The sequence below is a fragment of the Anomaloglossus baeobatrachus genome, chromosome 9 (genome assembly GCF_048569485.1).
Source record: "Anomaloglossus baeobatrachus isolate aAnoBae1 chromosome 9, aAnoBae1.hap1, whole genome shotgun sequence".
Classification (NCBI taxonomy): Eukaryota; Metazoa; Chordata; class Amphibia; order Anura; family Aromobatidae; genus Anomaloglossus; species Anomaloglossus baeobatrachus.
Genome location: NC_134361.1, coordinates 172,157,999 through 172,302,177, shown reverse-complemented (window position 1 = coordinate 172,302,177; position 144,179 = coordinate 172,157,999). Strand labels below are relative to the sequence as shown.

Sequence of the window (144,179 nt, the reverse complement as noted above, 5' to 3'; positions counted from 1 at the left end):
AATTGCGGTCAGTGGGGACCACCACTGCAGGTTAGGGGTGCCTGGGGCTGATAGTAGGTGCAGTCAGTTGTAATAGCCTCCTGAGAGTGAGGCATGCCCCAGGGTCCCGTGTAGGTGTGTGGAACTACAAGTCGCAGAATGACTCACACGCACAAGCAGGATGTCTTTCAGGGATTTTACTCACTGATGGTGGCAGGGTGAGTAACCCGGGCGTAGCTGGGATGAACCAGGCTGGAACCAGGTGTCCTTCAGGCTGACTTATGAGGGTGGCTACCAACTCGCCTTCCTTAGCCCGTTGTGTTTTGGGGTAACCCCTGCTTGAAGCCCTGCTGGGGTCGCCCAGGGAAGTTGCTGGTGCCTCTCTCCCCTTCTTTTTGGCCCGTTTGCTTGTAGCCTGGACCAGGTCACTCCGGCTGCTTGCCTCCTGTGAGCTATGGGCCCTCACTTTGCTACGTGGCTGCGGACTCTGTGGTGTTGTCTTGGGGGTGTAAAGTGCCCCCTCATGCAGGTTTGGCAAAGGACAGGTGGATCTATCCCTGCCCCGGGACCTGCTACCCGTTTGGGCCTGGTACCTCCCTGACAGTCTCCTTACTTTCCACTCCGTTGCTCTCTCTTTAGCTGTGTGTGGATTTCAGGCAGCACTCCCAGGTGACCGTTCTCCCCCGTCGGTAGTCACTGCGCGTACGTTGTCAGAATTGTGTAGAGCTACAGGGTCTGCTTCTGCCCTCCCTGAACTTCACCACTCAACTGTCTTCGGCTCACTCTTCCCTCCTCTCCTGTTCTTGCCTACGTCACCTAGCAACCAGGCTCTCTACCACACCCCTCGAGTGGAGATGGAGGCTTCGCCCCCTCCTGGGATCCCCAGGGGTCCTCTCAAAGGTAAATGTGTGAGACCTGATCACTATGCGCCTGTGTAGTCACACCTCGGTCAGCCTTCTGGATTACCTGTTTTGTACTGTCCCCAACATGGGTGCAGTACTCAGTGGTGCCTGACCAGGTCAGGGGCGCCACAGATACAGCGGTGGCCGCGAGTAACCTCAGTGACAGCTCAGCTGATCGCGCTACATACCTCATTTGCTGCGTGGAGCTGACAGGAGCGGCGGTGTCTTCTGGAGCTCCGGTCACCTCCATGCAGCAGAGCTGGAAGCGACGCTGGACCATCCTGGATTATGCCGGACATGGTGGGCTTTTTCGGGCTTATTAAAGTGGTGAACCAGGGTATATGTTTTGTTTTTTATTTGCAACAATGTCCTGAAAAAGAAGAGTAAAAATACTAAATGGGACTTATGTAAAAAAAAACATACATTTTCAGAAGTAACAGATAAAGTTCATATCTAAAAGTGGTTGTCTATGTGGTGCCCCTGACCTGGTCAGGCGCCACTAGGTACTGCACCCATGCTGGTCAGTACTTTCAGGTAATCCAAAGGCTGAAATAGGGTGTGTACGCACAGACACATAGCAACAAGGGTTCACACACACATCTTAGAGGGGACCCCTGGGCAGACCCAGGAGGGGGCGTGGCCTCCACATCTCAGCTAGTGGTGCGGTAGAGAAGCTGGAAGCTAGGTTGCGGTGGCAGAGTCAGAAAGAGGAGCTGGAGGGAGCCAGTCCGAAGCGGAGAGCGGGCATGCAGACACGCTAGTCAGATACCGCACGTGTAGTGGCTGTTGGCGGGGGAGAACGGTTACCAGTAGTTGGACAGAAAGACGCTGAAGAAGCCAGTTGGTCAGAAAGACACTGAGGAAGTCAGTTGGTCATGTACGGAGACTCTTGGTAGCTAGGCACGCATGGAAAACAGGTTCCCGAAGTAGGCTCAAGTTTAACTACCTACTAAACCTGCCGGTGTGGGGACCACAAGTCCCACACCAACCAACTAGAGTCCGAGCATTAGCAGCAACGAGAGGGCCCATAAGGAGGATCGAGCCGGAAGCTATCCACCTTGGTCCATGCTGCCAGCAAACGGGCCAAAAAGGGGAGAAAAGGCAGTAGCAACTTCCCAGGATGAGTCCCACGGTACTTCAAGTCAGGGGCTATCCGAAACAAGAAGTGCTAGGAATGCGAGTTGACAGTTACCCTTATGCCAGCCTGAAGGATACCTGGTTTCCCCTGCTTCATCTCAGCCTCGCCCGGGTTACCTCACAACAATACCAACAGCAGTGAGTAAACAAGTTGAAAGACACTTTGGACTGAGACTGAGTTATTCCGCGACCTGTTGTCCTACACACATACATCCGAGCCCCTGCAGCCAGCCTCACTCTTGGGAGGCCACACCACCTGACTGCAGATTCCATCAGCCTCAGACGTTCGTTAAAACTGCAGCGGCGGTCACCTATAACCCTGACCGCAAACCGAGAGTGGCGTCTTGACTCAGATGTAAATAACCAGACATACCTGTTGCCAGTGGTAATCAAGTGGAGCCCCTGTGGCATCCCAGAAGGTGGAGTGACGTCCCTGAGAAAACCGCTACAGGTGGGCGACACATTTCTGGCGTCACAAACAGGATAAGGACTAGACCTGTTCAGACAGGTGACCGTGCGTCTTGGAGGTCCGATCAGAAAATTTGGACTGCCGCCATATTGACACTGCAAAAGCGCGCGAAGTTGAAGACTGCAGCCCACGCAAAAAGAAGTAACCGCCCACGAAGAGGGGTGTCTATGCCAACATGGAGAGGACGCTCTGACCCCGTGAACAAGGAAGATGAGGGCGGACCTGTTCCCGGACTGTGGGGACATCCAAGTCCTGTGGAGAAAAAACGAGAAACAAAACTTAGACGGAGGTGTGAGCAGAACCTGGTGAGCAGCGGCAGAGAGAAGATGGCGTCTGCACGAGGTGACCAGGGAGAACTGGGTTGGACCAGACCCATGACTGCAGCGGAGCTGGAGGCAGAAGTAGGGAGAATTGCTAACGGAGTGGAGGAGCGGAACTGGCAAGAGATACCCGCTTGGAAGGAAGAAGTGATAATGGCAATCCGAGGCCTGCGGTTGCTGGTGCCATCCAAGCCCAGTTGGAGTCGTCCTTGGCGATGGCGACCCTGATGCAGGAGATTTCCGGCTCAACCCTGCGCGAGTCCCACACTGCCCCTGCCCGACCCGATGCGACGTCCGATGCGACGCCCACGGCCAGACCAGACCAGGCCGCAACGGCTCTTGTCCCGGCCAGACCAGACCAGGCCGCAACGCCTTTTGTCCCGGACAGACTAGACCGGGCCGTAACGCCTCTTGTCCAGGCCAGACCAGACCGCAACGGCTCTTGTCTCGGCCAGACCAGACCAGGCCGCAACGCCTCTTGTCCCGGCCAGACCAGACCAGGCCGAAACGACTCTTGTCCCGCCAGACCAGACCAGGCCGCAAAGCCTCTTGTCCCAGTTGACCAACCAGAGGTGGTCACAGCGCCCCAGTTGCTGACTGAGGAACCGGGTCCCACGTTCCAGCCTGAAGTGGACCCAATAGGCTTGCAGATCTTGAAAGACCTGAGTGCACGGTTCTCAGCCCACCTGGTGGAGAAGTACCTGGTTCCTAGACAACCAGCCTGACCTGAAGCGGTCCCAGCACCCTCTCCGCTGGAGAGAGACCCATCACCCTGCCCGGCTGCTGAAGGCTCGTCCCCAGAGCTGCGACCAGATCAACCGGAGGAGGACGCAGCACCCTTAAAGAGAAAAGGAGTCCTGGAGGTCACGCTGCCGTTCCCCCAACGACCGGAAGAGGTCGCAGCACCCTCCGCCAGGGAGGGAGACGAGATTCAGCCACCACCGCTGCTATTCCCCAACTGACCAGAGGAGGTCGCCGCACCCATAAAGAGAAAGGGAGGCCTGGAGGTTGCGCGGCAGTTCCCCCAATGTCCGGAGGAGGTTACAGCATTCCCTGCTGAGGAAGGAGAGCTGGTGGCATATAGTCCAAGCATTTATGTCACCTGGGAGCCGGCTGATGACCAGGTGATGGTGATGAGGAGACCCGCCCGCAGAGAACGGCGCTGCGTGAGAGCAAGACACCCACTTGTGCAGCCCACCCCAGAGAAGGAGCAGGCAGAAGCCAGAGATCTGCAGGAGAAGAAGTCCCTGAGGCAGACCGGATTCCAGGCCAGAGGTCCTCTCCACCGTGGGGTAGTGGAGGAGTTCAACTGCCGCACAGGGTATGGCTTCATAGTGGAGGCTGGAGTTAAAGAAGGCATCTTTGTCTCCAGGAGAGATGTGCAGTCACACCTGCCAAGAGGTCACCCTGGTCGTGATCTGCATATGGGGAATGTGGTTGAATTCACCAGGCAGAAGGGTGAGAGGCTGGTTTGCCCTAGATGTGGTGCAACGTCCAAAGAAAACCTATGAGAGCTCAGGCTCCATCCCCACTGCTCCCACTAGGTCCCCAGAGTCATCACCACTAGGGGATACTTAAGATGCTCAAAATGTAGAAGTACAAGATGATGGTGCAAATGTGAATGATGTTGATACTGCCAGTGCAAATGCAAACACCCATGCAGTAACCTCCAGGTATCAGAGCCCTGAAAGCAAGAACCCTGGTCTTAGGAGAAAGTCAGTGTAAGCAAAAATGTTTTAGAAAATGTTGGTTACCAGTTGAAGCAACGTTTACCTGTTTAAGAATGCGCCCACAAGAACTTTTGTGAGAACCTTTTGAAAATATGTTTTAGCACCAGGTTATGTGCAACTACCTTTGAAAAAAAATGGACCACAGGCTATGAACTGGCTATAGCCACAAACTCTCGCAGTGTAAAAAGTTACCCCAGTGGTACCAACCCAGAGCACGCCTGTTTATGGGGCCTGGCTCTGCACCAACCAGGGAGCACGCCTGTTTATAGGGCCTGGCTCTCCAACGCAAGGGAGCACGCCTGTTTATGGGGCCTGGCTCTCCAACACAAGGAAGCTGGTATGCCTGTTTATGGAGCCTACCTTAAACCACCCTCCTCAAGAGAGGCAGATTGGAGGAAAGGTCTGGGATAGAGATGGCCCAGACCTGGTCACCAAAAGGACCAGTGACCTGCCTTCTGGGAGGTTCTTGGGTGGGTTCAGAACTTGTGGGTGGTGGGTGGAAGAATGGTACCTGGTAGGATGTTTTATATGTAAAAGTACTCCCTGTGTGGGGAAGTTTGTATTGAAAAGTTTGTATTAAAAATGTTCTTGTCTTTGCAGCTTGAGGACGTGCTGTTGATAACCAAGGGGGAATGTGGCACCCCTGACCTGGTCAGGCACCACTGTGTACTGCACCCATGCTGGGTCAGTACCTTCAGGTAATCCAAAGGCTGAAATAGGGTGTGTACCCACAGACACATAGCAACCAGGGTTCTCACACACCTTAGAGGGGACCCCTGGGTAGACCCAGGAGTGGGCGTAGCCTCCACATCTCAGCTAGTGGTGCGGTAGAGAAGCTGGAAGCTAGGTTGCGGTGGAAGAGTCAGAAAAAGGAGATGGAGGGAGCCAGTAAGAAGCGGAGAGCGGGCACACAGACATGCTAGTCAGACCCCGCACGTATAGTGGCTGTTGGCAGAGGAGAACGGTTACCAGTAGTTGAACAGAAAGACGCTGAAGAAGCCAGTTGGTCAGAAAGACACTGAGGAAGTCAGCTGGTCATGTACGGAGACTCCTGGTAGCTAGGCAAGCAGGGGAAACAGGTTCCCGAAGTAGGCTCAAGTTTAACTACCTACTAAACCTGCCAGTGTGGGGACCACAAGTCCCACATCAACCAACTAGAGTCCGAGCATCAGCAGCAACGAAGGGGCACATAAGAAGGATCGAGCCTGAAGCTATCCACCTTGGTCCTGGCTGTCAGCAAACGGGCCAAAAAGGGGAGAAAAGGCAGTAGCAACTTCCCTGGATGAGTCCCACGGTACTTCAAGTCAGGGGCTATCCGAAACAAGAAGTGCTAGGAAGGCGGGTTGACAGTCACCCTTATGCCAGCCTGAAGGATACCTGGTTTCCCCTGGTTCATCTCAGCATCGCCCGGGTTACCTCACAACAATCCCAACAGCAGTGAGTAAACAAGTTGAAAGACACTTTGGACTGGGACTGAGTTATTCTGCGACCTGTTGTCCTACACACATACACCCGAGCCCCTGCGGCCAGCCTCACTCTCGGGAGGCCACACCACCTGACTGCAGATTCCATCAGCCCCAGATGCTCGTTAAAACTGCAGTGGCGGTCACCTATAACCCTGACCGCAAACCGAGAGTGGCGTCACGACTCAGATGTAAATAACCAGACATACCTGTTACCAGCGGTAATCAAGTGGAGCCCCTGTGGTGTCCCAGAAGGGGGAGTGACATCCCTGAGACGACCGTTACAGGTGGGCAACACATCTACTTCTAGGACAACCCCCTATCAATCTACATGTTTCCTCCTATTAACATAAAACCGCCAATACTCACATCCGGTGGTGGCTTTGGTCCAGCGGTTTCGAGGTTCATGTTCCCGAGACACATTTGAGGTTGTGACTTCACGTGAGCCTCCCAACCAATCACCACCAGCTTCTCTCTCCTCACCTTTGGACAAAGTTAATAAAAAGGAAGTGAGAGCAGCGACTGTTTGACATTGCTCTGTAACGTGGTGGTATTGTAGGAGGTAGCCGAGTCTCTTCAATGTAAAATATCTATGTTTTATGTGCTATATTTTATATCTATCAAATAATGTGAATCAATGTTTAGGTGAAGTGTAACAGCTAGATAGGATGTAGATTAGATAAAGGTTTTAGCATGTAGCAGAGTGCAGATGTGCTTTATTATAGTAATGTTGATACCTAGTGGCCAGGTATGATATTGTGGCTGCTTAGTTTAGACCAGGAGAGTAAAGGGATGTAGAGTAGCCATTTTAAGGAGAGGGTTTCTGACCAGTGAGAGAGAAAGACACTCTCCTAGTTCGAGGGCCATTCCTAACCCACAAAAACCATCTTCTGCTTGTCCAGAGCTCACGGCTCTTCCTTGCCAGCTTTATGAAGCCGTGGGGTCAAAATTGACAGGGAGCTTGATTGAAGGAAGAGGGGATGACCCAAAGAATTGAGAACCAACGTTAAGAGGAGCTGGTTGTATCAGAGGAGAAAGCGAAGCTGCCGCAGCGCCAATTGTGGGAGCTTCTAGGAGGAACAGAAGCTGCCATAGCGCCAATTGTGGGAGTTTCTTGGAGGAAGAGAAGCTGCCATAGGACTCATTGTGGGAGTTTCTTGGAGGAAGAGAAGCTGCCGCAGCACCCATTTACCTAATTTGTCAAACACTCTGTGCACATTAGACAGGAATTATTGATTGCTCTCAGTGAGAGAAACAAAATTAAAATGTTGTAGTTGTGATACCTTTTAATGGCTAAGGGCGGCTTTGCACGTTGCGACATCGCAAGCCGATGCTGCGATGTCGCACGCGATAGTCCCCGCCCCCGTCGCAGGTACGATATCGAGTGATAGCTGGCGTACCGAAAATTATCGCTACGCCAGCTTCACATGCACTCACCTGTCCTGCGACCGTCGCTCTGGCCGGCGACCCGCCTCCTTCCTAAGGGGGCGGGTCGTGCGGCGTCATAGCGACATCACACGGCAAGCGGCCAATTGTGGCGGAGGGGCGGAGATGAGCAGGATGTAAACATCCTGCCCACCTCCGTCCTTCCGCATATCCTACGGAAGCCGCGGTGACGCCGGTAGGAGATGTTCCTCGCTCCTGCGACTTCACACACAGCGATGTGTGCTGCTGCAGGAACGAGGAACAACATCGGACCGTCGCGTCAGCGTAATTATGGATTACGCCGACGCTGCACCGATGATACGATTACGACGATTTTGCGCTCGTTAATCGTATCATCTAGGCTTTACACACTACGATGTCGCATGCGATGCCGGATGTGCGTCACTTTCAATTTGACCCCACCGACATCGCACCTGCGATGTCGTAGTGTGCAAAGCCCGCCTAAGAGATGGCTCACTGAGAGCAATCAATAATTTTTCAACTGGCTAACACGGTACCAAAACCTTTTTCTTTTAACATTAGACAGCAAGGATGGTCAAGACTGTATTATAGAATCATCCTGCTCCCATAATGGTTTAGCTCACACCAAAGAAAAAATGTATGCCATTTTTGACTGGTCAGAAAAGAATTGTTGGGGAAAAACCTCAATATGTATGGTGTATTGATTCATAAAAGATTTAGAATCTACATTAAAACAGGCAGAGTAGGTACATGGGGAGATGTTCCCCAAGCAGAATATCTCAGGTAATAGTTTGACTATGGAGAGTGTTGGGAACTGGTGATTAATCCTTAGGAGTCTTATGCAGTGCGTCCATATCGGTCAAAAGATCTTGCACAGTCTGGACAAGTTTCAGTTTGCTTACTGCAAGTTTATGTACTGCCCCATGGGCTCGGCTGCGACCGCCGAGCCGCTCGGATCCATGCTCGTACGGTGGGTGGTGGCTCGAGCCTCTCACGGACCCGGGGGTCACGTCGCTCTGCAAGGGAGTTGGCGCTACACGCAGGGACTTGACTGGGAGTTCCACGGCCGGGGCCGCGGTGGTTTGATTTGGGGTATAAGTTCGTGACGCCACCCACGGGTTGTGGTGAATGGATGGACACCACCGCTGCCGTTAACTAGGCCTCCCGGGGACGGTGTTGCGCAGCTTGGTGTTGACCCCTCCGTGGGTAGGGGAGCGATGGTTCCGGGGACCCAAGGGAGGTGCTGACGCGGGGGAGCGGGTGCGTGCCGGGTGCTGATGCTGTGCGGCGCAGTGCGCGGCCCGAAGGCACTGGTGTACTCACTATGACACAATACACTGGAGTCTCTGGTAAACCAAACGGGGTGATGAACGGGGGACCGCAGCTGGCTGCAGCTTCTTCCAGAATAGGTTGGTGGTTTCCGCCTTTCTCCTGCACCTCTTTGTATGAATGTTTGACTCCTATGCCTAAGCAACGGTAGTCCGCTCCCCGACTTGTATATGCCGTAGGAGCCCGTTTGCCCGCAGACGCTGGCCCTTTGGGTCTCTATGCCTTGGCGGTGGCTTTACCCTATATGGTTGGGCTGTTGTCTTCTAACGGGTCTTGTGTGGGATAGGTCCTTAAGTCCAGTCCGCAATCAGTTGATTTGACTCGGCCCTGTCGGTTCGCGGCTTTGTACTAGGTCTGAGTACCCTTCCTGGTGCTCCGGTTTCCAATCGGTTCCCCGGTTCGGAACCGGTGGACCACCGCCCGACCCCGGTCCCTACGGTTCCACCGGCTGTAATCCCAGCTCCTGCAGGCGGCCACCACCGTCTGCCTCCTTGCCAAAGGTGACTGAGCTCCGACCCAGCCACTGGAGTAGTCTGTTGGCAGGCCTGGACACAGGTCTGCCCTTGAACTTGTCTTCTCTCTACTCTGCACTACAACTTGTGTGTTTGTTTTCCCGCCTCCAGGCCTGTGTACTCCTCGGTGGGCAGAGCCAACCACCTGGCTCCGCCCCCTGGTGTGGACATCAAACCTGGAGGGTGGTGACAAGGGTTTCTTGGTTGGCTGTTGTCACCTAATCGGGGAGGGGGGGGTGTGTGTGTGACTACCTGGGACGACCTGACTAGTCCAAGGCGTCACATTTACATAATCAATCCAAATAAATACTCAGTTTAATGTTGGGGTTGGATGACACAGACAACAATCACATTAAAATGCCCAGACTGGCTGGTGGCTCTCTTGTCCTGAGCGTGAGAACTGTATAGAAAAACACTCAGGTCAGGAGAGCCACTGCCAGTGCGTGTACTATGATGCCAACCTTATCTGAGTTATACGGCTATCTGACCCGGGCCTAAAACAGCAACTGCACCTTTAGAATCCACAGTCTATGGAATATTCTATTATTCAGCTCACCTTGTGAGGTTGATTCACAAAGCTGAAGGTCAGATTGGACACACAGACTCAGGTCATTGCCACAGCAAGCTGGAAGGCAAGTGAAACAGTAAGGATCTGGAAAACAGGCAATGGTGGACGACAGATGAACAAGCAAGGCAGGACTCACCAGAAGCCACAGAACCAGAATGACAGATAAAGAGGAAAATGGCAGGTCTGAAGCAGAGCTCAAATATAGGTAGCAGAATCCACAACGGATTATAACTTAATGTGAACTGTGGCACCCCTGGGGCTTCAGGCGCCACAGGGTATTGCACCTCTTTTAAGGGGTAATATCCATCATGGGTTAGGAGGGGGTTAACTGCCAGTGCCTTCACAAAAAACACACACAAAACATTAAGGTGCTTTTGTGACGCCCCTGGACTATCAGGTCGTCACAGGGTACTGCACAAGCTGCCCTTCCGTGCAGTATTCCACCTTTCTCTTGGTTCTGGGTCCCTAGCTAATGGTGTTGCCTCCAACAGAAAATCAAATCCTAGATACACCCTGCACCATACCCACCAGGCACACCAGAGGACGGCTTGAGTGGAATAGAGTCGCCCACCTGGGGGGGCAGGGAGGGGAGGTGAGGAGAGTAGTGAGTCAGTTAGTGGTAGAGAGTTGGGAAGTAGCCCTCGAGCAGTGAGGAGCTCAGAGGAGGTCAGGAGCGGTGGCTCTACGAGAAGCTGTCTAGGTTGCAGACGGTGGTCTTGGCCTAGAGGAGCTGGACCCCCGGTGGCAGGGGATTGTGGCAAGGTGTCAGGACTTATCGAGGAGGACAGCTGGCAGCCTTGCACTGTCACCAGTCCAGGACCGAGCCACGACGGGGTACATGGACCCTAGGTCGGAGAGTAGCTTCAGGCAACTTGATAATTCACCTGAGGAGAATTGAGCCTTCATGATCTGTTCCCACCTGCTCCAGAATCAGTGCATTAGCGCAACGAGGGGAATAGGACTTTCCAATCCGAAACGGTCCAGAAAATCCCAAGCGTGAGCCCTGAGAGCAAGCTCCCACACTTAGCCATAGTGGGGAGCAGGGCCCGACCAGTTCCATACTACCGGGCCACCAAGTTGAAGTTAAACATAGTGCCAGGAGGCAGGTCATGGAACACCAGGCAACACTATAGGGGACGGGACCCGGACGAGCTCCCCTCAGCGGCAGCGGTACCCAGAGACTTGGTTTACCCGGTTGTCAGCATCTGCTTATGAACTGAGTGAGTACGAGAGTGACCCCTGCACCCCACGGCACGTCCCTCACCGAGTCCCGGGGCATCCCCCTACCCGTGGAGGGCTACGACACCTTGCTGCCCCACTTCATCACCCCGAGTACTCCCAACGGCGGCAGCGGTACCCCCCAAATTACCGTACACCACGGGTGACGTCATAAACTATACATCAACTTCCCTGTAAATACCTCCTTTCATTTGAGTTGTCCTATGACCCCCGGGTCCGGAGACCCTCGAGCCACAGCGAACCCGGATCCGAGCAGCTCGGTTGCTTCCACGGGCTTGTAACGGGGGCAGGGGGCACCTCAGGGGTGTGGTCGTGGTCTCCTGCCCCAAGGGCGACAGGCTGACCCCCGGCCCGACCGTCACTAGTAAAGCAGGAGTGTTGTTGGGGTAGAGTGTGGATGGCAGGGACATATTCATGTCAGCATATTGGCTTTCAGCATCTCTCTCTTTCAGCTCTCCGGCTCCTTTTTCACTCACAGAAAAAAGGCGGTTGCGGGCAGCTGATAAACCAAACAACAATTTATTGTAAAAGGCTTCCATTCTTTGTTTGCACTTTCTTCTCAGTGTCGCGGGCGGAAGAGGGGACGCCGCGCTCTCCCACTGCTGCTCGGGTCCGGCTGCCGCAGCTGCTGCGGCCTGCTGCTGCTCGGTGGCTAGAGCGATGAGCCGGATCCCGGGGACTCTAGCAGCGCTCCTCGCCCGTGAGTGAAAGGGGGGTTGTTGGGTGTGGGGATGGTTTATTGTCCGTGACGCCACCCACGGTTGTGGTGATTTGTTGGCACCACCGCTGCTCTGTATGGGGATCCCGGGAAGGATGGTATGGAGCAGCCAGTTGTTGTGTTGCCCCTCCGTGGGTAGGGGTTGGTGATCCCGGGGCCCAGTGATGAGTTGGGAGATGCAGGGCTTGGTGGGCGGAGGGACGCGGGGGCAGCGCGGTGCCTTGCGGCACTGTGGTACTCACTCAGCCTGAGACGTTGACACAGTTTTACGGTAAACCACACGGCTGGAAAGACGGTTCCCACGGACGGCTGCACTTGCTCTCCCAGTAGGTAACGGTGATGTCCCTTTGACTGCACCTAGTGTTTCTATGTTGGTAGCGATGGGTTCCCACCGGTAACCCGCTCCCCGGCTTGGATATGGGCCGGAGGAGACCTACTTTGCCCGCAGACGCTGGCCCCGAGGAACTGGTGCCCTGGCGGTGTTCCTCCTTAATGGTTGGACTTTTGCCTTCAGTCGGGACTTGGTTGTTGGGGGATCGACGTCCCCTTCACTGACGGATTTGGCAAATTATGGCGACTCCTAGCCTTGCCGGGGTCCGAGAGGCCCCTGCCCTGGTGCTGACTGTCCTTCGTATACTGCTCCAGACCGCCGGGCCACTACCCGTCCGCGGTCCTTCCAGCAACCTCCGAGCAGTCCCCCTCCAGACAATCTCCGCTGTTGCTGACCTTGCTGACACTGTCCTGCACTTAGCCGGACCAACTTCAGGGCTTTCTACGCTCACTTTTACTCTTTTCTTCTTTGCTCCACAACTACTTCACTTTCACTTAGCTCCTCTACCACTTCCTTCTACTTCCACTAACTGTTCTTAACTGCCTGGTTCTTCCCGCCTCCAGGGCTGTGAACTCCTCGGTGGGCGGAGCCAACCGCCTGGCCCACCCCCTGGTGTGAACATCAGCCCCTGGAGGAAGGCAACAAGGATTTTAATAGCTTTGGTGTTCCTAACTGGGATGTAGGGTGTGGTGGTGCGATGACCTGTGACCCCTGGCTTGCCCAGGGCGTCACATTCCCCCTTAGCAAAATGCAGACCGTCCGCGGGCTGCCCGTCCAACACCGGTTTTATTTTCTGTAAATGTATAAAAGTAAACGGTAACATATTTATTATAACATCATCCCACAACGGGAGGCACATTTCTTAAACGTTACTAAACGGTTTTACGGGTACGGTTTCTGCTCACTCCCACCCAAGCAACCTGGCCCTGATGCTGCCCCTAAAGCCCAGGCAGCACCCCTTGACCCAAGTCCAGCACCAGTTACCCGAGCGGGATCTGTCCTTCCCCTCCAGAGGGTAGCCACCGGTTCCTTTGGTGGCTGGGCCCCAGCCTGCACTGCTGAGGGCCCTCCCTCCAACCTGCCTCTCCGGAGGCGGCAACTGCGGAAAACGGTACGGTAAAACAACTTATTTACAAGCCACTTAACGTTTGTGGTTGCCCTGCAAGTTCACGGGCTTGTCCATGGATAGTTCCCATGCTAACTTTTTAAACGGTCCCCACGGGGACAACGGTGCCGGCTCCGGCCGGTTCAATCACTGTTAATCAGGTGAAGTACACGGTAATCATTTTCCATTTTCATCAATTTTCAAAACTTTCAAACACTTTTAAACATGAACTCACACAGACTTCCTGATCCCCCTCTTAAAGGACAGTCTCCCTGTACCTAAGTGGGGGTCTACCTAGGTTGGGACGGGTGGACCTTCGGGGTCCGGTGTCAGTGGGGCTATGCAGTGGGGCAGAGGGAACAACCGGTTCCTCCTCCCGTCTATCGTGTGGGGCAGGCGGAGGCATAGGGGAGCTGGGTACAGGTTCATCCCTGGGCACTGGCACTAGTTCTGGCTCACGGTCAACCGCTTCCACCACTTCTTCATCCACAGGTTGTGGGAACAGTATCACTGGAAGAATCACCGCGCCGTTCTGTGTAGGCCAGTCTGCTGGGAAGTCACCCATCACAGTGTGGATCACCTCTTTTGCCTTCTCTGCTGGTGGAGGAACTGGTACGTCAGCCGTTGCCCTCAATGCTGGTGGGCACCTTTTCAGATGGTCCCGGGAAACCGTGGCCAAAGTGCCCCCTTGGTCACGACTGATCTGGTAGGCCTTCCCATCTTCCCACCCTGTGGGTTGTATGACGTATGGGATTGGTTCCCATTGATCATCCAGCTTGTGGGTCTTCCTCTTCCGCTTTAACACCACATCTCCAGGCTGGAAAGGGCCCGCAGACGCTTTCTGGTTGAATCGCTGCTCTTGCTGTTCTCGACTTCGACTTAGGTTCTTCTCCACATATTCCTGAATCTGCCGGTATTGTGCTCTCCGTCGAGTTTCCCATTCAGCTGTCGAAGGGAGTGCTTCCGGGGACTCCAACCCTATTTCCAGGTCCACCGGCAGGTGGCCGGGACGAGCCCTCATTAGGTATGCTGGGGTGCACTTTGTCGAGCTGGACGGGATATTGTTGTACATATCGACCAAGTCGGGTAGCTTCTCCGGCCACAGGTTCCGCTCTTCCAGCGGTAACATCTTGAGGAGTCCCAGGACCAAGTGGTTCATCTTCTCACACATGCCGTTGGTCTGGGCATGGTAAGGGGTGGTCCGGATCTTCTTACAGCCGTACAACTGGCAAAACTCGTGGAACACCTCCGCTTCAAAAGCCGGGCCTTGGTCAGTAAGCACTTTTTCTGGATATCCATGTGGGCGGCAGAAATAAGCCTGGAACGCTCGAGCAGCAGTTCGACAAGTTAGGTCCTTGACGGGGACAACCACCATGAATCTTGAATAGTGGTCTACGATGGTCAACGCGTAGGCGTACCCACTTCGGCTGGGGGTGAGCTTGACATGGTCTAGGGCGACCAGTTCCAGCGGCTGATGTGTGATGATTGGATGCAGGGGTGCCCTCTGGCTGGTCTCATCCTTCCTCCTCAGCGTGCAAGGGCCACACTCCCGGCACCAGGCTTCTACCGACTCCCGCATCCCACTCCAGTAGAACCGCTCTCTCAACAGCATCTCCAGCTTTTTCCACCCGAAGTGCCCGGCACCATCATGGTATGCCCGCAAAACAGTAGCTACATCAGCTTGGGGAATAACCAACTGGCAGATTTTCTCATGAGTCTTCGGGTTGATCAGCTCACGGTACAGCTTCCCTTGATGTAGATACAGCCGCTTCCGTTCTTTCCACAAGCGCTGGGCTTCAGCCGGGGCGGCAGGGTCTATCCCAACAGCACCTTGTTCCACCAGGGTCTTGACGAGGCGGACAGCCGGCGCCTGGTTTTGAGCTTCCTGCCACTCTTGACTGGGCCGTGGGTCCAAGTCCACCCGTTGATGGTGTACCTGTACCCTCTCGGTTGAGGGCTGGTGAAATGCAGGCAACTCGATCTCCTCGAGGTCATCATCCTCGCACCCTTCTTCTGACAAATGGGGCATTCGGGAGAGTGCATCAGCATTAATGTTGACACGACCAGCACGGTACTTGATGGTGAAGTCATAGTTGGCTAGCCGGGCCACCCACCGCTGCTCCAACGCGCCCAACTTGGCCGTATCCAGGTGAGTCAACGGATTGTTGTCCGTGAAAGCGGTGAATTTTGCTGCGGCCAAGTAGTGACGGAATCTCTCTGTGATAGCCCATACCAATGCCAGAAGCTCGAGCTTGAAGGAGCTGTAGTTCTCCGGGTTCCTTTCAGTTGGCCGAAGCTTCCGGCTAGCATAAGCAATCACCTTCTCCTTCCCATCCTGGACCTGGGACAGGACTGCTCCTAGTCCCACATTGCTGGCGTCTGTGTAGAGGATGAACGGGCAGCCATAGTCGGGATACGCCAGGACCTCTTCTCCGGTCAAGGCCGCTTTCAGCTGGCAGAAGGATTCCTCATGCTTTTCTTCCCACACCAGTGGGGCTCCGATGGATCTACCACCTTTGGTCTGTCCCACGAGGAGATCTTGCATGGGGGCAGCCATCTTCATGTACCCTTTGATAAAGCGCCGGTAGTACCCCACCAGACCCAGAAACTGCCTTACTTCCCTCACGGTGGTTGGTCTTGGCCAGCCCTGGATGGCAGTGATCTTCTCAGGGTCAGGGGCAACACCTTGTGCACTCACCACGTGCCCCAGGTACTGCACTCTGGGCTTCAGCAGGTGGCACTTAGAGGGCTTCAACTTCATCCTGTATTTGGCAAGGGACGCAAACACCTCGGCCAGGTGCTCCAGATGGGCTTCATACGTCTGGGAGTAAACAATCACATCATCCAAGTACAATAGGACGGTCTCGAAGTTTAGGTGTCCCAGACAGCACTCCATCAGCCGTTGGAAGGTTCCTGGGGCATTGCACAGCCCGAACGGTATACTATTAAATTCACAGAGCCCCATCGGGGTGGTGAAGGCGGTTTTCTCCCGATCTTCCGGGGCCACGGCCACTTGCCAGTACCCACTGGTGAGGTCAAGGGTGGAGAAGTAATTTGCAGTTCTCAGCGCGGCCAAAGACTCTTCAATCCGGGGCAGTGGGTAGGCATCTTTATGGGTTATCTGATTAATCTTCCGGTAGTCCACACACATCCGCATGGTACCATCCTTCTTCTTGCCAGTACCAACGGAGCGGCCCAGGGACTACAGCTGTCCCGAATAACCCCTGCCTCTTTCATATTCCTCAACATATCTTTGGCACACTGATAATGTGCAGGGGGAATAGGCCTGTACCTCTCTTTGATAGGGGGGTGTTCCCCGGTGGGGATATGGTGTTGAACCCCCTTGATCTGCCCAAAGTCTAGTGGGTGTTTGCTGAAAACCTGTTCGTACTCCCGCACCACCCTGTATACCCCTGCTTTGTGATGTGTAGGGGTATCGTCAGTGCCCACGTGTAGCTGTTGGTGCCACTCATTTACCTCCCCTTGCGGCGGGGAAGTGCTGGTAGTAGGTGGGGGGACGGAGGGACTGGCTTCATGGATGGTGTGGGGATCTAGGGTGAGTAGCTTGGCAATGGTGGCATACCGGGGAAGCCTGACTTCTTCCTCCCCACAGTTCAATACCCTCACAGGCACTCTCCCCTTCTTCATGTCTACCACCCCTCGGGCAGCCATTACCGTGGGCCAGTGCTCAGAGGGTATGGGCTCCATTATGGCAGGGTAGTCACGCCCCTGAGGCCCTACTGCTGCTCTACCCCAGATCATCATCTCACTCCTAGGGGGCACAAGCAACGGGGCCACATCCATCACTCTCACTCCACCAATCTCTCCTCCTGTTGAGTTTACATGCTGGCGGTACATCAAGGCTCGGATCTCTCGCTGCACAGCCCTCTGTTGGCTCCCCGCCGCCGTGGCGGCCAGCTGCTGCAGTAGGGCCAACACATCACCCATACAGTGCTCCATCACATTGGTTCCTAGCACTATCTTCGGGTTATGATCACTGGGTTCATTCATGATCACAATCATACCCTTGTGTTGCAGTTCAGCTTGCCCTACCGTCATAGCCACCTGTTTATACCCCACTTGGGTCAATGGGAGTCCATTGGCAGCGATTAGCGTTATACTAGTATCTGGGGGTGCCAGCTCGTCTATCCCCCAATACCGCTGGTACAACGTATATAGTATGGTAGTTACCTGGGATCCAGTGTCCAAGAGAGCCATCACCGGTATGCCGTCCACAACCACGGGAATGATGGGTCGGGCCCCGATATACCGGTCCCGCCAGTCCGGGGGGCCACGGGGTTCTACTCCTGAGGGTTGGCCCGGGGCCCCAGGGGTTGCTCGTTTAACGGGCACTCTCGGATGTAATGCCCAGGCTTACGGCACTTGTAGCAGATGGGAGGCCTGCCCCGTGGGTTGCTATTACTTCTCCGCTGCATCCAGGGGACATCTTCAGGGCTGTCGGCAAGCTGTATCGGTGCTGAAGGCTGAGATCTGGTCAACGGTTGGAGTGCAGCAAGAATCTTGGCGAGGTCTCCGTCCATGCGACGGACCTGGGCTGCCAGTTCCTCCATAGTGCTGCTTGGGGCTGCAGGTGTTGGAGAGGTCAGTAGGGCAGGGGCCACCACCACGGGAGCTGTCTCGATGGGCCACGGGGCTGGCTCCAGGGCTTCTGAGGCTGGGGGCTGTAGTGCTTTAATGGCCCATTCCTTTAACACAGCAAAGTCCACATCAGGGTGTTCCAGGGCCCACAGCTGGAGTTGTTTCCGATCCTCAGGGGACCTCATCCCCTGCGCAAATTCCTCTACTAACATCTTGTTGCTATCCACCTCATTAATAGGATTCACCCGCTTCAGCGTGCGGAGGGCGGTTTGCAGACGTAAAGCATAGTCCCGAATGCTATCCACAGCCCGTTGCCGGCACTGGTAGAACTGCATCCTCAGCTCAGCTTCAGTCCGGGTCTCGAAGGCAGTCTGTAGCTTCTCAAAGATGGTGGCTACAGAGAGCCGGTCCCCCTCGGCCCAGGTCTCCGCTTCCTGCTCAGCCGCACCGGTTAGCTGACCTAGCACTATCGCTGCACATTGCTTATCAGTCAGGGGGTACAGCTCTAGCAACGGGTTAAGCTTTTTCCGGAAGGCCTGTAAGGCATCCGGTTTCCCGTCATACTGCGGTAGCCAGGCAGCTTCGGGCGCATAGGGCAAGGAGAACGGCATGACCTGAGCGAGCGCGGGGGCCGCGGCACCTCCCGCCAGTGCGGTCGGGACCTGGGCAGGCCCATTCCCGTCCGCGGGTGCCACTGCGGCTGCAACCACCGCTCCTCCAGTGGCTCCGTCGGGCGCAGACATCTTGTTTCCGTCCCCCCTAGCTTCTTTCCGGCCCCTCCTTTATTGGGGCGGAGTTTTGGCCTTCGCGCCTCTGCTACTCGAGAAGACGCTCGAGCGGGAACTTTTCGCGCCAAAGATGGCGACTTCTGGAAATTTTCAGCCGGATACCTCCGGCGGTCACAAGGCGCACCTCTACCCCCGGGAGAGCGGTAAGATCCTGTTCGTGACGCCAAGTTGTCGCGGGCGGAGGACAGGACGCCGCGCTCTCCCACTGCTGCTCGGGTCCGGCTGCCGCGGCTGCTGCGGCCTGCTGCTGCTCGGTGGCTCGAGCGATGAGCCGGATCCCGGGGACTCTAGCGGCGCTCCTCGCCCGTGAGTGAAAGGGGGGTTGTTGGGTGTGGGGATGGTTTATTGTCCGTGACGCCACCCACGGTTGTGGTGATTTGTTGGCACCACCGCTGCTCTGTATGGGGATCCCAGGAAGGATGGTATGGAGCAGCCAGTTGTTGTGTTGCCCCTCCGTGGGTAGGGGTTGGTGATCCCGGGGCCCAATGATGAGTTGGGAGATGCAGGGCTTGGTGGGCGCAGGGACGCGGGGGCAGCGCGGTGCCTTGCGGCACTGTGGTACTCACTCAGCCTGAGACGTTGACACAGTTTTACAGTAAACCACACGGCTGGAAAGACGGTTCCCACGGACGGCTGCACTTGCTCTCCCAGTAGGTAACGGTGATGTCCCTTTGACCTGCACCTAGTGTTTCTATGTTGGTAGCGATGGGTTCCCACCGGTAACCCGCTCCCCGGCTTGGATATGGGCCGGAGGAGACCTACTTTGCCCGCAGACGCTGGCCCCGAGGAACTGGTGCCCTGGCGGTGGCGGTGTTTCTCCTTAATGGTTGGACTTTTGCCTTCAGTCGGGACTTGGTTGTTGGGGGATCGACGTCCCCTTCACTGACGGATTTGGCAAATTATGGCGACTCCTAGCCTTGCCGGGGTCCGAGAGGCCCCTGCCCTGGTGCTGACTGTCCTTCGTATACTGCTCCAGACCGCCGGGCCACTACCTGTCCGCGGTCCTTCCAGCAACCTCCGAGCAGTCCCCATCCAGACAATCTCCGCTGTTGCTGACCTTGCTGACACTGTCCTGCACTTAGCCGGACCAATTTCAGGGCTTTCTACGCTCACTTTTACTCTTTTCTTCTTTGCTCCACTACTACTTCACTTTCACTTAGCTCCTCTACCACTTCCTTCTACTTCCACTAACTTTTCTTAACTGCCTGGTTCTTCCCGCCTCCAGGGCTGTGAACTCCTCGGTGGGCGGAGCCAACCACCTGGCCCACCCCCTGGTGTGAACATCAGCCCCTGGAGGAAGGCAACAAGGATATTAATAGCTTTGGTATTCCTAACTGGGATGTAGGGTGTGGTGGTGCGATGACCTGTGACCCCTGGCTTGCCCAGGGCGTCACATCAGCAGCAGGTTTACTTCAGTACCACAATTCTACGTTACAGGTTCTTTTTACAGCACACTTCTTACTGACGGTTTCCTTTTTCCTCCGGACACTTTCCTTCACCTGCAGGGGTCACGTGTTACCCCCCTGATAGCTGCACTCCAACCCGGGTTTAGTCAAGCCCTATCTCAGGGGTTTTTCAGACTATGGGGTGGCTCCAGTACACACTACCGGCTCCGGGCAAGTCCCGACTTTTCCACCTTTCCTCAAAGGTTTATTCTGTTTTTTCGCTACGGGCGTTCCCGTCTCCCAAAGGTCCCTTCTACAGGTGTTCCTGCTGACCTCCACCTCTCTGCCAAAGCACCCACTCCCACACTCTGCCCCATCACCTCAGACTGAGCTTTCTGGCATGTCACGTCTGACTAAACTCTGGCCCTGCATTCAGAGCCCATCCCTCAACTAGGCTACACAACTCCTCCTTCCCTGCCACTGTTACCAGGGGAACCACCTACTCTGTACTGGCACCTAGTGGGGAAAACCATTTACTACCTCGCACAGCAGATAACATTTTATCATTACTGTTAAACATTTGACAAACATACATCACCACACCATGTGGCGTCTTCAGGGGGGAATTCTCTTTTACTGCTCGGGGGTCCAACTACCCCCTTACAGGGGTGGTACACTTTCCCACAGGGGGGTGGACTAGGGCGGCCAGGGTGGTTAGCCATCACGAAGCATGGGACTTCCCCAATCGCTAGGACAACCACTGGGGGCGGGCACCACTTGGGGTAAAAAGTAGGCGCAACCATCACACTACAGGAGACTTTTCCGGGCACAGCTTGGGACAACATCTGACATAGATAATGGGAGTTGAGCGCTTCTCTTTCTCTGTGGGTTCCTGGCTTGGAGCTGAAGGCTCGGCCCGGGTTCCGGATAGCAACCGAGGAACACTTCACTAGAAAGACTTTCACGGGCACCGGTGATTACCGTCGACTATCCAGGATCGTCTGGAGCCCATCGTGACAGAGACCGGTACTCTGGGGCAGCACCTGAACTACCAGTGAGTAAAAGACCTAAAACCACAGCCCCTGCCACTGCCTCTTATTTGCCGTCACCGTCGCCCAGCGCTGCGGCGCCAACGGGGACTACCGCCACCCCCGTCCGTCTTCTATAAACCTCCCCGGGGTAACCCCGCTCTGCCTGTGGGGAGCAACACCATCCCGGCTGCGACATTCACCATCAGCCTCAGAGAGTAGCACCCGCAGCGGCGGCCCATCTCTGGCCACGGACCACAGGTGGCGTCACGATCTAAAAAGACTCTCCTCACCGTCACTACCACCCCCATCCTCCATCCTTCCTCCGTCCACCGCCTTCCCTCCCTTCTGTATGCCTCGGGGTCACGAAACCGGGCCAGGCCAGCCCGTGATGACGCAGAGAATCTGCACCCCCGGCCCGACGATGAGTCGGGTGAAAACACCTCGACCCCAGGAAGTTACAGAACTGTCTTTCATAACAGTTTGTCTTTACAGCAAAAAAGTTAACAGAAGAAACTGTATGCTGGCAATCTCCAAACGAACAGCAACTGAACACATTACAGCCTTAATTCTCAGACACCGTGGTGTGTCCAAGTGGGCCTTAGAAGGCCTTGGGAGAGGATGTCACTGAGGAACACCAGCACACTTGTAAGACTCAACATGGAGCATAACAAAGGGCTGTGGCACTCGGGGAAGGAAATGAAGTTCGAACCTCAAGACGAGACAGGTGATCAACAGATGTACATTTTTTTCACAGGTCTGGAAGGAGTTAAATCTACTTTAGATGACAGAAAACCAGCTTAAATTTACAACAAAGTGATCATGCTTCTCAAGCCTGACTGAAACGAGGCTTGGTCCTTTTACATTCACGCCCTGTCTTTATTAGAACTAGTAAGGCACCTGAAGCACTATTCATTTAAATGTTCTAGATAAAATTAGTGAAGCGAGAACCATACGCCCACACTGAACTTGTTTGCTAATCTGTTAATTGTTCAATGTGCTAACCTATGTCAAAAAATGGGGACATATATTGATGCAATTTCTGACCTACATTTGGCCAATCTCCCACATAACTTTGGTATCTGTGCTATCCATTACTTTTGCAGATTCATCATGGATCGATTACATTGAATGTGCCTTTTGTTCTAAAAAAAAACAAAAAATAAAAACAAAAAAGAAGATATGTCCTTCTATGATCCATGTGGTGGATCAAACGCAACGGTGCAAGTGAATGGGCCATAATAATAAAAATGGATGTCATCCATGTACACTCTTAATTTTATGGTTTATTGGGCAGAAGTAGCTAAAAAACATTTCATATAAGAAAAACAGCTGAAACAAGGTTTGTAAAGACTCACTGACCAAAAATGAATTGAGCACAGGAGAGCTGCTAGCTGCTCCAGTCTGGTCCGTGGACCGAGCCAGCCAAAGGTCTGAAGTCAGTGGCCCTTGGGCCTCACCGTGCCATGTGCCATACGCACTCCTCTCAATATTGCCGCTATCTGCATCCTGAATACATTGGTGGATGATGGAGCTGTCAGCTCAGTCTTCCATCAATCAATCAATCACCGTCTGTGACTGAGACAGCAGTCGCGATGATGTCATGTCATCGCGTCTGCTGTGTAAGTGTACTGGAGACCGAAGCAGGACTCAGTGCTGGGGGATAGAGAGGGAGAAGAGTATGTGGTGTTTTTATTACTATGTGAGATGTGTGGCTGTATATATAAGGGCTATGTAAAGGATCATAGTGTATATAGGAGGCTATGTGGGGGCTTATATTGTATATAGAAGGCTATGTGAGGACCCATAGTGTTGATAAGAGGCTCATGCTGTGTATAAGGAGACTATTTGGGGGCTCATACTGTTTATAAGGAAACTATTTGGGGGCTTATACTGTGTATAAGGAGACTATTTGATGGATCATACTCCATATAGGGGGCTATCTGAGGGGTTCATACTATGTACAAGGAGATAATTTGGGGGCTCATACTGTATATAGGGGCTACTACCATGTATAAGGAAGTTATGTGGGGGCTCATACTGTATATTCAGGGACTATGTAGGGGCTCATACTATGTATAAAGAGGTAAAAAAATAAAGTGATCAGCTTACCATATGAAACAGTTCCAAGTAGATGACATTTCTGAACGGTGCTCGGATGAAGGGCGCTAGTACTAGTAAGTAGTCAAAAAAGGTGGCTTTTTCCAGTAGTAAGAAAATGTCCAAATATATATAAAAACATCAAAATTTATTTCCAAGTGATTAAAAACGTACAAAATTCCATAAAAAAAAGTCCTGTGGAATCAGGTGTGTCAGTGGTTATTCATCAGGCTTTTTTGCACCTGTGCTACCTTTACCTTATATCACAGGGCAAAAGTGCACCTGGGGCAAAAGTTCAGTTACACACAGGATTTGATAAACTACAGTACTTAATTTTAAAATTGTTGCTCCAAACATGAATGAGGATGCAGTAACCCTTAACTTGTCAGAGGTCACAATAGGTTATCACATTACAGTATTTGACAATTCACTTATAACATTATCTCGCAAGTTATGGATTGCTATATGTGTACAGGATCAAAATCAATAAAAATACAATAATACAATACTAGAGCCATCATCATTACAGAAATACAGTATCACAACCATCATCAGTATATGAATGCATCACCAGAACCATCATCCATATATCAACACATCACCAGATTCACCTTCAGTACATGAATACAGAACCAGAACCACCATCAGAACATAAATGCACAACCAAAGCCATCATTTATGCATGAATATATTACCAGAACCAACAACAGGATATGAATATAGCACCAGATCCACCATGAGTAAATAAATACATCACCAGAACAAACATTGGTGCATGAATGTATCACCAGAACCAACAAAAGTAAATGCATGCTGCACCACAATCCCCATTAGTACATGTGTGACGCCCTGGACTAGCCAGGTAGACCCCCTGCACAAACACCAGCCCCTAATAAGGTGACAGCAGCCAACTTACAAAAACCTTGTCACCTCCCTCAGGGTTTGATGTACACAACAGGGGGCGGAGCCAGATGGTTGGCCATACCCACCGAGGAGTTCACAGGCCCTGAGGCAGGAAAAACAGAGTAGATTAGTTTTGACAGTGAAGTGGAGTGGAGTTCAAGTGCAGACCTGTGTCCAGGTCTGCCACAGTCTAACACCAGGTGTCTGGGTTGGAGCCCAGTCACCTCTGGCAAGGAGGCAGACGGTGGTTGCCACCTGCAGGAGCCGGGAAGATGGCTGGTGGAACCGTAAGGGACCGGGACAGGGTAGTGGCCCGCCGGAACCGAACCGGGGAGCCAACTGGAAACCGGAGCACCAGGAGCGATACTCAGACCCAGAACGAGGTCCAGAAGCCACTGGGCCATGTCGAATTTACTGATTGAGGTCTGGACCTTAGATCCTTTCTTGTCCCAAAACCCGAAAGACGGCAACAGTCCACCGAGGGGGATATAAAGCCACCGCACAGGCAGAGAGATCCCACAGGCCAGCGCCTGCGGGCAAACAGGTTCCCCGACACACATCAAGCCGGGTAGCGGACTACCGTTGCGGAAGCATAGGCAGTCAAGTTCTACAAAAAGGTGCAGGAGAAAGGCGGGAACCACCAACCTGAGAAAGGGGCAAAGCGCAGTCGGCTGTGGGCACCGAACACCATCCTTTTTGGTTTACCAGAGACTCCGGTGTATCTGTCATAGTGAGTACAACAGTGCCCTCGGGCCGCGCACCGCACCACACCATCTTGCCCGCACCTCACAACCACCAGGCCCCGGGACCATCACCCCTGCCCACAGAGGGGTCAACACCAGGCTGCATAACACCGCCCCCGGGAGTCTAGTTAATGGCAGCGGTGGTGTCCACATTCATCACAACCCGTGGGTGGCGTCATGAACTTATACCTTTAAACTCCACGGCCTCGGCCATGAACCTTCCCCACCAAAATCCCTACAAGTAGCGCCAACTCCCTTTCAGAGCGACGTGACCCCCGGGTCCAGGAGGAGCTCGAGCCACCCACCGACGAGCACGGACCCGAGCGGCTCGGCAGCCGGCCGAGCCCCGGGGCGGTACACATGAATACAACAACAAAAATATCATGAGTACATGAATACCGCACGAGAACCACCATCAGCACATGACTACATTTTAAGAACCAGCATCAGTACATGAATACAACTATAGAACTACCATCAATACATGAATATAGCACAAGAACCACCATCAGTACATAAATACATCAGCAATCAACTGCAATGTCAGGTCAGCTGTCAGATCAGAGCTTCAATAATAACCTTGTCTAAAAAAAACCAATACACTTGATCTCCAGAAGCAGGCCTTTTACCTGCTCTCCAAGCTTAATCACTTTCATGATGACAGCAATATGTTGTCATGGGAGATACCTCAGTTCATTGCATGAGATAAGAGTTATGCGGGCGTCACACAAGACGATCTATCGTGCGATATGTCGTCGGGGTCACGGTTTTCGTGACGCACATCCGGCATCGTTTCCGACGTCGTCCCGTGTGACACCTACGAGCAACGCAGAACATTCACAAATCATGTATCGTTCACACGTCGCTCATTTTTAAAAAGTCGTTTATTTTTCTTGCGCCGGTTGTTCATCGTACCCGGGGCAGCACACATCGCTCCGTGTGACACCCCGGGAACGATGAACACAGCTTACCTGTGTCCCGCGGCTCCCGCAGAAGGAAGGAGGAGGGCGGGATGTTTACATCCCGCTCATCTCGCCCCTCTGCTTCTACTGGCCGGCCACTGTGGGACATCGCTGTGACGCCGAACGTCCAACCCCCTTCAGGAAGTGGATGATCGTCGCCCACAGCGACATTGCTCTGCAGTTAAGTACGTGTGATGGCGGTTTAACGACTTTGTGCGCCATGGGCAACTAATTACCCGTGACGCACAAACGACGGGGGCGGGTACGATCGCTCGTGCGATCGCACAATAGATCGTATCGTGTGATGCCCGCATTACGCTGGTGGGTGTTGACCAACTGTGCTACAACACCAGCTCACACTGAAGAGGTGTAACTAGGCGACTATTTAATCATCTTTAGAGCCTCTGATGGTGTGATTAGTATTGAGCTGGAAGGTAGCCACCAGGTGCTACTTCAGGGGATAACTCGGCACTGTGGCAGCTGACTCCAGGGGTCGAGGATGAAGGAACGGACTCAGGTGCAGGCAGGATGGCTCTTACAAACTGGCAAGCATGGCAGGTTCTGACTGATATAGCAGATTGTTGCAGGTATGGAAGGTTCTGGCAGGTACTAGAACACATGTATGGGTTACCAGGCACAGGTAACAGACACAGGATAGAGGGAACAAGAAACAAGACCTGACAACTAGCAAGTCTGTCTCAAGCAGCAAGACCACGTTGCTCAGGCACCTCCCATAGGGGAAGTATGCCTTAAGTACTTATAGTAGTGCCTTACAGCCATAGGCTTAGAGGTACATTTGGGTTAGGGCATGCTGGCCCTTTAAAAGCAGGGAGGAACGTGCAATGGATCCAAGCATGCTGCTGGGAGACCTGTGCGGTGTGTGCAGGTCCTGGAAGCCAGGGGCAGGGACATCAGCTGAGAGTACTGACATCCCTGCCAGGAGGAGGAAGCCAGTCAGAGCAGGGACTCCAGTATCAGCAGTATAATGATATTCTACACAGTGTGCAGAATTATTAGGCAAGTAGTATTTCAGAGGATTTTTTTTTATTATTGATCAACAACTATGTTCTCAATCAACCCAAAAGACTCATAAATATCAAAGCTTAATATTTTTGGAAGTTGGAGTGGTTTTTTTTAGATTTGACTATCTGAGGAGTATATCTGTTTGTGCAGGTAACTATTAATGTGCAGTATTATTAGGCAACTTAATAAAAACCAAATATATTTACATCTCACTTGTTTATTTTCACCAGGTAAAGCAATATAACTGCACAAAATTTAGAAATAAACATTTCTGACATGCAAAAAAACCCCAAAACATTTGTGACCAATATAGCCACCTTTCTTTATGATGACACTCAACAGCCTACCTTCCATAGATTCTGTCAGTTGCTTGTTCTATTTACTATCAACATTGCGTGCAGCAGCCACTTCAGCCTCCCAGACACTGTTCCAAGAAGTGTACTGTTTTCCCTTCCTGTAGCTCACACATTTTATGAGGGATCACGAGTTCTCTATGGGGTTCAAATCAGGTGAACAAGGGGGCCATGTCATTATTTTTTCATCTTTTAGACCTTTACTGGCCAGCCACGCTGTGGAGTAGTTGGTTGCATGTGATGGAGCATTGTCCTGCATGAAAATCATGTTTTTCTTGAATGATACCGACTTCTTCCTGTAACACTGCTTGAAGAAGTTGTCTTCCAGAAACTGGTAGTAGGTCTGGGAGTTGCGCTTCACTCCATCCTCAACCCGAAAAGATCCCACAAGTTCATCTTTGATGACACCAGCCCATACCAGTACCCCACCTCTACCTTGCTGGTGTCTAAGTCGGAGTGGAGCTCTCTGCCTTTTACTGGTCCAGCCTATGGCCCATCCATCTGGCCCATCAAGAGTCACTCTCATTTCATCAGTCCATAAAACCTTTGAAAAATCAGTCTTAAGATATTTCTTGACCCAGTCTTGATGTTTCATCTTATATTTCTTGTTCAAAGGTGGTTGTTTTTCAGCTTTCCTTACATTGGCCATGTCCCTGAGTATGGCACACCTTGTGCTTTTTGATACTCCAGTAACATTGCAGCTCTGAAATCCGGCCAAACTGGTGGCAAATGGCATCTTGGCAGCTTCACGCTTGATTTTCATAAATTCATGAGCAGTTATTTTGCACCTTTTTTTGCCTTTTTTGCCCAACGCGCCATGAAATGCTTGATTGTTCGGTGATCACGCTTCAAAAGTTTGGCAATTTCAAGTGTAACACCCCTTTAATTTGCCGCTGGGGCAGAGTGTTCGGTAGTTCTCACCTTGATATAACGCAGTGCCTCCACCCGAATCTTGCTAGGAGCTCTAGGGGAATGCAGAAGGTTCTTTGTCTTCTGCTAGGGGTCGACTTGGGAAACCCCTGACCACGCTCCGTACACACTCACAATAACTGAGGTTAGAAATCTTAACAGGTTTATTTGCAGGAGGATGAAAAATGGCAATTGCAGGGTAAAAGCAAATAACAGTGAACAACAAGATATGTTATGCAGTATTCTACAAAAATGCAGGAGGGGCTCTTTGTAATAGACCTGAAGGTTAGGGGTAATGCTTCCTCTTTAACCTACACCACACACTGTGCTGACTAATTACTATCTACCAACTAACAGCTGCAGCGTCACAAATGACACAGTCCCAAATTGGGGCCTCAGTTGCCGCGGATGTTGGCGCGCTTGTGTCGCGGGCGGCGGGGACGCGCTCGCCACGCTCGGGTCCGGGGCTTCTGCTGCTGCTGCTCGGTGGCTCGAGCGGTGGACCGGACCCAGGGACTCGAGCAGCGCTCCTCACCTGTGAGTGAAATGGGGATGGTATGTTTAGGTAGATTGTTTGTGACGCCACCCACGGATCGTGGTGATAATGGCACCACCGCTGCTGGTAACGGGGATCCATGGAGAGATGGTAGGGTGCAGCTGAGATGTTGTCTTCTTCGTGGGCAGGGGTTGGTGATTCCGGGGCCCGATGGTGTAATGGGGAGGCCGGATGGCTGGGGTGCAGGGACTGCGCGGCGCGGTGTCGGACGGCACTGGTGTACTCACTCAGACAATCACTGACAGAGTCGTAGGTAAACCAAAACGGCGGATGGACGGGTCCCGCAGCCGGCTGCAGTGTTGTTGTTGTTGTGCTCTCCCCGGACAGCTGATGGTGGCTGTCTTTCCCTGCACCTTTAAGAATGTTCTTGACTCCTGTGGTTGCCCACCGGTAGTCCGCTCCCCGGCGTATAGGTGCTGTAGGAGCTCGTTTTGCCCGCAGGCGCTTGCCCTTGGATCTCTAGCTTGTGGTGGTGGCTGTATATCCTCTCTGGGTGGACGGTTGCCTTCAATCGGGACTTGTTAGGAAACCCCTGGGGTTCCTGTCACACTCGGATTTGACTATTGGTCAAGCCTGGTCAGGGTCCGATGGCCCTGCCTGTGTGCTTAGCTTCACTCCGTTCCCCAGTCTGGTACCGGCGGGCCGACGCCCGACCCCGGTCCTTACGGCTCTGCGGAGTTCCACCAACTCCTGCAGACGGCCACCACCGTCTGCCAACCTTGCTGTCAGTGTCTGGGCTCCAACCCAGACACCTCAAGTGTTCACTCCTCTCACTTTCACCTCCAAGACTGAACTGACACTTTTCCCGCCTCCAGGCCTGTGAACTCCTCGGTGGGTGGGGCCAACCGCCTGGCTCCGCCCCACCTGGTGTGGACATCAGACCCTGGAGGGAGGCAACAAGGATTTTTGATTGACTGTTGTCACTGCCTAGGGTGGGGGTGTGTGTGTTGGTATGTATATGACTATCTGGCTAGTCCAGGGCGTCACACTCGCCCTTGGTAAAATGCAGACCGTCCGCGGGCTGCCCGTCCATCACCGGTTTTATTTTTTTTTTCAAACTGTAAAAAGATAAATAACATATTAAAACTTCAACATACGCATATTTTCAAGTCTTCCCTTACGGGAGGTGCATTACTTTTAACGTTTCGAACATTTTTATTAAACGGACGGGTTCACGGTCATCCGCTCTCCCACCCAAATAACCTGATCCTTGATGCTGCCCCTAAGAAATGGGCAGCACCCCTTTACCCCAGTCCAGGTTACCCGAGTGGGAACGGGTACGGTGTCTCGCACCCGGCTGTCACTTCAGGGGACCACACGTCCAGGGGACCCCTGACCCCCGGAGAATGGCCACCGGTCCTGGTGGTGGCCGGGCCCCAGCCTCCTCTGCTGCGGGCCCTTCCTCCAATCTGCCTCTCCGGAGGCGGCACGGACGGAAACCAGCCCACTAAACTATTTACAAACCCACAAGTTCATGGGAGGCCTGCAAGTTCTCGGCCATGTCCATGAGCAGTTTCTCATGTGGGTGGTAAACACAGAGTCCCTCCGGGGACAACTTGCCATCAACGGCCGGGTAATCACTGTCGACAATCAGGTGAAAACTTCGGTTGATTTGCATTCATTCATTCATTCAGCTGAGGGTCCCAACGGGGGCAACTGCTCTTTTCCTCATCTTTAAACAGCAATCCAGCGGCACAGCTGCCGTTGCTGCCGCTCCCGGTGTGGAGCACCTTCTGCTTGCTCCGGTTCAGGCGGTGTGGGGGATGGGCCCAGACAGAGTCCCTCGTGCCGGCTACAACCGGTACCTTCGATAATGAGGGACCCCGCTGTGACGTGGCCTGCTCTGCCTGTTGGCAGCTGCATTCCTGCCGTGCCTCAGCCGTGGCCCGGGGTCTGGGAGCGGTTGACGGGACTTGCGGTGCTGGCCTCTGGTCGAGGATCGCCTCCGCTGCGGCTGGGCGGACTGCCGGGGCCGTCGTCATCTCCGTCGCAGTCGGGATGGAAGCCGGGACGGGTGCCAGGGCGGTGACAAAGGTAAGGCCCAGGGGTCGCAGGTTTGGGCCCTCTCCCTAAGACGCTGCGGGCTCCGCTACCGGTGACAGGGGTAACGGGTCGGTCAGGGCGTTGGCCGTGGGCATGGGCAGTGAGGGAGGTAGCGTGGTGGACAGCAGCAGGCCGAGCCCCTCAGCCGTATCGACCGATCCCTCGGGGACATAGGGGCGTGGGTCGCTTACCCGCTCCTCTGAGACCACCTCCACTTCGGATGCCCAAATGGTTGCGGCCAGGCCCTTCATCTCCGACGTCCACTTCGCCAGCATGAAGTGGACTTGGGCCTGGAGCTCCTGGCCCATCTTGTGGCTGGATCCAGGAACGTGTTTCAGCAGAGTCCTGGCGTCCCTGCGCGCTGCAGCGCTAGTTACATGCCGCCGCGGCTGCGACCGCTGCTCCTCCAACGGCTCTGTCGGGCGCAGACATCTTTTTCCCATCCCCCTTGGTTCTTTCTAGCACTTCCGCTTGTTGGGGGCGGGGCTTCACTTTCGCGCCTTCCCTGCTCGGGGAAGACGCTCGAGCGGGAAATCTTCGCGCCAAAGATGGTGGCGCTTTCAATTTTTCATCCGGACGCCGTGGACCGGACCCGGGGACTCGAGCAACGCTCCTCACCCGTGAGTGAAATGGGGATGGTATGTTTAGGGAGATTGTTCGTGACGCCACCCACGGGTCGTGGTGATAATGGCACCACCGCTGCTGGTAACGGGGATCCCGGGAGAGATGGTAGGGTGCAGCTGAGATGTTGTCTCCTCCGTGGGCAGAGGTTGGTGATCCCGGGGCCCGATGGTGTAACGGGGAGGCCGGATGGCTGGGGTGCAGGGACTGCGCGGCACGGTGCCGGACGGCACTGGTGTACTCACTCAGACAATCACTGACAAAGTCGTAGGTAAACCAAAATGGCTGGATGGACGGGTCCCGCAGCCGGCTGCAGTGTTGTTGTGCTCTCCCCGGACGGCTGATGGTGGTTGTCTTTCCCTGCACCTTTGAAAATGTTCTTGACTCCTGTGGTTGCCCACCGGTAGTCCGCTCCCCGGCGTATAGGTGCCGTAGGAGCCCGTTTTGCCCGCAGGCGCTGGCCCTTGGATCTCTAGCCTGTGGCGGTGGCTGTATATCCTCTCTGAGTGGACGGTTGCCTTCAATCGGGACTTGCTTGTTAGGAAACCCCTGGGGTTCCTGTCACACTCGGATTTGACTATTGACGGCGGCTCCAAGCCTGGTCGGGGTCCGATGGCCCTGCCTGCGCGCTTAGCTTCACTCCGTTCCCCGGTCCGGTACAGGTGGGCTGACGCCCGACCCCGGTCCTTACGGCTCTGCGGAGTTCCACCAACTCCTGCAGACGGCCACCGCCGTCTGCCAACCTTGCTGTCAGTGTCTGGGCTCCAACCCAGACACCTCAAGTGTTCACTCCTCTCACTTTCACCTCCAAGACTGAACTGACACTTTTCCTCCAGGCCTGTGAACTCCTCGGTAGGAGGGGCCAACCACCTGGCTCCGCCCCACCTGGTGTGGACATCAGACCCTGGAGGGAGCCAACAAGGATTTTTGATTGACTGTTGTCACTGCCTAGGGTGGGGGTGTGTGTGTTGGTATGTATGTGACTACCTGGCTAGTCCAGGGCGTCACACTTGCAGTACGTTGGTGCACTTAAAGTAATGAAGGCAGTATTTCACCAGGGCTGGTCCTATACAAACTCCCAGTTAGTGCAGTCAAAAGTCCTCTCTAGCAAGGCCTTGTAATTTGCTCCAGCACACTTCTCAAACTGTAGAACTACAAGTCACAGCAATGTCCTACTCACTTCTGTCTGCAGCAGGCCTGTTCTCTCAGACTAATCCACACTGGGGCGTCTGGATTCAATGGCTTGCAGAGAGTTGGTACAGCAGGCAAAATCCTTCTTCGGCGTGGTAAATCTGGAGGACAACAGCTCCTACTAATAGTGCATCCTGTAGCTTCAGCACTCAGTCTCTCATCACACAGAGTTGCAGCTTCACCCCTCCAAGGTGGCTCAACGTCCTGCCACCCCTCCGTCCTTTGTTCTCCTCACCCAGATTTGCAAGGCACCTTGGGAATTGTAGTATTCTCCAGTTCAACCAAAGAAGCAACATCTGTAGAGGTGAATGTGGGTGGAACTCTATAGATTGCTTCCAAAGCAGGTGCCACACAAGAATGATGCATCCCTCTGCAAGGCATCTCACAATTGTGGACTTTTCAGAACCCGCCAAATTTTGCCAAAGGAAAGGAAGTTGCCTAATTATTAAGCACACCTTATATAGGGTGTTGAAGTCATTACACCGCACCCCTCATTACAGAGATGCACATCACCTGATTTACTTAATTGGTAGTTGGCTCTCAAGCCTATACAGCTTGGAGTAGGACAACATGTATAAAAAGTATCATGGGATCAAAATACTCATTTGCCTAATAATTCTGCACACAGTGTAATCTTTTCTTATGCAGAGGTGGCCAGACGGTGTCCCTTTGCTGGCTATGCCCGAGGCATATGGTTCACATGACTACTCCCCCAAAGTTATGCCACTGCCACTAGAGCCTGTCTGCCTATTGCATTGTATTGGTTTTATAACCAGGTATTGACAAGTGTGGCCTTTTTCATACGCAGTGTAAATATTACTCTTTAAAATTGACCTACAGATCAGTTCATATTTTTACAGATTTTTTACATGTTTACATTAATTTTTGATGTTCATGCGGCCATACATATTGAAATCTGATGCACCTTTTTAGCCTATGTCAATGGAAAAAAAATAGATCTGATAAAAATAGAGGGCATGATGTCAGTCTGGAGAGCGTTTTGGAAAGTTGCATAACTATATGAAAGTCAGATTCTCAGTTGTTGTTTTTGTTCTCCTGCTGCCAGTTGGAAAACAGGGGCAACTAAATTAATCATTATCCATCTGACAGCTTTTATACTGAACTTCAGGGATCAATGGGAAAGAAGGGGTGTGCATAGTGAACCCCCTGCCAAAGACACCGAGAGTGTTTATCTGGTCCCTGCTTGCTTCATTAATATTTTATTGCAGCGCTGTCAACAGATATTTGTATATGCCCTCGGTTGTGCATTCCTAGTGCATTTGGTAAAACAAAAAGTTGTAAATAGGAACAAACAATTTTTGAATCTAAACTACTCTTTAATGCTGATATAGAGAAAACAGGGCAAACAGTAATTTAGTGCCAAAGTGCAAGCAGATAACATATTATGAATCATAATATCTCCCTGTCTTGTACAGCAAGATTCCACATAATAAATGAAGCATGAAATAAGATCTAGAGCTTTGATTTCTTCAGTAGATATGTTGAGGACATATCAAGCATCTACTGAACATTTTTATTTATCTGAGAAGTCCAGTTCAACAATCTGTAACAAACCTCTCGATGTTCGTCGAATGTTTTGTTATTTCAAACCCCATTGTATTCAATAGGAGGCCAAACCAAAGAGAAAACACCTTTAAGGGGGTTGAAAAGATTCCAAAATGGCAAAAATATGTTTTATAGTGAAGTCTCAAGGTTTTGGCATAGCCATTAGCTTTCCAAATATTGACACAAGAAATATACATTTGGATGTGAGACAGGTGTAGGGCTGTTGTTCCCATCCCCTGCCAGTACAGACAACACACAACTTGGAGACCCATCTTGGAGTCTTGACATTTAAAAACATTTCACGCAGACAGCAAAACAGTGTCATCAATTGCTCTTCCCTCCTATTGCCCCATAGTGTTTTTGCACAGCAGTTAGGTATGCTCCATGCAACACATGGGATGTGACCCAGCATTGGTAGATGAATGACAAGATTAGGCCTCTTGCTCCCAAACCCCTGCCAGTACAGACAAAACACATTCTAGGGGGCTGGCTGTTACGAACAGCATGGAGCAGGCCATGCCCCTGACATGTGATGTAACATCCCAGAGGGTAGGGGGAGCAGAAAAGAGCAGCTTCAGCGTCACACTGAATTACAGGTACAGGAACTACCCTGGGTATCTCATCTTTATAGTTTATGAGGGCAGTAGAAGATTTTTCTTATCTCCCCAAAATACCCCTTTAAGCCCATGTCAAAATTTGGACTTGGGGCCTAAAGAACTCTAGTTATGCCACTGGACAGAGGAACTCTCTCTGTCTAATCAATTAGATGATGCTGCCACTATTGATTTTGTCATCTAAGGGGTTAAAGGGAATCTGTCACCCTTTCCTTATACTGGAATACTGTATAATGAAGACCTGGAGGCAGGCATATCTTCCAGGCAGCACATGCCCCATAGCCCAGAAGATCAAAGATATAAAAGAGGATTTTTGCCAAACGAGCCTTTATTCAGGAGGCATACAGGTACGGCTAATTTCACCTCTATGACAGCTGTATGCCCACATAAATATCTAAGAAAAACACAAAATGGTGACAGATTCCCTTTAAATAGTAGCAATAGGTATTAGGGTCAAAAGAGAGGTTACAGGCAGGTGCCAACTGTATAGCACCCATCATACTGTACATGCATGGGACATCTTGCATAGAAAAAAGATTCCGGAGAGGGGTTAAACAGAATATTACATATTATCTGTATTTCATTGCTAGAAATGGGTCAGAAACTAGCTTGTAGGTCAGGAACCTAGTTATTTAAGACATAATACATATTTTATACATACAATCCACAGTTGTTTCCAATGAAGGAAAAGAAATAATAAAAATTGACTGTTTACACAGTAATGATTTTTAATTCTTAGTGCTCCTTACAGGGAGGTTCCTTTGTCCATAAGCAATTACAGCCACAAACGAATTCTCTTTATAAGACATGAATTTATCTTTTAATGCAGCTGTCTGACTTTAGTTTACTTGAAAATCACCAGAAAAAATGTCACAACAAGAAAATGCAGCATTTTGAGAAAAAAAAGCACACGAGTCATGATAACACAGGTGAAAACCTGCTGTGTGTATAGTGTTTTCCCCAAAAAGGTTTTAAAGGGACATTTTTCAGAAAATGAGAGCTAAAAATAGAGAGAAAATATACTCGTACTTCCTGTTCTTTACAGAAGAGTTTTCAATAGTCTCATTATCATCACAGGCAGGTTTACAATGACAGGTAAGATTTCTGCACAGTCATGTGATGTCCCACTTCGTTTATATCAGAAAATGAGAGCTAAAAATAAAGATAAAATATACTCATACTGCCTGTTGTTTACAGAAGAGTTTTCAATAGTCTCATTATCATCACAGGCAGGGTTACAATGACAGATAACATTTTTGCATCATGTGATGTCCCACTTCCTTTACAATGACCTTTGCACCCTCTCATTAGATTCGTCAATACAAAAGACAGTCCCAGTCAGCCTATTGTTCCCAATACACGGTAATGTATTTCTTGAGATAACAGGAATTGAATCTAAAATAGCCCCAGTGACTAGTATGAAAACAACAAAATTAAGAAAAAAAATTGTAATACAAATAAATAATATAAAAAACAAAAAAGTTTAAAAAATATATATAACCTAAAAAATATTCCCGTCACGCTCTTTAACCTTTTAAGGGTGCTTTACACGCTGCAACATCGCTAGCGATTGCTAGCGATGTTGTGCGTGATAGCACACTCCCCCGTCGTTGGTGCGATACGTGGTGATCGCTGCCGTAACGAACATTATCGCTACGGCAGTGTCACACGCACATACCTGTTCTGCGATGTCGCTGTGCCCACCGAACAATCCCTCCTTCAGGGGGGAGGGGAGTTCGCCGTCACAGCGATGTCACAAAATGGCCGTCCAATAGCAGAGGAGGGGCGGAGATGAGCGGCCGGAACATGCCGCCCACATCCTTCCTTATCATTGCCGGTCGACGGAGGTAAGGAGATGATCATCGCTCCTGCGGTGTCATACATAGCGATGTGTGATGCCGCAGGAACGAGGAACAACCTTGCTACGTACGAGACAACGATTTTTGGTAAATAAACGACCTCCCATATACCAATGATTTTTGTCTCTTTTGCGATCGTTGAAGGTCGCTCCTTGGTGTCACACGCTGCGATGTCGCTAACGGCGCCGGATGTGCGTCACAAACACCGTGACCCCGACGATATATCGTTAGCAATGTTGCAGCGTGTAAATGGCCCTTTAGTGATGGAGGGAGCAAATTTTGGCCCCATTTTACGAATCTGACCTGTGTCACTTTTTGTGGTAATAACTCTGGAATACTTTATAATATCCAAGTAACCCTAACATTGATTTTTTTTTTTTGTGACACATTATACTTTAGAATATTGATAAATCTGGCCCAACATTTTCCATGTTTTGTGTTTATTTCTGAAAAACCAAAAAGTTTGGCAAAATGTGGAAAAAATAGCAATTTGTACAGTTTGAATTTTTTATATCCTTAAATATAAAAGTCATACCACACAAAATACTTAAAAGACAACATTTACATATGTCTTTTAATTTTTCAAATGTTTTCTTTTTTTAATTTGTTAGGGTGTTAGAAGGGTTAAAGGTTTTGCAGCAATCTTTCATTTCTTCAAGGAACTTTCCTAAATCTGTTTTTTTAGGGAGCTATTCAATTTGGAAGTGTCTTTGAGGGGCTTATGTATTGGACTCCCCCTCCCAAACCCCCCAAAGCAGTATTAATTTAAAAAACATCAAAACCTTACCCCCACTAAGTGTTCAAAACTGCTGTCAGAAAATGTATTAATTCTTCAAGTGCTTCACAGGAATTAACTCAAATTAATATGAAAAAAATATTTTTCCTCTAAAATGCTGCTATAGCCTCCAATTTTTCATTTTTACAAAGGGTAAAAAGGAGAAAATGGACCAAACCGTTTATTATATTCTTTTTTCTTATTGATACCCCACATATGGTGAGAAACTACTGTTTGGGCACATGGCAGGACTCTATTTGACTTTTAGAGTGCAAATTTGCCTTGACTTCATAGTCAATAAGGTCAAAACAGCTTGAAACCCAATCAAGTGACCCCACTTTTTAAAGTACTGTATTTATCGGTTTATAAGACGCATCTGATTATAAGACGCACGCCAAATTTAGAGGAAAAAAATGTAAAAAAAAGGGGTTCCGTCTTACAATCCGGTGGTGTCTTATCGGGAGCGGTCAGCAGCGGTGGTGGAGCAGGGTCACAGGAGGCAGGGTCGGTAGTGGAATAGGGCGATGGACTGTACTGGAGCTGCGGGCGATGTGCTGGAGCTCTGCTGTGAGGTGTTGTAGCTCAAGGTAGCTGTGGTGTGCTGGGACTGCAGGCCGAGGGCACTGTGCTGTGCTGGGGCTGCGGGCACCATCCTGAAAATGTCAGAGGTGTGGACTTCAAAGATCAAGATCTCCTCTACGCACGTGCCGCCTCCTGCCCATTGATCTCCCAGCAGTGGACTTAAGGAAAATGGCGCCTGGAGTTGGCGCATGCACAGATTAGATCTTGAGCCGAAAGCTACATCTGTGCACACGCCGACTCCAAGTGCCATTTTTTTGAAGTCCGCACCACCTACATTTTCAGAATGGTGCCTGCAGCCCCAGCACAGCGCCTCTGGCCTATAGCCCCAGCACAGCGCAGCGCCAGTACATCACCTGCAGCTCCAGCACAGTGACTGCAGGTCCAGCACATCGCGCACAGCCTTAACACAGCAAAGCATCCTCGACCCACAGCTCAGCAGAGCACAGTGCAACTCCAGCACAGCACACATGGCATTGCTCCTGCGACCCCTCTCCATCATCCCCGGTAAGCAACATTCGGATTAAAAGAAGCACCCCTCATTTTCCTCCCACATTTTTGGGAGGAAAAGCGTGTCTTATAATCCAAAAAATGCGGTACATTTCCAAGGGAATTCATCTAATGGGATAGTAAGTATTAGGAACCCACAAGTGCTACATAGAATTTTTGTGACATTGGTTGTCATATTGAAAAATTAAAATTTTGCCACTTAAAATGTTGCATTAGCCCCAAATTTGTCATTGCATCAAGGGGTAATAGAAGAAAATGGGCCCTGCAATTTTTTATTCACTTTCTTCTGTAGCATCGCACATGTGGTCAAAAACTATTATTTGAATAAACAGTAGAGCTCAAAAAGTTAAGAGTGCTGTTTGACTTTTGGAGTACAAATTTGGCTGAATCTGGAGGGATTGTCACATTTCCAGAGCCCCTGAAGTTCCAGAACAACAGAAAACCCTAATAAATATATTTTTGGGGAAAATTGTACCCTCTTCCATATTTGCCTAGGGAGTTTTCTATGATTCCTTTTGTACAGTCTGAGAAACACTCCGCAATTTTCTGTTATTTTATTGCACTGGTTCTTTTGTCTTCAAAAATAGATCCAATGGGATTGCTGGGCACCCAGCTGTAACCAAAAGACAAACACAATTTTGTTTTCAAGGTAGAATTGACTGAATTCCAGAACCCTGTCAAACCTTACAAAGGCACTGAGCTACCTAAACAACAAAGTCCTTCCAGGAATTAAAGGGAATCTGTCAGCAGGTTTTTGCTAAATAATCTGATAGCAGCATGATGTAGAAACAGAGAGTCTGATTCCAGCAATGTACAGTATCATTTACTCGACTGCTTGGTACAGTTTTTATAGAATCCTTAGGCTATATTCACACTTCCATTGTTTTAAATCCGTCAGGTCCATCGTTGCGACACAACAACGAATCCGTCGTTTTTTAGATGTCAACTGACGCAATGGATGTGTTATTTCACAGGATTACGTTCATAGGAATCCAGTGGAAAAACTGATCCGTCACATCCGTTACATCCGCTGTGCATCCGTTTTTTTAACGGTACTGCCAAGATCCGTTTGTGTTTGGGACAGCCCAATGGCAATCCAGCACCATAGACCGCCATTATAGCTCTTGACGGATTGCAACGGAATCCTGCAGAGTGCGGTTTTTTGTTGCTCCAAAAAATGTTACATTGTGCGTTCATACTGCCCGACGGTCAGTCATTTCACGACTGATCCGTCGTGCGGCAGATGCAACGCAGGGCCATCAGTCACAATCCGTCATTAATACAAGTCTATGGGGAAAAAATGGATTCCTCAAAAATATTTTCCAGGATACCGTAATTCCTCAAGGCGACGGATTGTGACTGATGCAAAATAACCTGAGGAAAGCAACAGAGACTTTGATGAAACGCGTTGTATAAAACAGGAGATATCCTTTTTATCACTATTATTAATAAAGCGAATGACCTACAAAGTCTGGCAGCCCATTCACTAGCGCTCAACCAGACCGAAATTTAATCCATTATATCCACACTCCCGACAAGGGAATTCGGCTAGAGCTGCTCTGAGGAATAGGACCTGCCAGGCACAACTCTAACCACCCAGCCTGAAGGACGGAGGATCGCACAGGTGCTCCAGGATCTAAGGTGCCGGAGAATCTTAGGAGCCAGCAGTGATACCTAATCCGGATCCATTCAGTGCATAACGGCAACGACCAGCGGAGACAGCCCCCAATCCGGAGGGATTATCTACCCATCTACCACCGGGGTTGTGCGGGGGCGCACAACCTCTTCAGGTGAGCAAATCCATTTTACTAATATTAATTACAGCTCTCGGGTGCTTCTCAGATGCGCTACCTCTTTCCTTGTTAGTGATGCAAAATAATGGAAGTCTAAGTGTAGCTTAATTTGGTGTAGATGTAGCAGAGCTAAAACTTCTGCACTGTGTATAACCCCACCCACACCGCTGACTGCCAGTTTCAGCTGCCAATCAGTGGTGTAGGTGGGGTTACACAGATTAGCCTGATTGGCCTGCATGAAACATTTAAGGGGGCTTTACACGGTAGCGATATCGCTAGCAATTTCTAGCGATAGCGACCGTGTAAGTACCCGCCCCCGTCGCGCATGCGATTGTTTGTGATCGCTGCCGTAGCGAACATTATCGCTACGCAGCGTCACACATACTTACCTGGTCGGCGGCGTCGCTGTGACTGCCAAACAATCCCTCCTTCAAGGGGGAGGGACGTTCGGCATCACAGCGACGTCACCGCAACGTCACTAAGCGGCCGGCCAATCAAAGCAGAGGGGCGGAGATGAGCAGGACGTAACATCCCGCCCACCTCCTTCCTTCCTGATTGGGGCCGGCGGCAGGTAAGGAGAGGTTCCTCGCTCCTGTGGTGTCACACATAGCGATGTGTGCTGCCACATGAGCGATGAACCACAACGCTAAACAACCCTTACCGATTTTTGACTTTGGGACGACCTCTCCATGGTGAACGATTTTCACCATTTTTGAGGTCGCCTAAGGTCGCTGGTAAGTATTACACGCTGCGATATCGTTAATGACGCCGGATGTGTGTCACTAACAACTTGACCCCGGCGACCAAACATTAACGATATCGTAGCGTGTAAAGCCCCCTTTAGTCCAGTACTGATAATCTCCTGCTGATAAAATACTGATTGTATTGAAATTACAGCACCCAGCCTAACAAGTGACACATCCCTTCCTCAGGTTCTTTGCTCCTATAAAAAGAGGGAGTATGCCTCCAGAGAGGTTAGGGTCATTGGAACTTTCAATGAACAATCAGACCAAGTATATAGTGTACTAAGAAAATATTGGGGTATCCTTAGGGCAGACAAGGCAATAGGGAATGAAATATCGGAATGTTCAAAATTAACAGAGAATATTATAGAGTAATACCTAGTTTGAAAACCTCAGTTGTGGTATGGTGATGATATTGTTAATCTATGTACAGTATGTCATCTTTTTATGTCAGAAATGTTATTTTCTATGCGTGAATTTTAATATGCTTAATAAAGTTTATCTTTTTATAATTGGGGTAATTGTATATATAAATTTAGTGAGGCATATTGTCAGCATTGCTATCAGGAGAGGCAGAGATACATACTTTTCATAATTTTGCGACCGGAGCATCAGTCCCAAATTAATATTAGCCAACTGGATGATCCTAGCCATATCATTTTTCATATATATAGAAAGATAAAATTGTGATTAGAAACCTGTCCACCTTGGACCTCCAGGAGTAAAGATATCCTGAAAGGTGGACATCTCATAATTTTATGGAAACTGAAGCCACGTCCCATGACCAGCCCTGTTATGAGTCAACAGAAGGGATTTAACTTTTGTTAATAAAAGACATACCAAATTTTGGTCCTTATTCAGTCACTGCAGGTATAGATTGCTGTGGGTCCTGTCCGTCTTTTCTAAGGAATACCTCCCTCCTCTAAACCCTGATACCACTGCTGTGATACAGGTTTAGCAATTTTCTTTTGGGTTTCCTTTTTATTTTATGTAATTGTATACTGTATTGTTTTGTCCCCTTTGTAACATCTTTTGTATATTTTTAGAAACACTGCCTACTTTTTGGAGTAGTATATAACATTTAATAGCATTGTATATAATATTTAATAGCATTGTTCCTCTTGCTCTATAGCCGAATCCCCGCAGCTATATGCTACCTGTAAAGTGTGTCCAATTGGCCTGTAAAGTGATTGGTGGTGGCAGCTAATAATTTTACCTGACCTGATTTATTGTGGAGTTTGACAGTGATTGTACTGAGGTATATATATACACACCGTGTGCAGAATTATTAGGCAAGTTGTATTTTAGATTTTGTTTTGTTTATTATTGATCAACAACTATGTTCTCAATCAACCCAAAAGACTCATAAATATCAAAGCTTAATATATTTGGAAGTTGGAGTGGGTTTATTTTTAGATTTGACTATCTTAGGAGGATATCTGTTTGTGCAGTTAACTATTACTGTGCAGAATTATTATGCAACTTAATAAAAAACAAATATATTCCCATTTCACTTGTTTATTTTTACAGGTAAACCAATATAACTGCACAAAATTTAGAAATAAACATTTCTGACATGCAAAAACAAAACCCCAAAAAATTAGTGACTATCAGTAGTTACTGTCAGTTGCTTGATCTGTTTACGATCAACATTGCGTGCAGAAGCCACCACAGCCTCCCAGACACTGTTCCAAGAGGTGTCCTGTTTTCCCTCCCTGTAGATCTCACATTTTATGAGGGACCACAGGTTCTTTATGGGGTTCAGATCAGGTGAACAAGGTGGCCGTGTCATTATTTTTTCATCCTTTAGACCTCTACTGGACAGCCACGCTGTGGAGTAGTTGGATGCATGTGATGGAGCATTGTCCTGCATGAAAATCATGTTTTTCTTGAACGATAGCAAATTCTTCGTGTACCACTGCTCGAAGAAGTTATCTTCCAGAAACTGGCAGTAGGTCTGGGAGTTGAGCTTCACTCCATCCTCAACCCTAAAAGGTCCCACAAGTTCATCTTTAATGATACCAGCCCATACCAGTACCCCACCTCCACCTTGCTGGCGTCTGAGTCGGAGTGGAGCTCTCTGTCCTTTACGGATCCAGCCTCTGGCCCATCCATCTGGCCCATCAAGAGTCACTCTCATTTCATCAGTCCATAAAACCTTTGAAAAATCAGTCAAGATATTTCTTGGCCCAGTCTTGACGTTTTATCTTATGTTTCTTGTTCAAAGGTGGTCGTTTTTCAGCCTTCCTTACCTTGGCCATGTCCCTGAGTATGGCTCACCTTGTGCTTTTTGATACTCCAGTAATGTTGCAGCTCTGAAATATGGCCAAACTGGTGGCAAATGGCATCTTGGCAGCTTCACGCTTCATTTTCCTCAATTCATGGGTAGTTATTTTGCGCCTTTTTTGCCCAACACATTTCCTGCAACCCTGTTTGAAATTTGCCATGAAATGTCTGATTGTTCGGTGATCATGCTTCAAAAGTTTGGCAATTTCAAGACTGCTGCATCCCTCTGTAAGACATCTCACAATTTTGGACTTTTCATAGCCCGTCAAATCTCTCTTCTGACCCATTTTGCTAAAGGAAAGGAAGTTGCCTAATAATAAAGCACACCTTATATAGAGTGTTGATGTCATTACACCACACCCCTCCTCATTACAGAGATGCACATCACCTGATTTACTTAATTGGTAGTTGGCTCTAAAGCCTACACAGCTTGGAGTAGGACAAAAAGTATAAAAAGTATCATGGGATCAAAATACTCATTTGCCTAATAATTCTGCACACAGTGTATATATTCCATGCGTTGGAATTGGATGTATATCTATTATATACTCTCTATGAGCTCCCCGATAATCGGTATAGTAGTGAAAGCAGCCATCACCTCGTTCATTAATCATCATTAAATTGCATATTTCCTGACATTTGGAGGCAGCGGAGTGCTGTTCCGACAAATGGGTAGCAACGGTTGGATATTTGTGTGATCTCTTGAGCTGATCATGACAAAATACACAAGCAGGACACTAGCGGACAAACTAACTAGGAACCAATTTTAGGGCCCAGAGTGGTGGCAGAAGTTGAGTAATAAAGCCTCTACTGCTTAGGGGTTGGCCAGGGAACCTAAACTCTGTCAGACACAGTGGGGTTAAATCCTGAAGAATCTGGTGGCGCTTCCCTATAGCCAGGTTGAACACGCCAGCAGCAGAAAGATGTGAAGGATAGTATGAACACTGGGCCGTGGGGGCTCCACACTCCTTTGCCAGAGAGAGTCAGAATATGTGTATGTCTTCGGGCTGGGTGTGGAACACTTACTGCTTTCTTCAGGTTGGTGTCCAACCCCCACAGCCAGGCCCCGTTGTAGAGGCAGTAGACAAACACCTGACACCGTAGTGTAGCGCCCCTGAGCAACTCAGTACAGTACTAGGTACTGCAACCTCACCAGGATGCAGGGCCTACCACCAGGGACCTGGAACACCAGTGCCAGCAACACCCAGACACACCAAAATCCCAATTTCCACTCTACACCAGGGGCAATTGGGTAGTCAGACACAAGGGGATGGCCACCTAGAGGGCGGAGCCAGACCAGGGGACTAGACAACCTGGTGGGAGGGGACAATAGTCAGTCTAGAGAAGTCAGTAGTAGTGAGCAAACGTGGAAAGACGTGCCTAGAGCTGAGTAGTGTAATGGTGACCCGGGGGCACAGGAGAGTGGTCGCCAGGGCAGGTACACCCAAGTACCACTGGCACCGGCGACGGGGCACAAGGCCCTAGGTCAGGCGACAGTTTCATACGGTCTGGCAAATACCTGCACAGTGAGGGGTCCTTCATGGACCTCACTGACCCACAGATCCAGGGGCACCAGCAGTAAAGCAAGGATCAGGGTTCGGGACACAGACCAGCCCTACAGGTCCACACTGCCCGCCGTATAGACAAGAAGACTGCCACAAAAGGGACAGTCGGGCCCCAAACGCTCCACACTACGGGAACCCAACAACACTGGGGGTGCCTGGGACAGAGCAACCAAGTCATCAACTGGCACTGGAACTACAGGCACCTGAACCAGCCGTCCGAGGGTCAAGAGTGAGTAGGGACTGTTAACTACAACCCACGCTGTTGCCTCCCTTATTACTCCGTCATACATCTCCCGGGCTCAGCCCTACCTGCGGAGGGCCTACCACCACAGCTGCCATTACCACCAGCCCTAGAGATAATTAACTCAGCAGCAACAGTTCCACCATCTTAACCGCAACCTGCAGGTGGCGTCACAAAAGGGACTTTAATCTCCCCTGTAAATACTCTCCATCAAAAAGCACCCAGGGCATGGGACCAGGCAACGGCCACCAAAGTGACATTCCCCAGTTATACACTGCCCGGGACGGAGTACCCCATTCCCTGGGTGACAAAGTAGTATTCTTGGTAAACCAAAATTTGAAAAGCTTATTCTTTCAACACTATGACAGACATGGCCTTCCTCCAGACAGATCTATGGTTGCTGGTTCATGGGGGAATTCTCACTCGATCTATCCCCGCTATCTTTGAACTAGTCCACAGTTGCTGGGAACTTGGGTCTACGTTACCCAAGCTTCTCACATCTGTCCACTTCTGGGCCCCAAAGGCTGGCTAGTCTCACAACTTCTCTGAGCCCACCGGGGTGAGCTTTAGGCTCCGGAACTTTACGAAGTTACCTCAGGGTTCCCTGACTGGCTCTTAACACCTTCTGCAGACTCCCTCTCACTAGGCCCATCTCTCTTACCAACTCACTGGCCATTTGTCACTCTCCCCTATCTTATCTAACAACTAGACTGGGAAGAGCACAGTGGTGACTGCAGTGAGTAAGTCAGTGCTTACCACCTGTGCAAGTCACAGGCATTACAGAAAACAATGCATTATGTCCTTTACACTTCACAAATACTTGCTGCCATGTTGGCATATCACATAAAATGCTGATAAAATACATTTAAGTTTGCAGATGTAATGTTAGAAATTGTGGAAAAGTTCACGGTGTATGAATAATTTTTCAAGGTACTGCAAACACAGCTCTGATACATTTACATAAACACACAGCTCTGCTACATACATATAGCACTGCTACATGCACACAACTAACTCTGCTACACACAGCTCTGCTTTTTCAACACACACAGCTCTGCTTTTTCAACACACAGCTCTGCTTTTTAAACATACAGAAAGTTCTGCTACATCAGTGCGCACACACACACACAGCTTTGCTACAACAGCACACACACAGCCTTACTACATCAACACACATATACAGCTCAGTTAAATCAAACAGCACAAATACACCTCTGCTGAACATTTTCTATACACTGTGCATACACTACTTTTTCTTAAGATTTCATTAGCCAAAAAGTCTCTCTTATAGTTAAAAAAACACAGTAATTGTCCGATATTTTTCATTTTTTGCATTCTGAAATGTGGGGTCCACACTATAGAATAGAGAAATGTGGACATGCGGACAAGAATTTGCCTGAATAATACTATGCGGTACGTGGTGATCCCTGCCTGGAATTAATTGTCCAATGGGGTAAAATGTGCTTCACTGATAAATATGCTTTTTTAACTTCTCCCACAAGTATTTTTCTCTACTAACGTCAATTAAGCAGAAAATATGAATAATATTAATTAGCAGAAAAAAAGACCCGAATACACACTTTGATATCATCCCTGAGTGTCAAATTAACTCTATAATTTTGGGTCAATTAGGAACCAAAATTATTTATATTTGCCAAATGCCAGAATAATGAGAGAGAATGTTTTAAGTCATTTTTATTACTTTATGCAAAGTCAAAAGTTTACATACATTTCATTAGTATTTGGTACCATTGCCCCTAAACTGTATGACTTGGGTGAAACATTTTGGATATCCTTCCACAAGCTTCTCACAATAGTTGGTAAGAATTTGGTCACATTCCTCCTGACAGAACTGGTAGGTCACCTTGCTCGCATCGGCCTTTTCGACTTTGCACATACATTTTCAATTAGACTGAGATCAAGGCTTTGTGATGACCACTCTAAAACATTGACTTTGCCATTTTGTAACCAATTTGGTAGTATGCTTCTGGTCATTGATCTTTTGGAAGACTCATTTCTGCCCAAGCTTAAACGTTCTGGCTGATGTCTTGAGATGTTGCTTCAGTATTGCCACATAATCTTCTTTCCTCATGATGCCATCTATTTTGTGAAGTGCACCAGTCCCTCCTGTAGCAAAACAACACCACAACATCATGCTGCCAGCCCCGTGTTTCAAAGGTTGGGACTGTGTTCTGAGGCTTCAAAGCTTCTCCCTTTTACCTCCAAATGTAACGATGGTCATTATGGCCAAACAATTCAATTTTAGTTTTGTCAGACCACATGACATGCCTCCAAACATTAAGGTCTTTTTTCCTGTGTTCATTTTCAAACATTAATTTGTTTTTTTTATGTTTCTTTTGAAGTAATGGCTTCTTCCTGACAGAGTGGCCTTTTAACCCATATTGATACAGTACTCTGTTCACTGTGGATAATAACACAATCTTACCAGCTTCCGCCACCATCTTCACAAGGTCTATTGCTTCTGTTCTTGGGTTGATATGCACATGTCTGACCAAAGCATGTTCATCTCTGGTACACAGAATCCATCTCCTTCCTGAGCGGTATGATGGCTGGACATTCCCATCTTGTTTGTACTTGTGTTAACTTATTTGTACAGATGAACGAGGTACCACCAGGTATCTGGAAATTGCACCCAAGGATGAACCAAACTTGTGCAAGTCCACAATTCTCTTCCAGAGACCTTGGCTGATTTCTTTTGACTTTCCCATGATGTTACACAAAAAAGCAGTGTGTTTCAGGTGTGTATTAAAATACATCCACAGGTGTGTTTCTAATTAACTCAGATGTTGACAATAAACCTATCATAATCTTCCAAAGACATGACATCATCATATGAGCTGCCCCATATTGCTTAAAGGCATACTCTTAGGCGGGCTTTACACGCTGCAACATCGCTAGCAATTGCTAGCGATGTCGAGCGCGATAGCACCCGCCCCCGTCGCATATGCGATATGTGGTGATTGCTGCCGTAGCGACCATTACCACTACGGCAGCGTCACACGCACATACCTGGTCGGCGATGTCGCTATGACCACCGAACAATATCTCCTTCAAGGGGGAGATGCATTCGGTGTCACAGCGACATCACCGCGTCGTCACTAAGTGGCCGGCCAATAGAAGCGGAGGGGCGGAGATGAGCGGGACATAACATCCCGCCCACCTCCTTCCTTCCGCATTGTCGGTGGAGACAGGTAAGGAGATGTTTGTCGTTCCTGCGGTGTCACACACACAGAAACGACAAACAACATCGTACTGGCAGCAGTAACGATATTATGAAAAGGAGCCACGTGTCACTGATCAACGATTTTTGACGTTTTTGCGATCGGTGATCATCGCTCCTAGGGTTTACACGCTGCGATGTCGGTAATGGCGCCGGATGTGCGTCACTAATGACGTGACCCCGACAATATATCGTTACCGATGTCGCAATTTGTAAATCCCGCCTTAGTGTATGTAAACTTTTGACTTGCAGAAAGTAATAAAAATGTCTTAAAACATTCTTTCGCTCTCATTATTCTGACATTTGGCAAATATAAATAATTTTGGTTCCTAATTGACCTAAAATGGGAAAGGTTTATTCTGATTTCATGTCAAATTGTGAGAAAAACATGCACATGTGTCTTTTCAGATAGTGTATGTAAACTTCTGGTTTCAACTGTAGGTAGCAATCTAAATAAGGAAGATTGCTTCCTTTTTATACCAGATCCTGGTCTTCCATGTCACCAAATATGGTTGAAGTATGTGGTCTGACAGGTCTACGCCTTCCATAAATGTGTTATATTCTTCCACTCAGACTGGATTCAGTTTGTCTTGGTGCCGTCCCCCCATAACTGTCACAGTAGTGTCCGTATGTAGTGTGGGGAGCTTGTTGATATCTCTTTTGTCATTCCACTGTAGTTGGTCATTGGCAAATATGAATAATGCCCTACTCCAAACATCTCAACATCAATTGTAACTGAAAACCATCTTTTCATTGATTGTTCCACAGCCCTCAGTATATCAGTTTGGACTGATTCATATAAGTGTATACTAATATAATAATTGTCTGTGTACACTAGGTACTTGAAATAGAAGCAAAAAAGTTGAAAAACAGTTAAGCAAAATCAATTTTGGAAATGCTTTGTGTCACATACTACATGTGTGGCGCTCCTGAGGCTTCAGTCACCACAGAGTATTGCAGCTTATTTAAGCAGCGGTATTCACCTCGAGGTAAGGAAGGGATTAATCACCGGTGTTCCACAGTCACACTTTACATAAAGCTTAGGAGCCTTCTCTCTGGGGAGCTGGACTAGGGTAAGCATGGGGTTGGCAAGCACGAAGCTTGGGAATGTCCCGATCACTAGGACAACCATCTGGGGGGCGGGTTCCACTTGGGGTAGAAATAGGAGCAAACTGACACAATCACTAGAAGGTCTACCCGGGATACCAGTTCTGGGACACCATCACTTTCTTCTTCTCTCTTCACTGGGGCTGGGAACATAAGGCTCAGCCCAGGTGGCTCACAGCTAAAAGGACCACTCTGAAAAAGGACTTTCTTCTTCTTTCCAACACCGGTGACTCTTCCTAACTTATCCAGGGTCAATGGAGCCCATCACAGCATGTGACCAGTAGTAACCGGGGCGAGCAGCACAGCGCATTGAGTGAGTAAAGACACCTGGAACTGCAGCAATTGACTTTGTCTCGTGATTACCGGCAACGCCGCCCCACGCCTCTGCGACAAACGCTATCACTACTCTTCTCATCCTCCTCCCCGGGGCCCGCTCCACCTGTGGGGAGCAATACCATCCCTGGCTGCTACTACCATCCGCCAGACAGCTACAGGAGCGGCGGTTAAATCCCTGGTCGCATACCACAGGTGGCGTCACGACATACATCCAACTACTATCCCCATCATCTTCCCTCTTTATTGGTGTACACCTCGGGTCATGAAGCCGGGCAGGCCACCGCAACATCCCAGATTATCACACCTGCCTGGTGACAAGTAACTCAGGTACGAGATACCCCCGTGGCTGAAACCCCTTGCTCCCTGGTGCTACACATGCAATTGTAAAAAATAAGATGAAACAGTGTCAATGTACTTTAAGATATGACTTTCGTATTAGCTGTAGAAAACATTTATCCTTTTAACATTATTGTCATCCACATGTACTGTAAGTCTCAGGGGTTACGTGGCGAAACATGAGTTAGGTTATCCTGTCAGGGTAATGCTGCACAGTCAGCAACATCAGATGAATTAGTTACTATACATGTCCTGGGAGGAAACGGTTATAATACAAAAATCTTGAGGCTCTTGTAAACTTCATCCCATTCCTTCTTGTAGAAGTGCAGATCACACACGTGAGGCAGGTCCCTCCTTCGCTGACTTGTGTCCTCTTATATAAAGTCTTTTCTCGTTAGCTCTGCCTCTGGGGGAGTTAGAGGACTGCGTTTCAGTCTTTCACAACTGGGATCTGCCTATTAGAGACCCAGAATCACTTCCCTGTTCCTACACACAACACAGAGGCGTATGTGTGCACCTTCATCAAGTGCTGACTGCTCTCTCCTCTCCTAGGAACGTTATAGCCAAACCTCAAGAAGGAAAGGCACTATTTATACACACGGCTTCTGGCTCTTTGCAGCTGCTCATCATAGCTTGTCATCTGCTGTCAAGGAGCACTGCCTGTTGTCTTTGACTTTATGAATAGTTCCCCAGCCATGGCTGAAGAAATAGGTTGCCGGTCACCCATTGGCTTGGATTGCTGCAGCTGCTGCCTTGACTTGGCCAACAAGAGCGAGATGGAGGAAGGCAACGGGGAGAATAACAATCTGGGCAGCCCTACTGTTAATAATTTTCGGCAATTAAGGAAGAAGCTGGTTTTTGAAAATTTCAACACCGATAAGCTGAACACTTTCATGCGGCAGGACTCTCTAGAACCTGTGGTAAAAGATCCCTGCTACCTTCTGAATGAAGGCATCTGCAACAGCAACATAGACCAGACCATGCTGTCCATCCTCCTGTTTTTCCACAGGTGAGCATCCCTTTCTGACACAGCAAAAGTTCATTTCATTACTTTTTTTATTAAGAATTGACATGATCCTGTGATAAGGTCCATTGATAGATTCTGACTAGTGATGAGCGAGCACTGCCATGCTCGAGAGCTCGGTACTGATAACAAGTAGTTGGACACTCGGACGGGCTTGAGTCATTGTACTTGGTACACGAGTTGAGCCCGGCCGAATGTCCAACTACTTATTATGAGTACTGAGCTCCCAAGCATGGCAGTGTTCACTCATCACAATTCCTAACCTAAAGGGAACCTGTCGTCAGTTTGATGCTGCCCGAGCTGCGGACAGCATGAATCAGACACTGCCTGCAGTACATCTGTCTGCAATGTTTTACTCAAAAATGCTGCAGCATTTAATAGAAAACATACTTAAAAAGACGACAGACGACCGGCGACCAAGCATCTCAGATGAGTAGTCCAGATCTCCGGATACTTCTCCCTGCCTTGATTCTCTTGATTGACAAGTCTTTCCCTATACACACACATAGGCTAAGTTCACATGACCGTATAAAAAAATCATAGAATATTCTAAAAAAAATTACAATTTTTCATCTGTATTGTAATCCATATGGTATTTGTTTTCCTACATCACCAGTGAATAAAACTCACAAGACCTAAAACAGTTTCCTATGTTAATAATGGCAATATATCCATAAAAATCTAAAAATATGATGCTATATGGTTGATCCCTATGGGATCCGATTTTTGCTTGCGAACCCATAGGATTGACTGGTGATTTCTTATGATGCAATTTTTTTTCAAGTGAGAAAATAGAGTAATCTGAACATACCTACTGAATCATATTGACCCTAATGCTGTCTGTGCAATAAGTGGATTCAGTGGTGTAATTAAAGTTTGATGTGCCCGATGCAAAATTTGAACTTGGGCCCTCCCTCCTCACATGTTGGTTAGATGTATGTATATGTATGTATACATTTAGTTTTCTACATTTTATAAAGATGTATGAGTTGCTCTCCCCCCATTATGTAGTAATGACCCTCATCCTGTTCTAATGTACCCCATGCTGGGCTCCTTCTTAGTAATTTGTCCTCTATCCTGGAATATATGCCTACCATCCTAGTATGTCTCCCTTCCTAGTAAATATGTCTCCCATCCTGCTATATACCTTCCCCCTCCTGGTATATTCTGTCCCCCTCCTGGTATATTCTGTCCCCCTCCTGGTATATACTGTTTCCCCCTGGTATATACTATTCCCCTGCTGATATATATGTTCCTCTCCTGGTCCCCTCCTGGTATACACTGTCCCCTTCTGGTATATACTATTCCCCTCCTGATATATATGTTCCTCTCATGGTCCCCTCCTGATATATACAGCCCCCCTCCTAGACCCCTCCTGGTATATACTGTCCCCTCCTTGTATATACTGTCCCCATCCTGGTATATACAGTATATGTTCCTCTCCTGAGACCCTCATTTTTATATACTGCCCCCTCCTGGTATATACTGTACTCACCCTCCCCGACTCCCACGTCAAACTGCATCTTCCTCTATAGCGGGCCCAGAGTAGCTGGCAGTTTTCATAGGCGACCATGGTATGACAACGCCTAACATCATTGACACCTCAGTCAAGGGAATGCCGCTGAAAGCTGCTGTCTTCTGTTTGACCGGCAGCGTGTATCGCAGTGTTGGGACGCAGGGGTTGGGTCCAGTAGGCCCCCTGCAGCCTCATTCTACCCCTGAGTGGAATCACAAAATGATTTGTGTCTATAAAAAAATAATAAAAACCAGGAGTCTAATAAAAGCGAATATAATTTTCTTACAGGTAAAATATATCTTTGCACCGTGTTAGCCAGTAGAGATAAAAAAAAGTTTGTTTAAAAGAACTGAGAGTCCTCAGTAGTTGATACCTTTTAATGCCTTTAATACCTTTTTGATACCATGCCTGATTAAGAGACCTGAGCAGTCTCGAAAGCTTTCTATTATTGCCATCTTTTCAGTTAGCCATTAAAAGGTATCAACCACTGAGGACTTCAGTTCTTTTAAACAAATGTGGCGCCCTGGACAAGCCAGGTCGTCACAGGTACTACACCAACACACCCTACACCCCGGCTAGGCACACCGAAGCCAAACACAAATCCTTGTTGCCTTCCTCCAGGGGATGATGTCCACACCAGGGGGTGGGCCAGGCGGTTGGTCCCGCCCACCGAGGAGTTCACAGTCCTGGAGGCGGGAAAAGGAGTTCAGATCAGTTTTGGAGAGTGAAGTGGTAGGAGAGGAGACTGACCGTATCCGGGTGTGTGGCCCGGACATACAGCAAGGTTGGCAGACGGTGGTGACCGTCTGAAGAAGAGGCTGATTGGAGCAAACCGTAAGAACCAGGGACGGGTGGTGGCCCGACGGTACCGGATCGGGGAGCAAAGAGAAGCCAGCACCATCCGGCAGGGCTTTTGGGGTTTTAGAGAGTGAAGTGGTAGGAGAGGACAGGGGACGGGCGGTGGCACGACGGTACCAGATCTCGGAACAAAGAGAAGCCAGCACCATCCGGCAGGGCTTACAGACCCCGACCAGGCTAGGAGTCGCCGTAAAACTGGTCAAATCCGTTAGCGAAGGGAACCTCCGAGGTTTCCCAGCAGCCAAGACCCGATTGAAGGAAACAGCTCACACCATAGAGGGAAACACAGTCACCGCCAAGGCTACAGTTCCCAGGGCCAGAGCCTGTGAGCAAAAGGGGCTCCCTCAGCATCCATCCAAGCTGGGGAGCGGGTTACCGGTGAGAAGCCATTGGAACCGTAAACACAACACAGGTGCAGGGAAAGGCAGTCACCATCAACCTGCCGGGAGGATAACAACCGCAGCCGCCTGTGGGACCCGTCCATCCAGCTGTTTGTTTGACCAGAGACTCTGTGTGAATTACTGGCTGAGTGAGTACCACCGTGCCGTGCGGAACAGCGCTGCCCCCGCGACCCTGCACCTCACCAGGCCCCGTAACCCGCCTGCCATCCCTAAAACCCTCACCGGGGCCCCGGGACAACCAACCCCCTACCCACGGAGGGGAGAACCAACATCCAAGCTACTCCCTGTCATCGCTCCCGGGATTCCCGTCCAGAACAGCGGTGGTGACACAACTTCACCACAACCGTGGGTGGCGTCACGGACAATATCTCCACAAACCACACACCAACCCCCCTTTCACTCACGGGCGAGGAACGCCGCTCGAGTCCCCGGGATGCGACCCACCGCTCGAGCCACCACCGAGCAGCAGCAGCAGCCGGACGCGAGCAGTGGGTGAGCGCAGCGTCCCCTCCTCTGCCCGCGACAACTTGGCGTCACGAACAGGATCTTACCGCTCTGCCGTCTGGTAGAGGTGCGCCTTGTGACCGCCGGAGGTGTCCGGCCGAAAATTTTGAGAAGCCGCCATTTTGGGCGCGAAACGTCCCCGCTCGAGCGTCTTCCCGAGTAGCGGAGGCGCGAAAACCAAAACCCCGCCCCTGTAGAGGAGGACTCAGAAAAAGACTAAGGGGGACGGATGGCGTCTGGCCGCATGTCGCCCGCGGCTGTGGAAGCAGGGACGCCAGGACTCTGCAGCAATACTGGGTTCCTGGAGGGCACAATGGCCGAGATGCACAGTCCGACCAACAACCCCATAGTCCCCGCACCGGGCACCGCGGCGTGGGTGAAAGACCGGACCGCCCCGCTGAGTAACCGTCTGCAGGCCCGCATGCAGCTCCTCCTGGAGGAGTAGGAGGCCGACATGGCGGACGTGGTGGCTGCTATGCGGAGACACGAGGTGGTGGAAGATTTGGAGGAGCGGGTAAGAGACCCACGCCCCTGTATTCCCGAGGGATCGGCCACTGCGGCTGAGGGGCCCGGCCTGTACCCGCTCACCCTGTCGCCTCCCCCGCTACCCACGTTAGTCGCTGCCGCACCGCCACTAGGCCCGCTACCCGCCCAACCGGTAGCGGTACCCTGCCTGTCCGCCCGAGCGGACCGTCCGGCTGCAGACGCTCATACCGCCCTGAACCGCTCCTGTGGGAGCCGCCGAGACGGCGGTCCCTTAACGAAGGTATATCAGAGGCCCCGGCAAGAATAACACCAGGCACTGTGCCCAAGCCCGGGACCGTGGCGTGGATGAAGGACAGAGTAATTGAATTCAACCAACGCCAGCAGAATCAAATATACCTCATGATGAAGCAGTGGACCAATGAGGTAGAGATGCTGGTTGCGACTGCCCCGATGTATGGGATGGGAGCAGATGTGATGGAGCCGACGGGTGACCCACGCCCCCATGTCCTACCAGAACCGGCCACTGCGGCTGGGGGGCCCGGCCCAGTCTCGGCCCTCGTATCATCCCTGCCATTACCTATGGGACGCCTCAGCATTGACCAACCTGACCTGCTGCCCCGTGCTACCACAGTAGAGCCTGACGTGCTGAATGCCGGAAACCTGGAGACTGCGGCAGCTGGCGGCCACCCGCCAGGTGCAGGGACAGTTGATGATGACTCCGGCCCTGGGCCCACCTCTGAGTTCGAGAAGTCGAGTGAACGCCTCCGCTATGAAGGTGGTTTTCTATAGTCCGCGCACCGGTGGAAATGGATACCGGGCACCTCTCTCCCAACAGGCCTGTCACTGCATGTTCGAAATGTTAGTAGCAGAGGATGAGGCCACCTTGGAGGAAGAGTCAGAGTGATGGCAGCGGAGCCCTGCTGCAAGTTGTCCCCGTTGGGACCACCTGTACCAGTTTGAAAGTTTTGAATGATAAGTAAAGATGATCAACCGAAGAAGTTTACCTGATTGAACCGTGATTAAACCGGCCGTCGCCGGCAACTGTTGTCCCCGTGGGGACTGGCTGCAATCCTTGCGTAAGGAACTGCTTACGGACAAGCCCGAGAACTTGCAGGGCAACCACAAACTTAGTGTAATGTAAATAAAATGTGTTTTGGCTTGAAACCGTTACCGCCTCCGGAGAGGCTGATTTGGGAGGATGGGCCTGAAGGAAAGGGATGGCCCAGGCCCGCCACTACCGTAACCGGTGGCGATCCTCCGGGGGTTCAGAGGTCCCCTTGGACGCGGGTCCCCTGAAAGAGACAGAATCCGCTCGGGCAACTTGGTGCTGGACTGGGGTCAAGGGATGCTGCCCGCTTCTTAGGGGCAGCATCAGGGCCAGGTTGTTTGGGTGGGAGAAGAGCGGAAGCTGTACCGTTGTAAAATGTTTATGATGCTTTTACATGTTTTACCATTTTATTCTTTTTCAGTTGTAAAAATAAAACCGGTGATGGACGGGCAGCCCGCGGACGGTCTGCATTTTACTAAGGGGGAAAGTGGCGCCCTGGACAAGCCAGGTCGTCACAGGTACTACATGGTAACACACCCTACACCCCGGCTAGGCACACCGAAGCCAAACACAAATCCTTGTTGCCTTCCTCCAGGGGCTGATGTCCACACCAGGGGGTGGGCCAGGCGGTTGGTCCCGCCCACCGAGGAGTTCACAGTCCTGGAGGCGGGAAAAGGAGTTCAGATCAGTTTTGGAGAGTGAAGTGGTAGGAGAGGAGACTGACCGTATCCGGGTGTGTGGCCCGGACATACAGCAAGGTTGGCAGACGGTGGTGACCGTCTGCAGAAGAGGCTGATTGGAGCGAACCGTAAGGACCGGGGACGGGTGGTGGCCCGACGGTACCGGATCGGGGAGCAAAGAGAAGCCAGCACCATCCGGCAGGGCTTACGGACCCCGACCAGGCTAGGAGTCGCCGTAAAACTGGTCAAATCCGTTAGCGAAGGGAACCTCCGAGGTTTCCCAGCAGCCAATACCCGATTGAAGGCAACAGCTCACAACGTAGAGGGAAACACAGTCACCGCCAAGGCTACAGTTCCCAGGGCCAGAGCCTGCAGGCAAAAGGGGCTCCCTCAGCATCCATCCAAGCTGGGGAGCGGGTTACCGGTGAGAAGCCATTGGAACCGTAAACACAACACAGGTGCAGGGAAAGGCAGTCACCATCAACCTGCTGGGAGGAGAACAACCGCAGCCGCCTGTGGGACCCGTCCATCCAGCCGTTTGTTTGACCAGAGACTCTGTGTGAATTACTGTCTGAGTGAGTACCACCGTGCCGTGCGGCACAGCGCTGCCCCCGCGACCCTGCACCTCACCAGGCCCCGTAACCCGCCTGCCATCCCTAAAACCGTCACCGGGGCCCCAGGACAACCAACCCCCTACCCACGGAGGGGAGAACCAACATCCAAGCTGCTCCCTGTCATCGCTCCCGGGATTCCCGTCCAGAGCGTAAACATCCCGCCCACCTCCTTCCTTCCGCATAGCCGGAGGAGGCAGGTAAGGAGATGTTCCTCGCTCCTGCGGCTTCACACACAGCGATGTATGCTGCTGCAGGAACGAGGAACAACATCATATCTCCTATTGGTGCGACATTATGAAAATGACCAACGCTACACTGATCACCGATTTTCGACGCTTTTGCGATCGTTTATCGGTGCATCTAGGCTTTACACGTTGCGACGTCGTTATCGGCGCCGGATGTGCGTCACTTTCGATTTGACCACGACGATATCGCAGTAGCGATGTCGCAGCGTGCGAAGTACCCCATAGAGTGACAGCAGACTTTAACTCCAAGTCTGAACAACCCCTTTAAGCAAGTTCTCAAAGTTATTGTTAAAAAAAAAATAAAGAAAAAAAAAACATTTAAAAAATGTTCTCAACTTATTTTTAACTGCTAAAATTTAAATTAAGTATTAATTTATTAAAATAGACGGCTGTATTTTCTCAGAAGGGATTTTATACATTGGATACCTGAGCAGGAGGGGTTGGTGATTGTGAACCTTTAGGCTATGTGCGCACTAGAAATGAGAAGTTTCTCAAGAAAATTTCTTGAGAAACTTCTGGGAGTGAAAGATTTCCGGACCTCCGGAAAAAATCCGCACCAAATCCGCATGCGGATTTGCCGCGGATTAGCCGCGGAATAGCCGCGGAATTGCCGCGATTTTCCCGCGGGTGGTTCCCTGCGGATTTTTGCAGGCTGTACTGCCGAAATCCGCAGGGTACCTGCGGAAATAATGGACATGTTCATTTTCTCAAGAAAGTTTCTCGAGAAATTCTTCTCGCGGAAATTTCTTGAGAAAAATCCGCACCAGTGCGCACAGCTTTTTTTTTTTCCATAGAATTTGCTGGGAAATGTCTGCACAAAGATTGCAGACATTTCTCAAGAAATTTCCGCGGCAAATCCGCGGGTAAAAAGCTCTAGTGCGCACATAGCCTTAGGGGTGCTTCACACACAGCGAGCTCACTGCCGAGATCGCTGCTGAGTCACGCTTTTTGTGACGCAGCAGTGACCTCATTAGCGATCTCGCTGTGTGTGACACTGAGCAGCGATCTGGCCCCTGCTGCGAGATCGCTGCTCGTTACACACAGCCCTGGTTCGTTTTCTTCAAAGGCGCTCTCCCACTGTGACACACAGATCGCTGTGTGTGACAGCGAGAGAGCGACAAATGAAGCGAGCAGGGAGCAGGAGCCGGCGTCTGACAGCTGAGGTAAGCTTGTAACCAAGATAAACATCGGGTAACCAAGGTGGTTACCCGATATTTACCTTAGTTACCAGCCTCTGCAGCTCTCACGCTGCCTGTGCTGCCGGCTCCGGCTCTCTGCACATGTAGCTGCTGTACACATCGGGTTAATTAACCCGATGTGTACAGCAGCTAGGAGAGCAAGGAGCCAGCGCTAAGCGGTGTGCGCTGGTAACTAATGTAAACATCGGGTAACCATACCCGATGTTTACCTTAGTTACCAGTCTCCGCAGCTTCCAGACGGCGGCTCCGTGCAAGCGCAGCGTCGCTTGCACGTCGCTGCTGGCTGGGGGCTGTTCACTGGTCGCTGGTGAGATCTGCCTGTTTGACAGCTCACCAGCGACCATGTAGCGATGCAGCAGCGATCCTGACCAGGTCAGATCGCTGGTCGGATCGCTGCTGCATCGCTAAGTGTGAAGGTACCCTTAGCAACCTAGGCAGGAATATTCATAGATAATGGAGGGATTATGCCAGCTCTTGGCTGTCCTAATATCTGACTTTGAGCGAGCCCATTACCGACATGCCTGGAATGAAGACAGAATGTCCCAGCCTTTTGAACCTTGGCACAATATTACTGTATGATTGACTCACTAACAACGATTGTACAACTTGAGAACTTGTCTTGCATCCCAGCTTGTTATTTAAAAAATATGGACAATAGGCAGTCACCGTCCTTGTCATTGGCACTCGGGTCACGGACATGTAATCCTGTTAGTGAAATATTTCTTTATTTCTACTTTTTAAGACATTCAGATATATTAGCTTCTGACACCCATTTATGAGATGCAATAAAAAAAAAATACAGAATTAAAGGTAATTGTAAAATAAAACACTATAGGGACTGTCTCATCATAAATAACTCCCTTACTATTGTCATAAGTGTGTCCTGCTCTGGGAAAACCTCTGACAAGTTTAGGACCAGAAGGTCACAACGCCTTATTTTCCATGTCTACAACTTGTATTTGAGTGTATCTGCTTTTTTTTAATGCTGTAGGGGTTACAAACTCTTTCCTATCTGGCTGTTCTTGGTAGCCTTAATCTCAAGTGCAGCTCTTTTTGTGAACACTCCCCTTTGCTATAAAATGTCACGTTTCTTACCATCTGATGCCGGTTACAGATTCTCATTTATCTGATGCCGGTTATAGATTCTCATTTCTATGCTGACCACTTTGGATGGAGGCTATCTCTTGAAGAAGCTGAGGAGTCATGACTATTGCAGCTGTGGTAATTAGTGGCATTGGAGGAGCTTGGAGTGTTTTCCTTTTAGTGTCTATTTTCCCACGGTCTGTCTCCCTTACGTTGGGTTGTGCTATGGCAATGATGGCACTAGTGTTCCTGCTGGCCTTCTCACTAGCCAGGATGAGTACAGGGCAAGCAAGGGCCTAAGGACATGGCGGTGACAGAGGGAAGGACCCGTACAGGGACATTAGGGAGCTTAGAGTACAAACTCAGGTGAGTTGCAGGATGTGTCCCTTCTCCCTTCCTTCTATACAAGAACAAAAGAAATGGTTCCAGCTCACTTTAGTCCTTGTGTCTTCATTTTGAGCTTGGATATGCTCTGCCACTACGTGCTGAAGTAAAATAAATCTTGGAATCCGGCTCTACAAATGTTAGACTTCCTTATTCTTTACGAGAAACAAACTGCAAATGCCAATTTCCCTGCTGGCCCAAACAACGCTTTTCAGATTTCAGGCATCCTTAGTCATGTATAACTAAGGATGCTTGACATTGAAATTCGTTGTTTGGGACAGCAGGAAAATTTGGCATGTGCAGTTTGTTTTACACTTTTAAGAAGTCTAACATTTGTAGAGCCGGATTCCAAGATTTACTTCCTTCTATACAATCCCCATTGTTAGCCATGTGTTGCACTGCACACTAAGTGTCTGTACGCTCTGGCGTGACAACTAGGGGCTTCGGCTCCTTAAAACTTGACAATCTGTTGATTTTGTTATGAGATAAACATGTGTGGCACCCAGGGGGTTAACCTTACTCGTCGCCGAGCCCGTGATGTCGGCTCTGGGGATGTCATGGGTGGCCCTGCTCGGCTTCGTGCCCCAAGGTGTCCACAATAAAAGTGAGGTAGTAAGTTGTGGTGGGAATGTTTGTCGTGACGCCACCTGTGGTACGTGGCCTAGGGATTAGCCACCGCTGATGTCGCTGTCTTCCGGGGAGGATGGTAATAGCAGCAAAAATGGTATAATTCCCCACAGGTGGAGTGGGCCCTGGGGACGATGATGAGGGGAGTAGTAGTGGCGGTGGCCTTTGGCACCGAAGTGCGGGGCAATGGCGCCGGTAATAAGAGTTCAAGTCGGCTGCTGCGGTTCCAGGTGTCTCTACTCATTCATATGCCGCTCGCCTGAGAAGTACGGGTCACCCGCTGTGATAGGCCCCGTCGACCTCGGATAAGTTGGAAGAACCCACTGGTGCTTGGAAAGTGTCCCTTCTAAGAGTTGCCCCTTCAGTAGTGAGGAACCCGGGCTGAGTGTTCCGCTCCAAGCCTCAGGCCCCGTGAAAGAAGAAAAAGGAAGAAGATGATGGTGGTGTAGTGTCGCCAGAACTGATGTCCCGCCTAGACTGACTGCAGATTGTGTCAAGTTGCTCCTACGTCTACCCCAAGTGGAACCTGCCCCCCAGGTGTTTGTCCTAGTGACTGAGAAAGTCCCAAGCTTCATGTTGGCCAACCCTCTGCCTAAACTAGTCCAGCTCCCCAGTGAGAAGGCTCCTAAGCTGTATGAAAAGTGTAAATGTGGAACACCGGTGTTTAACCTCCTCCTTACCCGAGGTGAATACTGCACCTTGAATGAGGTTCAGTACCCTATGGCGATTGGAGCCGCAGGGGTGCCACACATTAGTGTTTCGCCACTGTGGTGTCCTGAATATGGTCCAAATTAAAATGTCAAAATTGTAGCTATGCACCGGCTTTGTCATGGGTTATGGCCAATGTATCTGAGAGACCACAGCTTCCATTCTAGTTTGCTGAGTGATTAAAAATTGACACTTCCAGTTTTACACTGTGAAAAGAGGGCTCGTTCTCAGGTCAGATAGTTTAGCAAAAAGTGTCCTGCTCTGATTTCGATCCTTCTACTTTTGTTATAAGTAGTGATGAGCGAGCATGCTTGTCACTACTCTGTACTCGCACGAGTATCGCTGTACTCGGGCTGCTCGGCGGGGACCGAGTAATCTCGCGATACTCGTGCTGTACTCGTGGTCTTCATCCCTGCATGTTGGCGCTCTTTTGAGAGCCAGCCCTCATGCAGGGATTGGCTGGCAGACCACTGCAATGCCACAGCCCTGTTAGTTGTGGAATTGCAGTGATTGGCCGGCCTGCACAGCGTGACCGAGCCTTTATATCGGCCGGCGCGCTGTGCTCTGCTCACAGCTATTCAGACAGTCAGTGTAGGGAGAGTGTCGCTGATTCAGGGAAAGCTTTGCGGCCCTTTATAGCTTTTTCAGTTGCAGGGCTGCAAACAGTGTGACCAAAAGTCCTTCTCAGGACTATTCTAGTTGTATACAGGCAGGCAGGGTATAGCCAGGTCGGAGTACAGTAGCAGAGTCCTTCTCAGGACTATTGTTGCTATATACAGGCAGGGTATAGCCAGGTCTGAATACAGGCTAGTGACCAAAAGAGTCCTTGTCAGGACTATTGTACCAGTATACAGGCAGGCAGGCAGGCAGGGTAGTGGTGACCGTATACCAGCCTTCATCATATCTGGGGCTGGTGTACACAGTGTAAAACAGTCCAGATAGTGTCTGACTTGTCTGTAATTGTCGCTCCCCAAAAAAACCTGTTAGGTTATTATTGCGTCCGTGCTTGGTTTTTAAAACCGCACGTGTGTGCCTGTTGGTGGCAGCGTACAGGTGCACTTGTGTGCAATTTCCACACACTTTGATATAACGCACAAGTAGTGAATATACACGTCAGCAGTGCACAGCATTGCAAAATGCGCAAGGGCATTGGCAAGGAACAAGGAAGTGGACGTGATGGTGGTGCAGGCAGAGGCCGAGGTCGTGGGCAAGCTCTAATTTCGCCACAACAAAGGGCCACATCTAGTCGCTCGCACGTCCTGTCCCAAATTCTTGGGGACCGCAGCAGTACACCGCTCTTGAACCAAGACCAGTGTCAACAGGTTGTTAGTTGGATAGCAGATAATGCTTCCAGTCAGATTGGCACCACCACAAACACTCTGTCTTCCACACGGTCAAGTGTCAGTAGCCGTGATACTGCACCGCACATTTCTGAACCTGATCCTCCTTCCTACCACCAGGCTGAGTACACGTCCTCCTCGGACATTAATGATCCCACACTTGGACACTCGGAAGAGCTGTTCACGTTTCCATTCACACATTCTGGCCTCTCGCCAGCTCATATTGAAGTGGGTCATGAGGAGATCGTCTGTACAGATGGCCAAATATTTGAGCAGCCACGTTCTCACGAAGTTGGCAACGTGTCTCAACAAGTGGTGGACGATGATGAGACACAATTGTCAGCAAGTCAGGAGGAGGAGCAGGGTGCGGAAGAGGAAGACGACGTGGTGGATGATCCAGTAACTGACCCAACCTGGCAGGAGGATATGCAGAGCGAGGACAGCAGTGCACAGGGGGAGGGAGGCGTAGCATCACAACAGGCAGTAAGAAGCAGGGTGGTGGCCCCAGGCAGAAGTCAGGCAACCGTTCCCCGGAACAACACGACGACACAAGGTGCCTGTACAAATGTTAGGTCTTCCCGAGTCTGGCAGTTTTTTAAGTTGGATCCAGATGATTCAAAAAAGGCCATTTGCAACACCTGCCATGCCAGCATCAGCAGGGGTACCAAAACTAGCAGCCTGACCACCACCAGCATGATCAGGCACATGTCAGCCAAGCACCCGACTTTGTGGGAAGTACAACAGAGTCGAGGAGCAGTGCTTGCTGATGTCACTGCTACGTCTTCGCTGGTTGTGCATGCGAGCCAATCCTCTGTCCATGCTGCCTGCGAACAAGCCTCCTCCACTCCTGCACCTGCAGTTGCCTACGCAGAAAGAACACCATCATCAAGCACGTCCTTGTCCCAGCGCAGCGTTCAGTTATCCATTCAGCAAACCTTTGAACGCAGGCGCAAATACACTGCCAACACCCCACATGCCACAGTTCTAAATGCTAACATTTCGCGACTGCTTGCGCTGGAAATGTTGCCTTTTAGGCTGGTGGAGACAGAAGCATTCCGTGACCTGATGGCGGCAGCTGTCCCACGTTACTCGGTCCCCAGCCGCCACTATTTCTCCCGGTGTGCCGTCCCCGCGTTGCATAACCACGTGTCACAAAACATCACACGTGCCCTGAACAACGCTGTTTCACCCAAGGTCCACCTAACCACAGACACGTGGACAAGTTCTTGTGGGCAAGGCCGCTACATCTCGTTGACGGCACACTGGGTTAATATTGTGGAAGCTGGGACCCAGTCTGAGCGAGGGACGGAACACGTCCTTCCCACACCAAGGTTTGCAGGCCCTACCTCAGTCAGTGTTTCACCCACACTCTACAGCTCCGGAATGTCATGCTCTTCAGCCTCCTCCTCCTCCTGCGCATCCTCATCCACTGTGCCCTCCACATCAGTCACAAGCTGGAAGCACTGCAGCACTGCCTCGGCGAAGCGGCAACAGGCTGTGCTGAAGCTAATCTGCATAGGTGACAAACCCCACAATGCAGAAGAGCTGTGGACAGCTCTGAAACAGCAGGCAGATCACTGGCTCACACCTCTGAACCTAAAGCCAGGAAAGGTCGTGTGTGACAATGGCCGGAACCTGGTGGCGGCTTTGAGGCGAGGCCAGCTGACACATGTTCCATGCGTGGCCCATGTGCTCAACCTCGTGGTTCAGCGGTTTATAAAGTCATACCCAGAGCTGTCTGATCTGCTGGTAAAAGTTCGCCGCCTGTCTGCACATTTTCGAAAGTCACCTACTGCTTCAGCCGGCCTTGCCGGCTTTCAGCGCCGTTTGCATCTTCCGGCTCACAGACTGGTGTGTGATGTCCCCACGCGTTGGAATTCAACTCTGCACATGTTGGTCAGGATATGTGAGCAGAAGAGGGCAGTTGTTGAGTACCTGCATCACCTAAGCTGTCGGGAAATGGGTCAAACTCCACACATAACACCTGAGGAGTGGAGATGGATGTCAGACCTATGTACCATCCTCCAAAACTTTGAGGACTCCACCAAGATGGTGAGTGGTGATGACGCCATTATTAGCGTCACCATACCGCTACTCTGCCTTCTAAAACGGTCTCTGCTGAAAAACAAACATGATGCATTGCAGGCGGAGCGCGATGAGTTGCAGCAAGAAACAGTAGTGGGTGTGGGTGATAACACACAGCCCAGCCTCGTCTCATCACAACGTGCAGTGGAGGACTATGACGAGGAGGAGGATGAAGACATGGAGCAACTCTCCGGCCAAATTGAGGATATGACATGCACACCAGTCATATCCTCGGTTCAGCGTGGCTGGCCAGAGGACAGGGTAGATGAGGAGGAGGAGGAGGAGGAGGAGGAGGAGGAGGACAGCATGTTCAGTCATCTTGTTGGTCAGGCTACTGAAGTCCTGGCTGTTAAGAGTCTGGCGCACATGGCTGACTTTATGGTAAGCTGCCTGTCTCGTGACCCTCGCGTTAAGAACATCTTGGCCGACAATCATTACTGGTTGGTAACACTGTTAGACCCACGCTACAAGGAGAACTTTTTGTCTCTTATTCCCGTGGAGGAGAGGTCAACCAAAATGCAGCAGTTTCGGAAGGCCATACTCACGGAAGTAGGCAAAGCATTCCCCTCACAAAACGCTAGCGGCATAGGTCATGAATCAGTGGACAACCGAGGCGTACAGCCGAGAGAGGCACAAGTCCAATCCGCCAGAGGTAGGGGAACAGTCTTTAAGATGTGGGACAGTTTTCTCAGCCCCTCACGTACCACAGCCCCTGAGGTGCGGGGTAGTGCCACAAGAAATCCTAAGTTTGCCCAGATGCTGAAGGAGTACCTTGCAGATCGAACAACTGTACTCCGACATTCCTCTGTGCCTTACAATTATTGGGTATCCAAGCTGGACACGTGGCATGAATTGGCTCTCTACGCCTTGGAAGTCCTGGCCTGCCCTGCTGCTAGCGTTTTGTCAGAGCGTGTTTTTAGTGCCGCAGGTGGAATCATTACAGATAAACGCACCCGCCTGTCAACTGAAAATGCTGACAGGCTGACTCTGATCAAGATGAACAAGGGTTGGATTGGGCCAGACTTCACCACACCACCAGCAAATGAGAGCGGAATTTAAAGTTTGCCATGTACCTCCACTCACCCATGGGTACACACTTCTGGACTTTGGATAATCGCTGGACTGCTCCTCCTTCTCCTCATGCGCCACCATGATGATGACCGTTACAAATTGCAATACTTAGGCCTTTGTTTCAGGTATACCCCCAGTGGTAAATTTTTTCGCCCATTCTTTGCAGAATGGACATTACAACGACAGGAGACCCGCTCCTTTGCAATGGGAACAATGTTTTGAGGCCCTCATGCACGTCTCTACCCAGGGACAACGTGGAGCCTCCCAATTTTTGGCTGCCCTGCCTAAGAGCTATACTACAATAGACCCACTTCCTTCCAATGGGCACTTCAGGTTTACAGGCCCTCATGCACGTCTCTACCCAGGGACAACGTGGAGCCTCCCAATTTTTGGCTGCCCTGCCTAAGGGCTATACTATAATACACCCACTTCCTTAAAATGGACACTTAATGTTTTGAGGCCCTCATGCACGTCTCTACCCAGGGACAACGTGGAGCCTCCCAATTTTTGGCTGCCCTGCCTAAGGGCTATACTATAATACACCCACTTCCTTAAAATGGACACTTAATGTTTTGAGGCCCTCATGCACGTCTCTACCCAGGGACAACGTGGAGCCTCCCAATTTTTGGCTGCCCTGCCTAAGGGCTATACTATAATACACCCACTTCCTTAAAATGGACACTTAATGTTTTGAGGCCCTCATGCACGTCTCTACCCAGGGACAACGTGGAGCCTCCCAATTTTTGGCTGCCCTGCCTAAGGGCTATACTATAATACACCCACTTCCTTAAAATGGACACTTAATGTTTTGAGGCCCTCATGCACGTCTCTACCCAGGGACAACGTGGAGCCTCCCAATTTTTGGCTGCCCTGGCAAAGGGCTATACTGAAATAGACCCACTTCCTTACAATGGGCACTTCAGGTTTACAGGCCATCATGCACGTCTCTATTCAGGGACAATGTGGAGCCTCCCAATTTTTGGCTGCCCTGCCTAAGGGCTATACTACAATAGACCCACTTCCTTACAATGGGCACTTCACGTTTAAAGGCCATCATGCACGTCTCTATCCAGGGACAATGTGGAGCCTCCCAATTTTTGGCTGCCCTGGCAAAGGGCTATACTGAAATAGACCCACTTCCTTACAATGGGCACTTCAGGTTTAAAGGCCATCATGCACGTCTCTATCCAGGGACAATGTGGAGCCTCCCAATTTTTGGCTGCCCTGGCAAAGGGCTATACTGAAATAGACCCACTTCCTTACAATGGGCACTTCAGGTTTAAAGGCCATCATGCACGTCTCTATCCAGGGACAATGTGGAGCCTCCCAATTTTTGGCTGCCCTGGCAAAGGGCTATACTGAAATAGACCCACTTCCTTACAATGGGCACTTCAGGTTTACAGGCCATCATGCACGTCTCTATCCAGGGACAATGTGGAGCCTCCCAATTTTTGGCTGCCCTGGCAAAGGGCTATACTGAAATAGACCCACTTCCTTACAATGGGCACTTCAGGTTTACAGGCCATCATGCACGTCTCTATTCAGGGACAATGTGGAGCCTCCCAATTTTTGGCTGCCCTGCCTAAGGGCTATACTACAATAGACCCACTTCCTTACAATGGGCACTTCACGTTTAAAGGCCATCATGCACGTCTCTATCCAGGGACAATGTGGAGCCTCCCAATTTTTGGCTGCCCTGGCAAAGGGCTATACTGAAATAGACCCACTTCCTTACAATGGGCACTTCAGGTTTAAAGGCCATCATGCACGTCTCTATCCAGGGACAATGTGGAGCCTCCCAATTTTTGGCTGCCCTGGCAAAGGGCTATACTGAAATAGACCCACTTCCTTACAATGGGCACTTCAGGTTTACAGGCCATCATGCACGTCTCTATCCAGGGACAATGTGGAGCCTCCCAATTTTTGGCTGCCCTGGCAAAGGGCTATACTGAAATAGACCCACTTCCTTACAATGGGCACCTCAGGTTTACAGGCCATCATGCACGTCTCTATCCAGGGACAATGTGGAGCCTCCCAATTTTTGGCTGCCCTGGCAAAGGGCTATACTGAAATAGACCCACTTCCTTACAATGGGCACTTCAGGTTTAAAGGCCATCATGCACGTCTCTATCCAGGGACAATGTGGAGCCTCCCAATTTTTGGCTGCCCTGGCAAAGGGCTATACTGAAATAGACCCACTTCCTTAAAATGGGCACTTCAGGTTTACAGGCCATCATGCACGTCTCTATCCAGGGACAATGTGGAGCCTCCCAATTTTTGGCTGCCCTGGCAAAGGTCTATACTGAAATAGACCCACTTCCTTACAATGGGCACTTCAGGTTTAAAGGCCATCATGCACGTCTCTATCCAGGGACAATGTGGAGCCTCCCAATTTTTGGCTGCCCTGGCAAAGGGCTATACTGAAATAGACCCACTTCCTTACAATGGGCACTTCAGGTTTACAGGCCATCATGCACGTCTCTATCCAGGGACAATGTGGAGCCTCCCAATTTTTGGCTGCCCTGGCAAAGGGCTATACTGAAATAGACCCACTTCCTTACAATGGGCACTTCAGGTTTACAGGCCATCATGCACGTCTCTATTCAGGGACAATGTGGAGCCTCCCAATTTTTGGCTGCCCTGCCTAAGGGCTATACTACAATAGACCCACTTCCTTACAATGGGCACTTCAGGTTTACAGGCCCTCATGCACGTCTGTATGCAGGGGCATTGGTGAACCTCACAATTTTGGACTGCCCTGGCAAAGGAAAATACTACAAAGACTCACTTCCTCAAAATGGGCACATTAGACTCAAGAGGCCTTCATGTACGTCTCTTCTCAGGGACATCGGAGTGCCACACAATGTTTTCACGTAAAATCTTTCATGTATTAATCTCAAAAAGTAACATACACCAGCTCTATCTCACTATTGGGTATGTGCCCTTAACATTTCCGCCATGAAAAGTCATTTTGGGGTCATTTTGGAAGGTTTTCTGGTGAGTCCGTAAAAATGGCGTAAAACGCGGACAAAATTGTTCACAGCTGTGACTTTTGAGTGATAAATGCTTCAAGGGGTCTTCCCCATGCTGTTGCCATGTCATTTGAGCACTCTTCTGAGACTTTTGTGCCATTTTTAGGGTTTCTCCATGCTGCCGGGGGGTCATTTCACAAAAATACTCGGGTCTCCCATAGGATAACATTGGGCTCGTTGCTCGGCCCGAGTACACGAGTATCTTGGGAGGCTCGGCCCGAGCTTCGAGCACCCGAGCTTTTTAGTACTCGCTCATCACTAGTTATAAGTAAAAGCTTAGGGCCAGCATGGTTAGCAAATACAGAAACTAATATATTTGTTTTATTTGTTACTGTATGAAATGATTTCTTTTTTTCTCATACATTCTAAGGATCTGTGTCATATACTTAGCAAATATGTAATGCCTCACTTAGGCACCATGAGGTTTCACAAACTGCGACATATGCTGTTGCACAGAGTGTCAGCCGCAAGATTGCATTGGAGACGTCAGCAAGTGAGGTGCAGGTTACTCTCCTTTTCTCTGTACAGTGTGCTGCTACCCCGCATCTGCGCCTGAGCTACTCTACTGTGCTGCCCATTCCCGGCACCGACAGCCACATCAGTCTTGTGACCTCTTGTGACATCATTATGCCATTTAGGATGCAAGAATTTGCTTTGGCAGAATGGGCAAGTGACATGCGTAAAGGGAACCTGTCAGGTCCAATATTCACCCAGAATCATGAGCACATCTGGGTGGATATTACTAATCCCTGCTTAACTGTCCCAGTAGCTAGTAGCATACACAAAGAGATCTTTATAATAATAATAATAATATTATCTTTATAAAAAGTATTTCCTTTATGATAAGCTAATGAATGCAGGGACTAATCAAAAGGGTGTTACTCCACTCCGACTAGTCTGCCCTCTTAGCATGTTAGCACGCTTGTGCGTACATAATATTCAATGTCCATTGCCCAGCGTCATCAGCGGTGATGCGCGTACCTGTATTCTTTGTCACTCTGACGCCAGGCTTAGAGTCAGTGCGCATGATAAGAATGCCCGGACTTTCGGTCTTGTGCACTTGACCTCTCTGAAGCCATGACGTGTACACAGTGCCGGGCATTCTGGTCATGCGCACTGACCCTAAGCTTGGCATCTGAGGTGGGGACAATGGACACAGGTCGTTGCGTCACCGGTGATGACACTGGGCAATGAGTATTGCATACCTTGTTAGCACACTCATGCTAAGAGGGTGGACTAGTCAGGAGAAAATCAGGCCCTTGCAACTAGTCCCTGTGCTCATTAGCATATCATAAAGGATCTTTAGAAATACTTTTTCTAAAGATCTCTTTATCTATGCTAGTGTATACAGGGACGGTTAGGCAGGGATTAGCATTATGCACCTAGAACTGCTCGTGGTTCTTGGTGCATACTGCACCTGACAGGTTTAGTTTAATGATCTGAGTAAGTGACAAGCATCAACTTGTGATGTGTAGATAGCCAGGACAGAGTATCACGAAATCGAAAAAGTTGTGCGGTTTTCTTAGTATGCAGTGGTTAATACCAACCAAAAATGGTCCAAGGAAATACACTGGGGGACAAGGTCATGTGTGCTAAAGCCTTCATCAGGTGACTACATATATTCACGTGACGAAGGCTCTGGTCCGGAGCCGAAAACCGGTTTGTGCTTCTGAAAACTTTGAATAAAGGTATCTACTTACACCTACTGTGTCTTCACCATTCTTATCGGACTGTGACCAATATTCCCCTGTGGCATTTATCATTTTTAACCCGCTCAGCTCCTTAATGGGTAAAAATTTGGTGCCGCTCCTCACTCCACATGTGAGTTTGTACATTCCCTCATATCACCTAAAACGTTCACCATATTAGTTCCTCAGTAACCACCTCTCCTGCAATGATATATGTAGGGAGTTATGGCTAGCCGTCTGGTTAGATCTCAAAGAAGAGCTACTGTACAAAAAAGGCTGAAAAAAATAATGCTGACTATGTGTTATTCACCTGTTCTGGCTTCAGCCTAGGGTTTCTCAGGTAGTCCAGTAACTCTGTCATTATCACCCTAGGCCAGCACAGTCAAAGGTCAGATGCTTCGGTATTAAGTAGCATTGTCCACAGTTTCTTCAAGTTTGTCAGGAGTTTTCTTCTACTTTGCTTGGCCCTGCTTCAGCCAGGTGTCTATCATTTACACACCTACTCAGGACTTTAATGATACAACCTGTGTTATTTCCAAACTCAGTCCATCTAAGTAGGTGTTGTCCACATCTACCACTCCACAAAGTTGCGAAATGTTTGCAAATATTTTGTTGCTTTATAAATCTGTCCTCTGCAATAAAAGTAATGTACCTCTTCAAGCGAGTATCCAGCTTTTTTTTTAGACTTCACTGCTATCCTGCGGGTAACCATTTCCTTGCATGTATTGCTGTTATTAATCGTTGCTGTGCTGAAATATACCAGACTGCATTTACTCCTTTGTAATTTCTGTAATTAAGTGCTGGAAGATACCATATTGCATATACATTTTTGTATTCCATTGATTAACTGCATCCTTACTGAAAGATACTAATTTCATAAAATGCTATATTATAACTCAATATTTTATACACATAAAGACTGTGTGCTTACTTACAGGTTTTATGTATGTGCTTTTGCCTGAACTCTAATTTCCTTTCATGAATGTCAAATCTATGCAGTTACAGAGCATTTCATATAATGTATTATGTATGATTATAACTCTTGCTGCATAACTACTACAACACTCCCCAAAAAGGTTCCTTTCTTTGTCATACATGTATGTGAAGATGATTGCACAGGGAGACATTTGGACACATACTTGAGGACAGCTATGATTGAAAACTGCCCACCAGAACTGAAAGGCAAAATTGAAGAGAACTCTGATTAAGGATCCTATACCACTTTCTTGAGGATGCCCTTTTTATAAAAAAAAAACAAAACAAAACATTGGGCAGCCAGAGGTGGGGGATTTCACTAATTAACTTTCATTCAAAAATGCCCAGAAGTACCCTTAAGTTGGATCCAACTTTAAGGTCAGAACTTTCGGGTTTTAACTAAAATAGCACTATATATGTATAGAGTACCTCAGGACAGGAGTTGCAGGTGAGAGATTGACTACAGATGCCTCGGAACGCTACAGGAAAGAGCTGGTCTTGGCTCTGTGTGTGGACATGTGTAGTGTGGGCCATTCACCCATGCAGTCTGCATGTTGCCGCTGGACTTGGATTACCAAGACCACATGGCCACTCATTTCCCCAAGAAGCCCACAAGTTCATTTCAAACAATAGTCCTTTACTTGTCTTCGCCCATTACCTTTTAGGCTTGGGTCTTACTGCTAGAGTCCCATCTTATGGACCCTTCTGCCTGGCGCCACTTCGGTCTCTAGTCTCAACGTTGTCTCGCATTTCTTGTCTTGGTTAATACTTCAGGATCACGCTATCTCCTGTAGGGTCTCCTTTCCTCCTACCACAGATCACCTACTTCATGCAGCCTTAACATTCTACAGACTATATGTCTGTTACTGTAAGGCACTGAGTCTTCACTAACTGTCTAGGAGGAACTGTCTCTTTCCCTTTCAAGTAAGTCCTCCCATTATGGGCTAGGCCCGACGCTTATGTGACGCCCTGGACTATCAGGTCATCACAGGATATTGTGCAATCTGCCCTTCTGCACAGTATCCAAATCCTCGTTGGTTACGGATCCCTGGCCTTCGGTGTTGCTAAGAGCAGAGCCAGTCAAAACCCTAGGAACACTCTGCACCACACCCACCAGACACACCATTGGGGGGCCTGAAGGGAATAGGGCCACCTACTTGGGGGGTTGGTAAGGGAGAGGAGTCAGAGGTGTTAAGGCCCAGTCACACTAAACAACTTACCAGCGATCCCAACAACGATACAACCTGATAGGGATCGCTGGTAAGTTGCTCGGAGGTCGCTGGTGAGATGTCACACTAAGCGACGCTCCAGAAATCCCACCAGCAACCTGACCTGGCAGGGATCGCTGGGGCGTCGCTACACGGTTGCTGGTGAGCTGTCACACAGGCAGATCTCACCAGCAACCAGTGACCAGACCCCAGCCAGCAGCGACGCGTGGAAGCATGCTGCGCTTGGTAACTAAGGTAAATATCGGGTAACCAACCCGATATTTACCTTGGTTACCAGCACACACCTCTTAGCGCTGGCTCTCTGCACACCTAGCCACAGTACACATCGGGTTAATTACCCGATGTGTACTCTGCTACGTGTGCAGGCAGCAGGGAACGGGCTTCTGCGGACGCTGGTAACCACGGTAAACATCGGGTAACCAAGAAGCCCTTACCTTGGTTACCCGATATTTACCTTCGTTACCAGCGTCCGCCGCTTTCACACTGCCAGTGCCGGCTGCCTGTTCCCTGCACTCCTAGCCACAGTACACATCGGGTTAATTACCCGATATGTAGTCTGGCTACGTGTGGAGAGAGCAGGGAGCCGGCACTGACAGCGTGAGAGCGGCGGACGCTGGTAACGAAGGTAAATATCGGGTAACCAAGGTAAGGGCTTCTTGGTTACCCAATGTTTACCGTGGTTACCAGCGTCCGTAGAAGCCGGCTCCTGCTGCCTGCACATTCAGTTGTTGCTCTCTCGCTGTCACACACAGCGATGTGTGCTTCACAGCGGGAGAGCAACAACTAAAAAATGGTCCAGGACATTCAGCAATAACCAGCGACATCACAGCAGGGGCCAGGTTGTTGCTGGATGTCACACACAGCGACATCACTAACAACATCGCTGCTACGTCACAAAAATCGTTCCTTAGCAGCGATGTTGCTAGCGATGTTGCTTAGTGTGACGTGGCCTTTAGGGACAGGAGAGTGTGTGGTGACTCTTGAGAGGAGAGGTCGCAAAAGTAGAGTGTTGGAGTCGAAGGAGAGAGGAGGTCAGGAGCAGGGCTCCCTGTAAATACTAGGTGGCAGATGTTGGTCTGGGCCTGGTGGGAGCTGCAACCCCGGTCGCAGGGAATCGTGTCAAGGGGCACGGATCTGCCAAGGAGGGCAGCCAGCGGCCTTGAGCCATCTCCGGGCAGGGGCCAGGGCACGATGGGGTACGTGGACCCTAGGCCAGGAAGTAGCTTCACGCATCCTGGTAATTTACTCGACGAGGGTGAAGTTTTCAAGATTCATTCTCCACCTGCTCCATAATCGGGGTACTAGCGCAACGAGGGGATAGGACTTTCCCAATACATAGTCCAGAAAATCCCAAGCGTGAACCCTGAGAGCAAGCTCACTCCATTAGCCATATGGGTGAGCGGGACCCGACTAGTTCCACACTACAGGGTCCAAATAGTGAAGAAAGTGCCACGAAAAAGGTCACAGGCTAACAAGCAACACCAAGGGGCACGGATCCACGCGTGCTCCCTCCCTGCCGCAGCGGTGCTCAGAATTCTGGTTTACAAGTTGTCGGTGTCAGCATTCTTGGACTGAGTGAGTACGCAGAAAAACCTTTCCTCCCCAACAGCACCCCTTTACTACCATCACCGGGCCCCGGGACAAACCCCCTACCCACGGATGGGTTAAATACCTTGCTGCCATACCACCGCCACTGGGCGCTCCCAACAGCAGCGGTGGTACTCCCGCTTACCACGCACCGTGGGTGGTGTCACAAACTTCTAACCCCCCTGTTCAAATCCCCCCTTTAAAATTCGAGTGTCTGCACGACGCCCCCCGGGCCCTGGAGACCCCTCGAGCCACCGCAGGTCCGGATCCGAGCGGCTCGGCCGCTGACACGGGGGCGGTACACTTAACTATCTCTTACCCTATTGTCCTATAACCACATAAATGCAACTATATATTATACATGACACATTAAATTTACCACATATCACAAGTTGCATTATACAGGAACACATCTCAATACATCTTACATTACAATAACAATCCACAGATCACACGCAATATCTACGAAAGACACAATTTACATTACATACCATGATAACACAATAAATGGTGTCTTCATGGGAAGGAACGAGAGCACCCAGTCCACTTCCTTACATATATACATAGCAGATACTGATCAATAGCATAATTATAGCTGTTACTGATCGATTATTGCTTTGTACATAATAGGGCAGCGCTGTTTTAGTTAAAAGTGCAAGATCCACACTGGAGATTTCGTGCTTTGTCAGGGGGACTGTTTAGGGGTGCAGAATGCTATTCTACATGCCAGAATCTCACAACCTGGAAATTTGGACCTGACTTTTGCTTTATGGACACTTTTCAGGATGTTTCCTTTTTTTATGTCACTTAGTAAAATCATCGTCCCACTGTTTTCATTAATAAAAAGGTCAGCCACAGACCGGTGATATGTACTCATCTGCTGCAATGACTCACAATATTAGCACTTTCACAACTTTGCAAACATTTATTAGCCCTCATATATCTTATGTAACATTTTCAAGAAAAGTACATTCAAGCAAAGAGTTAAAAGCTTAACAGTAGTCTGTACGAACAACACCTGCACGTTTCGGGAGTCAGATTTTATACATCAGGCTTGATTTTACTAAAGCTTTGTTGGATTAGTGTAAATTTCCTACAGACATACTTTGTACTTCAACCAATAAGTCATTGAAGTGTCTTTAGACCATTCTTACTGTCTGTCTGGATCCACCCCTGGCCGGCTCTTCACAGCACCGCTCCAAGTGATCGACTTGTGTCCCACTATGTGAGGTCAGGGACCATAGCATGAGACGAGACTAGTCCAGAGCTGCTCCTGGCCATAAAAATATACCCAGTGGCAATCGTGATGTCCATGGTTTTGGCTACAGGAATCAACTGAAGGGTTCCCTTTAAATCACCCATTAGATAAAAATAATCTGATGGACAATCATTTATTGATGGCCGCAAACACATCCCAGACTACATTGGCTAATATTAGATTTAGCCTATGATGCATCCACTGCTGCTTATCGGGCCCTAACAATCTAAGACTGAGTTCACATGTCCAGTAATCATCTGTTAGAATCGATCCTCCAGAGATCTCTTTGCAAAAAAAGTTGTGCAAACACAACTTTTTTTGTTCGTTATTAAATGACGGATTTCTGCCTGATCCGTTTTGTTAACATGGGAGTCTATGGAGGACAGATATGTTAACGGACTGCTATTTAGTCATCCGTTTTTCTTGCATTTGTAATGGATCCGTTTTTTGTTTTTTTTTACAGGATCCGTTCCAAATCGAAGATAAATAGGATTCTGTTAACGGATCCGTCCTCCATAGACTCCAATGTTAACAAATCAGATCCGAAATGGAGACTGTGGACAAAATGCGCAAATAGAGTCTTAACTGGTAAACAGCATAAGAGGGGTTAATGGAAAACTCACCTATAGGGGTTGTTCCAGTCACAACTCCTATATTAGAGTAGTCACAGGGTGAACCAGTTGCAGGCCCGAAGAAATCGGTATTAGTAGTATGCAGGAAAGACGGGTATCATGCCGCGCTTATCATCAAGGTCCAGGAGGCAGATAGGGTTAATCCATGTCTTCTTATTTAACAGGAGAAGATACAGGTCAACACGTTTCAAGGGACTCAGCCCTCTTCCTCAGGACATATATCAAATGACAGATTATCCTGTCATTTGATATATGTCCTGCGGAAGAGGGCTGAGTCCCTTGAAACGTGTTGACTTGTATCTTCTCCTGTTAGGGTTAATGTATGTCTTTTTATTTAACAGGAGAATATACAAGTCAACACGTTTCAAGGGACTCAGCCCTCTTCCGCAGGACATATATCAAATGACAGGATAATCTGTCACTTGATATATGTCCTGAGGAAGAGGGCTGAGTTCCTTGAAACGTGTTGACCTGTATCTTCTCCTGTTAAATAAGAAGACATGGATTAACCCTATCTGCCTCCTGGACCTTGATGATAAGCGCGGCATGATACCCGTCTTTCCTGCATACTACTAATAACAAATCAGATCAGGCAGAAATAATTTTGCCAATGGATCTCTGCAGGGTCTGTCCTAACGCATGTTTACAGGACATGTGAACTCAGCCTAATGCCGGCGTCACACGGTATGATATATCGTGCGATATGTCGGCGGTGTCACGGAATTCGTGACGCACATCCGGCATCGTTAGAGATGTCGTACCGTGTGACACCTCCGAACGACTGTGAATGAACAAAAATACTCACCTTATCGTTGCTCGTTGACACATCGTTCATTTTCAAAATGTCGGCCCTCCTTCTGTGCTCTGGTTGTTAATCGTTCCCGAGGCAGCACACATCGCTCCGTGTGAAACCTCGGGAACGACGAACACAGCTTACCTGCATCTCGCCGGCAATGCGGAAGGAAGGAGGTGGGCGGGATGTTATGTCCCGCTCATCTCCTCCCCTCCGCTTCTATTGGCCGGCAGCTGTATGACGTCTCTGTGACGCCGAACGTCCCTCCCCCTTCAGGAAGAGGATGTTCGCCGCCCACAGCGAGGTCGTCCGGGAGGTAAGTACGTGTGACGGCGGTTACCGACTTTGTGTGCCACAGGCAAGGAATTGCCCGTGACGCACAAACGACGGGGGCGGGTGCAATCGCTCATGCGTCCCGTGTGACACCGGCATAACAGTGTTATTGAAGGAAGGTGCGGACGCCGGTCTCCGTACTCCTTTGCCAGAGAGGGCCAGTGCTTGTAGACTACTTCGGGTGAGTTCTGCAACACTTAAGGGTGCTTGACACGTTGCGACATCGCTAGCCATTGCTAGCGATGTCGCAACCGATAGCACCCGCCCCCGTCGTTGCCGCGATATGTGGTGATCGCTGCCTTAGCAAACATTATCGCTACGGCAGCGTCACACGCACATACCTGTGCAGCGATGTCGCTGTGACCGCCGAACAAACCCTCCTTCAAGGGGGAGATGCGTTCAGCGTCATAGCGACGTCACTGCAGCGTCACTGAGCGGCCGGCCAATAGAAGCGGAAGGGCGGAGATGAGCGGAACATCCCACCCAACTTCCTTCCTTCCGCATTGCCGGTGGAGGCAGGTAAGGAGATGTTCGTCGCTCCTGCGGTGTCACACATAGTGATGTGTGCTGCTGCAGGAACAAGAAACAACATCGTACCTGTCGCAGCAGTGATATTAAGGAAATGAGCGATGTGTCAACGAGCAACGATTTTTCACGTTTTTGCGCTCGTTGATCGTCGCTCATTTGTGTCACACGCTGCGATGTCGGTAACGGCGCCGGATGTGGGTCACTACTGACGTGACCCCGACGATATATCGTTACCGATATCGCAGCGTGTAAAGCCCCCTTTACTGTCTTCTTCAGTGCAGCATCCTCCACCCTGCAGCTGGTCACCATTGTAGACGTAGTAGAGAGACAAAGGACACTGGAGAACTCTTGGCAAAACAACAGTAAACGATTTATCAAATCTTCCACCTTCACGACAGACATGGCCACACTTATATGGTTCTGTTGCTGGTGTCTTCCCAGGAACTCAGTCTTAAGGCCCAGTCACACTAAACAACATCGCTAGCAACATCGCTAGCAACATCGCTGCTAACGAACAACTTTTGTGACGTAGCAGCGATGTTGCTAGTGATGTTGCTGTGTGTGACATCCAGCAATGACCTGGCCCCTGCTGTGAGGTCGTTGGTTGTTGCTGAATGTCCTGGACCATTTTTTAGTTGTTGCTCTCCCACTGTGAAGCACACATCGCTGTGTGTGACAGCGACAGAGCAACAACTGAATGTGCAGGGAGCAGGAGCCGGCTTCTGCGGACTCTGGTAACCACAGTAAACATTGGGTAACCAAGAAGCCCTTACCTTGGTTACCCGATATTTACCTTCGTTACCAGCATCCGCCGCTCTCACACTCTCAGTGCCGGCTCCTGCTCTGTGCACATGTAGCTGCAGTACACATCGGGTAATTAACCCCACGTGTACTGTAGCTAGGAGAGCAAGGAACCAGCGCTAAGCAGTGTGCGCGGCTCCCTGCTCTCTGCACGTGTAGCTGCAGTACACATCGGGTAATTAACCCCATGTGTACTGTAGCTAGGAGAGCAGGGATCCAACGCTAAGCGGTGTGCGCTGGTAACCAAGGTAAATATCGGGTCGGATACCTTAGTTACCAAGCGCAGCATCGCTTCCACGCGGTGCTGCTGGCTGGGGGCTGGTCACTGGTTGCTAGTGAGCTCACCAGCAACTCGTGTAGCCACGCTCCAGCGATCCCTGCCAGGTCAGGTTGCTGGTGGGATCGCTGGAGCGTCGCAGTGAGACATCTCACCAGCAACCTCCTAGCAACTTACCAGCGATTCCTATCAGGTTGGATCGTTGTTGGGATCGCTGGTAAGTTGTTTAGTGTGACTGGGCCTTTAACCTGTCCCGCTATCTGGGGCCTAGTCCTCCAGCTGCCGGGCATATGCCTCTTCCTACCCCTTTCTTACTCTTCGGCTGGTCCTTTCAACTGCTCTGGACAGCTTCTAGTCACTAGACTTCCTTTGACCTGTCCAAGGTACTCTACCCCGATGGCCGTCTAGTCCCTGGCTCTTCTAAGCCTGTACCGAGGTGAGCGGTAGGTTCCAGACCCTTGAAGGATAACTCCGAGTTCCCCAACGTTTGATCATGAACTTTTGTTGCTCAGTCGCCAGTTGAATCAGATAGTTCATTTCAGTGACTAGCCGACGTTTCTTTGTTATGGGTGAAATGGCTATTTCATTTTAATTTTATCTTATGTGTAAACTAGTTTAAATACTGTAAAGATGCATCCCCATGAGATTTAAAATTAGTATGAAAATATACAGCATATCAACCCCGTATGAATGTGCCCAAAGGATATGTTCACATGTAGCAAACTTGTATCTAAAAATTTAAAAATGTTTGCATGCAAATCTGCAAGACTCTGCAGATAAATCCATTGCTGCTATTCTTAGCCAAATAATGATGATGCCTCTCCAGATAATGTGCTGCAAAATCTGCAATAATTGGGGCTTGTAATGGATTTTGACAATTTGTTTTCCATACAGATTTAAATTTCTGTATTAATAGTACAGTGCATGTATTGTGTGACAAAGGAAACTAGCACTTTTCGTGCAATTCTTAAAGGGGTCCTCTATATGGAGACCTTTCCTTAGGATGCCATGAATATCATATCGGTGAGGGTGCGACTCCCGATGACCCATGATGGTCATCTGCTGCTCTCAGTGCTGCCCAGTCGCAGAGTGGAACTACACATCTCAATCAACTGAATAGTGGCCACAGTGGGGTACTAAAGCTTCACAATTATTCAAGTGAATAATGGTGGATCTGCAGTACCTGGCCATGGCCACTATACAGTTGACAGAGCTGTGTAGTTCCACTCCGCAACTGAGCACATATGGCCAGCGGTGGAACCGAGAACAGTTGATCACATTCCCACCTATCTGATATTAATGACCTATCCCAAGAACAGGCCATCAGTATCAAGTACCGGCAAGCCCCTGGATGCTGGTTCACATAGTTTGGTGGGGTGCTACTATACATCTACATCAACATGCAGAGCATTATATTGAATTATTTCTATTTTTGGGATCTGTCTGATATGAATCCAAATATGGTGTTGTGTGTTAAGTCCAAGGTTGATTTACCCATAGTAGGATGATAAGCCGTGTTTGTTACGAGATACACACAGGGAGGGAAGATGGATATTTAAGCTTGTGTGGATAGTGAAGAAGATGTAATTACGCAGGTGCTTGGTTGTCTTGGCCATGTAACACTGTTTCTACAGATAATGACATCAGATGTCGTCCAGTCTACTCTCAGGGCGTGTGGTGAGCAGAGATAATTGCTGTGCTATAATATCTCTCCACCAACCTAAAGTGAACTAAGGTCATAGCTTGTTACTTGCCAAATTTCACACCAGACATAAGTCTTAAAGTAATTCCATGGACTAGACTCGCATACTGATCAAGAAATGTGAGACTCAGGAACTAAATTTATTTGTGGCTAAAAGGTGCTCCAATAATATACAGTAATACCTTGACTTACGAGTTCAATTAGCTCTGTGACCGAGCTCTTAACTCAATTTGCTCTTATGTCAAATTACATTTCCCCATTAAAATTAATTGAGATGCTATTAATCCATTTCAGTATTCGAATCTCCCACTCCCAGATCCAAGACTTCTTCCGAGCTGCACCAATCCTCTGGAACGCTCTACCGCAAGAAGTTAGGACGAATCACAACTTACTCAGCTTCAGACGCACCCTAAAAATGCATCTTTTTAGGGCGTCCTATCACACTCCCTAATCCAATCCAATCTACACAGTCTCTCTACAACTTCTCACAACATAACCCCACGTCAAACTCCATGGCACCCAAATGCATCTCAAGGTTCACGCCAATTGGTCCAGGAAGGCATTATCTATCCCCCATTTCCTTGAGATGGCTGGATTGTCATTGTAAATAAGCACTTGTACCTTGCCCCCCCCCATATCTCATTGTAGATTATAAGCTCTCACGAGCAGGGTTGTCTTTTTTTCCCTCTAAATATTGTATTTTCTATAACTGTTGCTTGTTTGTATATGTTCCTCCTGATTTGTAAAGCGTTGCTGGCGCTATAGAAATAACAATTATTATTATTATTATAGTGGCTATCTGCTCTTGAATTTCCCCCTCAAATTAGCTATCACTAATGTGAATGCTACCCATGAGACTTTACATTGCCCTGCAACAGAAGGAAAAACTCCTCACCTTGAAGAAAAAGCTTATGAGTCTGAGGTCCAATAAAGACTCCTTCCTTTTCTTTCCTTCACTGAAACTTGGAAACATATCAATGAGATACTTGAATACTTTAGCATTTTTATCCACTGCCTTTAAAAAGGTCTTCATTAGGCCCAACTTGATATGCAATGGTGGTAACAAAATCTTACATGGGTCAACAAGTGCTGGATGCAGAACATTTTTACTCCTTGGCTGAAAAGACTGTTGGAGAGGCCAGTCTCTTTTATTGTAGTGGTATTCTCCTGCATGATTATCCCACCCTGGACACCAAGTAAGACCACCTTTAATTCACCACAGAGGTGCCACAAATGTTGGTAATACTGTAGTTCAGGCACCTCAACAACTGTCTCATGTTGCCATACGTTTCCTTCATGTGGACGGCATAACAAACTGGAATTGAAGGTAGCACATTGCCATTATGCCGCAAGATGGCTTTTATAGTTGTTTGGGATGAATAGGTGAAGATCCTCCATTTCTCTGGATTATAACTTATCTCCAGAGCTTCCATTAAACTGTTGATGTCGTTGAATGCCACAAGATTGCCCTCCATGAAGAAGAATTGGACAAGATCTTTATAACGGTTGTGGAAAAAAGAAAACCGAACTTCTCCCACTAGATTTCACTGCTGTAGCCTGGAACCTAAGAGCTCAACCTTATTCTGAGACAGATCCAAATCTCTAACACAAGATTGTTCAGTTCACTTTGTGTTATAAGTTGTGGTTCAGTTGAGGTTGCTGACAGAACATCTGGGTCATGAAAGGAAGATACTTAATGACACCAATTGCCTTCTTCTTCCTCACTTGACTTGACTTAAAGTGGTTCTGGTGCTGTTGGAACCATCAGTTCTTCTGTATGTGCTAGTGGGAGTATTGCACTTGGAATGTTTGGATACCGTAAAGTCCACTTCTTCATTGAAACTTCCTTCCTAATGGAGGGCAGCATGCAGAAATAGCAATTGGTGTTGTGATGGGTTGGCTCTCACCAGATCATTTGGACTGCAAAAGGCATAGATTCCCTCTTCCTGTGCAACCACTCCATACAAGTATAAAAAGACAACTTCTTAGAGCAAGTGATATTTATTTCACTACTTATTGATGCCATAGTAATATGAGGGAAGAGGCATGATGCAGTACGATGATAACTTCCCCGAGCACTATGCAACACTAGAAAGGGGCACCATGGACAGATAAGTATAGCATGTGTGACGTAGCCCCCATGCCTCAGACATCAGTTTTCGAACTTTGTCTGGATCATATATTTAAAGGAGTTGGTCACTACTTTTTTATTAATGGCATTGGATAGGCCATCAACTTCTGATGGTGGTGCGACACCGACACCGTCGTTAATCAGACGTTACTGCCGCTGGCGGTGCTACTGGAACACAGCAGGTCCATCATTTCTATAGTGCTACAGATTTACCCCCTATTCTAATAAATGGATGGATATCTATACTAGATCATGGCCACTAAAATTTTGATGGATCTGCTGTGGCCAACGTCTATAAGTATAGCATTTTTAATGTACTGTAGAACTATACAAATCCCTTTTAATAAACACGCTTTCTGTGCTTCTACCCTGCTGTGGATTTCCTAGACGTGTGTGCACGTAAAGTCTTTTTGAGGCGGGTCAACAAATATTTCTAAAGGAAGATGCTTATTTTTATTGGTCATTTCCTGAGCACTTTTTCTTCGTCTTTGGCCAACAGTGGTTTTTGGAGTATTTTCCCATGGTTTCTAAGGCTACTTTCACACTTGCATTGGACGGCTTCCGTAGCATTGCGTTGTGTGACGGATGCAACGGATGCGTTGCATATAGTGGCAAACGGATGCTACGGATCGTACAAAACAACGGAAAGCTTTTTTTTTTTTCTTTTCTTCTTCTTTTCTTCTCTACAGTTTTACCGGCAGCAGACTATTGTGAACGATCAGCTGATCGCTCTCAATAGTCGGCTGCCAGGCGCTCAGCTGAGCGCTCTCACATGTCAGCGGCCGGGTGCTCAGCTGAGCGCTCTCACATGCCGGCGGCCGGTCGATCAGCTGAGCGCTCTCACATGCCGGCGGCCGGGCGCTCAGCTGAGCGCTCTCACATGCCGACGGCTGGTCGATCAGCTGAGCGCTCTCACATGCCGGCTGCCGGGAGCTCAGCTGATCGTTCGGCTGCTGAGAATGTGTGTGGGGGCGGAGTGCGGAGTGGGTGGAGCCGAGCGGGCCATGGCGCTGAGGACAGGTGAGTGTGCGTGTATGTTTATGTATGTGTGTGTGTGTGTGTGTGTACATACATGCGAAGTGGAATGCGGGAGGGGGCGGAGCCAAGCCGGGAAGTGTCGGGCTCCTTGCACATGTAGCGAGGGAAAATATCGGCAAAGCACTTTGCTTGGTTACCCGATATTTACCTTGGTTACGGGTGCAGGGAGCCAGAGAGAGCAACGGATTGCGCTGCTCAAAAAAATGTTACATGCTGCGTTCCTCCCGCCCGGCGCAGTGTCAAAATAACGACGCTCCAGCGGATGCAACGCTGACACTTGCGCTACAGTGCGTCGTCCATACAAGTCTATGGAGAATAGCGCAGTGCGTTAACGGACTGCGCTATTCTCCATAGTGATGGACTGTGCTGAACGCAAGTGTGAAAGTACCCTAAGGCATCATTTTCACTCATATTTTCAGGGTTGTTTTTTTTTAAACTCAATTGAATAATGTGGAAATTATTAGTGGTTCTTGATGCAGATGCCGAGAAAACACTTGAAAAGGCATCCAAGCATCTTTTGAGCCTTTGTATTGACGTGTATTGTAAAGTATTGTATATAGTATCTTCTAAGAGGAAAAATGAATGGCAAGATTACTTCTTTGTAACTGCTTAGCATCTTTTAAGATGCTCAAAAGACAGAAGATATGAACATCAAGTCATTTTTACATAGAAATGCATATATTCATGCTTTTATACATTTTCTGAGAGCTTTTTCAGGTGGTTTGCCAAAAAACAAAAACAAAAAAATATTTTACACAAAAACCTTTTTAAACATTTAAACCACAAGTAGTTTTCTAATGATAACTTCCCTTTATGTCAGTTGCGATCCGGGAGCTATTGACCTGGGCTACTCTCTACTGAGATTTTGGCATTTGGATGAGCAGGGGTACTTTTGGTCACAGGAGCAATCAGCAGGTGCGGTTCAGCATGCCGGGGCGAGCTCAGGCACTGTCACATAGTTATACCAAGTAACATTACCTTCAATGTAGGTCACATTACATTATAAATCCTATTGAATTTCCTTGTATACCCCACAGGCAGAAAGTCCCGGATTATATTGGGGCATGAAATATTTATCCTTTCACACAGTTATGTGGGCTGATAACATGCGCCGTATGGGATGCGGAGAAGAAGTCCTGCAGTGTTTAGTAATGGAATCCTCAAGTATAGGATCCCCAGACAGCACTTATTCACTTTATATACACTGGGTGCAGAATTATTAGGCAAATTGTATTTTAGCGGATTTGTTGATCAACAACTATGTTCTCAATCATCCCAAAAGACTTATAAATATCAAAGCTTAATATTTTTGGAAGTCGGAGTGTTTTTTTTCATAGATTTGGCTATCTTAGGAGGATATCTGTTTGTGCAGGTAACTATTACTGTGCAGAATTATTAGGCAACTTAATAAAAATCAAATATATTCCCATCTCACTTGTCTATTTTCACCAGGTAAACCAATATAACTGCACAAAATTTAGAAATAATCATTTCTGACATGCAAAAACAAAACCCCAAAAAATTAGTGACCAATATAGCCACCTTTCTTTATGATGACACTCAACAGTCCACCATCCATACATCCATAGATTCTGTCAGTTGCTTGATTTGTTTATGATCAACATTGCGTGCAGCAGCCACCACAGCCTCCCAGACACTGTTCCGAGAGGTGCACTGTTTTCCTTCCCTGTAGATCTTACATTTTATGAGGGACCACAGGTTCTCTAGGGGTTCAGATCAGGTGAACAAGGGGGCCATGTCATTATTTTTTCATCTTTTAGACCTTTACTGGCCAGCCACGCTGTGGAGTAGTTGGATGCATGTGATGGAGCATTGTCCTGCATGAAAATCATGGTTTTTTTTAACGATACTGACTTCTTCCTGTACCACTGCTTGAAGAAGTTGTCTTCCAGAAACTGGCAGTAGGTCTGGGAGTTGAGCTTCACTCCATCCTCAACCCGAAAACGTCTCACAAGTTCATGTTTGATGATACCAGCGCATACCACTACCCCACCTCCACCTTGCTGGCGTCTGAGTCGGAGTGGAGCTCTCTGCCCTTTACTGATCCAGCCTGTGGCCCATCCATCTGGCCCATCAAGAGTCACTCTCATTTCATCAGTCCATAAGACCTTTGAAAAATCAGTCTTAAGATATTTCTTGGCCCAGTCTTGATGTTTTATCTTATGTTTCTTGTTCAAAGGTGGTTGTTTTTCAGCCTTCCTTACCTTGGCCATGTCCCTGAGTATGGCACACCTTGTGCTTTTTGATACTCCAGTAATGTTGAAGCTCTGAAATATGGCCAAACTGGTGGCAAATGGCATCTTGGCAGCTTCACGCTTGATTTTCTTCAATTCATGGGCAGCTATTTTGCACCTCTTTTGCTCAACACGCTTCTTGCGACCCTGTTGGCTATTTGCCATGAAACGCTTGATTGTTCAGTGATCATGCTTCAAAGGTTTGGCAATTTCAAGTCTGCTGCATCCCTCTGCAAGACATCTCACAATTTTGGACTTTTCAGAGCCCGTCAAATCTCTCTTCTGACCCATTTTGCCAAAGGAAAGGAAGTTGCCTAATATGTATGCACCCCTTATATAGGGTGTTGATGTCATTACACTGCACCCCTCCTCATTACAGAGATGCACATCACCTGATTTACTTAATTGGTAGTTGGCTCTCAAGCCTATACAGCTTGGAGTAGGACAACATGTATAAAAATTAACATGTGATCAAAATACTCATTTGCCTAATAAGTCTGCACACAGTGTAGTACCTATCAATGTAGACACCTTCTATCATTGCTGGAGTCTTGGTACTGATACAATTACCGACTGATAGAACAAAGGGTCCGCTACATATTTGGCTGATTGATTGTAGAAGAACGGTGACATAAGGCCGGTCAGGCATTTCCTACAGATCGTCAGCAAACTTTGCTACAACACCACTATTTCAAAAGTGGCTTCTTTGTAGGGTTACATAAAAGTATCCGATATATGTAAAACACTGTACACAAACGAAAGTTCATACAGCTCACCAGACAATTGAATATGGGTGCGGTGCTTGGAAGCATGAACCGGCATCCAGGTGGAAACTTGAAGCCATGGAAAAATTGGAAATCCGGCATCCACTCAGTAAGATAAAGAATTGGCTTTAATAAAAATGAATACAATCAATGAAAAAACTTGATTACAGCCAGTAAAGACAAATTGCCCGTCGACGCGTTTCACACAGATGTGTTCTTAATCATCTGTTTGAAACGCGTTGACGGACAATTTGTCTTTACTGGCTGTAATCATGTTTTTTTTATTGATTTTATTCATCTTTATTAAAGCCAATTTTTAATCTTACTGAATGGATGCTGGATTTGCAATTTTTCCATCACTTTATGTAAAACACTGTGCCTGTGTAAAACACTGTGGCGCTCACATTTCTCAGCGGTGGATGCTGCAGCTTGTCATTGGCACTTGCTCTCCTTGGGCTGCTGTAAACCACCCTTTGCACACTGATGAAAGTCCATGCTCAGCACCTAAACATTTGTGCTGGTGTTGTTTGGATTACCCTAATAAATTCTACATTATTTCACCATATTCGAGTGCCACATTCTATTTGACTGTCTTGGTTTATTGGCTGGGGTCACGTGAGTGTTTATTAATTTATGCAAGAGAATCGGATTAATTATTGGAAAAACACTGATTAAACTCTTATCCGAGTTTGATTAGAGTTCCAACTTAGGGGTACTTTGCACACTACGACATCGAAGGTGCGATGTAGGTGGGGTCAAATCGAAAGTGACGCACATCCGGCGTCGCTGTCGATATCGGAGTGTGTAAATCCTTTTTGATACGATTAACGAGCGCAAAAGCGTCGTAATCGTATCATCGGTGTAGTGTCCGACATTTTCATAATTTAGCTGCAGCGACGGTCCGATGTTGTTCCTCATTCCCCTGCGGCAGCATACATCGCTGTGTGAGAAGCCGCAGGAGCGAGGAACATCAGCGTACCTGCGTCCTGCAGCTCACGCCGGCAATGCGGAAGGACGGAGGTGGGCGGGATGTTTACGTCCTGCTCATCTCCGCCCCTCCGCTTCTATTGGCTGCCTGCCGTGTGACGTCGCTGTGACGCCGCACGACCCGCCCCCTTAGAAAGGAGGCGGGTCGCCGGCCAGAGCGACGTCGCAGGGCAGGTAAGTGCATGTGAAGCTGCCGTAGCGATAATGTTCACTACGGCAGCTATCACAAGATATCGCTGCTGCGACGGGGGCGGGTAATATCACGCTCGGCATGGCAGAAATCGAATTGCGATGTTGCAGCGTGCAAAGTACCCCTTAGAGTTATCTGATTCTTTCGGATGTGAAAATCAGAGCACACTGTGAGGGGAAGATGGAGAACATCTCCATTCTGTGAGTCCGATATGATGTGAGTACAGTCCGTTGTTTTTCACTCTTCCATAGACTTGAATGGGTGCACATCATCTGATTTACACTGCAAATCACAACTTCCGAATAGGCATCAGAAAGAGAATGCAGATCAGCACTGCCCCATAGAATAACACTGGTTCGAGTGCTATCCAATAACACATTGGATATCACTCGTCCGATATATATACAAATGTGATCGAGCCTAAAGGGTACTTTACACGCTGCAATATCGGTACCGATATCGCTAGCAAGCGCACCCACCCCGGTCGGTTGTGCATCAGGGGCAAATCGCTGCCCGTGGCACACAACATCACTAACACCCGTCACACGGACTTACCTTCCCTGCGACGTCACTGTGGCCGGCGATCCGCCTCTTTTCTAAGGGGGCGGTTCGTGCGGCGTCACAGCAACGTCACACGGCAGCCGTCCAATAGCAGAGGAGGGGCGGAGATGAGCGGCCGGAACATGCCTCCCACCTTCTTCCTTCCTCATTGCCGGTGGATGCAGGTAAGGAGATGTTCGTCGCTCCTGCGGTGTCACACATAGCGATGTGTGATACTGCAGGAACGAGGAACAACCAGCGGCATGCACCATCACTGATATTTGGAAAAGGAGCGATATGTCAACGAGCAACGATTATTCACGTTTTTGCGCTCGTTGATCATCGCTCCTTGGTGTCACACGCTGTGATGTCGCTAACGGCGCCGGATGTGCGTCACTACCGACGTGACCCCGACGATATATCGTTAGCGATGTCGCAGCATGTAAAGCACCCTTTAAAGCAGACTTTTACAAAGAATAAACACCTTCTTGGATGACTGGTCTCCAAATAAAACCTCCTACACCCCTAAGGTCAGATGACATACTCTCTAACAATAGTAGATACATACAATTCAGACAGAACCAATAAACTAAAATATATAACTAATGCTCAAAACTTTGACTTACACTCTTTTGTTTCCTATCATGTAGTCAGTCCATCTTATAAAAGCACTGTGCCCTTGGCATTGTTAGAATTTCTTTTGGGCAGTTATCAGCTCGCTGTGATGCATTTTTATGCTGACTAGTTTTCTTGTCGTTATCCTAAAATATATATTTAAAGGGGTAGTCAAGGTTTGAGGGCAAAGTCTGCAGTCACTCTATGAGCTGGCAAGATACTCCACTATTGCCGGTGCGAGCAAGCAGTTACATGACCACATTTGTGTGATATATATACATATGGTCACATGCCGACTAGTTGGGTTCGGTTTCTCTCAATTCACTTCCATTGAAAAAAGCCAGAAAAGACTGTCGGCTCATGACTGTATGTATATAAATTGCATACATGTGGTCATGTGACTGTTGGCATGCATCGGATGTTCCAGGAAATCATGGTAGCATGCACATCACACACGGTCATCATTTAGAACTGTGTAATTCACATGTAGTGACTGCAGACTTTGCTCTCAGACCTGGACAACCCCTTTAAAATACTTAGGCGGGCTTTACACGCACATACCTGCTCGGCGACATTGCTGTGACTGCCAAACAATCCCTCCTTCAAAGGGGAGGTGCGTTCGGCGTCACAGCGACATCACCGCGACGTCACTAATCGGCCGGCCAATAGAAGCGGAGGGGCGGAGATGAGCGGGACATAACATCCCGCCCACCTTCTCCCTTCCGCATTGCTGTCGGGATGCAGGTAAGGAGATGTTTGTCGCTCCTGTAGGTTTACACGCAGCGATGTGTGGAGCTGCAGGAACGACAAAAAACATCGTACCTGCGGTCGAACCGACATTATGGAAATGAACGACGTTACACAGATCAGCGATATTTTACGCTTCTGTGCTCGTTCATCGTCGCACCTAAGATTTACACGTTGCGATGTTGCTACCGACGCCGGATGCGCGTCACTAACGACGTGACCCCGACGATATATCGGTGGCGATGTCGCAACGTGTAAAGCCCCCCTTACACTATGCTTATGGGGCAGAGATTGTAGGATTGTAAGACAGGTCATCAATAACAGATAGCCGGGAGTCAGACACCTGGCACCCCCACCTATCAGCTGAGATGAGCTGCAGTATTTAGCAACCGCATGCCATGGATAGGTCAGCAATATATTGGGAAAATCTTTATTTTCCTACCTGCTTTCTTATTTTGGCCATTCGAATTCCTGTTGTCAGATTAAGAGACCGTCAGATGTCCTTTGAGTCATCTTGGAAGTCAATTTACACTTGTTTCATGTTTGACTGTAATGAACCCACAGCTGTCTTCAAGACATGAGCCAAACATTCCTGTTGACGGAGGGATCAAGTACCAGCATGAAGGTCTGACAGTGGTGGTGGCTCTTGGATGGAATATTATGGAGATGTTCAAATATTAAACTTATTTTTTTATCATTTTTTTACAAGAGGTGTAAAATTCAGGCCTAATCTAAAACCTTAAACTGACCAATCCTATTATTTTGCAATTAATCCTGTTTAATCAGGGATGGCATGAACAATGCCGATTTGGATGTGGGGCATGTAGGAGTCAGACGCTTAAAATTCATTAAAAGGTGCCCTCCTCTCAATGAATCAGGAGTGTCTGACAAGTAGTGTGCTCCTGATCACACATCATTATCCAGTCAGGGACTGGAGTAAGAATTGTGGTGTAATGAATGATGCGCTGGTTATGAATTAGACAACCACCATACAATCCAACTTCTGCCCATTTTTGTGGAGCTGGGCAAAACTGTTATGAAAAAGACAAAAATTTAAAAACTGTGTGAAATGAAATTAGGATTTTTTTTTTTGCCTGACTAGCACAAATCAATGTTTCCGCTATTTTCACCAGGCTCCGCCAAAATGGGCAGAGCTAGGGTGGGATGGAGGCGTGGTGAGGGTGTGGCGCTACAGTTCAGCTCCTTCCTGATGAACATGGCTGTTCCGCACAGATATGCACACCACTTTATAGATGCTCCTTATTCATTAGGAGGCTTACACCTCTCAATGAATTTGGTGCTTCTGTTGCCAACACTTAACCTTATCAAGACCAGTATGAAAATCACCAGTCTTCATGAATCAAGGCCAAAGTGTTGTGTTTATCTTTACTAGTCATCTAAGATAATACCAATATGAGCCAGCAACCCTGAGATCCACCCAGTTACATATTATCCAATCAGATTGTAGTTTTGTTTGTTAAAGGGAATCTGTCAGCAGATTTTTGCTATGCAATCTGAAGACAGCATGCTGTAAGAGTTAAAAAGCAAAAAGCAACTGTGCCTCTCATATCTGTGTGTGAACTCACGCGAACAGCAGTCTGACACCCCCCTGCTGTGATTGACACCTCACAGTCAATGTATAATCTCTATTGAGAGCCTGGAGTGGGCAGGACAGCTCCCTGGGCTCAGCTACATGCTTAAAACTCAATCCTTTGATTGTGACAGAACGGCTGCACCCAGTAATCTATGTGATACATCGTTGGATTCAGAATATCCTTGCCTACAGTATGTTGCTGTCAGATGAGGTAGCAAAAATCTGCTGTCAAATTCCCTTTAAGTAGCTGACTTTCTGTGTATTTTAAGTTTTTGTCTATTATTTTTCTTTTCATAAAGCCTTAAAAACGCAGTTTGTAAATGCTGATATCCAATGAATATGTACGTAGAGTGCACGAGTATTAGAAGAGGAGGGGAATCACAAGTATTCGCCGGTGGCATCAATACATTCCTGGAATGTGCAGGACACTATGTAGAATATGTTGCTAAACCGGTATAATATTCAGTCATTATCTAAGGAGACGAGACTGACTTGTCAGCACCCACCTGAGCCACAAAGATGAACGGTCATGTTGGCTTCCATAAAGAGATTAGTTTACAATCTGCTGTGTAACATTACATGGATGAATGTCAAGAGCTTCAACCCCAGGACAAATACAAGTTGTACCTAATATGATTGATATGTCATTATAGTCTAAAGCAGGCTTTACACACTGCAATATCGGTCCTGATATCGCTAGTGTGGGTACCCGCCCCCATCTGTTGCGCGACAGGGGCAAATTGCTGCCCGTGCCGCACAACATCACCCAGACCTGTCACACATACTTACCTGCCCGGCGACGTCGCTGTCACCGGCGAACCGCCTCCTTTCTAAGGGGGCGGTTCGTTCAGCGTTACCGCGACGTCACAGCAGCGTCACTGAACCGCCGCCCAATAGAAGCGGAGGGGCGGAGATGAGCGGGACGAACATCCCGCCCACCTCCTTCCTTCCGCATAGTGGCCGGGAGGCAGGTAAGGAGAGCTTCCTCGTTCCTGCGGCGCCACACGTAGCGATGTATGCTGCCGCAGGAGCGACAAACTACATCGTTACTGCTGCAGTAACGATAATCGAGAATGGACCCCCATGTCACCGATGAGCGATTTTGCACGTTTTTGCAACGATGCAAAATTGCTCATCGGTGTCACATGCAGAAACATCGCTAATGCGGCCGGATGTGCGTCACAAATTCCGTGACCCCAACGACTCCGCATTAGCGATGTCACAGCGTGTAAAGCCCCCTTTAGGGAGATCCCAGGGTACTGGGGAAAGAGGGATGGATCCTACAGCATAATATACGGTAAATATATATGGGAACACCGAAAAATCCTATTGGCTACAGAGGTAAAGATGAGGCAAAAACCCCATTCATTTAAAGGGAACCTGTCGCCAAGTTTTTCCCTAATGAGCTGCGGCCACCACCAGTGAGCCCTTATATTCAGTATTCTAGAATATTGTATATAAGAGCCCAGACCGCACTGTAGAATGTAAAAAACACCTGTATAATAATCACCTAGGGGGTGCTTTTAGTACAATGGGTGTCGCTGCTCTCAATCCAGCACCTCCTCTCTTCTTGCGATCGTGATTCCTCCTGTCCAGAACAATGTACATGACACGTCCTGTGTCATTCACATAGAGGCATTCATTGCTTTCCTGCGCAGGCGCACTTTGATCTGCACTACCGAGGGCAGGGAAGTACTGTAATGAGCAGGCGCGATGAAAGGTGAGATACCGCCCGTGCATGCGCACTACAGTACTTTGATTTTCTCTCAGCCGGGCAGATGAAATTGTGCATGCACAGGAGTGCAATGGAGGCCTCTTTGAATGACATAGGACGCGTAATGCACACAGGGCTGGGCAGGAGGACGGCGATCTCACAAGTTGGAGGAGGCACCGGGCCAAGAGCAGCGATACCCATTGGACCGGAACACCCCTTAGGTGAGTATAATAAAGGTGTTTTTTTTTACGTTATACAGAGCGGCCTGGGCTCTTATATCCAGTACTATGGAATGCTGTATATAAGGGCTCACTGGTGCTGGCCACAGTTCATAAGGGAAAAACCTGGCAACAGTTTCCTTTTAAACAATGAAAACCAATCAAGGAATATGGGGCAAAACGTGATGGCTATCAAGAGTGCTGGGACACAGAATTTAACCCTATTAGTGACCACCAGACTTCATACACAGCTGGTGTTTTTAAGGCAACATTTTCGTGAGGGTATTTGACAGTCCGTGTAGGTACCGCAATGCCTGGACTGACTACATGTCACCTAAACTGAACATACAGACTCATAAACACATATGTAGCTTTAAGCTTGTGTCGAAAAACCCACAGACACTCTGGGAACTGCAGTCAATATTCAGACTGTGAAATACTCCCATGTGAACTCGGCCTCAGGAGAACCTGGACTATCCCCATATTGCTTCCAGGCAGTTATACTCTGCTCTATACCGATGAGAGAATGGCATGAGTATGTCCTCCTCTGGGGAGACCTCTAGTGAGTCTGGGACAAAAAGGTCCCAACTCCTTATTGTTTGCAGGTCTACAACTGGTATTTGAATGTATCTACTTTCTTTTAGTGCTGTAGGTGTTATGAATCTTATTTTTATGCTGACTACTTTGGAAGCAGCCAGTTTCTGGAAGAAGCTGAGGAGTCCTGACTATTGCAGCTGTGATGTTTTGCTGCATTGAAGAAGCTTGGAGTGTTTTTCTTTTTGTGTCTTTTTCCCCCACCTTGTATCTTGTTATTGTAGTGGTGAGACCAGTGCTCTTGCTGGCTTCTCACTAGCCAGTGTGAGTCCAGGGCAAGGGCCTAGGTATGTGACGGCGATGGGGGGAAGGACCTGTATAGCGACATTAGGCAGCATAGGGTACAGACTCAGGTTAGTTGCAGGTATCCCTTCTCCCCTCTCTCTATTGCTAGGGCCTTCCTTCTATACCATCCCCATTGTCACTCTTGCGTTGCGCTTTACGCTGAGCATCTGTATGCTCTGGCATATCAGAGACACAGCTATCTTTAGCTAATTGCTTGGCATTTATTCCTGGTTATGTTGCATAACTACCCTCCTGCCACTTAGGACGAAAGCTACCTATTTTATGCTGTTGGCTTTGGCAGCTGCTTCTTGGCATTAGGTGCTTCTACTTAGAGTGCTTTCATAGTGTACGTCAGACATATATGTCAGGAAGATTGCCCGACAGATAGCACATATGTCTTCCCCTGAACATGCATACATAGACAAGTGTTGCCCATAGGCTAACATGTAGAAAAAATACTACAAGGTATACATTTTTTTAGTGGATGCCTATGTGCAGAATACAATGTACTATGCAGGAAAAAGAAAAAAAAAACCCTGTACCTTAGTTTATGGGCCTGGCAGAACAAACGAGCATTCTTCGTGTCAGGTAATTAGGGGTCTAATTGGTATTTGTAACATATTCTCTGGCAGCTTTCCAAACGCAGCGTGAGTGCAGCCGTAACTTGTCAACGTATCGCTGTAAATTTGCAGAATACACCCAATTCTTTATTGTGTTCAGTCACTCCTGATTTTCGTAGGACTGTGTTCAGGTTTGTTCTGGATTTTTCCTGCATGATTTACAGACAAGGAGGATGATGTGTGTACAACGCCGTGGATTGAATGGCGCTATATAAGCAAATTAAATAAATCAATAAATAAATCAATAGTACAGGTAGTGGCAGCAGCCATGTTTAGTATATTTTGGAGAGAATCACCAGTCGGAGTTAACGTGTGAATTTAGACAAAAATACAATTGGTGTAAAAAAAGAAGCTATTCTTTCCTTCCCCTCCTAGGGTCCAGTGCACACTTATTCTTATTTGGCTGCAGCGGTGACAACATTGCTGCTGCCAGTCACTGAGCTCTGCGACTCTGAGCGGCTTGTGCTATCTATGACGTGCCCACGGGGTGTCTGGGGTGAGGGCTACCCGTCACCAGGCCGGTTGGGGGATGTCACAGCGGCCTGGCCCGGTTCCGTGACCCCGTTGGTGTCAATTAAAAGATGGGGATGATGATTATAGGGGGATGGTAGTTATTCATGACGCCACCTGTGATACGGGGCCAGGTATTAGCTGCCACTGCAGGAGGCCTTCTCTGGGGCAGATGACAACACAACTCGGATGGTATAGCTCTCCACAGGCAGAGCTTAGGCCCCGAGAGGATGTGGGGAGTAGTAGTCCACTGTAATGAAGGGGCGCGGAAAGGATCAGACGACACAGCAGGTGCAGTTTAAGTTCTTTTCTCACTGAGATGTCACCTCCTTTGGACTGCCGGACTCCGCTGTCATGGGCTCCAGCCGATCTCGGATAGTTCGGAGGTCAGAACCGGTGTTTCTTTCAGTGAGTCCTTCCTCCCTGCGCCGTGTTGTGCGAGTCCCTGTGGCTTGAAACTACGCTGGGACCTGAGTCCTTGAGGTTTGTTCAGTCCCCCATCCCGTATAGCAGGCAGCGCGAGTCCGTAGATGGAGCCGCCCTATGGTTACAACTCCTGGCTCTATGTAAAAACAAAAAAACTCCTGGCTCTATGTGCTGCTCTGGCGCTGTGTATGGGCCAAAAGACTTGAAATCATCTGCCTGGCGGATTCTGCTGGCGGGACTTGCAGTGCCCACTAGCTTAGGGCTCCGCACCCTGAGGTGGGCGCCGGCCCTAAGGGAGCTATAAGCTCTCCCCTCAGTGACCGTGTCCTCCTGCGTCTCACTTGTTTCCTGTTCTGGACTAGACTCTTTGTAAGTGTGTGTGTGTTGCCTTGCTCCCCAGTGTCTAGCTCCTCCCCCCGGGTTCCTGAACTAGTGAGCAAATGGTCCACTACATTGGAGTGTGGCCATCACTAATGTCTCAAACCTAGCCCAGTGGGTTGTGGCGGTTTTACTGTCAATGACCTCCTCCGTAACCGAGATGAATACTGAAACTCTGGTGGGGTGCAGTACCCTGTGATGACTGAAGCCTCAGGGGCGCCACATCTACATGGGCTGAGCCACTGAGCTCAGAGATGGGGGCACTAGCACAGATTCAACACTAGACCTCCAGAGGTTAAGTAAGGGCTCATGCACACAACCGAGAAAATGGTCCGATTATTCTGATCAGACTCTGATCAAATTTCAATCAAACTCTGATCGGAGTGCCATCAGGGGTGGAGAATAAAAAAAAGGTTCTCCATCTTCTCCATTAAGTCACTTTTAGAGATGAGCGAACCCAAAGGTTCGGGATTGTATCGAACATGTTTTCGAATTTGGAGTTTGGGTGCTTTCCGTACGCTGGCCACTTGATCGAGCATCGCTGTGCTCGGGTACGCTCGGCGCTCAACCCAGTGCGAGCCGCTTCAAGTGTTTGAATGGCTCTCACTTGGGGTGAAAACAACATTTTTTTTATGCAGTGTGTCCAAAACCTCCTCAAAAACGTCGCCCTTCCTTCCCTGGAAGTGCTCCATTTATGGCTGGCTGCAATTGGGCCGAAACCCGACTTGCCCAATCATTGACTTCCAATAGGGTTCAGGTCAAGTCCTGGTCCGGAACATAACTTTAACTAAAGTCCGGCTGAACTCACAGAACCCGAACTTCAACGGGTCCATTCATATCTAGTCACTTCGTGAAAATCAAACTATACTCGATGTTATCTGATGTTTTCCACAGACCCATTGCCAATTTTGATCCAACTTTCGTATCAATATCGGGTATGTCATGGATTTTTTACAAAATTGGACATAGAAAAACATGGTATGAATGCTAACCGTTAAAACCACACGTTTGATCTAGACGCTCCTGTGCACAAACCCTAAAGACAAGTTTGTTTTTACAAAGAACTGAACATATAAAGAGAAGTTTTCTTAAAGTGGACAACTCCTAGAAGCAGAACAGGTCATTGTGAGTACTTCGGAAGCAGAGGTGTAGACGCACACAGACATGCTGATCACATACCACGGATTACTGAGACTGACAAGATGTAAGGACTTTACATCTCCTGACTAACCCTCTTGTGGCTCCAATATGAAGACTACAATGTATGTGCTGGGGCTGCGATGAACTCGCTTTGTGCAGAGACAATGGAAAGGACAGACCACAAAGTACTGTAGACCCACCCACAGACATCAGGTTAAGGACAGTTAAGACTGGATATGCTTGTGTTGTTGTGTCTGCAGGCAGAATCACATTACAGCACATTACATACCACATATTAGCTTTCAGCACCTCATAAATCTTGTTTTCCAGGCAGCCGCGCACCTCCCATATGTGTCATACTAATGTCTACACCACATTGATGCCTTAGGATTGGCCTATGCAAGCTCCTTAATGTTATCATTTGGATATGAGCTGTCAGAATTTATGAGTATTCGGGTCTTGGTTCTGCTGGACTGATTACCAGATCTAGTGATGCTTAAAGAGATTGTTCACTACATTAACATTGATAGCCTAATACCTATCCTTAGGATAGGTCATCCATATCTGATCGGTGGGGATCTGATACCCGGCACCGCCGCCAAGCAGTTGTTCCCGGTGTCACCGGCGTCAAGATCTGCACAGCTCCATCTACTGTTTAGTGGCCGCCTCAGGTACTGCACATCCGCCCCTAGTGATTTGACACCTGTCCCCTATTTACCAGACATTGACACTATTCTAAGGATATTCCACCAATGTTTATGTAATGGACAAATTCATAAAAAGTAAAAAAAAAATATTTTTTTTCCCCATAAATCAATATTACATGTGAAGATACAAAACTTTGTAATATATCTGATGAGAGAAATCAGCTTCTTTCTTGTCCTGGGCTGATCTTTCTTTCTCAAATCCTCAATTCACAGGTAAAATCTATATTCAGTGAATACACATTTTCCCATTACTGAGATAGGAGATGGCAGTTGGTGCTCAGAAAGATAGTTGGAGAAATGTAACTATTGTTTGAAGAGAACTTGCAGAAGAATGCCTGTGTCGGCCTTTAGCTCCTCCATCCTCTTTGCCCCTCCCCTCTCCATAGAATATTAAAAGCACCAACTGTCATCTCCTATCTCATTAATGGGAAAAACTGTCTTCATTGAAAAAAAGAAGCAAATCTCTATAAAGATATATATTACAACATAAGTTTCATGTGCACTTTAATGACATCAGGTCAAGAACACTGCAGCCAATCACTGGTTTTAGTTCTGTGATTGCCTCCAGTGGTGATGGAAGTTAAATGATATGACGTCACCACTTCACCCCGGAGAAAAAGCTGTGGAAAAACAAGCGCATAGGGTCTTACCCCAATATGTGAGGGGTGGGGGTGGGGGAGTGAAACTACTCACCAGATGTAGTTGTGAGAAGCCACAACTACTGTAATCGCATGTATCACACAATCCAAGGCTGCAGCCACCAAAACGGTAGATAACAGAGAGCACAAGAGAGTGGTGTTTTAATGCCGCGCCAATGGATCACTTCAGATGATGTTCAGACCAGTGTTACTTTATTGGAGATTGGATGTTATCTGTTTCTTTGGTGGTCCTGATGAAGGGGGCAGATGCCCCAGAAACGCGTTGACCTGGAAAACAATAAAGTAACACTGGTCTGAACATCATCTGAAGTGATCCATTGGCGCGGCATTAAAACACCACTCTCTTGTGCTCTCTGTTGTCACCACTTCACCCAAAATACTAAGACTGGAACAGCAGCGGAGAGCCCACTTTTGACCCGGGACTGTCTAACTTTGATATTCTACATGGCAGGCAATGTTTGGGGTTCACTTTTCTAAAAATGGAAAACCCCCTTAATGGATCTTATTGGAACTGGCAGTGCCTGTCCGTGCTCCAAGGAGAGGTCAGGTGTGAGCTTATACACGGTGAGTTGATATACTTAAATTGGATATTATTGTATACTTGTTCCCCAGCTAAGATCCATTAATGGGGTTATCCAATTTTGGAAAAGTGAACCCCAAACGTTGATTGGTGCGCAGTAACAAAACTTTGAATTGGACCTTAATTCACCAGGTCCACCACAAATTAGTGAATTTCGGGATTGTAAAGGTTGTGATCACTATTTACACTGTTCCTTGTTTTTTTCTCTATTCTTCCCTGTCCTCTCCAGTCTTCACATTACACGTTTCTGCGTCTCGTCTCTAGCACACAAGATCTACCTGCTCTTCTTCACCATTCATAGTGATTGCTAACTTTCCCCGAAAGAGAACTTCTCTAGAAGACCATGTTTCACCACAACTAGTGGTAGTCATCTCAAAGAGGTCTCACTGGATTTTAGACATAAATTATAATATATAATTTAATATTTAAGGGTTCTGTGAGACAAACTTGTAAAGAAGTCGGGAAAGTAATGCTTACAAAATAAGCATTAGTTATGATTTATAGCTCCTTTACCACCACTGCTCCTTACAGGTCTTCGACGACTAATCTGCAGTAGTAATATCAACAATGCAGCCAATTACTGGTTTCAGTGGTATTATGCCATCTAATTTAGCATCACCACTGAGGGATAGACTGCATTGGTCATGTGTTCTCAATTAAAAAGTACTGCATCCGGTCCAAAAACAATTGCAAGGACCCACAGACGAGTATTCAAGGAGTTGCAGAGGATTTAACAAGTATCTAATGCATATTTTATCCCTTACCTGTCTTTCCCTCACTTTTTGTTTAAACCATGGCAATCCAGACAGGATGGTGCACTACTAGAGGCCCAGCCCTTGTATACTGTAAATGCAAAGAACTAGGCGCTAGTATAGATATGAGATAGTTGGAAATCCAAAAGTGAGTGTACAACATTTCAGTCATTGACTCTCTGACCTTCATCAGGATTAGATGTCTTTTGAAAGAGACATTGATCAAGCTGTGATAAAGAGCTGTGGGAGAAATGCCGAGTCCCTGTCTCGGTGAGAGTGATCTTACCACTGCAGGCATCCCGTGTTTCTCCCATGTCGCTTATCACAGCTTGATCTACGTCTATGCCAACACCATCCGTGCACCTGATGAAGGTCAGAGTCAATGATCGAATGGTTGACCGAAATGACACTTTTGGATGGTAAGTAAATTTCCTACTATCTCAAATCTTTATAGGCACCTAATCTTTTTGATTTACATCAATTTTGTCCTTTCTCAGGCCAGGTAAATAGATAAGCCATCACATTATCTGTGACGGTAAATTGGCATGTCTGCTTATTCGAGCATAACACGTATAATAGCATATTGCATCTCCATTGAAGCATACATATCGTGTGAAGAAGTTATTTTGCAAACTAGAGCTGGAGATAATATCATGTTTGTTATTTATGTCTTTATTTTTACAGTTCCAGACTTGAAGGTTATTATTCTCAAATACTGAAGCCAACTTTACCATAAAGCTATTTCTCCTACCGTCAAGGGTTGTCTTGTATTTCCTGGTTATAATTGGATTATGCTCTGTGGGCACGTATACAGCTCCATCAAGGGTTTCTGTTGACCTTTCAGATATTTTCGCAGCTAGAAGAGTATGTTCTGCAGAGTTATTCTTTCTATCAAAAATATTCTACAACTAATACAATCTAATCAAGTCATTGGGGGCCATCAGGATCCCACATTATCTGTTCTGACAGTAGGGGAGCAGAACTGGCGGAAGAGAGTAACACATGACTGCAAAATGTTACTTCATGGGTTTTACCTGTAGCCTCCAACCATGTGCCAACATTTCTTTGCATTTAGATCATTTAGAACTTGGTGTTCTTTATTGTCTCATTCAACACAGATAAGAATTTAGAGAAATAGGAAGATAAGAATTTATTGATTTTACACAATACAATTGAAGTGCTAACAATAGAAAGTGTACTAAGAATGTTCAATAAATGTTTAAAGGAAACTTGGCAGAAACACTACGCCTGTGCAAGCAGAAGAGTGTGGGACTGTCCCCCACCTCTTCAGGGGAAAGCAAATGATGATGTTGTGCAGCAGACTGATTCCTTAGTCGCTGTTGTCAATTTAGAAGTTGACAGTGGAAGGCCGTAGACTGCAAGTGCACTGATACTCACCGGTCTACTGATACACCCACTGGTGCACTGATACACACACCAGTCTACTGATACACCCACCAGTGCACTGATACACTACCGATGCACTTATACACCCACCGGAGTCCTGATACACCACCGGTGCACTGATACACCCACTGGAGCCCTGATACATCCACCGGTGCACTGATATATTCACCAATGCACTGATACACCCCCCCAGAGCACTGATATGATACACTCATCGGACCACTGATCTGATACACTCACCGAAGCACTGATATGATACACCCACCAATGCACTGATATGATACACTCACCGGAGCACTGATAAACTCATCAGTGCACTTGCAAACCTAATTTACATATTTAATGAAAGCTGGTGTCACACATAACGACGACGACAACGACGTCGCTGCTACGTCACCATTTTCTGTGACGTTACAGCGACGTCCCGTCGCTGTCGCTGTGTGTGACATCCAGCAACGACCTGGCCCCTGCTGTGAGGTCGCCGGTCGTTGCTGAATGTCCAGCTTCATTTTTTGGTCGTCACTCTCCCGCTGTGACACACACATCGCTGTGTGTGACAGCGAGAGAGCGACGAAATGAAGCGATCAGGAGCCGGCACTGGCAGCTGCGGTAAGCTGTAACCAACATAAACATCGGGTAACCAAGGGAAGACCTTTCCCTGGTTACCCGATGTTTACGCTGGTTACCAGCCTCCGCTCTTGCTGCCAGTGCCGGCTCCTGCTCTGTGCACATGTGGCTGCAGTATGCATCGGGTAATTAACCCTATGTGTACTGTAGCAAGGAGAGCAAGGAGCCAGCGCTAAGCAGTGCGCACGGCTCCCTGCTCTCTGCACTGACATGTAGCTGCAGCACACATCGGGTTAATTAACCCGATGTGTACTGTACCTAGGAGAGCAAGGAGCCAGCGCTAAGCAGTGTGCGCGGCTCCCTGCTCTCTGCACATGTAGCGATGTTATGATCGCTGCTTCTGCTGTGTTTGACAGCTAAGCAGCGATCATAACAGCGACTTACAAGGTCGCTGTTACGTCACCGAAAATGGTGACGTAACAGCGACGTCGTTGTCGCTGTCGCTTAGTGTGACACCAGCTTTAGTGTTTTACAGTGCCCTATCCCACAATACCTCTACTTGTGCAGAGGTAGTGTTACTAACAGATTCTGCTTAATCTGATGAACAGATTTCCATTCCTGAGGAGAGATTATAAATCTTACTGCTAATTATCACTTGGATCATTTCAATTAGGAAAGGATTTACTGATTATCCATAATGGCATCCGACTCCATCATTGGCTCCCACAATACCGCTACTGCACTGAGCCAAATTACAGCTGTGTAAGTGCAGCGCTAAGCTTACACCCACAGGTCCAGGACCTATGTGCATTGCTCCTGGATACTTTATAGCCTATAATAATGACCCAAACTTATAACTGAGCCTTTATGATAAATTATCATTAAGATTATCATTTCAAATATTTGGATAAACATTTAGTGAGGAATATCAGAACGCTGAGATCTCTTAGTGGGACCATCAACAACATGTAGTTGTAAGACTCCCGGCAGCCCCATACATTCCTACTGGTGTGGGTATGTAAGCAGAGCTGGGACACAGTGGGAGTCAGATTCCAGCACCCACATTGGGCACAATGTCACTTTCCGTCCCAATAATAATCGTATTGATGTTTACGGCGTGACTCTTATTATAGCTCAACAGTCAGAAATGTATGAAGGATGATTTACATGAAAAATGTGAAGGATACCTGGAACCGTGGGTCTCCTTATTAGTGCAAATGAATGTGATACTGCACGTTTTAATGGGTATTCGGTTTTCTTAAAAACTGTACATGTGAAGATGAGGCACAATCCTCAAGAAGACAGTTTTCTAAAGTAGAGCAGGACTCTAAAAAGCTAAAATGTGCAAACATTGAATATAGGAATGATGGCACTGCATTACTGCTATTAGAAAAAATTAGATATTAAGTTAACAAAATGGCCAATTATTGTAAGCCCAACAGCCAACCACAAGGCGTATCTCTCTTTGTCGGCACCCTATTATAATACGCCTTCAGCCAGGGTGTTTTCATTTTAGCCATTTTAGCTGGATCCTACCTGCCCATTGGTTTTGTTTGCTTTTTTAACTCGGATAGAGGTGTATTAGGATACGGTCCCGGCAATGAGAGATACGCCTTGTCGTTGGCTGTCGGGCTTACAGGAATTGGCCAATTTGTAAACTAAGTACAGTATCTCATTTTTTGTGCCAACAATCCTATATTTAATGTTTGCATGTTTGCATGCTCTGCTGTATATAATTTTGTAACTTTGTTGAATTTTTGAGACCTGGTGGAAGTGCTGGTCCATCTTTTATATTACTTTTCTAAAGTAAGAACATGGCACCTGCAGGAAATATACCACACAACAAAATGGACAAGTGTCGGACATCAGACACCGCTATGGTGCATGTAACTGCTCCATCTTCTGTTCCACGTCTGCTACTGTCAGTGATAGTTTTTTTAATAATACTCATAATAATCATGCTTTTTGATTGTGTATTGGCATCTAAACTTCTCTGGGGTTCTCACTATTTGCAAGTACATGGGAGAATGTCTGCTGTATCCATAGAAAACTATGGGAGTTATAGAAGAGGCGAGCCACAAGAGCAGCCACATTTCCAATAACCCCTTAATGACCACGAGCCGTACTGGTACGTCTTAAGCCACCATAGTGTATTCACCTGCAGCTGCCACGGGCAGCCGGCAGTGATCCGTGCACATGTCAGCTAATTTGTTCAGCTGTCATGTGTGCCTCGCAGGCAAGGATGGATCCATGATCCACTCGCACCTGTTAACCCCTTAAATCGCGCTGTCAAAATGTGACAGCACAATTTAAATGCCCGTCACGGTAAATGTTCACTCACCCGGCTCCATCCATAATCACTTTGAGCCCATGGTTACCATGGTAGCACAGGGTCATGTGATGACTCCTATAGCTCACATGACTCACTTCCTGTAACAGGCGGCCAAGTGATGCCTGTTACAAGACATGAGCATTTCTGGTGATCTCAGCTGTGTAGCTGTGATCAACAGAAATGAATGAGTGATCAGACTGCTGATCCTTACAGTGCCCTAGTTGTATTAGTAAAATAGAAAAAAGTTTTAAAAAATTAAAAAAATAAAAAAACCTAAAAGCTCAAATCACCCCCATTCGACCCATTGAAAATTAAAAGGTTAAAAAAATAAAAAGTATACACACATTTTGTATCGCCGCATTCAGAAATGCCAGATCTATCAAAATATAAAACCAATTAATCTGATCGGTAAACGGCATAGGGGCAATACAATTCCAAATGACAAAATTACATTTTTTGGTCACCGTAAATTTTACTCAAAATGCAATAACAGCCGATCAAAATGCAGCATCTGCGCAAAAATGGTACTGTGGAAAACATCAGCTCGAGACACAAAAAATAAGCTGTCACTGAACCTTAGATCCCGAGAAATAATAATGCTACGGGTCGTGGAAAATGGCGCAAAAAGTGTGCCACTTTTGTTTGGACAAATTTCAATTTTTTTTAACCCCTTAGATAAAAGTAAACCTACACATGTTTGGTGTCTACGAACTTGTAGCAATCTGAGGCATCACACCAACACATCAGTTTTACCATATAGGGAACATGGGGAATAAAATATCCCAAAAACAATCATGTAATCATACTTTTTTTTGCAATTTTTCCGCACTTGAATTTTTTTTGCAGTTTTCAGTACACCATATGGTAAAACGTATGGATTCATTGAATAGTACAACTCGTCCCGCCAAAAACATGCAAACAAGCCCTCATAAAGCAAGATTGACAGAAAAATAAAAAAGTTACGGCTCTCGGAAGATGGGGAGCAAAAAACCCCCACGAAAAACGGAAATTTGGCCGGAGGTGAAGGGGATAAACTCTACGAGAACAGTGGCTGTAAAGAATCAGCCACAGGACAGCTTTTCTCCAAGAAGTTGAGGTCCCAAAGGTGGGTCCAGAAGTTATTAGTCATTAATGGCCTCTAACCTGTGGATATGACATAAATGTATAGGATGGAATACACTTTTAGGGTTAAGGGTCATGTGCATAGGGCAATATTATAAAGTTCTGCATATATTTATATGAATAGTAATGCCACAGCTGATTAGAAATAGACACCAAAAGCTATTTCTCTGCCTCCTGCTGCCTTTCAAAGGTTAATGTGCAATTCTGGAAAGTTACAGGACCTCTGCCAATGCTTAAGAGGGATCCTCAGTTGACTTATGGCTCAGAGTGCAGCTGGATGCAGGCACAGCCCACCAAGGGGAGTCAATCCTGCCCAAAATCAGGATAGAGCAGAAAAAGCACCGGGGATGGGGATGGCACTGCAGGATGGAAGAACAGTACAAGGGAGGATGAGCATTGCTCTGTAGGACATTAAAGGGAATTTGTCAGCAGGTTTTTGTTATGTAAGCTGAAGCCTTTATGCTGCAAGGGTTAACACAGAAAATTCAGGGATACCTATCATGTCACAGTCCAAAATGTTGTTTATTTGCTATGTTTGTTTAAATCAAAAAAAGGTCCGTGGAGCCTCTGTTAGGAGTCTCGACACAGAAAATAGCCAGATATCCCTCCGGGAAGGACCCAGCCAAGGAGTGGCTCTCTTTAAGGAGACCACCATAACCACCATATTAAGTGGCCCATTTAGTCAATATCCAACTCATTGACGAGTTTAAAGATATGATAAGGGAAATACCAAGACCAGGTATCCATCCACAGACAGCTGTTTCGGGGTATTGCCCTTCATCAGTATGGAGTAGGAGTCTGGCTAGGTGGGGGCAATGCCTAGTAGGCCAGAAAGACAAAACAATCACTGATCTCGGGGAGACCAGCTAGATAAAACACTACCGGCAGCCAGCGAGGGCGCTCAACACAGTGAAATCCTAGGTGCATTGCACTCTGGGAAGTATGCAAATCAAAAAAGGTCCGTGGAGCCTCTGTTAGGAGTCTCGACACAGAAAATAGCCAGATATCCCTCCGGGAAGGATCTAGCCAAGGAGTGGCTCTTTTTAAGGAGAACCACCATAACCACCATATTAAGTGGCCCATTTAGTCAATATCCAACTCTTTGTTTGTTTAAATAGCAGGACCCTTATTATTGCATGAAATACAAAGTTACGCGCACGGATGTCCAATATGCCCCTCCTCTGATTGACACCTCATTGTCAATGCACAATTTCTATTGAGAGCCTGGTGTGGTTGGGACCTAAAAATTCAGATTGTGTCAGAATAGCTGCACCCAGTAATCTAAATGATACATCGTTGGATTCAGGATCTCTATGCCTACATCATGCTGGTCCCAGATGAAGTAGCGAAAACCTGCTGACAGATTCCCTTTAATACAGCACAACTATAAATATAGAGAATATGTGACACTGCTAAAAGGAGGAAGAGCGGAAAGTATCTGTTCTAGAAATTCAGTCATTAGGGAAGCCATTACAATATGCACAGCATTGCACTTCCATGCTTTAGCTACTATTGTTAATGTAAAAGTTAATTACCCTGTAAATTACTTCTCTGCTGCAGCTTGTATATTGCACGGTGTTGGTGCCGTCGGTGTCGTGGATAGGCATTGGCTTTGTTAACTCCCTTGTCAACAGTTTTGTCCCATTTGACGAATAAACAGCCCTGTTCTTATCGGTAAAGCAATAGATGCCACAGCAAAACGCAGAAGTGAATGATGGTTTCTGCGGAAATTGGCTGTATATCTCTTCAAGATCAATGTTATGGTTCCACTATAAACATAAGCCACAGTACAGATGTGAACAGAGTCTTAGATTTAGCAAATCCTTCATGCTATATTGCAATCTATCAGGAAATATGACCCAACTGAATCATCACCAAATCCCTTTGCAATCTAGGAGAAAGTAGAAGGAACTGCATTTTATTTCATTGTGGCAGTGCAACCTTATGTACATTCTATAAAAAAGTGAGTACACCCTCATTCTTGTAAATATTTTATTATATCTTTTCATGGGACAACACTGAACATATGACACTTTGATACAATGTTCAGTATTCAGTGTACAACTTGTATAACAGGGTAAATTTGGTGTCCTCTAAATAACTCAACACACAGCCGTTAATGTCTAAATCTCTGGCAACAAAAATGAGTACTCCCCTAAGTGAAAAGGACTAAATTGTGCCCTAAGTGACAATATTTTGTGTGGTCATCATTATTTTCAAGCACTGCCTTAAGTCTTAGAGTTCTTAGTTCTTAGAGCTTCACAGGAGTCACTGGATCCTCGTCCATCCTCCATGACGACATCACAGTGCTGGTGGAAGTTAGAGACCTTGCACTCCTCCACCTTCTGTTTGAGGAGGCTCCACAGATGCTCAATAGAGTTTGGGTCTGGAAACATGTTTGGCCAGTCCAGTATCTTTACCCTCAGTTTCTTTAGCAAGGCAGTGATCGTCTTGGACATGTGTTTGGCGCCATTATCATGTTGGAATACGAAGGGAGGAGATCATCCTCTGCTTCAGTATCTAACAGTACATGTTGGCATTCATGGTTCCCCCAATGAACTGAAGCTCCCAATAGCTGGCAGCACTCATGCAGCCCCAAACCATGACACTCCCACAACCATGACTGACTGTAGAGAGGACCCAGCTGACTTTTTACTTCTCACCTGGTTGCTGCCACACACGATTGATGCCATCTAAACCAAATAAGTTTATCTTGGTCTCACCAGATCACAGGACATGGTTCCAATAATCCATGTTCTTTGTCTGCTTGCCTTCAGCAAACCATTTGCGAACATTCTTATGCATCACGTTTAGAAGAGGCTTCCTTCTGGGACAACAGCACAGAAGACCAATTTGATGCAGTGTGCAGCGTATGGTCTGAGCATGGACAGGCTGACCCCCTATCCCATTAACTTCTACAGCAATGCTGGCAGCACTCATCTATTTTGAAGTGACAATCTCTGGATATGACACTGGCCATGTGCACTCAACTTCTTTGGTCGACCATGGTGAGGTCTGTTCTGAATGAAACCTGTCTTGTTAAACAACTGTATGGTCTTTGCCACTGTGTTGCAGCACCGTTTCAAGGTGGTGGCAATCTTCTTATAGCCCAGGCCATCTTTATGTAGAGCAACAATTCTTTTTTTTCAGATCCTCAGAGAATTCTTTGCCATGAGGAGCCATGTTAAACTGCCAGTGACCAGTATGAGAGAGTGTGTGGGAGATAACACCAAATTTAACACACCTGCTCCCCATTCACACCTGAGACCTTGTAACACTAATGAGCCACATAACACCGGGGAGGGAAAATGGCTACTTGGGCACAATTTGTCCATTTCCAATTAGGGGTGTACTCACGTTTATTGCAAGCGGCTTAGACATTAATGACAATGTGTTGAGTTTTTTAGAGGGCATCAAATTTACACTGTATACAAGCTGTAGACCGACTACTGTACAATGTATCCAAGTGTCAGATCTTCTGTGTTGTCCCATGAAAACATATACGGTAAAATACTTACAAATGTATGAGGGGTGTACGTCTTTTTCTGTTATGCTGCAGCTATTCAGTTTACACTTCTGATTTATCCTACACATCTCATATGAGCCATACAGATGCTGTATAAAGTTTATTAAAGGGCCACATTAACTGCAATGCCGGCTATCCCTAATGAGCTGAGAATAATGATACTCTTTTATTTTGACAATTCCTTTGAATTAAGAAGTGTCCACTATGTGCTGAATTCCCTTAAAAAATCCAGACCGAGCCTTAACTTTACTTAGTAATTGTCTGGCGTGAAAGATGTGTGCGTTATTACATGGGAAATCTGTTCTTCACATATGACTTTGGTTCTTTATTTGTGTGCCTTGTAATGACATTTCCTCTCTCAAGAACAGTCACAACCGTATGCTGTGCGTCCTCATTACAAGTTATCACACGGAAGTCTCTCCCTGCAAACTGCAAGAAGTGCTGAGATCACTCAGCCAGACAGCCTTGGCAGAGAGTCAAACGGCACGAGAAGTTATATAACTCGGTTATAAAGGATAACATTACCATCTAGCACAACGTTTAACACGTACAACATGTTGACAGGCGTTCTTGGCTCGATCTTTTGTTCAGTTTCCAGGGAAACAGAAAACAATACTTACCTTTTGTAGTATATGTTCTTATTATGTGATAGGTCCATGAGTCACCAGATCATATACATGGCTGCTACACCATCATGGCTGCTAAAACATCATGGCTGCTACACCAGCATGGCTTCTAAAACATCATGACTGCTACACCATCATGACTGATACACCATCATGGCTTCTACACCATCATGGCTGCTACACCATCATGGCTGCTAAACTATCATGGCTTCTAAAACATCATGACTGCTACACCATCATGACTGATACACCATCATGGCTTCTACACCATCATGGCTGCTACACCATCATGACTGATACACCATCATGGCTTCTACACCATCATGGCTGCTACACCATCATGGCTGCTACACCATCATGGCTTCTAAAACATCATGGCTGCTACACCATCATGACTTAAACACCATCATGGCTGCTACACCATCATGGCTTCTAAAACATCATGGCTGCTACACCAGCATGGCTTCTAAAACATCATGACTGCTACACCATCATGACTGATACACCATCATGGCTTCTACACCATCATGGCTGCTACACCATCATGACTGATTCACCATCATGGCTTCTACACCATCATGGCTGCTACACCATCATGGCTTCTAAAACATCATGGCTGCTACACCATCATGACTTAAACACCATCATGGCTGCTACACCATCATGGCTTCTAAAACATCATGGCTGCTACACCATCATGGCTGCTACACCATTATTGCTGATACACCATAATGGCTGTTACACCATCATGGCTGCTACACCGTCATGGCTGCTACACCATCATGGCTGATAAACCATCATGGCTGTTACGCCATCATGGCTGCTACACCATCATGGCTGATAAACCATAATGGCTGATTAACCATAATGGCTGCTACACCATTATGGCTGCTACACCATCATGGCTGATACACCATCATGGCTGTTATACCATCATGGCTGTTACACCATCATGTCTGCTACACCATCATGGCTGATAAACCATCATGGCAGTTACACCATCATGGCTGCTACACCATCATGACTGATCCATCATCAAGGCTGCTACACCATCATGGCTGTTACACCATCATGGCTGTTACACCATCATGGTTGCTACACCATCATGGCTTCTATAACATCATGGCTGGTCCACCATCATGGCTGATCCACCATCATGGCTGTTACACCTTCATGGTTGATACACCATCACAGGAGCAATGCAAATGGGGAGGAGATATAGTCAGTAGTATCCCATGGTACTCTATAGATGGCCCACACATTTCTGTCGAGAGCTGTAGGGTACATTGCATCACATGCGGGCTGTCTCTTCTTCCCATTATCCAAATGTTAGCCTGCTGTGCATACTGAGTGAATTTTGTCCCTTTTACATGGTTGGACATTAGGCTCTTTCTTGCTTTTCCAGAAAACCCTCTTAGGAATCTCTTGCTGATTCTTCTTGTTTGTAACTGTTGTCCAAACAGTAGAAAGGCCTGAGGAGACGGGGTAAGAGAAGGGGGAGGCCTTTGGACAAGAGCTGTTCTAGTCTGGGGCGTAACTGGGATGCCAGACATTAAGAACTGGGAGTTCTGCCAAGGGCTTTATCAAAGGAAGCAGATCGACCGGCAGCTGGAGATGGGAGCTTGCCAGCTGTCTCGCTCTCTTTTTCACTTCTTTATCTTTTCTTTATGTTCTTTTTACTTTCTTACTAACTACATGTATATTTGTTCTGCTGTGAAGACTGTGTGTGTTCGCAGGATTCTCTGCTTCTTGTTATTCTTCTGCCTTTTTCCCTTAGTCATTCCTTCTGTAGAGAACACTTGACTCACAATGTACTTATCAGTCTATATGTTTCTATGGAATATGCACAGTATATCACAAAAGTGAGCACACACCTCACATTTTTGTAAACATTTTATCGTATCTCTTCATGGGACAACACTGAAGATCTGACACCTTGATATAATGTAAAGTAGTCAGTGTACAGGTTGTATAACAGAATACATTTGATGTGTCCTGTAAATAACTCAACACAGAAAAAAAGAATTGTTGCTGTACATAAAGATGGCTTAGACTATAAGAAGATTGCCACCTTTCTGAAACTGAGCTGTAGCACAGTGGCCAAGACCATACAGTGGTTTAACAAGACAGGTTCCACTAAGAACAGGCCTCGCCATGTTCAACCAAAGAAGTTAAGTGCATGTTCTTGGCATCATATCTAGAGGTTGTCTTTTCAAAATCGACGGATGAGTGCTGCCAGTATTCCTGCAGAGGTTACAGGGGTGAGGGGTCAGCCTGTCAAACCATATGCAGTACATTAGTCTGCATGGCTGTTGCCCCAGAAGGAAGCCTCTTCTAAAGTTGATGCACAAGAAGGCCCACAAACTGTCTGCTGAAGACAGGCAGACTAAGGACATGGATTACTGAAACTACTATGTCTTGTCTGTTGAGACCAAAATAAACTTATTTGGCTCAGATGGGGTCAAGCGTTTGTTACAGCAACCAGGTGAGCAGTACAAAGACAAGTGTGTCCTGAATATAGTCAAGCATGGTGGTGTCATGGTTTGGTGCTGCATGACTGCAGCCAGCTGTGGGGAGCTACAGTTCATTGAGGGAACCATGAAAGCCAACATGTATTGTAACATACAGTGAAGGAAATAATTATTTTATCGCTTGCTGATTTTGTAAGTTTGTCCACTGACAAAGACATAAACAGTCTATAATTTTAGGGGTAGGTTAATTTTAACAGTGAGAGATAGCATATACAAAATAAAATCCAGAAAATCACATTGTATAAATTATATTAATATATTTGCCTTTTGCAGACAAAAATAAGTAATTGATCCCTTTAGCAAACAAGACTTAATACTTGGTGGCAAAACCCTTATTGACAAGCACAACAGTCAGACATTTTTTATAGTTGATGATGAGGTTTGCGCACATGTCCGGAGGAATTTTGGTCCACTTCTCTTTGCAGATCCTCTTTAAATCATTAAGATTTTGAGGCTGTCGCTTGGCAACTCGGAGATTCAGCTCCCTCCATACGTTTTCTATGGGATTAAGGTCTGGAGACTGGCTAGGCCACTCCATGACCTTAATGTGCTTCTTTTTGAGCCACTCCTTTGTTGCCTTGGCTGTATATTTTGGGTCATTGTTGTGCTGGGAGACCCCGCCACAACCCATTTTTAATGTCCTGGCGGAGGGAAGGAGGTTGTCACTCAGGATTTTAATAGTACATGGCTCCATCCATTGTCCCATTGTTGCAGTGAAGTAGTCCTGTGTCTTTAGCAGAGAAACACCCCCAAACACATAATGTTTCCACCGCCATGCTTGACAGTGGGGAAGGTGTTCTTTGGGTCATAAGCAGCATTTCTCTTCTTCCAAACACGACAAGTTGAGTTAAGGCCAAAGAGCTCAATTTTTGTTTCATCTGACCACAGCACCTTCTCCAAATCACTTTGAGAATCATCATTGGCAAACTTCATTTTGATCCCTTGATCAGCAAGGGATCAAATAATTATTTCCTTCACTGTACTGAAACAGAGCAAGATTTCCTCTTTTCAGAAAATGGGCTTTAGGCCTTAGTTATTTAGAGGGCACCAAATTTACACTGTTATACAAGCTGTACACTGATTAATTTAGATTGTATCTTTGGTGTTGGCCCATGAAAAGATATAAAATGAAATATTTACAAACATTTGAGGGGTGTACTCACTTTTGTGATGTACTGTACATATGACATAGAAACATATCGACTAGCAAGGACATTGTGAGTCAAATGTTCTATATAGAAGGAATGACTAAGGAAAAACGGTAGAAGAATAACAAGAGGCAGAGACTCCTGCGAACACACACAGTCTTCACAGCAGAACAAATATACGTGTTTTATACTGTACTTAGTGAAGAAAAGAAAATTACAGGTTTATTCACTTCAGTTCCCTGTATGTATAGCTGAGTCGTGACTTAGTGATCGGAGCAATAACACGGTTGGGGATTGCAGCGCTGCATTTCTGCCGTTACATGGCCCATTCCATGTACTTATATGCAAATATGACATTAAGCAATCTATACCTTATTATTTAACTGTTTTATTATTGTAATATTTTATGTAAAAGAGAAAAAAAATGTGTCACACAATGGGATCACCCACAAAAAGTTGCCCTCCTATTTGCATATACAAATATAATACAGCTTAGTGTCTAAAGGCCCCGTCACACGCTACGATATATCTAACGATATGTCGGCGGGGTCACGGATTCCGTGACGCACATCCGGCATCATTTAGAGATGTCGTAGGGTGTGACAGCTGCTAACGACTGTGAGCGAGCAAAAATACTCACCTTATCGTTGCTCATTGACACGCCGTTCATTTTCAAAATGTCGTTCCTCCTTCTGTGCTCCGGTTGTTCATCGTTCCCGAGGCAGCACACATCGCTACGTGTGACTCCCCGGGAACAACGACCACAGCTTACCTGCGTCCACCGGCAATGCGGAAGGAAGGAGGTGGGCGGGATGTTACGTCCCGCTCATCTCTGCCCCTCCGCTTCTATTGGCCGGCCGCTGTGTGACGTCGCTGTGACGCCGAACGTTCCTCCCCCTTCAGGAAGAGGATGTTCGCCGCCCACAGCGACGTCATCCGGGAGGTAAGTACGTGTGACAGGGGGTTAATGACTTTGTGCGACATGGGGAACTAATTGCCCGTGACGCACAAACGACGGGGGCGGGCACAATCGCTTGTGCGATCGCACAATAGATCGTACCGTGTGACGCCGCCTTTATAAAGGCCACACAGAAGTCAGTACAACTGACTGGTGCCTTAATATAGAAGGTGCAATTAATTTTTCACTTATAGATAATATGTAATTATCAGATCTGGCAATAGATCATAGATTTGCTTATGCCTCTCCCTACAGTTTAACATATTCATGTACAGGGAAAAGCAGATTCTAATGACTGTGTAGCTTGAAACTTAGATCATTAGGTGCACAGTGTGACGCTGGTTGGTGTGACCCTACTGCGCCACTGGCTGGGCTCACCCTGAAGGGAGCCACAAAACAATAACCTGGTGTTCATTTGAGCCTCTGATGGTGAGGATAGACTGGGACTCAGGTAATTGCCAGGTACCACTCCAGGGCAGTCCCTGGAACTGCAGTAGCAGATCTTGATCAAGGCAAGTGTACAAGTTACAGAGGGCACAGGCAGAGACGTGGTCAGACAATCCAAGGTCAAGGCAAGCAGCACAGTTTCAAAATACATAGTCAAAATCAGTAGCAGAGAGGATGGGAGAAACAAGAGCACTAGCTGGGTCAGAAAAAAGGAGAGAGAATACTAGAAGCACCTTACAGGAAACTTGAAACTGAACAAGAACCAAGATCAGGCAAGGAGTGGTGGGAGGAGCTAGTTGATAAATCCCATGTTGTTGTGGATAGGTTGGTGAAGTTAAATCCTAGAGGACACAGCTGGGATAAATTTCTGCAGGAACTGTCTACGCCTCCCTATAACCAGGTGGAGATAGCAGGGATATGCAACATAGTGGGAAAGCTGCATGAGGACTCAGAGCAGTGGCCTGATATGGAAAGGGGAGAAGTAGCGAATGTAGTAAGTAGCACGACGCTAGGGATACATGTACATTACCCCTTACACCACTCTCTTACTTGGCCAGTCTGACAGAGAAACCTTTCCAAGATAACAGGGACAAGGATGTTTTCTGCCGGCTCTAAGGTTCTCATATCAGGTCCAAAGCCCTTCCTGTCTAACAAATAGAAGTCCTCCCCTGAGCCTTGCTAGAATTCTGGATTTCGCTAACCTCGAAGACATCTAAAAGACCCTCAGAACCAGAGGTATCACGGGTAGTATGGCTTCAAGAAGCGACTCCGATCCACTTGTTTAGGATGTGAAACGTGAAAGGAACTAGGGATCTGGAGATTTTTAGGAATATTTCAAGATGACAGCCAGACTTTATCTCCAGGGTAATACTAGGGTAATGAACCTCTCCTTTTGTCTACATGAACCTTCATCCAAGACACGGATAGAGGGCTGTGTCTGCTGCCAGATCTGGAAGAAGTCACCGAGTGAGGAATCAGCTGCTGGTACCCCGGAGCAAAGAGACAAACAAGAGCGCACTTGGGAATGCTGGGAGTATACCATGAAGAAAACTCCCCAGTGTGATTGTTAGAGGATTACTCCACCCAGGGGAGTAGGTATATCCAGTCATCCTGACGGTCAGAGATCAAATGGCGAAGGTAGGCATTGAGAACCTGATTACCCCGTTCCACTTGCCCTTTGGTCTGAGGATGATACATGGAGAAAAAAATCCAACTGGATATTCAGCAATTTGCAAACAGCTCCCTAGAATGTAGAAGTGAACTCGACCCCACGATCTGATACAATGTGGAGAGGAAGACCATGGAGATGAAACACGTGTTGAAAGAACTGCATAGCGAGTTTAGTAGTGGAGGGAATGAAGTGAGCCATTTTGGAAAACCGATCCACCACAACTCAAATGGTGTTGCAACCCTCCAATAGAGATAAATCTGTGATGAAATCCATTTCTATGTGCTGCCGGGGGCAGAAGGAACTGGAAGAGGTTGAAGAAGACCAGCAGGCTTGTCCCAGAAGGACTTATTCCTGGTGCACTGGGGAGAAGCAGATACAAAGTCCTGAACATCCTTAATCAGCGAAGACCACCAGAAGCGACTAGAAGTCGGCTCAATTCACTTGTGTATGCCCATAATGCCGGCCAGCTTAGACTAGTCCGTCTAGGACAGAATTCTCCTCTTCCAAGCAGTAGGGACAAAGGTTTTACCCACAGGAATGTCTTTTAAAAGAACTGGAGCCACTAATGATTCCTAGTTGGGCTCTCAAATAGTAGAAGATAGACTACTTTGCTTAAAGCCCAAGTTCTGGAGTAGTGCTTTAAATCTAAGCTCTCAGTGTTATACTTGCCTTCCGGTGGCTTCATCTTCTATCGCTGCCACTCCTGTCGGTCTCCGGCGATTTATGACCTGCTGGCAGCTTTAGTGTTTCATGGAGCAGCCAGAATTCACAATTCAGTACAAGTCTATGGGAGCCTCTTTCTGCACTCGTTCTGGCTCTCATAGACTTGCAGTGGGAGCTTGTGACGTAACCTCTGACTTCTGGCCAGTCAGAAGTTACTGTCATAAGATGGTGCTGCAGGAAAGGTGAAGATGCCAAAAGGTGAGTATATGACAGGAGGCAGGGGGCTTATATTTAAAGCTCCACTCCAGCAGGGGGGGCGTCCATGTTGGAATGGTGTTTTAATACTCCTGGGCTCATTGGAAGCATACAGAAGTTAAAAGGGTTTAAAATAAATACCGTTTCACATGCTCTGTTTACTCCACTAGCTTGGAGAGGAATGTTCTGTACGGATCCAGTCGAATTACATATTCCCAGTCATCAGCAGAGGAAGCTATCATTAGATCATGGTGACACATATGTAACTAGCCCTCAGCAATCACTTTCCATTGTGAAACAACTTAATCAAAACATATAATCTTCAAAGTGGATGTCTGACCACTCAGTGTAAATTAGTTTATAATTCTGCACTGAGTTATTTGTGGATCTTAATTTCTATAGGGCTACTGCTCTACCAATACAGAAGCCAAAGAATTAATTCACTTTATAAGAAGCGCTAAGGAGCTGATGGCATAAATGTATACAGTGAACTGCATAATAAAACTTATAGTAAACTTGTATGCTCCCCCTAGTGGTGGCCAATGGCAGCCAGAATGTTATATATAAAATCTATATCTATGCAGAGGATTTGTAATTCTGAAGCAGAAAACTAAGTCCCATAAAGATATTTTAGGACGTTAGTCAGACTCCTATCTCTTCTTTTTTCTAAAAAACTAGTTTGCAAAAATAATGAAAATTTGTGTATGTGCTTTATTTTGAAATTTAAAAAATGGAAGGGAATTTGTCAGTAAGTTCAAGGCCCCCAAACTGCATATATGGGTCTTTGAACTGTAAATACATCAACACCTTTTTTATCCTCTATCTGTTGCGGCATTTTCTAGAGATTAGTATTTTCATTCATCTGGAAATGAGACGTTAAGTGCTCTGGGTGGCACAGAGCACTTAAAGGGAGTCTGTCAGCAGTTTTTTGCTATGTAATCTGAAAACAGCATGCTGTAGGGGTTAACACAGAGATTTCAGAGACGCTTCTGAATCTCTGAAGTTTTAGCTTCAGGAGATTATCACTTCCAGACTAGGTCAGCTAGGGATTAGCAACTCACTGACTATAGACATTGAATATAGAGAGCTTGATGTGGGTGGACAGCTTTCTCAGCTCTGCTGCATTGCTAAATCTAAAAACTTTGGTTGTGTCAGAAGGGCTGCACCCAGTAACCTAAGTGATACATCATTGGATTTAGAATCTCTTTGCCTACATCATGCTCTTCTCAGATGAGGTAGCAAAATCTGTTGACATATTCCCTCTAAGGTTGTATGGTACGAGAACATTTTGTTCTTCCTGGAAATAATTGGCCACCAGAGGAGTCTGACATCAGTTTACTCTTCTCTCCCTATGTAGAACATGTACAGATCCAGTTGGGTTCAGTGTAAATGGGTATAAGGCGGGCTTTGCACGTTGCGACATCGCAAGCCGATGCTGCGATGTCGCACGCGATAGTCCCCGCCCCCGTCGCAGGTACAATATCTTGTGAAAGCTGGCGTAGCGAAAATTATCGCTACGCCGGCTTCACATGCACTCACCTGCCCTGCGACCGTCGCTCTTATTAAGGGGGCGGGTCGTGCGGCGTCACTGCGACGTCACACGGCAGACGGCCAATAGGAGCGGAGGGGCGGAGATGAGCAGGATGTAAACATCCCTCCCACCTCCTTCCTTCCGCATATCCTACGGAAGCCGCGGTGACACCGGTAGGAGATGTTCCTCGCTCCTGCGACTTCACATACAGCGATGTGTGCTGCCGCAGGAGCGAGGAACAACATCGGACCGTCGCGTCAGCGGAATTATGGATTACGCCGACGCTGCACCGATGATACGATTACGGCGCTTTTGCGCTCGTTAATCGTATCATCTAGGCTTTACACACTACAATGTCACATGCGATGCCGGATGTGCGTCATTTTCAATTTGACCCCACCGACATCGCACCTGCGATGTCGTAGTGTGCAAAGCTCGCCTAAGAGACGCACACATCAATCCACACTTGTGCAAGCCTCTTCCAATAATGGGGGCTATGTTCCCTTTCTTTTAGGACATATCCTCCATCTTCAGTTATACGTTTATGGGTGATATGGCACACAGGGTAATTTGGCTGCAACCTTGATTAATATCGTGGCTGAAATTGATTGTTCTGACCCTCTCCCCTTCTCAGCCGCTGGACCCCAACATCTGTCATTTGCTGAATGACATTAGGCTGGCGCTGACATAGTTGCCATTTGCATTCGGTCGCTTAGAATCCCCTGACAGATCCTAAATCTTCTGCAGGAAATCCCAGTGAAAGGAAACTTCTTTTTTCAAGGTCTGGGAAGGGAAAACCTTGTTATGAAACCCTGGTAGCACGAGCATCAGCTGATGTATGCGATTAATGCTGTTCTCCTAGGAATACTCGACAGGAATGGGAATGAACGCCAAGCACCTCCTGTTTCCTGCCATTATGTAACAAGCTCCATGTCTGACCGTCGTATCAAGTAACAAAAACAGAAATGCCGGTAGAGTTCTGCCCATCAAGGCGCTCAAAGTGCTGGTTATTGCTCTGTCCATGTCATAATATCATGTCCATGTGTCTATACACCGGTATATCTACAGCATTCAGAGAATTGGGATATCTACAGCAGATAAAACTGGGATTTTATGAAAACTACATCAAGCAGCCCAGTAAGTGACATTGCTGGAATCAGGGTCTCTGACTTCACATTATACTGCTCTCAGATGGGGTAGCAAGAACCAATTAACAGATTTTCTTTACGGAGAACCAGTATTTCCCCTATGCATGTATCTGGGAATTCCTGGACGGCAGGCACTTTAACATTAATTGGTCTCCTTCCTGCTGCTGCTATATATACTCTTTTCTCAGTAGAGCGGGACAACTGCACCAGAGATAAGGTGGATTTTTTTTACTTCTCAGAGAGTTGACCTCTAGTTGTTTACTGCTCAGTATGTACAGAGACATACAGACATTTGTACTTTCCTCCTTCCCACTATATTACGTCTCCTTTCACTTCAAACCGTAACTTACCTGTTCTGATGTCAAACTGACTTGGTAGAATCTCTTTAGTTAGTTTAAGACTGAATAGTTAATGAGGAGGGTTCACAAGAAATTTGCCAAAATTGTAGCACCTACTTTTAAACCAATGTTACAGGAGGAGTGACATGTTTAAAGGGGTTGTCCACTAATAGGACAACCCCTTCTGATTCAACATGCCAGGTAAAATAATAAAGACTATACTAACCTCCCTTACCAGCACTGTTCCAGCGGTGTCTGGGCTCACGTGGGGTTGCGACGTCACACGAGCCCCGCTTCCAATCAGTGCCGACTTCCTTTTCCCCGCCTTTGGACCAATCAACAGGAAGTGAGCGCTGCAGTTGCATTCACTTCCTGTTGATCAATTCATTTGGTCCGAAGGCGGGGAAAAGGAAGTCGGCACTGATTGGAAGCGGGGCTCATGTGACGTCACATCCCCACGTGAGCCCAGACACCGCTAGAATAGTGCCGGTATGGGAGGTTAGTATAGTCTTTATTATTTTACCTGGGGCAAACATGTTGAATCAGAAGTGGACAACCACTTTAAAATGAGCCATCGTGCACCTGATGTTTGCAAACTTTTGTCACCAAAGGCCCCTTTCACACATCAGTTTTTTGCCATCAGTCACAATCCACTGAATTTTGAAAAAACGGATCAGGCAACTGATGCCGCTGGATCCGTATTTTCTCATCGACTTGTATTAGCGACGGATGGCCTCACGTTTCATCCGTCAAAATTTGTTTGTCCATTGGACGGAGACAATGGACAAAGTAACGTTTTTTGTCTACAGTACGTCATAAAAACAGACAGCAACGGATCCATCGCCGTCCGTCGTTTGGTAGAATGGAAGCCTATGGGTGCAGGATCCGTCATAATCCGTCAAATGATGGAATCCGGCGACGGATTCCGTTTTTTTAAACTGAGCATGTTCCAATTATTATTTAGCCCCCAGTTAGTCGGATCCGTCGCATCAGTTTTGCCACAATCTGCAGCAGATCCGTCAATCCGTCGAGAAAACAGATTGTGACTGACGGCAAAAAACTGATGTGTGAAAGGAGCCAATTGGTGCAAAGTAATTCATCCAAGAGGTAGTATAAAATTAGAGAAAAGGGTCCAGAAATGCAGCGAAAGCATGATCCACTGTCTAAACCTAAGGGAGGATGAGCAAATCTGTCCCAATATTTTATAGAATGGTGTAGGTTATTATATGATTGAATGAAGAGTTTGCGCAATGGTTGTCTAAGGCCCCCTTCACACATCCGTGTCTCCGGTACGTGTTTGGTCCGATTCCTCACGTGCCGGAGACACGGGCACATGTAGACACATTAAATCAACGGGTCTGCGCTCACGTGCGTGTTTTGCCATGGACCGTTTGTATGTGTGGAGCATACGTGTGCCCGTGTGCCACACGTAGACATGTCCATTTTTCTCTGGCATCACGGGTGTCACACGGACAGCACACGGACCGCACAGATGTGATCCGTGTGACACGCACTGGAGAAAACACACGCGTCTGTGAATTAAAAGGAATTTCTATACTCACCTTCTCCAGCACTGCAGTCTCTGCCGCTGCTGGTACTCGCTTCCGACCCTCGCTCATTATGCTCTTGGATATTCACTCCACTGCGGGCCGGAAGCAGCAGCAGCGGGGAGTCGGAAGGACCGGAGACTGTAGATCAAAACCACGGACAGCAACACCAGAGACAGGTGAGCATAAAGTTCCCATTCTCCATGTGTTATCACGGATAGCACACGTAGAACACACGTGTGCCATAAACACGACACATGGACACATACGCACCTTTGACACATCCATGAAAAACGTGTGTGATTTCCACGGACGTGTGAAAGAGGCCTAAGTCTAAGTTTACAATTGCGTTGTTTTGCATCCGTCACAATCAGTTGTGTCACTAATGCAACGGAACGATCCGGCCGTAGGACTTTGGGCTGATGGCTCACAAAAGACGGCCGCCAGCCGATCAGCTGATTGTTCACAAAAGCTGTCCCCCGGCCGATCAGCTGATTGTTCACAAAAGCTGGCCGCCGGATGATCAGCTGATTTTTCACAAAAGCTGGCTGCCAGCCGATCAGCTGATTGTTCACAAAAGCCGGCTGTGGGCCAATCAGCTGATCGTTCAGAAAAGCCGGCCACCAGCCAATCAGCTGATCGTTCACAAAAGCCGACCGCCGGCCGATCAGCTGATTGTTCACAAAAACTGGCGGCCGGCCGATCAGCTGATTGTTCACAAAAGCCGGCCGCCGGCCGATCAGCTGATTGTTCACAAAAGCCGGCTGTGGGCCAATCAGCTGATAGTTCACAAAAGTCGGCCGCTGGCTGATCAGCTGATCGTTCACAGAAGCCGGCCGCCGGGCGATCAGCTGATTGTTCACAAAAGCCGGCTGCCGGGGCGATCAGCTGATCGTTCCAGCCGCTGGAACTGGAACTGAATTGACAGTCGATCATGTTTTTTTGCAGTGCGCATGTTCATAGTATCATAGTTTTAAGGTTGAAGGGAGACTCTAAGGGGCACTTTGCACACTGCGACATCGCAGCCCGATGCTGCGATGCCGAGTGCGATAGTGCCCGCCCCCGTCGCAGCAGCGATATGTGGTGATAGCTGGCGTAGCGAAAGTTATCGCTACGCCAGCTTCACACACACACTCACCTGCCGTGCGACGTCCCTGTGGCCGGCGACCCGCCTCCTTGTTAAGGGGGCGGGTCGTGCAGCGTCACTGTGATGTCACACGGCAGGCGGCCAATCAGAGCGGAGGGGCGGAGATGAGCAGGATGTAAACATCCTGCCCACCTCCTTCCTTCCGCATATCCTACGGAAGCCGCAGTGAGGCCGGTAGGAGACGTTCCTCGCTCCTGCGACTTCACACACAGCGATGTGTGCAGCCGCAGGAGCGAGGAACAACATCGGACCATCGCGTCAGCGTAATCATGGATTACGCCGACGCTGCACCGATGATACGATTACGACGCTTTTGCGCTCGTTAATCGTATCATCCAGCCTTTACACACTGCGATGTCGCATGCGATGCCGGAAGTGCGTCATTTTCAATTTGACCCCACCGACATCGCACCTGCGATGTCGCAGTGTGCAAAGTGCCCCTAAGTCCATCTAGTTCAACCCGTAGCCTAACATGTTGATCCAGAGGAAGGCAAAAAACCCCAATGTGGCAAACAAGTTCCAATGGGGAAAAAATGTCCTTCCTGACTCCACATCCGGCAATCAGACTAGTTCCCTGGATCAATACCCTGTCATAAAATCTAATATACATAACTGGTTATATTAAATTTTTCAAGAAAGGCGTCCAGGCTCTGCTGTTCACAGTAAGAAAACGATCCGCCGCACACAAAAAAACTTTACATTCAACGTTGCCCCCGCCTGACGGTCAGTCAGTAAACAGCTGATCCGTCATGCGGCGGATGCCACGCAAGGCCATCAGTCACAATCCGTCGCTAATAGAAGCCTATGGGAAAAAAAGGGATTCTTGCAAAATATTTTGCAGGATACCGTAATTCCTTAAGGCGACGGGTTTTGACTGATGCAAACAACGGAAGTGTGAACTTAATCATATCTCCCCACTTATCTACATACACTTAGGGCCTGATTCCTGTAGACTGGCATTGTACATGGCAGTCATATAATGGGGCATGCAGGAGTTAGATGAGCCTAATTCATTAAAGGAGCTGTCCACTACTAGGACAACCCATTCTGATTTCACCTGTTTTCTCCATGTAGAATAATATAGTCTATACTCACCTCTCATACCGGCGCTCTTCCCGCGGTGTCCAGGCTCGTGGTTACAGATCTCACATGTGGTTATGACATCACGAGAGCCCCACATCCAATCAGCACCTATCTGATGTACCTCTGTTACTCCATACAAGGACTGGAGTACATTTCTTGCCATGCCCTGTCCTGCCCATTTTGCTGGATATTGTCAGAAGTGCATAAATCACAAAATTTTGGCACAACTTTGAGTCGTGGAAATGTTTTGCGACTTTTCAAAGTGTTTTGCACCAGATATCTGGTGAGAACACTTGTCACACAGAGTATTGCGTAAACTTCGATGCCTGTCATGGCGTCGTTGGGCTCTGTTCAGATTGTTGATTCTAACATTCCCCCTGATGGTTTCTCTGGTGTCTCGGATTAACACCGGCAGACTCGGGTATTGATCTGCTTTGTGCTGATGCCTAGGCAGACTAGCAAGAGTTAATCTCTGCTGGTCTGCTTGCTCCTTTAATCACAAGTTTTGGGAGGCCTATCACATCTACTCCCCTCCTATTTATACTGGTTAAACCCTTCCACCCATGCCAGCTATAGTTTGTTTATGTTGGTCTCTGAGGTGTGGTGTCCCAGACTGTCTGGTGAAAGTTGTGCTTATTGCTTGGTGCGGTTGTTGGGCACTCCCCTGTTGTTTTGTACTTCCTTCCTGATCTTGTTTTCCTCCTTAATCTCTTACTGTCTTTAGCTTTGTGTGTGTGCGTGCTTTGTGACAGAGTTTAAAGTTTTCCCTTGTCTGTCTTTATCTGTGGGGTTTCACTCCTGTCCCATCCCTCCCTGAGGAGAGGGGGGATCAGATCAGGACTGGTCAGGAGCAGGGTCAGGAAGGAGACTCAGGACTCTCCACCATCAAGAGTATCCTTCAGATTAGTGATAGCATAGGATCCCCTAGCTTGAGGGACAGATTAGGGGCCCAGTGTTACGGTTGCTGTGGCACTGGAGACTATGTTCGGATTTCTTGCTACTGCACATGTGCGAGCACTGGAGACTATGTTCGGATTTCTTGCTACTGCACATGTGCAAGCGCTGGAGACTAAGTCCTATCTTGGAGCCATTGCACATGTACGGGTGACATCATCGCTGACACGAGGTCACATGTCTCTGACACCTTGTAAGCTGATTGGCCGCTGGTCATGTGCTTGTGACACGTGGTCACATGTCTCTGACACCTTCTATGCCGATTGGTCGCTGGTCATGTGCTTGTGACGCGTTGCTCGGTGATAGGCCAGCGTGACGTCATTGCTGTCGTTCTGGCAGCGGATTGGCTCTGGTGTCCTCCATCTTGGATGAGGCACAGAGTCTATATAAGACCCTGACGCACGCCGCCCGGCGCTCAGTCCTCTTGCTTCATGCATGAGAGTAGACGCTCTGTGCACGTCCCTCTAGGCATCTCTCTGTCTATGCTAGGTGAGCGCTACCGGCAGGGTAGCGTTCTTATACCTTACAGCTTCGGCTGCGGTCCGTATCCTTACATCTTAGTGGAGCGGACATAGGCAGGTGCCTGAGGCACATGGTCTGGCTGGGCATTGTGATTCTATCGTAGGTGGACGTTGCCGCTAGGGTAACGTTCCTTATACTGCGTCTGGCAGTTGGTCGTATCCTCGCACACTAGGGGAGCGAACATAGGTAGGAGCTTTGTGCGGCTTATGCTGCTGTCCGTCTCTTTTGCACCACTAGAGGAGCGGACCTAGGCAGGTGCCATATCTAGTGGTTCGTGTCCTCGCACACTAGTGGAGCGAACGCAGGTAGGAGCTTTGTGCGGCTTACGCTGCTGTCCGTCTCCTGGCACCACTAGAGGAACGGACCTAGGTAGGTGCCATTTCACACTCACTGCTTTTGTCTCTGTGACCATTAACAGAGACCATACCACACACCCTCCAAGTAAGGGAGGAATTGCTTTATTTCCTAATTATATTCCTCTGTGAGTATATCAGAGGTATTGCACTCTGCACTTGTGCTATTACTATTTACAGTGGCACACTTATATACCCCTTATCCTCTGCCATAGTCTGCAGCAGAGTCTTTGCACAGTGGACCCTGACTGTCTGATATTCCTTTGGGTTTTATTATCAGACAGCCCCCCCCGTAACACCCAGGTTCCCCGCTATCCCATAGTCATGGTGACAACACTTTGATGAATCGGGGCCTCAGACTTTTATGGTTATAGATGACCCCCATTGTCACAAGGAATCTTCTGGCCCCCACCCTGGAGCAGATTATCTAATGACTGGAACCAATACTTGTAATGTCATCAGACAACATGCAGTTATTGATATTAGCAGCATTACACCTACTTCTCTGTCTGGAGATTAACATTCCACCGGCTTTACTCAGAATCTGCTCCAATTACATGTTAGTGCATGACCTTATTTCCAAAACTCTCCAGTTATTATATAATTGCTTGGCACATATTTCCGTGCACGCCTGTGTTCGGCGGAGACGTGTATCACATTGTATGTACCTGCTTTTATATCAGCAGCAGAACAGCAAATACATGTAGAAGCCAGAAATGATTTCTTAGATCAATGCTATCTTCAAAAAGGTCCGTAAAGTTAGTGCTCGGACAAAGTCCACTAATGCCCTTCACAAGCGGGACAGATTTTACTTAGCATAACAATCAACTGATTTGGTAGCTCCCTTCCTAATGGGAGAAGCAAATATTGAGATGTTTTTCTACATATTTAGGAGCACACGTTTGCACCATCTATTTTCCGACTGTTTTCTTTTATACCTATATTTTAGGTCATAGTTAAAATCTGCCACCAGATATTTTCTTCCCATCTGAGAGCAGCAAGACGTTGGGGCAGACAACCTGATTCCAGCGATGTGTCACTTACTGGGCTGCTTGCTGCAGTTTTGATTCAAAACTACTGCAGGTCTACCAGTTCTCTGAATGTTGAGCACTGTATAACCCCGCCCACACCACTGATTGGCAGCTTTCAGCATACACAGAAAGCAGCCAATCAATGGTCGGGGCATGGTTGGACTACCTGGCAGCAGGACAAGTAGTCCTCTAGTGATAATCTTCTGCTGATAAAATAAGGATTTTATGAAAACTACACAAAGCAGCTCAGTAAGTGACACATCACTGGAGTCAGGAGCTCTGCCCCTACATCATACAACTCTCAAATTGGGTAGCAAAAAAACCTGTGACAGATTCACTTTAACAATTTGAGAAAGAACCAAGCAGTAGTCATGGGGAAAGATTTTTGTTGGGCATATACCCTTTAACTCCTCCCGGCCCAGTTTGGCTCAGTTTGATTGACAGGTCTCTATGAATTTGTGTCTAGTAGCATGAAATATCTCAATAAATGAGCCATACAAATAAAACACCGAGTCAACCTATATACAGCTGAGCCGGTGTCTGCAATATTCAAGTATACATCAATACACAAGAGGAAAAAGAGTAATTGTGCAAAAAGGTATACAACTTTATTAGAAAATCACACACAGACAATGAATAAAATCATTAGTGTCTAAAAACAACAACAAGAGATGAGGGGGATGATGTTATAAATGGTGGGGAACAAGGGGAAGTCCCAAATTCAGTAATCAATTAATAAGAGCCCCCATAGTCCTCAAAGAGTGAAAAAAAAGTAAAGACATAGAAAATGGGATAAATAAGGAATCCCGTGCCTAAGTAAGGGCAAGAATGCTTTAAGCAATGATTACATAGGGAACAATATTTACCTAAAGTGCAAGTGCAGAGGAACTAGTGTCCAGGTTTAATCCCACACCATCAGGAACCCCCAACGCACGTTTCGCGAAGGTGCTATTGCTTCTTCAGGGAGTGACGTCCCCTTGTTCCCCACCATTTATAACATCATCCCCTTCATCTCTTGTAGTTGTTTTTAGACACTGATGATTATATTCATTGTCTGTGTGTGATTTTTTTAATAAAGCTGTATACCTTTTTGCACAATTACTCTTTTTCCTCGTTATTTGATGCATTTGTGTCTAGGTAGAGATCTAAAAATTGAGCTGAGCGTGGCGTGGAACCACCCCACAGATACTTCACTTTATACTTTAGAACATTGTGAACCATACGATGTATCTGTAGATGATTGTATGTACAGTAATCGCATTATTCATTAAAATGCTTTAGGAATAAAAGTCTTACACTGCATATCAGCATTATTAATCGTGCAGTTATAATACCGCTTAGGTTGTGTCATCCCTGAGTGTTGCGTAATTAAATCAGGTCATTATTGTATCAAAGAGCTCCGCCATGCTGTGTAAGCCTAGCAGACAGAAGGCAGCTGCATGACTCCGGAATGTCTGACTGAAGGCCTTTGACCTTCCCCAACCACCCCCTACCCCTTAGGGTTCTTATCTAAAATAAACACAAACACTGCGTGACGTTGGATATAAAGGCCACAGCAGCCCCATTTATTCATAACAGAAACATAAGCCATGTAACAATACAAATCTTCATTGAAGAACCCCCGAAAAGGAAGGGGGGGGGTACCTGAAGGTTAACCAAAATGTTCTTTGCAACATCAGCCCATCTCCTGACCCTCAGCCGCAACACACCGACTCGAGAGCCCAAGCCAGATGTTGCCCACACTATGTCCCGCTGAGACTCAACCCAGCAAGGACCCGTTTACCAAACAATTGCACCGCTAGAGGTAACCCGCTCCGGCACTGGGTTCCGTCCTCTCCTCTGTGCAAACCCCCACCTTCAGACACCCCCCTCCTTTCCGCCGCTGCGACAAATACGATCTTCCTTCTTTTCTTCATTGATGTCGAATCCACAATCAGGGCGGGCGGGCGGGAACGATTACAGTCACCGTCCAGGTAGGAATGGCCCACCCCCCCTCTGACCTGCCCTATATACTACCCCCTATAGCACCACCCCCTGACCAATCACACTGACCCCTGATCCTAACTGCCCCTTAGCACCACCCCCAAATTTCGCGCCCAAACTGACTTCTCCATTAACCCCTTATTAACCCTATGGCCTGGCATCCCTCCTAGTCATGTAGCCCTCCCTTGAGCCCCTTCGGGTCAGCAGTCCGGGCTCTTCCTGTACCAATGTCTGCCACCAGGTGACAGAAGACAAACACTGATTTCTTGCATTGACAAGAAAAGTATTTTAAAAATTCTATGTTATGTATGAAATGTAACCATTAAAGTCAGTGTGCCACCGAAGCACGAAAAGGGAAGAACGATGCACTAATGTGCATTTACTTCTCTTGTCATATGTGGTTCAGATAAAGATTTATGAAGACATACACACAAAAGGCGTATTTACGTACAGGTAACTCACATACACATTCACACATACTGCACATTCATGGAAATGCTCCTCTGGACTCAAACTGTCACAATCACATCTACGGTTCACAAACGTCTGTGCCGCCCCGGGGAAGAGTAAGTGCAGCTGTCTTATAGAATGACCGCACCACGCACTTCAGTCCACAGCGCTCCGTTATACTTTTTCTTTGAAACAAAACTAATAATATCAGAAAACTATAAAAAAAGCAATTGTCAACTCTCCAATCACCCCCTGATCTAGAACAGAAGATTTGGCTGTCGACAATCAGTTGCCTTAGTGGTGTCATGCAGCATCGCTAGGATCACGGTTACTCTTACTGAGTGGTGATGCCACAGAAATGAGGGGGGGACTCGTTCACGGCTTCACTTACTGAGGGGTGATGTCACTGAAATAGTGGGCACTGGATCATGGCTACTCTTACTGAGTGGTGATGCCACAGAAATGGGGGGGACTGGATAACAGCTCCCCTTATTGAGTGGTGATGCCACTACTTAGGGCTTCTGCACAGAAATGGTGGGGATGGATCATGGCTCCCCTTTCTGAGTGGTGCTGCCACAGAAGTGGGGGAACTGGATGATGGATCATGACTCCCCTTACTGATTGGTGATGCCACAGAAATGGGGGGGACTGGATCAGAGCTCCCCTTACCAAGTGGTGATGCCACAGAAATGGTGGGGGACTGGATAACAGCTCCCCTTATTGAGTGGTGATGCCACTACTTAGGGCTCCTGCACAGAAATGGAGGAGGACTGGATCATGGCTCCCCTTACTGATTGGTGATGCCACAGAAATGGTGGGGGACTAGATAACAGCTCCCCTTATTGAGTGGTGATGCCACTACTTAGGGCTCCTGCACAGAAATGGAGGAGGACTGGATCATGGCTCCCCTTACTGATTGGTGATGCCACAGAAATGGTGGGGGACTAGATAACGGCCCCCCTTATTGAGTGGTGATGCCACTACTTAGGGCTCCTGCACAGAAATAGTGGGGGACTGGATCATGGCTCCCCTTACTGATTGGTGATGCCACAGAAATGGTGGGGGACTAGATAACGGCCCCCCTTATTGAGTGGTGATGCCACTACTTAGGGCTCCTGCACAGAAATGGAGGAGGACTGGATCACGGCTCCCCTTACTGAGTGGTGATGACACAGAAATGGGGGGACTGGATCATGGCTCCCCTTACTGAGTGGTGATGCCACAGAAATGGGGGGACTGGATGATGGATCATGGCTCCCCTTACTGATTGGTGATGCCCCAGACATGAGGGGGGAACTGGATCACGGCTCCCTTTATTGAGTGGTGATGCCAGTATTTAGGGCTCCTGCACAGAAATGGTGGGGGACTGGATCACAGCTCTCCTTATTGAGTGGTGATGCCACAGAAATAGGGAGGGGGGGCTGGGTCACGGCTCCCCTTAATGATTATTGATGCCATTACTTAGGGTTCCTGCACAGAAATGGTGGGGGACTGGATCACAGCTCTCCTTGTCCGGACTTGTCTCTTTCCAGCACCACTGCACGTGATTGGCAGGTCTCTCCCTTCCGTGTATACAGGGAGAGACTCGTCCATCACATGTAGCGGTGCTGAGGGGGGGGGGAGCCGGACAAGTCTCGCCTCTGACTATAGTCTCCGGCCAGATCTTCAAGGTATATTTTCTCTGTTTTAGTAAATTATATTCCTGGCTGCAATTGTGCACCCGGGCTGGGATTAATGCTGCCCCTTGAACTTTCCCTTTAGATATTTTTGTTGTTCTTTGCATTTCTTTTTTTTTTCAAAAGGTCAGATAACCGCTCTACAGTAAATGTATCAGATATGTCTATAGAATCATAAGGGATACAAGTTAATTGCTTGAAGAGTTGTCTCGCTTTCACTGATAACAATACAGTCATTGTAGGAAAGATTTTTGTCGATATTCCTCTTTACGATCCTATAAATATATATATATATATATTGTCAATATTCCCCTTTTATGATCCTATAAATATATAGACACTGATGGAAACATGAATGTGATTTGTATTTTAGTGACTGATGGATGGGGTCCACCAAAGACATCACTATTTATTAATAGTGTCTCTTATAATAGCGTCTCTGCGGGCTCATTTCTGGTCTCAGATGGGACGGACATAGGTACCCTCTTTGCCCTGCTCTAGTCAGCCGATGGGGTCAAATTAAAATATTCCTTAGGGAAATAAATCTACAACGACCCTGTTTTCAATATTATCATCTCACATAAAATACACCATTATTTAGAATTATGCCAAAGTTTACTTTCTATAAGTTATAGAGGGGTAACAATACGTTGGGATCACGGGGTCTAATCTCTCTTTTTATACACCCTAGAATCTTGTTTGCTTTAGCAGCTGCTGCCTGACATTGAGTGCTGCTGCTCAGCTTATTAGTAATGAGAATACCCAAGTCCTTCAAGTATACTTCCACTTAATGTATAAACTGTATAGTAAAAATATAAATAATTAAATAAAACATTATACTTGTAAATAGTGGATGTTCTATTATACATTTAGATGAAAAGTCTGTGATAACTATACCCATGCGCGCCCATATTATACCGTGTTTCCCCGATAGTAAGACACCCCCGATAGTAAGACATAGTGGGGGTTTTGGGGGGGCGGCTAATGTAAGACGTACCTTGAAAGTAAGACATAGTAAACGGAAAGCGTTATTTTTTTTTTTTTCTTCTTCTTCTTTACAGTACCGGCCGAGCGCCCAGCTGAGCGCCCTGACATGCCGACGGCCGAGCACCCAGCTGAGCGCCCTGAAATGCCGGTGGCCAAGCGCCCAGTTCTTCTTTACAGTACCGGCCGAGCGCCCAGCTGAGCGCCCTGACATGCCGATGGCCGAGCACCCAGCTGAGCGCCCTGAAATGCCGGTGGCCAAGCGCCCAGTTCTTCTTTACAGTACCGGCCGAGCGCTCAGCTGAGTGCCCTGACATGCCGGCGGCCGAGCGCCCTGCTGAGCGCCCTGACATGCCGGCGGCCGAACGCCCAGCTGAGTGCCCTGACACGCCGGCAGCCGAGCGCTCAGCTGAGAGCTGTCACATGCCGGCGGTCGGGCGCTCAGCTGAACGCTCGGCCACCGAGAAATGTTGCAGTAATGTTGTCCGGACAACATACAAAAACACGCAGCCTCAGTGCCCTCATGTGCAGCAATCGCGGCAAGTCCCCATACGGTACATTGCATGGAGACTTGCTGCGATTGCTGTGGGATTTTTTTCCAATATAAGACATACCACGAAAGTAAGACATAGTGGGACTTTTGGGGGTAAAAAGAATGTAAGACACCGTCTTACTTTCGGGGAAACACGGTAGGTCCTGACGGCTGCGCCGTATCTTCTGCAGTATCTATAGGTAGTGGACTTTATGGAAAATTTCTACCAGTTATTAATATCAATTGACAAACCGGCCTACATTGCAAAATAATCTCCTGAGGTGATTTACACGCAATCCGATCTGAAAAATGGGGTCATAATGAGGGTGACCGCACCTCGCTAACAGGACTGGCGTGAAAACAAATTCTCTCTGGCTTGTTTGGAAAGTCTCGCATTGTTTTGGCTCTGCCATATCTGAGCAGAACACTGTGTTCTTTTTTAGCAGTAATGTAAACAAGATATTGGAGTGGTTACTGCAGCTGTAATGGCGGGGGGACACCAGCAGAGGGAGCCGGTGACCACGAGACAGGAAAAAATGATATCCAGGAACTCCACCGCTGTGGGGGAAGGGACAGCGGCGCCTCATGGAGGAAAAATATGAAAAATGGCTAGAAACGCTGAAATAGAAATATTCACAAGCATGCACACAATGTATAATCCTATTCTACAGCATTTAGGAGTATCATTTATGCATTATAATAATAATTTTTATTTATATAGCGCCAACATTATTTATTACAATGTATTTTGCACATATGCAACTACAGCAACAACATTTGTCTTGCTGAATATAATAAAAGTACATTCACACAAGCAGCGTGTGTTATAGTCACAATTCCCTGGCTCCCAGGTATATATAGTCACAATTCCCTGGCTCCCAGGTATCTATAGTCACAATTCCCTGGCTCCCAGGTATCTATAGTCACAATTCCCTGACTCCCAGGTATATATAGTCACAATTCCCTGACTCCCAGGTATCTATAGTCACAATTCCCTGACTCCCAGGTATCTATAGTCACAATTCCCTGGCTCCCAGGTATATATTGTCACAATTCCCTGACTCCCAGGTATCTATAGTCACAATTCCCTGACTCCCAGGTATCTATAGTCACAATTCCCTGGCTCCCAGGTATATATAGTCACAATTCCCTGGCTCCCAGGTATATATAGTCACAATTCCCTGGCTCCCAGGTATATATAGTCACAATTCCCTGGCTCCCAGGTATCTATAGTCACAATTCCCTGGCTCCCAGGTATCTATAGTCACAATTCCCTGGCTCCCAGGTATCTATAGTCACAATTCCCTGGCTCCCAGGTATATATAGTCACAATTCCCTGGCTCCCAGGTATATATAGTCACAATTCCCTGGCTCCCAGGTATCTATAGTCACAATTCCCTGGCTCCCAGGTATCTATAGTCACAATTCCCTGGCTCCCAGGTATATATAGTCACAATTCCCTGGCTCCCAGGTATATATAGTCACAATTCCCTGGCTCCCAGGTATCTATAGTCACAATTCCCTGGCTCCCAGGTATATATAGTCACAATTCCCTGGCTCCCAGGTATATATAGTCACAATTCCCTTGCTCCCAGGTATCTATAGTCACAATTCCCTGGCTCCCAGGTATCTATAGTCACAATTCCCTGGCTCCCAGGTATATATAGTCACAATTCCCTGGCTCCCAGGTATATATAGTCACAATTCCCTGGCTCCCAGGTATATATAGTCACAATTCCCTGGCTCCCAGGTATCTATTGTCACAATTCCCTGGCTCCCAGGTATATATAGTCACAATTCCCTGGCTCCCAGGTATCTATTGTCACAATTCCCTGGCTCCCAGGTATATATAGTCACAATTCCCTGGCTCCCAGGTATATATAGTCACAATTCCCTGGCTCCCAGGTATCTATAGTCACAATTCCCTGGCTCCCAGGTATATATAGTCACAATTCCCTGGCTCCCAGGTATATATAGTCACAATTCCCTGGCTCCCAGGTATATATAGTCACAATTCCCTGGCTCCCAGGTATCTATAGTCACAATTCCCTGGCTCCCAGGTATCTATAGTCACAATTCCCTGGCTCCCAGGTATATATAGTCACAATTCCCTGGCTCCCAGGTATATATAGTCACAATTCCCTGGCTCCCAGGTATATATAGTCACAATTCCCTGGCTCCCAGGTATATATAGTCACAATTCCCTGGCTCCCAGGTATATATAGTCACAATTCCCTGGCTCCCAGGTATATAAAGTCACAATTCCCTGGCTCCCAGGTATCTATAGTCACAATTCCCTGGCTCCCAGGTATCTATAGTCACAATTCCCTGGCTCCCAGGTATATATAGTCACAATTCCCTGGCTCCCAGGTATCTATAGTCACAATTCCCTGGCTCCCAGGTATCTATAGTCACAATTCCCTGACTCCCAGGTATATATAGTCACAATTCCCTGACTCCCAGGTATATATTGTCACAATTCCCTGGCTCCCAGGTATATATAGTCACAATTCCCTGGCTCCCAGGTATATATAGTCACAATTCCCTGGCTCCCAGGTATCTATAGTCACAATTCCCTGGCTCCCAGGTATATATAGTCACAATTCCCTGCCTCCCAGGTATCTATAGTCACAATTCCCTGGCTCCCAGGTATATATAGTCACAATTCCCTGGCTCCCAGGTATCTATAGTCACAATTCCCTGGCTCCCAGGTATATACAGTTAGGTCCAGAAATATTTGGACAGTGACACAATTTTCGCGAGTTGGGCTCTGCATGCCACCACATTGGATTTGAAATGAAACCTCTACAACAGAATTCAAGTGCAGATTGTAACGTTTAATTTGAAGGTTTGAACAAAAATATCTGATAGAAATTGTAGGAATTGTACACATTTCTTTACAAACACTCCACATTTTAGGAGGTCAAAAGTAATTGGACAAATAAACCAAACCCAAACAAAATATTTGTATTTTCAATATTTTGTTGTGAATTCTTTGGAGGCAATCACTGCCTTAAGTCTGGAACCCATGGACATCACTAAACGCTGGGTTTCCTCCTTCTTAATGCTTTGCCAGGCCTTTACAGCCGCAACCTTCAGGTCTTGCTTGTTTGTGGGTCTTTCAGTCTTAAGTCTAGATTTGAGCAAGTGAAATGCATGCTCAATTGGGTTAAGATCTGGTGATTGACTTGGCCATTGCAGAATGTTCCACTTTTTTGCACTCATAAACTCCTGGGTAGCTTTGGCTGTATGCTTGGGGTCATTGTCCATCTGTACTATGAAGCGCCGTCCGATCAACTTTGCGGCATTTGGCTGAATCTGGGCTGAAAGTATATCCCGGTACACTTCAGAATTCATCCGGCTACTCTTGTCTGCTGTTATGTCATCAATAAACACAAGTGACCCAGTGCCATTGAAAGCCATGCATGCCCATGCCATCACGTTGCCTCCACCATGTTTTACAGAGGATGTGGTGTGCCTTGAATCATGTTCCGTTCCCTTTCTTCTCCAAACTTTTTTCTTCCCATCATTCTGGTACAGGTTGATCTTTGTCTCATCTGTCCATAGAATACTTTTCCAGAACTGAGCTGGCTTCATGAGGTGTTTTTCAGCAAATTTAACTCTGGCCTGTCTATTTTTGGAATTGATGAATGGTTTGCATCTAGATGTGAACCCTTTGTATTTACTTTCATGGAGTCTTCTCTTTACTGTTGACTTAGAGACAGATACACATACTTCACTGAGAGTGTTCTGGACTTCAGTTGATGTTGTGAACGGGTTCTTCTTCACCAAAGAAAGTATGCGGCGATCATCCACCACTGTTGTCATCCGTGGACGCCCAGGCCTTTTTGAGTTCCCAAGCTCACCAGTCAATTCCTTTTTTCTCAGAATGTACCCGACTGTTGATTTTGCTACTCCAAGCATGTCTGCTATCTCTCTGATGGATTTTTTTATTTTTTTTCAGCCTCAGGATGTTCTGCTTCACCTCAATTAAGAGTTCCTTAGACCGCATGTTGTCTGGTCACAGCAACAGCTTCCAAATGCAAAACCACACACCTGTAATCAACCCCAGACCTTTTAACTACTTCATTGATTACAGGTTAACGAGGGAGACACCTTCAGAGTTAATTGCAGCCCTTAGAGTCCCTTGTCCAATTACTTTTGGTCCCTTGAAAAAGAGGAGGCTATGCATTACAGAGCTATGATTCCTAAACCCTTTCTCCGATTTGGATGTGAAAACTCTCATATTGCAGCTGGGAGTGTGCACTTTCAGCCCATATTATATATATAATTGTATTTCTGAACATGTTTTTGTAAACAGCTAAAATAACAAAACTTGTGTCACTGTCCAAATATTTCTGGACCTAACTGTATAGTCACAATTCCCTGGCTCCCAGGTATCTATAGTCACAATTCCCTGACTCCCAGGTATATATAGTCACAATTCCCTGACTACCAGGTATATATAGTCACAATTCCCTGGCTCCCAGGTATATATAGTCACAATTCCCTGACTCCCAGGTATATATAGTCACAATTCCCTGGCTCCCAGGTATATATAGTCACAACTCCCTGGCTCCCAGGTATATATTGTCACAATTCCCTGACTCCCAGGTATATATAGTCACAATTCCCTGGCTCCCAGGTATATATAGTCACAATTCCCTGGCTCCCAGATATATATAGTCACAATTCCCTGGCTCCCAGGTATATATAGTCACAATTCCCTGACTCACAGGTATATATTGTCACAATTCCCTGGCTCCCAGGTATATATAGTCACAATTCCCTGGCTCCCAGGTATATATTGTCACAATTCCCTGCCTCCCAGGTATATATAGTCACAACTCCCTGGCTCCCAGGTATATATTGTCACAATTCCCTGACTCCCAGGTATATATTGTCACAATTCCCTGACTCCCAGGTATATATTGTCACAATTCCCTGACTCCCAGGTATATATAGTCACAATTCCCTGGCTCCCAGATATATATAGTCACAATTACCTGGCTCCCAGGTATATATAGTCACAATTCCCTGGCTCCCAGGTATATATGATGCCGTTAGTTTGTGGTCAGGCTGGGAATGCATCCGTACAATGGGCCATAGGCTTATGCATCAGTTTTGGCACCCACCTGATATGAATGCACCGCTCCCTATTTTCCCAGTACAGTGGCCCTTTGCACGTAGCTCTAGTGCTGCCCCAGTCAGGTGGATGGTGCCGGCTGCAGTTTCCTGCACAGTGCTACGCATCAGTACACTCCATTCTGCTCAGGATTGAGGACCCTGAACAATCATGAGGTGATGGCATATTCTAAATCCCATAACTATTATTAAAGGGGTTTTCTGGGATGAAGCTAAAAGTTGCAGTCACTGCACATGTGTCATGCTTGCCTGCATTCCCTGTGTGGGTGAGTGGTCATGTGTGCAAAATGGTCACTAGATTATCTCTTTTACATGCTTATATAGCGCCATTAATTTCCACATTACCATCTCTGTCCCCATTGGGACTCACAATCTACATTCCCTTTTAGTATGTCTTTGCAGTGTGGGCGACTAAACCAGAGAACAAGGAGGAAGGCAAGCAAACAAAGGGAGAACATACAAACTACTTGCAGATGTTGTCCTTGGTGGGATTTGAGCCCAGGACCCCATCGCTGCAAGACTGCAGTGCTAACCACTGAGCCACCATGCTGCACACTGTGCAGTGCTAACCACTGAGCCACCATGTTGTCCACTGTACAATACTAACCACTGAGCCACCGTGTTGCCCCTGTACAGTGATAACCACTGAACCACCATGCTGCCCACTGTACAGTGCTAACCACTGAGCCACCATTCTGCCCACCGTACAGTGCTAACTACTGCGCCACCATTTTGCTAACTGTACAGTGCTAACCACTGAGCCACCATGCTGCCCACTGTACAGTGCTAACCACTTGAGCCACCATGCTGACCACTGTACAATGCTAACCACTGAGCCACCATGTTGTCCACTGTACAATACTAACCACTGAGCCATCGTGTTGCCCACTGTACAGTGCTAACCACTGAGCCATCATGCTGCCCACTGAACAGTGCTAACTACTGAGTCACCATTTTGTCCACTGTACAGTTCTAACCACTGAGCCACCATGTTGTCCATTGTATAATACTAACCACTGAGCCACCGTGTTGTCCACTGTACAGTGCTAACCACTGAGCCACCATGATGCCCACTGTACAGTGCTAACCACTGAGTCACCACGTTGTCCACTGTACAGTGCTAACCACTGAGCCACCATGTTGAACACTGTATAATACTAACCACTGAGCCATCGTGTTGCCCACTATACAGTAAAAACCACTGAGCCACCATGCTGCCCACTGCACAGTGATAACCACTGAGCCACCATGCTGCCCACTGTACAGTGTTAACCACTGAGCCACCAATTGGATTTCCATGCTTTGGCTTAAAAATGCTCTTTTGCAATTATTATAAAAATGCAATAATTATTAATATTACAGAAATCCACCCGTACATAGAAATGAATGGCAATCAGTGGCAGAAAGTAAAGCAGGGTTCCCCGCACATGCTCAGCGGCTGCAGGTGTCACATATAGATACAAAGCGTAAGATGCAGGAGGGTTCCCCGCTCATTATCTGCGCCAGATGGACCCTGTCTCAGGACATTTTTACATATGTTCTCAGATCTGTTTGTATCTTGTGTACGGATCCAGAAAAACACAAAGATGTTCAGAAGGAAAAACACTGCTTATTGTAAATGTGTGTCAGTGCATTGCAGTGCACTCAGGCTGTGCTTGTGGAGGAGGGGTGCACTACAAGGCTCCTACTTTGCATACAGGGTGACACCATATGATGTCACCACCCACTGCTATATAAGGAGGAGCAGCACTGAAATAGCCTGAGTCTGTGCTTGTTGCATCAGCAGTCACCATTCATACAGTCTAGCCCTTATATACAGCTGCAAAACCAATAATATTCCAATCCGAGGGAATCTAAAGTGAGAAAAAATCCTGCAACCATGAGTACGGGATTGTGTAAATACCCGATGGAGGTGGCCGTCTACGAGCTGCACAATTTCTCCATCTCGTTCTTCTCCTCCCTCTTGGGAGCAGACGTCGTGTCCGTTAAACTGGATAACAGGTAAATATTATTATTAAATATTTTTATTTTATTGCCACAACCTGCTAATGCACACTATGTCGGCGGCAGGTTAGCCCGCTGCTGCGTGTGCACCTTATATACTAGCTCCTATAATAGAGAATCATGGCTAATTAATATATATATATATTTTTTTTTACTGAATTAATTAATTAATCAATAATTAGTGACATTAATTACTACTGTACGGTCACATTTAACGCATATAGTGGTTATGAGTGACGCGCGCCCGTCTTTCTGCAAGGGTTGTGTATTGCTAGAGACGGACAGGATTCTGTGTAATGCATCACACATGCCTGAGCTTTGTTGCAGCCATGGCTGCTTGGTTAGAGCAGGATTTTCCTGGTTTGGACTGGAATCGCTGTGTTTCCGCCTCCTTGTTTGTCAGTATTGCAGAGACCATTGCTTTGTCTGCGCTCAGTTTAACCCCTCGGGGATGTACTCACACTGCACAGCCCTTTGCCTCCGGTGTGCTTTAGTATCACTGTATAAGAGGTGACGCCTTGATATTGATTTGTATATATTACTGTTACGCTGCCATTCACACTGACGTCCTGTTTTTTTCTATTTGCAGCGCTTCAGGTGCAAGTGTTGTTGCGATAGATAACAAGATTGAGCAAGCCATGGTGAGTATCTGCAGATCACGTCTATATCATATCATGCCGGAATAATTTTATCATATACGTATGCACATTTTCATTATTTTATCATGATCTCCCTTGCTACGGAATATGTTGGCACTGTAAAAATAAACTAATTCCCCTGGCTAGTGATGGGGCGTCTCACGCTGACGGTCTCTAATGCAATTTACCTGCACGTTGCATCAGTTCAGCGCGTAGGTGTTTGGGGCTGGGGGAGTGGGGTCTCCCCGCTGCTCCGTGTTGCTGAGCAGATTCTCATTGGACAGGAGAGGACTGCAGTGTAGTCTGCAGACTCTGCCAGGCTGGGAATGTGGGAAACCGCAGGATGGAAACTGCACAAGACATTGCTCTTACTCCAACATCACCCACCTACCGTGCCATCCCTAATATACATTCAATACGCTACATTTCCATGATTATTGAGCAATTGTTGCTTAATATATTGAGGATATTATTTTATACACTTAATATTTTCTGCATGGCAAAGATGTGCGTGCAGACCTTGTCTGGTTGTGTGGCTTGAGGTAGCAGTCCATAATGTGACTCCTTCAGTTGTTTTAAATAAACCTGTCATGTCTCTAAATGCTAATAATCTGCAGATATAGGGTTAATCTGCAGGTTAATAGCATTACAATGCTGTCCGGCCACCTTACGGGGGGAGAAATGGCTTTATTTCTTTTTGTAGCCACAAGCTTTCAGTCATAGAGGAGCGACTACAGTCACAGTGAGCTCCAACTGTAAGCACATCCCAGTATCTGCAGGTTAATAGCATTACAATGCTGTCCGGCCACCTTACGGGGGGAGAAATGGCTTTATTTCTTTTTGTAGCCGCAAGCTTTCAGTCATAGAGGAGCGACTACAGTCACAGTGAGCTCCAGCTGTAAGCACATCCCAGTATCTGCAGGTTAATAGCATTACAATGCTGTCCGGCCACCTTACCGGGGGAGAATTGTCTTTATTTCTTTTTGTAGCCACCAGCTTTCAGTCATAGAGGAGCAGTTACAGTCACCGTGAGCTCCAGCTGTAAACACATCACAGTACTGTGATTGACAGCTCACTCTGCAGCACATCTTTGCAGAATGAACTGGCAACCAAAGTACAGTGCTGTGCATACACCTGCAGCTTAAAATGCTGTGAACAAAGACTGTAGCCACTCCTGGCATGCCTCGATGACTGAAAGTCGGCGGCTACCAGGAAGAATAAAGTTCTTTCTTCCAGTAGCCACACTTTCAGTACGGTGGCCAGGCTTTGTAACACTACTAACCTGCAGATTATCCCTATGTTTGCAGGCTAGTAGTCTTTGAGGACATAACAGGCTCCTTTTGACTTGTTGATATGTTTGGTTCAGACCTATTTATACTAAGCAGGCGTTGACTTGCTTTACTGCATGCATAGACGTAAAATATGATAATAGTTTTGAATTGTTATGGACAACGCTGATGTCAGTTTTTTCTTATTCTTGCAGGACTTAGTAAAGAACCATCTCATGTACGCAGTACGAGAAGAGGTGGAAGTCCTGAAGGAGCAGATCAAGGAGCTGGTAGAAAAGAATTCCCAGCTTGAAAGGGAGAACTGTCTACTAAAGAACCTTGCCAGTCCAGAGCAGATGAAAAAGTTTCAATCCCGGCTTCCTTCAGACGAGTCCAGCGCGATTTCAAGCCTAGATTTTATACATGCAAGTCAACCACGCACAGCCGGATCTGCAGTTTAAGTGGCTCTGTCTTTGGAGTGGACAGAGCCACAGAACTTTCCTAATCGTCTCCTCGATAATGAGAAAAAAATGTAATTTTTTTCCCCCCTCTTTAAAGTGTCACCTTGGCCTGGAGGGTCGTTGACTAGCCTATACTGGCACCATGAGATGTACCAGGGCTAGAACAGGCTTCCTCACGAGTCTTTTCTACAAGAGAAGAGTGAGAGAAGCCAATCGTGGACTCCTTAAGAAGAGTACCAGTAAGACAGAGCTTGTCCGCTATGGAAACTGCCTTTCTTGGTGTCAGGCTTTAAATGCAAAGCCAGGGTAACAGCAGAAGCTGCAGAAGAAGCCCACAGACTGCTTCTGAATGAGTTCTCTAACCATGGAGTACAAAGTTGGTCAGAGGGACCATCTCTGTTCGGCTTGACCATAAACTGTTCTAAAAACAGAGATTGGTGACCTCCAGAATGTAGAGACTGGTGTAGGATACGTTGCTCCATTTGGTTGAAGAACAAAGCTAAGCTTGAGATGCACCTAAACACTTTGAAATGGATATCTGTAGTTAGAGCTAGTGGAGGATTTCCAAAATCCCACAGGGCTGTAAGCATGGGTTTACACCGACAGTGTTCACTTTTGGATAAGCGGTTGCCATGAAGTCTCCTTGTAGGCTTGGAATATGCTACAAGTATCATGGACACTGTTCATCTTTTGTTTCTTTCTATTTTTTTTTATTTTTTTTTTACATGTCTAGAATAGTTTGTATTTCTCTTGTGTTCTTCATTTCCATTCGTCTTCATGCAAAAGCACATTGGCTGACAAAGAGCCTCCTGAAAAGTTCACACGACACTTTAAAATCTGGGAAAAGTATGACAGACTTTTTTTTTATGTACAGCAATATTAATGACCTTAGGACTAAAACGTCAAACAATAACCTTATATGGCTCGATGGAAAAATACTTTCTGCTGTTCAATGTTGTACATATTTCAATGGATTATGCAATAAAACCTTTTGATAAATATCTACGACAATGTTTCATTCTTCCGATATTAATAGTTATTTTTGTAACTTCTTTTTAAAATACTAAACGATTTAAAGGGGTTGTCCACTATTACATTGATGGCCTATCTTAGGATAGGCCATCAATGTCTGATTGGCCAGGGTCCAACACCTGTCACTCCCGCCGATCAGCTGTTGTTGGCGGCAGCAGATACCCAGAAAATGCTCAGATCCGGAACTTATCAGTCTTCTGGCCAAGTACTGCATATCCGCCTCCCATTCTAATCAATAGGATGCGGATGTCCAGTACCGCTATCAGAAGACAGAGCAGCTCTGGATCTGAGGATTTCCGTCTGCCGCCACTAGACGTGAAAATAGCTGAGGTGGCGGGTGGTGGACCCCGGCCGATCAAACATTGATGACTTATCCTAAGGATAGGCCATCAATGTAAAAGTAGTGGAAAACCCCTTTAATCCATTGAATTCCAGCAAGAGAGAATAGTAGTAATTCAATAGGGAATTTTTCCTAATTTTAGTTTTTATAATGTTTACTTCTTGTTTTAACAAGTAAAACATAATTGTTTTTCCTTTTTAATGAAGTATATGGCATCACACAAAAGGGTTTTCCAGGATTAGAAAGCATAACTGTTTTTGTGCACCTCTATGGGTGAGACCATTAAGAGGTTGTTCAGGTTGAGAAAAACATTGCTAATTTCTTCCAAAACCAGTGTCACTCCTGTTTACAGTTCTGTGGGTGATGTTACAGCTCGGCTATAATGAATGGAACCTGTAGACTGGTGTGGCACTGGTTTTGGAAGAAATTAGCCATTTGTTTTTCTCAATCTGAACAACCTCTTAATGGTTTCATCCATAGAGGTGCACAAACGTGGAACCATTTGCAGACTACTTGGAGATTCAGTTTCACTGAATGCGCTTTCCTCCACTATTGATTAATTTGATGCTTTTTGCAGATAACTAGATCTGATGTGATGTAATGGAGAATATTTTTGCATCATTTTTGATCCATTTATTAAAGAAAAGATGTGATGGAGAACATTGTTGCATCATTTTTATTTCATAAATCAATAGAACACATGAAAATAAGAAACCTTGAAATATATCTTATCAGACAAAACGTCTTTCTGCAGTATTGATCATTCATTTTTAATCCATGGGTAAATCTGAAGTCACTGAATACAGACTTTTACCTGCGAATTCTGAATTTTGCCAATGAAAGATCAGTCCTGGGGGAGAAAGAAGCTGATTTCTTCGATAAGATATATTACAAAGTTTCTTATTTTCACTTGTACTATTCATTTTTGGGGAAAAATAAAATAAAACGACCGTCACTTTAAATCTGCCATAGAAGTAACAAATTCTCTGAAATGGAATAGGTAACGGATTGACCTAGTCGAGAGCAATCAGTGTCGAGTCCATGGAGACGCCCAGGATTTAACATGATATTAATAGTTATCCATGGGAAAGGTCATTCGTAGCACAGGAAATATCTTTATTTCTAGCGTCATATGTGTGCATT

General features: G+C 47.5%; 1 protein-coding gene across 2 annotated transcripts; it reads left to right on the top strand.

Annotated features, from left to right (window-relative positions):
• Window positions 1-50,439: 50,439 nt before the first annotated feature.
• On the top strand, window positions 50,440-142,669 carry LOC142251343 (TSC22 domain family protein 3-like). 2 transcript variants are annotated; one of them, XM_075324040.1, is made up of 3 exons: window positions 50,440-50,973; window positions 139,887-139,938; window positions 141,419-142,669. In XM_075324040.1, the coding sequence occupies exons 1-3, from the start codon at window positions 50,642-50,644 to the stop codon at window positions 141,662-141,664; spliced, it is 630 nt and encodes a 209-aa protein (XP_075180155.1). In that variant the 5' UTR covers window positions 50,440-50,641; the 3' UTR covers window positions 141,665-142,669. The 2 variants fall into 2 exon arrangements, with proteins under 2 accessions (XP_075180155.1, XP_075180156.1); XM_075324041.1 differs by lacking the exon at window positions 50,440-50,973 and adding an exon at window positions 139,052-139,294.
• Window positions 142,670-144,179: the final 1,510 nt, after the last annotated feature.

Excerpts from the sequence above, each read along its gene's own strand:
- LOC142251343 (XM_075324040.1), top strand. The coding sequence starts at position 50,642 with ATGAATAGTTCCCCAGCCATGGCTGAAGAAATAGGTTGCCGGTCACCC. Across the intron at positions 50,974-139,886 it reads ATCCTCCTGTTTTTCCACAG|CGCTTCAGGTGCAAGTGTTG; the intron begins GTGAGCATCCCT and ends TTCTATTTGCAG. Across the intron at positions 139,939-141,418 it reads ACAAGATTGAGCAAGCCATG|GACTTAGTAAAGAACCATCT; the intron begins GTGAGTATCTGC and ends TTATTCTTGCAG.